We start from the raw sequence: 144,179 nt of genomic DNA, 5'->3' as shown, positions 1-144,179 counted from the left end.
GCATGAAATTTCTGGACCCTAATCGAGTAAGGCTCTTGATCAAATCGAGTGATCATCGAGCGTTTGAACTGCCCGAAGTCGGTCACGCACTTCATATTGAGATCGTGCCACGCAAAATCTCGAGCTATGCCTGCGAGCTTGCATTTCGCAATACTCAAGCACTGTCTAGGCGTCCATCCTGCTAGACTCGCGATCTCTTCTAGCGTGTCGAAAAAGTCCGTGACACGTCCTGTTTCACCCGCGAAGGTCGGGATCATTCCTCCGAACGCGGAAAAGGAGGAAAGAGAACCGCTATTGCCACCGTCCCGAGGTCGCGTGGGGACACTTGCGTCTGCCTCCATTTTTCAACCCACTTTGAAAAAAATTTCTCTTGTCAGCGTAACTTACGGAAATTTTGGTGGGATTAAAATATCCCAAGCTTCTGACACCAGTGTAAGTTCGCCGACTTTTAGGGGGGGATCGTTAATCCCGCGACAGGATGGTCTAGGGTCGTTCGCGTGTGGGTGTGAGGGAGGATGACACAGACAATAAGTGTCTCACAAAGAAACCCGTTTATTTAAATATAAAACAACTCACACTATGCACAGATCGTTACAAAGGTGAACGTTCGAACGTTTTTGTGCCGATGTGTTTCCTATCGTCGCTCGATAGAAGGCCCCGGGGCAGCGGCAGGTGCAGCGACTCGTCGGTTGGCGTCGGCGGACCTTTCGATGGACACCTTGGAACACCTCTTGTCTCCCTTGAAACCTCTCGGAAAAGTCTCTTGTCCTTCCAATTCGGCGATTACTTCAATCTCTCTTTTTCGTATTGTTCATGTTGATTGGCTCCACGTCCTTCCTTTCTCTCTTCTCGATTGGTCCCTCGCTTGTTTCCAAGCGAAAAACGACCCCTGTTCGAGTCACGAGAAAGAGCCGCCTCGACGAATTTACTTGACACCCTCCGTTTACTCAGGTTGGAAAGAATTGATGGAACTTTGAAACTTGCGCTCATATTTTCCCCATTGTTGTTTAGTCTGAGAGATTTTTGAAATTTAATGCTTCGATATGAAGTTCCTTTTTATAATTAACTTTTCCCTTTTTCCTAATTTTAATGATCTAAATTTCGTATACGAGCGACTTGTCAAAGGTCCATCTATACTGGAGGACATTCGTCTACAATCATTACTCATTACAATTATTGCGTTTTATTTTACATTAGGCCTTTTTGTCTTTCGACATCTTTCTCCTTTTTTTTCATGCGTCGCGGTTTCAAATGACTAACGCGTCAAATCCGATCTTTGATCGGTTTTTGTCCCTTTTAACAATGGACGATTTTCTACATTCGTTTTAACAATCTTCTAATATAAATAATTAATGTTAACCCGTTTTTGGGACTTCACACCTTCTTAATGTGCATTCTCATAGCATACCCTATTAAACGCAGTCAAAACGCAAAAAACCGCATCTAAAATAGTACAATAGAAGCCGAGTTCTTCAGGGTAAGCCTTAATCCTCTCTCCCCCACGCGGAGGGGAAGTTCGAAAAAAATCCCTTCTTAGTGTGCGTTCTCATGACGTACCCTAACTGTGTACCAAATTTAAACTTTCAACTCCTAACCGTTTGGGCTCTGCGCTTATTATCATTATTATTATTATTATTAACTACCCATCTCGATTATATTCTAGGTGTTGCCCGCGACTTCGCCGGATTTTGCAAGCAAACACTATTTATATTCAGCATTTCAACAACCATAGTAATTGTTATATAATACCTACCGCTGCGAATGATGAGAATTGCTGAGAATCAAACGATCTGTTTTCAATTTGATCAATTTTCTGGAACGTTTACAATCGTTCTATCATCGATCCAATATGCAATAACAAATTCGAATTTAGAACGGTTCGAACAAAAACGGTTTGGTTACAAATCATTCCAGTTACATTTATTTACACGTGATGAAAATTTAAGAGAATGAGCATGTACTACATCCACCTAGATAAAATCTGGTGTTGTTTCCGTTTAGCAAATAGAGGAGACTTTATTCAGAAAAATCAAAACAAAATATCGGATGAAAATAAAGATATTTTGTTAAGATTTTTCTGAATAAGATCTCTTCTATTTGCTAAACGGAAACAACACAAGTGTAATAAATAAGTCCTACTTATTTATTACACTTGTGTTAGAACAAAGTCCAATGTAGGCAAAGATACAAAAGAAATAGAATAGCCTGTTTCCGCCTGTCACCAGTGAAGTCGCTATGGTCCTAAGAGCGACTACCTTAGAATCTATGGGAGTCGGCTATCTGGTTCTTATTCCGTGCGCTACGTACAATACCTGTGTACGTCTCAAAAGATTTTGTTGGATATTTTTCCAGTTCGTTGCCGGTTTGGACAGGCGCTGTAAACATTGAACTTCCGATTGGTTATTTAAGCGTGCGCAGTGGTATCGAGTTTGTCAAGTGTAGCCTAATAAAAACTAATGTCATTAAGTTTCTAATTGAATAAATTAGAAAATATCCATTTCTATGGAAGAATATCGGAATTAAAACATTACGGACAATGCTTGCATCCACATTTCCGTTTATTATTACTACTACACAATGAAAGTAACATCAGAACATTATTATTAGAATCATCACTATTCTCACGGGGCACACTATTCGGCAAATCATCTCGGACCAAACTAATAATTTTTGTCAAAACTATAGCTTTTATAGCGTTTAGTTTGGCCATTCATTGCATAGTAACGAGAATAACATAGCGCTCTCTCTGGCCTAGACATAACTCGGAATAAACGAATTGAAAACGTTTTTTTTCAATATATAAGTTTCACTGTTAAGTGTTATTGCTGTTGTTAATTTATCACTCATCAGTTTTTAACTAATTTGCAAAACAAAAAATTGCTTAATGCTTATATTCTGAAATTTTGCTTATTAAAAGTTATTGAAATTAAAAATAGACATTAAAATGTTATTGAAAAAACTGTTTCTAAAAATTACAGTTTAAGTGGCAGATATTTAAAATTGGAATGGAACCTCAAAAATAAAATCTTTTCAGAAATTTTGTTTATTATATATAAACAAAAAAAAAAAAAAAAAAAAAAAATATAACCATAAAAATACAAAATCGATATCATATTAATTACCTTTGAAATATTTTATAGGTTTCGGATACAGTAGTGGAACCATACAATGTCACTCTTTCTGTTCATCAATTGGTAGAAAACACTGACGAAACATACTTCATAGATAACGAAGCCTTATAGACACTAGTAGCCCGGGACGCCCCCTAGTAGGCGTTTTAGCAGTATTACAAATTTCTATGAGGCATGTTTAATGCACTTAATATATGAAAGTTGTGCGCGCTTAATTTTTAAAAGTTTGATGCACTTAATCTATATATATAACCCATTCAACAGGTGTCCGCTCCGTCCGTTCGTGCCATGAAAGGTTTCTATTATTATATTAAAATATTAGCTTAACTATTTCACTTATCGTTTTATCGTAGCGGTTCAAATCTATCCGGTTTTTCGTTATTCGCCCCCTAGTGAACATTACAGGCATTCCGTGACAGTAATAAATTCCTATTACAAATATACTGAATTATTTATATTGTTATATTGACCAAATAATAATGTATTGGCCAAATGAAGAATAATAATTTATATTGTTAATTTAAATAATAATTAAAATTGTTAATTAATTTGAATGTTTGAAATATGACACACGATAGGGGCGCCTCTAGTGTCGGTTATCAAACGGTTTACGGGACGGACGGACACCTGTTGAATGGGTTATATATATAGATATGTTTGAGGACCCTAAAATTAGAGGATTCAAGATGGCTACTCGCTAACGATTATACGTGAGCGACTGGCGCGATTTTCAATTCGTATCGTAAGGTTCTTCACCGTTTGAGTTTGATTCTCTGACTAATCGTGATCTTGAGTATTAGACGTAACAGCGATCAGTCTAACGTACTTATTTATTGAGTTTTGTTGGTTTCTGGAGTTTTGGCGCGAAACGTGCTCTCAGGCCGGTGGTCTCTCAGCGTTGGCGTTTTTCTGGATTCTCAACCAACCCATTACTCTCAGGTAGGAGCATTTTTCGACTATCCGGTGTAGTGGCCCCTCCACGTTCGGAGATGACGTCCCCTCCGCGCGGACGTCCACAGCCGCGTCTACCGGAAACGGCGGCGGGCTCGTTCTCGGAGGAGCTTCGATTCATCTCTCCTATCACGGAACTGGAGAAACTGGACTCCATCCGTCAATCTCTCCCCTCTGACCAAATATACACTGTCTTTTTGGAGGGCCAGGATCCCCTCCACCGCCTACGTCCAGCAGAACTTCATAAGGCCCTCCAACCACATTTCTCCAATCCAAACAGGATTCTAGACATTCGTTACTCCCGGGCTGGATTTCTAATAGTGAAATCCCGGGACTCTCTGACGGCAGAAGAGACTCTCCGCATTACTACCATAGCCGGGATTCCGGTACGGGCCCGCTTGGCGCCAGATTGCGCCCTTACCGCTTATCTCCTGCGCGGCGTGGACATGTCCATCTCAGCTAAGGAGATATACGATATTCTCTCCGACAACAACATACCGGTGATCGAAATACGTCGATTCACTCGTAAGGAAGGAGACATATTTGTCCCTAGTCCCACTGTCTACTTCTCTGTGGCCAGTGCGGCCCCTTTGGAGACAGTTATCCTCTACTACCAGAGATATCGCTGCGAACGCTATATTCCCCGCCCGCGTCAGTGTGGCCGGTGCCTTTCTTTCGGCCATACGGTACAGTCGTGTCGAGGCCGACGCAAATGTATCAAATGTGGCGCGGACCACGAATCAGCTAACTGCGATGCCGAGTATCGTGGCTGCGTTCTTTGTGGGGGAGACCACAAAGCGGACTCCCCCCACTGCCCGGATTACCAGAGAGAGGCTCGAATATTAAAACAATGCACCACCCGCCGATGTTCCTATCAGGACGCAAAGAGATCGCAAAGCGGCCAACCCACATCATATGCGAAAGTGGCTTCACTACCAAAGCCGAAACAAAATGAGTCGGCTTCTCGCCAGCCCCCTCGGCAGGAACAAAAGTATACCCGCGTCCCCCTAAAGCCAACAGACGATTTCCCGACCTTGACAAAAAGAATCTCTCAACTAGAATCCACAGTTGAGGCGTTGCGTGCGGAGATTTGCCACCTCCACGAAATACTTCGATCTTACCCCACAATTCCAGACCAGGAGGTCTACATATCCGAACGCGAGCCAAGCACAGACAAACCGATGGCAGCACCATTGCCATTCAAACGGCCATCCCAACAGTCGGGATCAACTGCACAACCTTCTCATCCGAAAAAGAAAAAAGGTCCAAAACCTCGTCAAGCGGCCGCTTCGGCTACATCAGACACAGACGGTCCGCAATCTGATATAGACCTACCTTATCCCGCTGGCCCATCTAGAGCAACCACTCTGTATGACTTAGACATTACTTCCCCGGCCGAACAGGCCAAAATACATAGACATCAGTCAAAAACTCAACCAACAAATGTCTAACATGGCTGGAAGTCAGAATAACTTCCGTATAGTGCAGTGGAACGCGAGAGGTATACGCCCTAAACGTGATCTCCTCTTGGCGTCGCCATGGTTGCGAGAGACCGATGTATTACTTATCCAGGAAACGTGGCTGACGCCGGAATCGACCTTCTCTCTCCCGGGGTTCACGTTGTTCCGTCGGGACCGCCCCTCAACCCAGGGGGGAGGTCTCTTGACAGCTATAGCCAATCGGTGGCCAGCCCGCCACAACCCGCCCAGCTCCGCCATCACAGGTATAGAGGTTCAGGAGACCCAAGTGTTCATAACAGGATCCCCCCTAACTTTAGTCAACGTATATGCTCCTCACGGAGTAAATCCAGGGATTTCACTGGATGACCTCTTACCAGTCGATTGTCGCCTCTGCTTATGTGGGGATTGGAATGCACACCATCCCCATTGGGATGCCTCGTGCATCCTCCCTGACGCTTCAGGTCGGGCATTATTCGATTGGCTTTCATCAGCGAACGTATGCTGCTGGAATACAGGGGAACCGACCCACTTCCATCCCAACGGCTCATCGGCCATTGACATATCTTTTGGCTCCCCAGACTTACTGGGCTCAACAATATGGCAACCAAGTCAAGACACCCTCACTAGTGATCATGCTCCAATATTCATTACAATCACAATTCCGGGCACCCATCGTGTGCAGATTCCTCGACGCCTACACCATACTACAAACTGGAGTAAATACTCCGGCTACCTAGACCAGAGCTGGTCTTCAGATAAAAATCAACCCGATTCCTATCGGGATTTTGTTGACCATCTCCAAAAGGCGGTGGCGGCCAATACCACGTTCCGCTCTCTCCCCGAGTCGGGACAACCACCATGGTGGACCATTGAATGCAGCCAGATAAGAGCAAAGAAACGTCGTGCTTTCCGCCAAGCACGCAAATTAGCTTCTCTCGACTGGTGGTACCGGTACAAATTCTATGGGGCGCTACTCAGAAGAAAATCTCGCCAATCTCGACGGGAGTGGTGGGGGCGCCTGTGCGCCTCCCCTCCATCCCAGTCCACTCTCTACCGGATATTTCGTCGCCTGAGGACCCCACAGGCGCCAGAGGAGACCCACAACATCATTCAGACCTCGGATACTCTTTTAACTCCAACACAACAAGCAGACGCCCTAGCGTCCTTTTTCGGGCGAGCCCGTCAGACGGGTTTTTTCGCTCCTCTAGGGACCCCTCGTCAGAGGCCTCTCATAATTGATGATAGTCTATTCAACAAGATAGAACTCTACAACGCTCTTCGCAAAATCAAATCAACTACTCCAGGTCCAGACGGGGTGAGGGCCCTAGCGTTACGGGCTCTCTCCTCCGTGGGTCTCTCTATCTTACTGGACCGTTTGAACGATATCTGGATCTCTGGGACCTGTCCCCCAGATTGGTCTTCAGCCATCATTATTCCAATAGCAAAACAAGGCCGCCTAGCGACGTCTTGCTCCTCGTATCGGCCCATCTCCCTAACTTCCCACATCACCAAACTGTTCGAACGGATGATTCTGTATCGTATCTTGAACCTGGTCGTACATACCGACTTCTTTCATAGTCACCACTTTGGCTTTCTCCCATACCGAGGAGTGGAGGAAGCGCTAGTGGTACTACACCATCATATAGCAGTAGCCCGAGCGAGACGCCATTGGGTCTATCTGGTCGCCCTCGATTTAGAGGGGGCCTATGATTCAGTGTGCCAGGAGGGGCTCCTGGCAAAACTGGAGTATTTTGGCATCAGAGGGAGGTTGCTCACTTGGATCTCATCGTTCCTCCGCAATCGTTCATTCCAAGTCCGCTGGCGGGGTGTTTTATCAGCACCTCACGCCTTTCCGCATGGCGTTCCGCAGGGAAGCGTTCTCGCCCCTGTCCTTTTCACTTTTTATATGGCGGACCTATGGACAGCACTCCCAGCCAATGTAACGGCAATTCTTTACGCTGATGATCTTTATCTTCTAACCACAAGCACTAGCCCTTCCCAAGCCGCTTGCCGCATTCAGACGGCTCTTCACCACCTCGAACACTGGGCAACAACATGGAGCCTATCATTCTCAGCCACCAAAAGTGCAACTATAGATTTCTCTCCGAAAATCCACCGCCCACCAATAACACTGTCACTAAAATCGGGAATCATCCCCCAACGTTCGTCATTATGAATCTTAGGTATTCATTTCTCCCAGACCTTTACGTGGCGTGTACACGAAACCTTCCTGCGATCGAAACTTACTCGCGCAAGCTCCTTATTAAAATATTTCGCCTCGCGCCGGAATGGCGCCAGAAAAGCTGACATTCTTCGTCTAGTATACACGGTTCTAAGTCCTATGGCAACCTTCGGCGCTCCTATTCTTGATGGCGCTCCTCCTACCACGATTAGTCGTATTGAAAAACCAATACACACCGCTCTTCGCACGGCGTTGGGTGTTCCTAAGTCTACCCCCTTATCTCGCTTTATGCTGAAACAGGCTACATCCCATTACAGACAAAAATACGCCAAAGAGCGATGTCCCACGCTATCGTTCAAATTTCCAGAGGTCCGTTTAGCCCCCTTCACTCAATTTTTCTCACGGCATCCTGTTTGGAATATTATCATTGGCGCCTGTACCAGCGTCCATACGTTTCCCGGGTTTTATCCCATCTCCGCCGAGAGGGTCTGCCAATGACTCGCCTCTATCGGCAAACGCATATGGCACCGAGCACAGTTAGCATTCTTCCTCATCTTCGCCTCGACGAGTTATCATTTTCTACCACTGACCCTCCGGAGGTCAATTGTGCTCGTTTTCAGGAGCTTCTGGAGTCGTCCTGGCAGGGCAAATGCCTCCTGGGGGCAGATGCCTCCAAATCCAGTGCCCGTACGGCGATAGGAATAGTTTTCCCGGCTCACGAACTCCGGGAAACTTGGCTCCTTCATGAGCACTGTAGCGTATTTGGCGCAGAGGCTCTAGGAATAAAACGAGCATTGCAAATCAGCTCCAGCTTCGACAATCCGACTGTCATTCTCTCAGACAGCAAATCTGTCATACAGGCGGTGGGTAATGTTAATTTTTCATCCCCAGCAATAATAATTGACTTAGCAGCCGAAATCAGTCTGCACCCCCAGGCAGTCGAGATCGGGTGGATCCCGGGACATGTCGGCATTCAAATCAATGAAGCAGCAGACAAGGCGGCAAGAAAAGACAATCCATCCGGCTCCTGGAGGCAGCCCCTCATGGCACGCGATCTAATCCGGGCCACACGCGATATTATTATCAACACCTACATTGATTCCTGGTCTACTAGTCTTAGACAAAAAGGTCGGGATCACCTCCGGCCTTTTGCTCCCTGGCCATATTCGTACGCCTCGTCTCGCTACGCCGAAACTCTCTTGGCCCGCCTTCGAACCGATACAGCCCCGCTAAATGGGTTTCTCTTTTCCAGAGGTCTTTGTGTCTCTCCCGACTGCCCAAACTGTGGCGCTCCGGAAACATCCCGCCATTTTTGGATTACTTGTCCAAAATACAAGGAGGCCCGTCAAGACCTCGGTCGCACTTTATCAATAGATTTAACATTAGTCCAAACCCTCACTCCAATTTACTGGGCTCACGTCGACCTTCCTCTTCGTCAGCACGTGGAAGCTTTAGAACGTTTCATATATCGTTCCAACCGCTTCGTATAATCGTCAAGCGGTGTACATCGGAGAAAAGGCCAACAGGCTAAAATCTCCATATAAACTGGAACAAAGAAGAAGAAGAAGAAGACTCTAAAATTAACCACACCGACTTACGGCGACCTGAATCATTTAGTATCAGATACTATGTCCGGCGTTACTACTTGCTTGAGATTCCCGGGTCAATTAAATGCAGATTTACGAAAATTGGCAGTAAACATGGCACCATTTCGTCGTCTTCATTTCTTTATGCCCAGTTTCGCTCCCTTGACTTCTCGTGGAAGTCAACAGTACCGGAGAAAGAATAGATGAAATGGAGAAGGAGAATTCGAGAAGAAGCTCAGGAAGCTTGAGATTTATTATCTTACAAGTTAATTTTTCATTTTTAATTAAATTATTTGTATTAATTATTTTCCAATATTTTTAAGTATGTCTTCATTTTAAAAAAATTCATTATATAATTTTTGTTGTAAGTTTTGTTTTATGAATTTTCGTATTAATGCAAACTAATAAATTAAAATAAAATTTGTTTTAAACCTAAATTGTTGTTTTTATGATTACAGTAGATTAATTTATTCAATTTAAATACGTAATAGTCAAAGTACGTATTTATGGGTAAATAAACACGCCTAATTTATCTGAGAAAACTGTAAAGAAACAAACAAACAAAGCGAATTGTTCTTGTTGTAAGGATAGTAGTAAATTGGAGAGAACAGAGACGAAAGCCTAAGAGATATATATGTATATAAAAAAAACTGGACGTTTACATTGGATATATCGGAGGATTAAAGAAATGATTTCTGGATCAGTAGTAGTTGATGGAAACAGATGCTACAGTGTTGAATTGGGAAAAGTTTTGAAGAAATAGGAGTATGTTATGAAAGATGCAAATTTTTAACATAGCATAAAAAATAGTGATTGGACGAAAAATGTTTTCGTTTTTGGAATAGCGACGATGGAAGAAGCGAACTACTGTTTAGGGAAAAGCTAGAACTATTTTGGAGAAGAGAATGACTGCCGATGTAAATTTGAACTTTTTATAGAATACTGGAGTATGATCTCGGCCGAAGGTGGTAACTTTTAGAGAATCAATAACTTTATTAACTTTTAACTTGGGATAATGATGAAGAAACTAAATTTGGTACGGTAGCTTGTATATAAAGGGCATCCGTGCTATTAAATTTTGGTGTTTAAAGGTTAAATATCAAGGGACGGGGAGATAGAGGCAGGTCATGTATCATATCTAGAGTGGGATCGCACTTAATAAGATTTTATTCGTTATTCGCATTTATAATTTTTTAAAAATAAAACTCATCTTTACCCTCAAAAGTAAGTTTTTTGCTATCTTATAATAATTGATTGATAATATAAAAAGATTTAAAATAAATTCTCATATTGGCCGGGAAATTGTGAAACTCGTTGCTAGATTTTTTTTCTATCCATTCAAAACCCGACAATGAGAAATTGTTCTCTTTCATGGGCTGCAATTTGAAAAAATTGTAGACCTATAAATTCCCCATTATCGTTCGACCATTCGTCTTTCCTTCATCTCGAGAACGGAATTAAATAGGTGAGAGCTGAGACCAGATATGCAAACCTTAGGGGCAGGAAGTCCCTATTAACTATACATGAACTTCCTATGCAAGCTGGAAGTCAAGTTATTTCAATTTAAACTGCTATTTTCCCGAAAGCAGTTACTAGATGACCAGCATGACACTATTGTTAAAGGAAAAGTATGACATATGGGGACAAGACACTATTAATTTGAGGAGGAGAGCATATATTTTAAATTAAATAAACGAAAAATATGATTAAAAATTGCAACCCGGCATTGTGACCAAGTCACAATAAATAATTTCTCGTTATTATACACCTTATCCTCAGTATATGCAGCATATTGGTGATAAGGTGAATAACAACGTGAAAAGGATAAACATTAAAAAGAAAACGATATTGTAAGTTTGGTTATTTTAGCCAACCGTTGTCGTGTTTTTTACAAAGTGTCTAGGAAATCGGAATCGAGTGAAGAGTAGGGTGTGTGGAGTGTGAAAGTCTATAATTCCCTCAGAGTCCCGGAGAATTTGTACGAATACTTTGGTGCAGATCGGACAAAGGATATAAAAGTTAATAATGGGGGACGAAAGGGGAGGAGTAGGGAGTCCAGATTTCATGGTAGTCTATATTTTCCTCCAGTTTAAAAAATAATAATAATAATTTGGCCGAAAAGCTAAGAACAGACAGACACAAACATTCTATATGTAAAATCGACGAGGAACGACCCGTCTAGTGAAACGGACTAAGCAATTCGGACGGAAATAACGGTTCCATCGGAACAGTTCCAACAGACAGTTCCAGTTGCAGAATCAGAACTGATTTCCTAAGTCTACTTACGACTACCGAATGTCTATGTCGAAAGATGAAACAGTTATTATGACAACTCCGAACCGATCGAAACTGGTCCAAACATTTCGAACCCATCTATCTCGGTAAGAACTAGTTTCTCCTGGCAAAAGCTGTAAATTTTTCAACAGTAGCTTTAATCGATAATTACTAGATTTTACCAACGGCAGAGTAAGAAATAACTATTTACAACAAACATCCTACATTAGAACTAGATTTTATTAGTAAGACGGATTCTGACGGATTTCGGGTTAAGTAAATTAAGTATCCACAGGAAACGAATTCATTTCCCTGGATACTTAATTTCAATATTTGCGGCACCCATAAACTTCCCTTGTGGAGAGTTATGCGCAATTTAGAAAATTCTCGGAAATGTAAATAATCGTGTTTAAGCACATTTTTATATTCGTCGGCCTAGTCGTTATATACCGATTTACAAGAATAACAATATGCTTTGTCACCTGGTTGTCATCATTTAAAATATGTTAACGAAAAAAAAAAAAAAAATACATTCGATTAGCACTTTAATAATTGTCTTTATTTCGTTTCGTATCGATTTAATTTTCAAAGATAGAAAATATATACGAACTTTTATGCTTTTCTTCTTTAGTGGGCCTTGGTGTTTAACCTGCCGAGTTTGATGCGACCATCTTACGTATGTACGTAAAATGCTACTTAATAGGCCTATATTTACTTTAAACACTTCGAACGATCCCAATTCTATATTTTGTAAATATCATATTTATTTTATCCACTTATAAATAAAAATTAATAGGAAAATATTTTTATCGGCTCTGATCGTCCTTCCCCGACCTCGAACTACGTACTTACAAATTTCATCGTCGTCGATTAAAAAGAAGTAACGCGTAACTCGAACTTAGACAACAATTTATTAATTAATGGTAACTGACTGTACTACGGGAAAATTGCAATAGTTATTATCGAATAAGTGAAACAACATTTAGTTTGGTAAAGTCGTAGCCTACTCGACGGTCGACGATGTAAAAATGATTTGTCACGGATAAACGAGTCGATGCGGAATAGTATTATAATTAGCGTACAGGTAAACGGGACGAATTGGGGGGGGGGGTTGGCCGCGTAAACATACGTGGCACAGCATTACTTTAACCGTGGTTTTGTCGAAAAGTAGCGCAGGTGGGAGTTACTCCGACGCGAAGCGAAAGCTGTCGCACGTTATATTGGTAGAGACGAATAAATATCAAAGCCGGTAAAGGTAAATTTTTATTTATTTAAACTGGCCAAGTCGAATAAAATAAGCAAAGTACATATAGTCAGTTTATTCCGACAGATATTATGGATAAAAAGCGTTTTATCAGATGGTCCATCTCCGTACTCGGGGTAATTACCGTTATCTTATTGTTTATAATTATAACCGAACGACAAATTGCATAAATTTTTAAAAACATTTTTACTTCTCCATAAAATTATATTAAGCATTCATAATTTATGCGTAAATTTTACTAATTTTTTCGTTAAACTTTAATTTTTCAAAACAATTAAAACGAATAAAGTGTACCGACGCCTACAAATATTTTTAAATAGCTAAACTATTTTCGACATTTTAAGCCTTTAATTACACGTTTATATTACCATTGTTTGTAATACAAAGCTTATTATATTTCAGGGCGTGGGAGTGGTCGTCACTGTTCTCTGCGTGTGCACTATCGTCATTCCCGTTCCTAACGGTACCTTCAATTCGGGCAGAGTTAACGGTTTTTCTGCAGATCTGGGTGTAGCAGCGGGAGTCTTGCTGACTGTACTAGGAATAGCTTCTTTCTTCGTCTCCACCGAAGAGAAACTTCCTCTGGCATGCGTAAGTTCCTAAATCTTCTGGTAAATAAACCGCGCGGTAACGAATTATTTTTCACTTTTATTTTTAAAGTGCGGCAGGTAAATGTTCGGTTTTATTTTTTTATAGTAGGCCCTAAAATCACTTTTAAATACTTGAAAATTGTTATCATTAGGTTTAATCCCAATTAATCCAAGGCCACTCCGACTAAATGCGGGAGTATTCGAAAGCAATCGAGCATCGAAATTTGGCGTCTCTCTATCTTAATCGCATTCTCATGGTACGGAGACCGAGTCGTCCGAAATTTTAACACTCTGATCGGTCGTTAATTTCCGTTTCCATGATTATCGACTGGTTTTCCAATACACCCGCTAAGGACAGGGCCACACGTTCGAGTCTCCGATTCGAACGAAATTTGGCCATCACCTAGCCCTAAACACAAACGGTTCCTTCTCCAACAATGGCATCCAGTTCTCCGGTGTCACGAAAATTGAGTATTTAGCTCAAACGTCTACGAGTTCCACTTCCCTAAAGAACGATAACAACTCAGTGTGTCAAGTGCAGTGCAGTAGGCTACAGGATATGGGTTTGAACTTTAGCAACTTTAGTTTTTTTTTAACGTGTAACATAATTATTTTATTATTTTACCGTATCGTTATTGCAATTATTATTCCTGGCGTGTAAAGCTTATAAAACAAAAGATTAAAAATTGTGTCGTCATTATCTGTTTAGCAGGAAAAAATATTTGTAGATTTAACTTTTTTTGGCATTAAATAAAATTTTTATTTCTTCGTATTAATTTTCAGATATGACGATATCGTTATATTTGAAGTGTAACAAATACGAGGGCGTGAGGAAATTGTTCGTAATACTTCTTGATCTTCGCCTTTTTCCATGTTTATATGGGGTCTTCCATCTCTAATATGTTTCCTTTATTTCTTCCTATCAAGGACGTCTTCTCTCTTAAGTCCCCTCTGATTCAAGTCTTCCTCTACCTTATCTTTCCAACCAACCTTGGTCTTCCTCTCATCTTCCTTTCTTTCACTGCCAGTTTTCCGACCCTCTTTCCAACATAATCTTCACTACTTCGCTCTACGTGGCCAAATCACCTCAACCTGCATTATTACATCTTCCTGCTCAAGGGACCCACCTCAACAGAATCTCTAATAAACTCATTCATTATTCTATCCATCACATATCCACACATCCATCTCAACATTCTCATCTCCGCCACCTCCATCTTTCTTTCTTGGGGCTTTTTTTATTCTTTTATTCTTTTTTCTTTCTTTTATTGTACAAATCGGGGTTTAATAACCGATTTATTCGGTTTACTTTTCAGTTTGCAGCTAACTTTCTTGTCACATAACACACCGCTCAGCTTCTTCCAGTTCATCCATCCGCATTGAATTCTATGTTGAACGTCAGAGTTCAATCCTCCCCCTCTCGACACCCCTCACATACTTAAAACTTGTAACCACAGGAAGCGGCACATTTTGGATTTTAATATTGCACTCGTCCCTTCCATTCATATAAGCTGTTTTAATTCTGTTAATCCGCATGCCTCTTTCTTCCAAAACTTTCCTCCACTCTTCCAGTTTCTGATCAGCCTTGGTTTAGAAAGGTTCACAAAGCACAATATCATCTGCAAACAGCATATTCCACGGAGCACCATACTTCGCGTCACAAACTAACACGTCCATTATCAGGTCAAACAGATAAGGGCTAAGGGCCGATTCCTGATATAAACCAACATTAACAGAGAACCCTTCTTTAGTGCCCACACTACTCTTAACTCGAGTCTTTGCTCTTTCGTATATTTCCTTGACGAGTCTAACATATTTTTCTAGAACATTCTTTTCCCTCAAACATCTCCATATCTCTTGCCTTGTTACGCCTTTTCGTACCAAGGCAAGAGATATCTCTTATCGTACGCCTTTTCCAGATCTATGAACACCATGTGCAAATCTTCCTGCATTTCCCTGTGCCTTTCCATCAGCTGTATTAAAGCAAAGATAGCATCAGTCGTACCCCTTCCCCGCATAAAGCCAAACTGTTTCTCTCCGATCTCAGTACAATATCTCCAATTTTCGAAATACTAACGATTGAAAAGAAAAAGACTATTTTCGTATCGGACTCGTGTTCTTCGTCCACGAGCAGTAACGTCTGAAACTTATTGGCTTCTGACAGAGTCCGTAATCACCAGCGAAAATATCTGAAAATGAATATGAAGGAAAGAAATTTTAACCACACAAAAAAGTTAAATCTACAGAGATTTCTTTTTCGCTAAATGGAAAATGACGTCACATTTTAATCTCTCGGTATATAATCTTTAAACGCAGAAAATAATAGAGAGGTTGCGTCTGACGTTTTCAGCCCAAAACATGAACGTCGGATGTCGAGCGCCGCCATCTGGAAATTGTAGAAGGTTGACAATGACGTTTTCTACGTCTAGCATGGCGAGTAGAAGTTCGGCTTAAACGTCTTCGTTTTTTTTGTGTTTGGGGTTAAAATTATGACGTATTTCATTAAAATAGTGATTATTTAAGCATTTATGAATAATATTGTAAAGAAACAGACGATTTTAATCCAGAAATTATTTAATTATTCAAATTTTTTGCAAGTGATGTGAGGTGCTATAGAATTTACATATATTTCTGTTCATAATAGTTTATCATAATTCTGTAGAACTAGGTTTGCTTTTTCACAGCATCTTCTACCATCAACAGCGTAATAGGTTTGTAAATTTTCTAAAAATAATTTCCCGAGGTGCTTTTGGATATACATAAGCCACTACTTCCTTCAACAAAAGTATTAGGTAGTCCTATCGTACGGTAGGAGACACGACTCTTATTAAAAATAATTATTTAGTGTTATTAAACATCCTATAAATACTTTAGAATAGTTTAATTTGTTTATTTACTAACAAATTTGAAGACGAGTCTGCCCAAAAGTTTGTTTATTTGTTTGTTTGTTTGTTTGTTTACCTTCGCTATTAACATTCGTCATTGTTAAACGTGTTCCGCCATTTTTCAACAATATCCCATGAGTCGGTGCGCGACTGAACGTGTGGCACAACGTGTTTCACTTGGAGTTCAAATGTCAAACGTGTACTTCTGCTTGCCGTACAAGTTTAACGTTTGAACTTCCGCCGCAACCTCTCTAATAATAGTACGGTCAAACTTCGGTTTTCGAGTATAATTCATTCCTAAAAGTTGTTCGAAAAACTATTTGCTTTATAACCCCAACAAATTTTACCATAAGAACGATAAAAAATGGATTAATCCCCAAAATAAAACCTTTTATTTTTGCTTTTTGGCTGTATTTCGTGTATTAAAATGTGTACAAATGCAATATAATATTATAATAATAAATAATAAATATTTGTCATTTAATTTGACAACATATTTAAACACGAATTTTCGGATGCCATTTATATTACGTCGATGTCGATTAGCGCAGTTTTTATTAATTTTATTTAGATTCGACGTATGCGGCGCGTATCAAAAATAGCGTCTTTCCCGCATGTGCATCGAATTCTAATTTAAAATACGATAATAATATTAGCTTGGCGCGAAAAGTACGATAGAAAATTGGGCTAACGATAGGGACGATATTTTTAAAACATGGATAGTATCCGAACATTAATTACGACATTGGCACGGCCTTCGCAGTCACCTACGTAATTAATAGCGAGGTTGGGGCCGAAGTTTTAAACGCAAAAACGTGTACGTCGGAATGTTCAGCGCCGCTTTCCTGTAAGCCTAGAAGTTTGACAATGGCGTTTGGAACGTGGAACATGATTTCACTGACTTTCCAAACGCCATTGTCAAACTTCTAGGCTTACAGGAAAGCGGCGCTGAACGTCCGACGTACACGTTTTTGCGTTTAAAACTTCGGCCTCAACCTCGCTAATAAACGAGTTTCTACATTAGATCCCTTTTTACTTGATTTTCTTACGACAATACGCAAATTTCAATCACTTCCCACGTCGGAACTTTGGTGGAAGAAAAGCCTGCAAATTTCCCTTTAGCGCTCGACTATCGTGACGTTCGGTGACCTCGTTAATAGGAACTTTGGGCAAAGTGGTTTTTCGCACCGCAAAAACGAAGACGAGAACGAACGATTCGAGTAGCGGTAAGGACGATTTTCACTTTGGGAGGCGCCGGCCCATTTAATTTTTATGCCAACTTTTGGAGAATAACGAAGGCAAAAACGGCCTACTTACTTTTCGAAATTGTTTCCGTCTTCTAAATACATTGGCTTCGTTTCGTTGGTCTAGCCTCCGTCCCGGTACCAACCCCAACGCCGCAAATGCACGCTTACGACGTTGGGATGATTTGGCTGTGGCGGAGTCCGTAATAATAAGTGCTGGAGACGGCGTCTTACTTCTTAATTTTGGAGCCCGGCTACTTTGGCACAAAGTATTGATTTTCGCAAATTTTCTTTTTTTTTAACGGCTACGGCGCAGCTCATTTTTACCACTCGATCCATTAACCGTCTCGGCCGACACTTTCCTTCTTTCGCTGCCGACGGTCCTCTTTCTTCCAAGCCCTCCGTTACCACAGGTCTAAATAATAGTAACCGTGCGCCATTACGGCGTTAAAGACTCGGTAATCGAGTAATCACCGCTGCAAATACAAATCGCGGGCGCAAACTAAAACGTCCTCTGACAAATTGACCAAGAACCATGTACAGAGAGCGCACTCTTCCAATTAACGTCTGAAAAATTGGCCCGAGATTCCCAAATTGCTTTGTTTTGTCCGACGGACGGTCCCACGAAAAACTGATATTTTTAAGGGTGACGGAGGGAAAAAGTTGCCGTGGGTGTGAAAATCACTCCTCGAGATTTACATTTTTAGAGAGGCGGCCTCGAATCGTCAAGAAATGAAAAAAATCCTCCGTTTTCTCTGTGTACGGGCGTCGAGCCGTCTGCGGGGGAGGCGCCTCATTTTCTTCACCCACTTTCCGACTTAATAACTCCCGTGTCTTTTGTCGAAAATTTCCGAAATTTTCCCGGTTACGGATCGAGGGAGGAGGAGACGAACGGGAAGGCCCGTCGGATTTAACGAAGATTTTACGGGTTATTAACATTTAAAATTTGTCATAAAACTCTTCTCTACTCCGAAAACTAAGCTTTTTGCCATTTTAAAATAATACTATAAACATTTTCAACAAAGTCTGGAGGCGATAGCGCCACGCGCGATTTTAAGCAGTTGCCGGATTTTTATCATGGTTGTCGAGTCGACTTCTTCCCGGTTCTATTCGTTTTTCGTATTATTCGAATTTCCACCGCATTTTCCGACTTTATTCTTCTCCTGCGCCAAAATTACGTAGTTTTATACCCGTCTGCGCCGTAGATTTTTAACAAATGATTTGTAAATCGTCTGTATTTAGTTAACTTTAATTCCTATTCTATCGTTCTGGAGGTACCGGAAACGCCTTATTCGTATTACGTCGATTATCGGAAATAATCGGTAGTGGGAGGCACTTTGCGATGGGCCGTGGCGCCGAGCCTGGAGAGAAAGTAAAATGACAAGTACAGTCAGTACCTTAAATAAAGTAAAAATATTAATTTTAATTTTAGTGTAATAGAAAAAAAGGACCGGGCGACGTACTGTCGAAAATTTTACTTCAAAACGAAAAATAATAATACAGTTTGTTGAGAAATTATGAGAATATTATATTTTTTATTTTCGTTTTCTCAAAACTAACAATGTTTAATGGTCAATTATTATTCCATCATGCGCGAAACTTTTGTCCCAATTTCACATAAAATCTCTTTTGTGTACAGTACATGTTCTGTGGAGAATACCATAATTGCCATTCCGATCTGTTTTTCCAACTTTTTAAAATTGTTTTATTTAATGGCCGACAGATTTCTCCGACTAGCTGACGTAATAAATAAATGAATTTTTGACAGATTAATTGTAAAAAACCATAGTAGTCCGATTCTATGTAAAATTGTAATCTTTGCAGCAAAATTTTAAAATATAAAAATAGTAAAGAGTGGTAAGTTTACGATAAAAAATGAAAAACAGATGGATTGTAGGCGCGAAATATCGTAATTAAAATTTCTTACTAAACACTTAGGAATGAACGGATAAACCGTTGGAGAAAGCATTTCTGGTAGCTTATTTACCCATTGGATTAATTAAGGGTTTTCAAGTTTCTGGACGACACCGAGAGGTTTACGTCGACGCAACGATTCTACGCAACAAGACCTAGGAAAGTGTCTTATGGATATATTGTTACGAGTCATCGATAAACTCATGCACGAAATCTTGATTTTTAGCCCAATCTCCGTAACTCGAAACTGTTTAACTCCGAGTACGAACTTTTTCTGCGACCGATTCGAGTTAACCAGGTTTCACTGTATTACCTTTGAGCAAAACACCATTTACTCTAAGTTTAACCGTCGGCCGTGTAGCACACAATACCGATAAAACAAACTTAACTTCAGTTTTTAGTCCTTATAAAAATATCGATGCCTTTTATTTTATACAGTAGTTACGCTTATCGGTACCGATAAAAACTTGTGCAATTACAATTGGACTAGTAAATTAAAAAAGCATCTCGAGGAAAACAATATTTCTGTTATCTTTAATTATAGAATGTCAGAAAAAATAATCAGAAAAAAAAACAACCAATATTTGGGAATATTTCCAAACTGACGAGAAAGGAAAACAACTTGCGAAATGTATTTTATGTAAGAAGGTGTACAAAATATCAAGAAATGGGTCAAATTCGAGGGTTTGTATAAAACGTTTACATTCTATTGAATGTAGAAAAAAATTTTATTAGCAATAATTACCACGCGGCTTCAACATCTAAAAATAGCTCGAGATTTAGAAAACGCGTAATCAAAGTGGCCGCTAACAAACAAGAAAAAGTAAGTCAACATTTCACCAGTGATCGAGATCAATGGCAAAATGGTAACTAATGTAAATAAACCATTGCAGTATTCATTGCATGCGATTCACGACCGTATTCTGTTGTTCGGGATAAGGAATTTGTGGTGCAATTTTTACAAGAATTTGAACCAAAATATAAACTATCCTCACCAAAATATACCGGTAAATACTCGTACCCATTTTATATGAAGTGTGTAAAAAACCTGAAAATTATGATCGATGAAAGTGAAACTGTATTTGTAACAACCGATATGTGGATTTAAGAGTAGACATTTACCAAATACAAATTACTCATCGCGGATGCAATTATTGCGTTTCGGCGATATATCGAGCCTCCGGATGCCGGCCGGCTTCAATTTCGGGTGGATAACGGTAGATATCCTTATTTCGATAATCCGAAAACAATTTGTTACAAATACGGTCGTATTGGCGGTTCTTCCGTCGTCCCGAGAAAGCTTTCTCGACGAGAAGAGAAGCCGATTAAAGCCAGAAAACGTATATTCTATTTAATATTTAAAAAATAATAATTTTTCATGGAATTGTAGTTTGTTTGTTAAATAAATCGACGGTTTGCCGTCCACTTTATTAGTTAGAAATGGATTGTAAATCGTATCCATTTCTCCTAGCATCAATATGTATTATCGACGTTTTTCTCGAGAGCGTCGGTAAGTATCGGTGGGTATGACTATCGATGGCATCCGAATGCCATTGGCTTGGTTCTACTTCCGCGGCTCCGAAGTTCCACCGAAGAACATGAAATTCTTATTGCATTGAAATTTTTGGAGTCGGCGGCCACCGGGAATTTTCCAAGAACGCCAACGTTTACCAGAGCCTGCGAATTAAGGTGGGCTTTAGCCAGAGTCGCTTTAGCCTGGTGGCCACGGCACTCTGGCACCGTCCAGTTCGACTACGGAGTCGAAAGCCGAGATACTGGTACCTCGAAACGTCGCGTACTTTTACCACAGAAACGCACCCGGGTATTCTCTGCGTAATTTGCGTATGGTCTTAACGACTTTAAGCTAAATAATCGCGTAAACCTTTTATCCCAGGTCCACATCCGATAATTATATTTCTTCCTATGCAGGTTTGCTTCTACCTGATCCCCACCGCCGCCCTGTCTCTTGCAGCCTTGATCATAGCCGTCCAACACATTCAGCATTTCAATCGGGAGGTAAGAATCGTAATTTTACGCGGCCCGATTATTAATCAGCGCCACGCCCATCGATTTCCGCTTTTCCTGTCCGGCGTGGAATTGGAAACCGCGAAACGTCAAATTGCCACGTTAAGTCCAAGCCAGGTAATAATTTAGACGAGATTTAACGTATTAGAATTGGTCCTAAGGACGGTGGGGTACTTTTTTAAAATGTTAAATATCGGTGGTTGCCGGATTTATTTTTTTAAAAACTCTTTTCCTGGCTGTTTTCTAACCTAAGTTTGTTTGGCAGCGAGGGCGCAAAGATAAATGTTACGTAGTACGGCCACGTCGGAACCTTTCTTTCTTTTTCCTTCTTCTAACCTCCGAAGCCGTTTAAAATCCATTTCTTTTAATTAAACCGGAAGTACGACGTAAATTTAGAAAACTAAAAGTGTATTTTTCTCTCTCCTGTGTCGACTGCCACAATTTTTCTTACCGACAAAGACCGATCAGACGACGATAGCATCCAAAATATTTTATTACCACTCTTAATGTAGATGCATTTCGAGCTTTAGCTCCTCTTCGGTAAATTACGTAAATGAAAACCAACGCCCAAACTTTACCTATCTTTATATAACAAAAATAGTAGATTTGTTTTTTGAAACCGTGTCTTGTTCTATAATTTAGACTTGATAAACACTAATGTTGTGTGTTTTTTCTTCAAAGACACTTGGCAAGTTTTCTATCAGATATCTTTATCGATATCAACGAGAATGAATAAAGATATCTGATAGAAAACTTGCCAAGTGTCTTTGAAGAAAAAACACACAACATTAGTGTTTATCAAGTCTAAAAAATAGTAGAATCTCCATAAATAACATCTTTTTGTAACGGTACGAACGTTGCCACCCATAAGCGCCCATCTTGTGGAAAAAATCTTGCCGTACGAACATAAGGTGCGCCGGTTCGTAGTTTACACTAAACCACGATGGATGCCACTGACAAAGAATCCCAGAATTTTTATTACATTTTATTATTGCAATTAGCCCAATTTAAAGTACTACGTCACCTCAATTTGTATTAACTAACATACCATTATTTAAATTTATATTATTTTTTTGTTTTATCATTTGAAAATGTTCTATAAATCTTTTATAAGTGTCCGCTTCTTTATGCAATATTTTAATATTCTGTTTATCGATAGATTTCTTTTGTTTTAAATAACAATCGGAAAGCTTACGGGCTCGCCTGGCGTAAAAATTAAATTTCGCCTAGGAATTAAGGCCGACGAAATGGGAAACTAATTGCTCTGGTTACGTCGATATTATTTTTCGCAAAGGAAAGTGTGGGATTTATTGATAAATGATTAATTAAACTACGATATTTAATTTGGCTACGTACGTTGTCGATTGCGTTCGATTGGCGTGGAATGGAGAACCGGAGTTCGAGTGATTACCCGAGATTACGTTTTTCTCGGTTGTTTGACCTTTTCGTAGCCTCCCGTTTAGTACGATAAAAACGTCGCTTCGTTGCATTTTTATTGGCGGCAGATTTCTAAGCATTCGAATCGCAAATATTTTTTTCTACAAAAGTAATAATACCGACCGATATTTTCTCGGTTTCTCTTACAATTTCTTCTACAAACACTGTATTTATGTAACGGTTGTCTCGCCTGTCCGAAGTCGAAAAGGTGAATGATAATTGCGAAAACACCGACTGAAATTTCTTGGGCGAGTCCCAATTATTTTTTTCATTAGAATTTATGTAAACGGTTTCCAGGTCAATTTCTCCAATAACTGTTATTTTAAATAATAAAATAATCGATAAAACTACGGATCGGGTACATTGCCATTCCTTTCGAACATTCGTCGTGCTATAATTGAAACGGTGAAGATATCCGGCACGATTAAAATTTTCTCTCTCTAACTACTTTCGTATTTCCTTGGCCTTAATAATTCTTAAGTTACGTAGAATTTAATTTTCCTGCAAGGTAGACGTATAAGCAATCCGATTGTTATTTTAAAAAATCTATTTTAAACGGTTATCGATGCTTAAATAACGAAAACGAAAGAAAGGGTCTTACATAACTGCACATAACATTTTTCTTTCCGCATCGTCCTGTTATTACGGTAGAAAATAATGGAGGATAAACGTTTAAAAAATAAATCTGGTAACGTGGGCTATTTAACGTTTAAAACTTTTTCTACCGTCCTTAGGGCGACGGAATACGACTACAAATATTTTAAATTCCACCCTAAATAGTTATATGGTTTTGATTGAGCGTAGTGACGAATAGTCAGATAGTAGAACGTAGTGAACGATAGTCATGTAATTTCGATACTACCGAATAGCATTGGTCTAAACCAGTGGTGCGCAAACCGTGGGTCGCGACCCCCAGAGGGGTCGCGAGAAAATTTTTCGGGTCGCCAAATTCAAAGAAATTTATTTCACAATAAAAAATATAAGGCTTTTATTCAACAAGTATCAGGTATCAGTAAACTTTGTGTTTTTTTCAAACCTCTAATAAGGAAGAAACGTAAGCGCAAATTCCAGAAAGAATTCACTTTAACTACGTTGACTATTTAAAACAAGTTTACCGTCTATCCAGGGATCACGACAAAGTTTTACATAAAATGAGGGTCGGAAATGAAAATAGCTTGCGCACCACTGGTCTAGGCGACTATGAAATCGATAGAACGATGCTATCGCGATTATTCGCTTAGACCAGGTCCGGCCAACCCAAATTGTTTCACGGGCCACTTTGATCACGTGTAACATTACGGTGGGCCACAATTTAGGCAAACATGCTTTTAAAAAAGTAAAACAAATACAAAATGAATAAGATTTTATTGTTATACCAAGAGTTCGTACTCGCACTTGCGCATTATAACAATGACAGACGCAAATTTTCATTTATTTAATTGTTTTGGTATACACACACGGAAAACGAAAGTTTTAATAGATATATAATATCGCTTAGCGGGCCACACAATTTAACATGACGGGCCGCATGCGGCCCGCGGCCAGCGGGTTGGCCAGGCCTGGCTTAGACGGCACATTCGAACCTATAATTAAATTTTCGCGGAAAAATCACATGATTTAAAGTCGTGTCTGTAAACATTCTATCGTCATATTACTTGCCATTTAACCAATTCTTTCTGTCTATATTTTTTATAAATTAAATGAAACGGTATTTTCGTTCCTTAAAATAGCAGCGGGTTACAACAATAGTTAATCAAATTAATAATTTTCGTTTACGTAAGAAAAACAATTAACATTAAATCTCAATTTGCATTTAAAAGTGGTACGATAATTGCTTTCAGAAACCTGTCCAACGTCCCTCTGTTTCTAAGTTAAAATAATTTGAACTAAATATGAATAATTATAGATTAGTTATGCAACGAATATTCAGTTACTATTCGGTATTCGGCCTATTTTTCGCTATTCGGTATACCGAAATACCGAATACCTAATACCTAAAAACACCGAATACCGAATACCTAATACCTAAAAACAGGAATAAGAAATAACAAAAACGCAGTAAATAAATCATTTTGGTATTTAGATTTAATGTTATCGAGTTAGTGTTGTTGGTTTATATTTATTTATAACTTATAACCTGCACAAAATAAAAAACAAAATAATATTAGTCACATGTATTCACAATTTATAATTACAAAGATCAGAAGATCGGGTGTCAGCTTAACAGAACACGCGACAACGGAGCAGTCGGTCTAACTCAGGGGTCGCCAAAGTGGTCGATATCGACCCCCAGGGGTCGATATAACATTATTGGGGATTGATGAAAAGACTAAAACTTACAAACAGGGCCGGATTTAACAATCAGAGGCTCGTGGGCACAAATACGGTGGGGGCCATCCTTTAAGAGTAGGCTAATTTGATGATTTAGAAAATTTACACAAAATACTGTACTTTCAACTAGATTTCAACAAGGAAATTGTAAATTTCATTTAAAAATAAGGTTATTGTAAACATACATATATTTTATTGTGGAAAACAAATTATTTTAATTTAATTGAAAAATACTTATGTAAATTTTTTCTCGAAATTTTCCGATGTGTCATAGGTTTTTTTCCCGGGTTTGGTTTTCTCTGCCTGTGGCCGTCATGATTAGGCAATACTATGCTGTCGCGGTAATAGAAAAAAAAATTATGTTTAAACATAGTTTTGTGGGGCCCTGGGCACCGGCCTCAAATGCCCTTATGTAAATCCGGCCCTGCTTACAAATTTTGAATCGAATATAGCTAATCTTGCTAAGGATTATCAAGCTTATCCGTCTCATTGATTGTCAGTTACAAAAATTATTAACATATGTACAATAAATGTAAAAAATGTAAAATTAAAATAAATGTATTAAAATAGTAAGAGATTTTTTTTTTGTAACACAAACTTTTTGGTGGGGGTCGATATGAGATTTTGAAAAGTTGTAGGGGGTCGACGATAAAAAAGTTTGGCGACCCCTGGTCTAACTGAATACTCTTCCACGATCTCGATTTTCTCCCCTTTGTTTTACGTTAGCGACATTCCCGTTAACAGAGAATAGCGGATAGTAGAGCGTCCGTTTAGAGATGCGTGGCGTTGGCGGCAGTCGGCGTAATTGTAAGAAATATTTAAAATGGGGTGTTCACTTTTGCTAGCTTCCGCGCGTACGGCAGATTTCCCACCTTCAACGTCTATTACGACACGTGCAGCAGAGTTACGGCCTTAGCAATATTTATGGCTTTTTTCACAATAGTTTCAATAGATTTATTTAAAATCAGTAGTACCGCGGAAGGTGTACGCGGCGCTTCGTCTCTGGGCTTTTTTGAACAGATGCACGCACACACATTTGCAAAACGGAATTTTTTGTCGCCGACGAAACTGCCAACGAAAAACGGAGGCTGGGCCGGCCACGTGCCCTGAAATTCCCTTCTCTATTTTTATTATTAAAGCTTTAATAATTTTTCCAGCGCCAAAAACTCTCGTTCCGCCCGAAATATAAAAGGAATCGTCGGCGTATTTCGCTAAACCCGGCTTTATTCCAGGGAGACGTATTTTTCCACGGCGGGAGCCGGCCAGCGCCTTTTAAAATATAAGGAAAAGGTGGCCGGTAAATGGCGGCGAAATAAAATATTTAGACGGCGGGAACTTTATAACACTATTAAAATTTAATCGGTGGGACTTTTCGTAATTAAAATCTTTTAAACGAGCTACACCCGGTGGGCAACTGATGATAATCCTATCGTTTCAGGCGGACCCGACGAGTATTTTACACAGGTTGGGAGCCGTGGCAGCCGTTAACGCAATTTCCTTTCTTGTTCAGGTAAGTATTCGTCGGTCACGTTAATCCGAAGAGTCCAACGGAAGCTAATCCGTCGCTCTGTATTTCAGGTAATCACCGTAACGGCAAGTATTATGGACCTAATCGAATAGTGTCCGATTGTCAGTCGGACGACTCGTGCGCTGCCGTCCTTTTAATGTCGAAACCCACAATTCGCACGGTTCGACCTTTACCCGTCGTAATTGGTAAAAATCCAAAACAAATTCCCTACAGTAATAATCCTTAAGAACCCATTAACAGGTTTTCCTTTTAATAAAACTTTCTGTTACTGGTTATGGATTTTAAAGAATTTAAAGCTATTGGCTTTCTTTTCAGTAATATATTGTACAAGGATATGTTTCTGATATGTTTTTTTGATGGAGGAAATGCATTTCGGGTCTTATTAATGACCCCTCATAAAACCTATGTCAACAACTGCTCCTTGTATGATATGTTACTGAAAAAAAGCCAATAGGTTTTCCTTTTTTTATTTTAACGGTTAGTGATGTAATCGTCCGGGATTCTTTAAACCGAACGAAACGACGAGTTAGTTATAGTTAGTCTATCGACGAGATCGATTGTTGTGGCCGATGCAAACGCGCCAAATAAAACGATCTGTGGCCGTTCGTCTTTTTTTCTGAGACGGTGGAATTACATGGGATCTCGGATACTGCCCGACGCAATGGTCGAAAAGCGTAAGGGATTAAACGTCCGTTTGTATTTTTCTAAGCTATATTGTATCACCACTTTTCAAATTATTCCTAAATAAAAACGTTTGGAAAAATCTGTCCGGTACGTTTTATTACCCGCCACGGGCGAGAACATCTCCGCCGGCTGTTTCGGTGGGCGGAAACCCTTTTTGCACACCAGCGTTTACCCCCCCGAGCAAACGTTAGTTCTAAATTATGCCGCTACGGCTAATGGCGCCAACGGCCGGAACCGTATTTGTGTCGGCTTCGGGTCATAGTTACAAATTGCCAATGCTTTATTCGTAATTTCTATTAGTTAAAAAGGAAAATAAGTTAAATTTTTAGATTACTTATGATTTTTTCATACGCAGCATCGGCCTTTTCGCCCGATCCGAAAAGTAAAATAGCACGTTTATCATTTTTTATCGTACCATCGACGTGGTCCAACTCGTTATGAGTTAAATAAAACGGAATGTAGCGAGTGTGGTTTAAAATATAGTCATAGACAAAGTTTAAACGGTACGATCTGTGATATACTGATACAATACTTGTGTGAAAAGCCGAGGGGGTCGATGGATGTCGGTTTAAACCCCGTTTGATCGGCGAAGACCGCTCAAGTGTCCGACCTAAACAATAGCTATTGCTGTTCGTTTACATCGGAGTAACGTGATTTCCGATTCAAATCGGAAGTTCGTATATAGTTAATCTGAGCCTTCTGCCCCTAAGTTTTCCACACCTGGTCCCGACTTTCATCTATCTAACTCCTTTCTCCTGATTAAGGAAGAACAAACAGCCAAGCAGAGAGGTGACAAAAGTCAAAATTTACAGGACAGGAAATTTATATTTTTCTTAAACATGAAGACCACAAGTATGCCGAAAATTTTGCTAATGAAGAGTTTTTGGTAAAACTAGCATGCTTACGTGATATTTTTGAAAAGCCGAATGCTCCGAATATCTCCCTGCAGAGAAGCAACATAAACTGTTTAAAGTCGATTGAGAAAATTTCAGCTTTTATTAAAAATTAAAACTACAGTAGACCCCTATAACACGGTAGATACGTTCCGTGTTATATGAATCCGTGTTTTACGAGTCACTTAAAAACATGAGCCAATCACAGCCCGGCACGTGTGCAGTTAGGGGCTAGGCTGTTTGAAAGGTTTTCTTCCATAAAATTAATCTATTCTAGACTAATTTGGCTCAATATTTCCAAATCACGTATAATTTTTTGGGAATAATCCATATAAACTATGCTATAAACAAACAATTGTAGGATTACTTATCGAGTGTGCACCGTTCGACGACGCCATTGCTTAAGCTTATTTTCGTCGAACGGCGGACGCGTGTTTCCTGATCAGCGAATTTTTCGCAGAAAAATAACTTAACTTTGGAGACATATTAATAAAAATATAATTTTTATGGCCGTTGAATAATAAATGGTTTTTAGCAGATCCAGTGCTCGTTTAAACTTAACGGTTTGTACAATATCCGCTATTGGTCCAGATTCGACCAATCCTGTCGCGACACGAGTCGACGATGACGTTTTACCGTGTTATACAAGTCTCTTTTAGCGTGTTATACGAACCCGATAGCAATTTTTTCGCCGTGTTATACGAATCTGTGTTATATGAACCTGTGTTATAGGGGGTCTACTGTATGAAAAAGAAAAAGAATATCACAGGTTCTCACCTGGTTTGAGAAATATTTTCAAAATGATAATATCGATAAATTTGCATGAATTCAAGATCCATTTTGTTTACGTTGAAAATGGACTGTATATGAAATGACAACAATTCCACAATAAAACGATCTTTATTGATTTAAACTCTCTTATCATTCAGGCAATACGGTTTGAATTCCTCTTGAATCCATTACACTAAACAAGATGGAGACAACGACTCGCCGAAAAACGCGCGAAAAAGCACCCTCTCACAATAAAATTAAACCAAAAATTTTCCGAATGATAATAATAAATAATAGTAAAATGGCAAAGCCGTATTTGGGACAAGACTATGTCTCGGAGACTCACTATTAAGCGGGATCACTTTGACGCTCATGGCGGGGCTCGTTCTCATTCTCCAATCATCTTTGGTATCGCTGGTTTTGAGCGCGATTATTCAAACTTCGCCAGCCACAGCTACGACCACGAGGTCACCCACGATGCATTTTCAGTGAAATTAACCTATCTAATGTTGAAATTTCTCTCCGTTGCATGACGCCCCATGTTGAATTTATGTCAATGCGAAAATTTCCTGTTTTTCAAAAAAATATGGTGGCTATTGTATCGTTCGAAATTATTTTTTTTATTTTGCACAAATGAAATATATATATTAATAAATATTAAAAAAATAATTATATTTCGGAAGTTAGTTCTAATATAAAATTGTAACGACGCGCCATCTACTTTCAAAAAAGTTTCGATGATGAAACGAGATATCTCCGGTCAATCGGTCAAGGTTAGCACGTGGCGACCAGAAATATGTGGGGAATAACACGGGACAGGTAAATGGGTTTTTCAAAGATTCGTTTGTCAAAATTCGATTTAGCAACATTCGCTTTTCGAACTTCCCAACCAATAACGCACGCGCAAATCTCGCACTGTTTGTAGGGAGTGTCGCCATTTTGTATTTTATTTTGTCTCAATTCTCACTCCCCTGAATTCCTACAAGTCTGTTTTTTTTTCTGCGCGCATGATTTGGGCACCTAATACTCTGTGCCAAATTTCAACTCTTGACATGTACTCCTTCATACCTCTAAGCTGATAACACAGCAGGCAATACGATTTTATAAACAAGACATAGTCTTGACAATAATAGTTTACACACATTTAATGTCAGTGCTCCATCTGAGTTTACTGCTGCAGAAGAAGAGAATCTTGTTCAGTTGTCTTGCGACAATACGTTGAAAACAAAATTTAGCAGCATGGAATTAACTGAATTTTGGATATCAGTAAAAGATGAATATCCTCTTCTGAGTGGTACAGCTCAGAGAATTTTGCTTCCATTTGCAACTTCTTCTTTGGGCGAAGCTGGGTTTTTGGCTGTAGCTGTGATAAAAAGTAAGTATTGCACGAAAATTAACGTGGAAAAGGAATGAGGGTGGCTGCGTCCAGTTTGATTCTAAGAATTTGAGAACATGGGCAATGATCAACAGGCTTATCCATACCACTAATAAATTAAATTTGTTCAATTATATTGTTTTTTTTTTAAATCTTAAATACGCGTTTTATTTATTTTTTATTTAACATCCTAACTCTCTAATTAAAACAATTATTGCTATTTGTTTATTTTGCAAATTTTACTTGTTAGAATTTGACATAGGGCGCATTGGTAAAACCCGGATTTAGATAGGGCAGAGATTCGAAAGAGTTTTGAAACCATCGAAATAGATGCTCGTTTTTGTACGAGCGCCGGGTGTGAAAGAACGAAAGACAAAGTAGAAAAACAGCCACCCGAAAGTAATGCGCTTCAATACTGATTTAACGTCCATACTTGTTTAAAAACATCGAAAAACCTTTATAATACGGCGGAATGAAAACGAAGTCGGAGACAAGAGGGGAACCGACACAGAAGATTAACTGAGTGAGCCAGGAAGAAGCGAATATTCTTCTTGAATTTCTGGCTTTTTAAAAAATCTTTTCGCTAAATTCTTAATTTGATCGGTTAATCAATTTGACACTTCCGTTCGATTTTTCGTCAGCGAGTGTCGCTCCCACTTTGAAACTTTCGCTCGTATCTCAAGCGACGATATTTTCTTTTCTAACGGCTAAGAACTTTTCTTTATGTCTTCATTACATACAAGGCGACAATTTTGCTTTCAAAGGAAAGATACATTTACTGTATTTCCAAATTTTGTCATTGTAGACCCATAAATTCCCACTGTCTTAATTTCGAGAACAAAGTTATATGAAATCCGAGACTAGATGTGGAAACCTTAGGGACAGGAGACCCCAATTAACTATATATGAACTTCCGAGGCAAACCGGATATCACGTTTTTCAATTCACATCTCCCCCGAAAGCAGTTAATAGATGACCGGCACGACTCTATTGTTAAAGAAAAAGTATAATGTAGAGGGACAAGCCACTACTAATTTGAGGTGAAGAGCATATATTTTAAATTAAACGATTTAAAAAATATGATTAAAAATTGCAGCCCGGAATTGTGACGATATCACAATAAATAATTGCTTGTAGTTATAGTTTGTTTGTGAAAACTTTGGTTTTAACTAGTAAAAATATTTACAATAAAAAAGCACATTTCGACCTTTGTCATGTTACAAACAACAATATTGAAGTTTAAATCCTTCTAAGAGGTAATAAAGAGTTAATAATTATGGGAAATGGAAGAAGCGTTGCATTTGCCCATCAAAAATAGACAAAGAAAGCATTCCAGCAAGTGCAAGAGACTGATATGTAGAAACTACACCATTAGGATGTGTACAAACTGTGCACTATATCCATCATTCTGGATAACAAAAGTATTATATATCAAGACGACAGTGGCGTGCCGTCATTGGAAGCGGTGGAAGCGCCGCTTCCACCTTCCAATGACCTTCCCTTGTATTTTCTAAAATATAAATTTTCATATTTTAACGTACTTTGAATTAATTAAATAAATAAATAAATAAATAATTAATTAATTAATATTTTATTATAACCGCATTATGTATCTTATTAAAAAATTCTATACTATACTATATGTGAAAAAAACGATAAGATTGCTATTGTATATTCGAATGTCAGTGGCGGAATGGAAGCGCTTACGAGACAGCTTTCACGGCGAGAATAACTGAATGGTGTAAAGCAGCCAGAGGGCATTGGCGCATGCGCTTTACAGAGCACCAACCTCGGTCGGTTTAGCTAGTGGAAACTACACACGTGTAAGGGCTGTTTCACACTATGACCGACTGGGCCGACCGGTCCGACTCCTAGTCGTATTGCCATGGCAACAGCAGTCGGTCGACCGACTGGTCGTTCCAGTCGGACAGATTTAAAAAGTTAAATATTTGTAGTCGCGTCGGAGCAGTCGGTGAGCTACAGCCAATGAGAGCTTCGAAGCTATAACCAATCAGAGTTTAGATTTATCCGAAGTTAGAAAATGGCGGAAGGTAAAGTTTTCTCGGAAGCTTTAATAAACGAAGTCAGAAAATATCCATGGCTTTATGATATTCGGCGAGCCGATTATAAAGGCGACATTGAAAAAAATAATTGGTTAGAGTAAAGCGAAAGGTATCCAGCTAAAAAATAGTCTTAAACTTCATATTAACGAATAGACGTAGACATATCGATTGGTATTAAAAAAAATTACTTACGATCAACCGTTTAAAAGTTACGAACGATTTTTTATTTCCGTCTATTTGCTTCGTTTAAGAACAACTTTATTAAGAAATACGCAGGCACTCATCGATATTAACAAAACGAATTACTTTAATTCACCATAATACATTTCATTTACAAGAGAAAGCAACATTAAAAATGCTAAAATGGTGTCGTTAGCCCGCGAACACGCGTACACACGACAACCTTTCAATGACGGCCATGTTTTCTGTTTAAAATTGAAAAACTTACCACGATTGGCTAGTGTTCTGACCTGTAAGACGCGTTCCGATTGGTCCTTACGAGTCGGCCACCGACATAATCGTACTCAGTGTGAATTCTTTTACTACTAGTCGGTCCGATTATAGGATCGGTCGGGTCGGACCGGTCGGACCAGTCGGTGGCAGTGTGAAACAGCCCTAACGCTTCCAACGATTCTATTCCTTAGCCACTGAGTAGGGAGTATCTGACTAAGTGAATTGTTTAAGATTTAAAAAGTAGAGTATTCAATGTTATTTTTATGTACGTTTTTTTGCAAAGTTATATTTAATTACAGTATAATTAAAAGAAAATTATAATTATATTGACAGATTTTCAGACATAAAATCTTTAGAATTTTTATCACTTTTAGATGTTTTTCATAATATTAAAATTATTAACAATTTTTCCAAGTGTTTTTTAATTCTTTAAATTAAGTAAATTTTATGGGAAATTTTTTGATTTATCTAAATTACGTAGCGAATCGCAATATTTATATTCGTGTCAGGACTATATTGACAAGTAACTCTTAGACGTAGACAGTAGTATTATAATTAATGTCGATCCGAACGAAGACGTAATAAAAGAATTATATGATTTAATATCGTTAATTTTTACGGTACCATCTACCAGTGGGTCCGTTGCTTTCGATAGAAAAAGTGCTTTTAAATACGTTGATGGAGTCGACGACCAGCGACTTTCATGATAAAGTAATTAACGACTTTGCGGAAAAAATCGCCGAATAGAATTAGTTTATAAAAAATTAAAAAAACAAGTTTTTCTATCATTGTTTGTATCATATCAATTTGTATTATGTATGTATTATTTGTATTTTAGAATTAAAATACATAAATTGTTTATTTTTGTCATTTCCAGCATTTGTTTAAAACTTTTATGGAAGTGTCACGTACCGGACAGGTCTGACCCGTCACGAAAGACGCGAAAAAATGGTTAATTTAGAGAAAAATTTATTAGTTTAAAAAAACATAGGTAAAAGTCGCTTTTAATCGGACACCCATTGTTTATATCAAATTGCCAGGCAGAAACCATAAATCGCGAAAGGAAGTCGTCCTATGATCGGTAGAAGATCGAATTCGTCTTCGATTTTGACTTTTCTCGCGCTCCAGGTAAGAGTCTCGTTACGTTTAGTAACGAGGGACCAACCATTCGGGAAGCGTGATTGAGGGAGAACGACCAATCAAAATGGATGAAAGAAAGAACGGAGATTGATATAATCTCCGACCAATCGAGGATACCTGGCACTCTGTTAACGTTCCGAATAACCAAAACGCCGTGTGTCAAGGCGCAAAAAAAAAAAAAAAAAAAACAATTTCTCGTGTATTGTGCCAACCTGTAACCCGTGCCACTTCGGACTTAGATCGTGTCCCCTACTCCAACGGACGAAGTCTCCCCGTACCTTACAGACTTGTCGACGCCACTGTCCCGGGGCCACCTTCGATCGACCATCGAAGAACCACATCGACTCTCAGGACGTCCGAACGGCTGATTGTCTTAAAGCAAACTATTTTGTACATAGTATATGTTTATTTTATGTTAAAATAAACGGTTTTTGTCAGATACTTGTCGTCTTTGTCTCTACAGCCACCACCCATGTACGAAAGGACCCTAGACCATTACTGACGCGCAATTAACTGATTGCCCCTGGAAGTCGGCTTCTTACAGAAACACAGCTTCCCTATCATCAAATGTCACGGCACGCCACTGCAAGACGAACTAACCTTTTGTTCGTTATGTTGGAGACAACAACTTTAGACACTGAAGCTGAGCCCGAATAGGGATTAGAAAATTACCAATTCTTAAATAGGCGAAATAAAGAGAACTGTTTTAATCTCGGTCTCTGCTAGCTGTGCATAAGTAAGAAAGACGATAAATATTAGTCTCACTATTGGAAGAAGAAACATTCACTTATAACTTTTTATACGCTCTCCAGGCGTGACGAAATACAGTCTGTCTCCTTGAAGTTAACTATCGTCTTTCTCACGAAGGCTTTGTAGATTTCTGACCTTTCAAGTTGTTTCGGCAGAGGCATTATTTTTTCTCGATGGCGTCTTTTTCATTTCTAAGGAGTGAGGAAATTGTAGAGTTTTAAAAGAATCCTACAATTTCCTCACTTCTTAGAATTCTGTGCTTACTACATCCTTATAGATGGAATAGAGGGCCTTCTCGTACGTGACTACCACACTATGTGATAGAACTGCCTGGGCTGAAACATTCGGAAAGGATAGATATCTATAAACTGTTCGGGATAAAAAACGGCATGAACATACATAGTCTATTTATATGTTACTATAGGCCTATTATTATACAGTTTATCGCTGTAGAGGAAATTGCCGTAAACTTTGATGTTAGAAACAATAATGTAACAAACGATACTGTCATCTATGTTTGTATCAAAATATATTTTTAATTATCATCATGTAACTGAAATAGTAAAATCGGTATCAAAAGTTTTAATTGGCATAAATTTGAGCTTTTGTAATTTTGAGTAACATTTTGAATAAAATTCATTTGTTTCCATGCAATTTTCTACTTATAAGCGTAAAATCAGTCGTAAAACTAAATTAGCTCTATGGGAAACCCCGTGAACTTTGACCTATCGACCCGGAAGTTTCGTCGATACCTCACTGATAAGGAGAGGCTTAAGCTTAAAATTTGAGTTTTTTGGACCCAGTGGTTTCTCTCTACGAGCGTCTGCAGTGCCGGATGAAGAAAAATGAAAAGAAAATACAGCGTTTTTTTGGAGATTTTTGCATTTTTCGGTTGCTTATATTTCGGCAACCGCTTTATAGAAAATCTTGAAATTTTGCACACTACCTAAGAAAATAATTTTTCTTCGATATTCGAAATTATCATAGGTATTTGGGGGCGGAAAAATCGATCCCGAAAATCGGCAACCCTTATTCCTGTATATGTCACTTTTTTACTTGCCAAGGAGTCACTACCGTGACTCCTGATATAAGACACTAGATTATTGGATCAAATATCATTCGTTATTATTAAATACAGAACGTCCTCAATGTATGACATACTTAAGTTCCTAAAACGCGTCGTGAACGAAATAGTATATATCGAATATCAATTTCTCACCGAAATAATATATTAAGTCAGAGATAAGGTACATTGCCGACCAACTAAATTTATGTACAGTACAAGTGTCTACTGTACAATAACAAACTGTTTATATGGAAGTATCGCTACTTTCAAGACCTAGTATAACAATGTGACGGCCGGATGTTGCAGCAGTTACATGGTTTTCGTTTTACTGTTTGTTATGTAATAATATTTGATTTATATAACTACAAAAGTTATCTTACGTAAGGGTTATCACACCGAATGACCAATCTAACACTTTAAAAATTTTTTATTTTTCTACTACACAATTTAAAGAATTTTTAAAATGCGTTAGATTGGCCGCTTGGTGCGATAAACTCTTACGTAAGATAACATTTGTAGTTATATAAATCAAAAACTGTAACATAATATAACAGAAGGATTACACGTACAAAATAATCTAATAATTATTAATGTTTGCTGTTATTTTTTGCCCGGACAACGCCAAGCTCATCTGCTAGTAAAATGATATATTTGCTTCCTTCCGAGTATACTGATTTCTGTTGCAGAAATATAATGATAGTATTGTTTAGGCCTACTTGCAGATGGCATAAAAAGTCATTTAAAATAATGACAACTGGCAATCACCGGTTTTAATATTCTTTCAAAATTATCTTTACATGTGCCCATTCTTCTCGGGTTTGCTTGTATCTATTTTTGTTGACCATTTTGAACATGCAGCATGTATGTTTTCAGCAAATTATTAGATTTTTGAAGAAATTAATCATTATCACTGTAATTAACTCTGTATATTAGAAATTACATCAACTGCGAGCATTTCAAAATATTTAAATTTTACAACTACACAAAACTTATTCAGTTATTTTTCTTGCCTGTATCCATAAATGATAAGCAACGCGCAAAATACAATCTAAAACGAAAAAAGACTAATTAAGTTATATTTTCGTTTTGACATCTCATTTAAGTCTAGAAAAGAATTTCATATGTACAGTACTTTAAATTATCCGTACGCTTTAAAATAGATTGAATGTGGGTGTTAAAACATCAGTTTGAGGCTTAGGTTTATTCAATCCTGTAGAGATATCTAATCTGTGAGTTTATTTTGTCAAAATTAGTTTCTCTTTGTGTCTGTGTGAGTGGCCGCAAGAGAAACGAAAACAATTTCATTTAACGACTTCTATTATTCAAATAAAAAAGTTAAATGAATGTTTTCATTTGAAGTAAATTACCGTTCAAGCCAACAAAATTAAAACGCTAAAACGTTACATTTATTACATAAATTTGGTTGATTCTGACAGAATCCGCGATTGACACATAAAAATGCCTTCTTTTCGCCCTGTGTATGCAACTTTAAACGCAAATGACGTAACGGTCTTTCAACAATTGTTAGTTGACAATTAAACTAAACCATTGTTGGTTTGTTCATTCTTGCTAGTGAATGCGTTATTATTGGTTTGGCGATTTCAAAAGAAAAATGTTTTCTTTCAATTTAAAGTAAGTTTAAATGAAAATATTTTTAGTTTTAACTCTTCTCTTCTGATGCTGCTATCTTTATGATAAGAAAGATTAAACACCAATAGCTAGTTAGTCGCGGTTTCGGCTAATCTTGTGAAATTCTCCGGGATTCCTTCGTGTTTGTAATATGTAAGTAGGAGAATATTTCCCATAGAAACTCCTCCGGGAGACACCTTCTTTGGCAAATCAGCCTTGCTGTTGGCTTCATTAAAAGCCTTCAATTAAATCCGATGGAGATTGTCCGTTTCGATTTATCCGACACTACTTGTCTCCTATAGTAAGGTGCTGCGCCGAAATTTAATTCATTATTTTATAACCGAAACTTGATAATTGACTGTTTTAAATAACTATTTTAGAAATTTTATTGATGACTTCTCTCAATCATAATAAAATTATTAACAATTTTATTGGCTTTTATCAAATACCGTAAGGACTATTTAGACGCGCTACAAATTTCACACTAGCTGCCTTCTGTCGGCTAGAACAATTGTCAGAAAACATTGTAACAGCAGCAATTGAAAGGCATTTCATGTCTACAGATAGGCTCAAGGAATAGCACATAGACAAGAATACATATGTATATATATAATCTCAATCAAATATTGATTTTGTAGAGGATAAACATCCAGTAATTAAATATTAAATTTTTGTTTCCAAACTCATCAAATTTACAATTTGTTTATTGAAATAAAAGAAATAATTTTAATTTCTTCTTATAGAAAGAAGTGTTTCAAGAGATTCAGGTTATTTTGCCGTAAAACAAAAGTACATCCGATGGAAGACGACAGTATTATAGACGATTCGGTCTATACTATGGAAAAGAAAGAATGTACGTATGCAAACTTCCAACAGGTCTCATCAAATAATGGTGACATTATGAGTCCTCAGCTGGATGGAAGCAGGAGTGTAATAACATCTATGTTGTCTCTATCAGATCAGATATTTCACAATGATTCTGATAAATTATATCCTGCCGAAGTAATAAAGTTGTACGAATTATGTCATTGGTGGGACGTGCACAACATGTTGCAAGAGCAATGCTTTCCAAATGTTCGGCCGTGCACCTTAAACGAATGGAGGGAAGAAATGTACACAAATAGTATAAATAACTCGATATGGGAAACAACTTATTTCGCTGAAAATCAAATAAATCAGAGAAAACCGTCTATTTTCATTCTTCACCAGCCACAGTATCTCAACGAGAGGCCTATAGAAAAGCTTCAACGATTAACAAGATTCCTCATGAAGTTTTCCATCTACCGATTTCCTGAACGAAATGAAAGTGAGTCCGTTGAGCGTACAATAAGTAGAATGCTCGTCTCTGCGCAGACGCAAGATATTCTTATTCCTTCACCCAGTGTAGTAATACGTAAACACTGTACGGAAAATTCACGTTTCGTCATGGTGAATAACAAAGAGAAAAGACAGGAAAAGCACACTAAACTACGAGGTTGGCTTCGAAAACTATTCTGCTGGCGTCGTCATTAAATTCGTACAGCAGCTTCATTATACCCAGATATCTCTCGATGAAGTCTGGGAAGAGTCTTACTACTCATTTTTCTTTATTTTTCATTTGTATTTAAACAAAAGTTTATTCCTTTCTTCCTTTCTTTATTTGCCATTTCGTTCTGGTATTTAAAAACAAAAAAAAAGTTTTTGTTTCATTATTTCTTTATTCTTTTATTTATTTATCATTCGTTCGTGCATTTCAAAAAAAAAAATCGTTTATTTATTCCTTTATTTGTTTGTTTATTCTTTTATTTATTCCTTTATTTGTTTGTTTATTGCTTTATTTGTTTGTTTATTTTATTTATTTATTTATTTCTCATTCGTTCGTGTATTTCAAAAAAGAAAAAAAGGTTTTATTCGTTTATTTATTTATTCATCATTTATTCGTGTATTTCAAAAAGAAAAAAGTTTTTATTCCTTTATTTATTTATTTATTTATTCTTTTATTTATTTATTTATTTATCATTCGTTCCTGTATTTCAAAAAAGAAAAAAAGGTTTTATTCGTTTATTTATTCATTTATTTATTCATCATTCATTTGTGTATTTCAAAAAGAAAAAAGTTTTTATTCCTTTATTTATTTATTTATTTATATTTTTATTTATTTATTTATCATTCGTTCGTATATTTCAAAAAAGAAAAAAGTTTTTATTCCTTTATTTATTTATTTATTTATTCTTTTATTTATTTATTTATTTATCATTCGTTCCTGTATTTCAAAAAAGAAAAAAAGGTTTTATTCGTTTATTTATTCATTTATTTATTCATCATTCATTTGTGTATTTCAAAAAGAAAAAAGTTTTTATTCCTTTATTTATTTATTTATTTATATTTTTATTTATTTATTTATCATTCGTTCGTATATTTCAAAAAAGAAAAAAGTTTTCATTCCTTTATTTATTTATTTATTTATTCTTTTATTTATTTATTTATTTATCATTCGTTCCTGTATTTCAAAAAAGAAAAAAGATTTTATTCGTTTATTTATTCATTTATTTATTCATCATTCATTTGTGTATTTCAAAAAGAAAAAAGTTTTTATTCCTTTATTTATTTATTTATTTATATTTTTATTTATTTATTTATCATTCGTTCGTATATTTCAAAAAAGAAAAAAGTTTTCATTCCTTTATTTATTTATTTATTTATTCTTTTATTTATTTATTTATTTATCATTCGTTCCTGTATTTCAAAAAAGAAAAAAGATTTTATTCGTTTATTTATTTATTTATTTATTCATCATTCATTTGTGTATTTCAAAAAAGAAAAAAAGGTTTTATTCGTTTATTTATTCATTTATTTATTCATCATTCATTTGTGTATTTCAAAAAGAAAAAAAGTTTTTATTTATTTATTTATTTATTTATTTATTCTTTTATTTATTTATTTATTTATCATTCGTTCCTGTATTTCAAAAAAGAAAAAAAGGTTTTATTCGTTTATTTATTCATTTATTTATTCATCATTCATTTGTGTATTTCAAAAAGAAAAAAGTTTTTATTCCTTTATTTATTTATTTATTTATATTTTTATTTATTTATTTATCATTCGTTCGTATATTTCAAAAAAGAAAAAAGTTTTCATTCCTTTATTTATTTATTTATTTATTCTTTTATTTATTTATTTATTTATCATTCGTTCCTGTATTTCAAAAAAGAAAAAAGATTTTATTCGTTTATTTATTTATTTATTTATTTATTATATCATTTGTTCGTATATTTTAAAAAAGAAAAAAGTTTTATTTCTTTATTTATTTATTTTTGTATTTCGTATTTAAGAAAACGTGTTTTTTTCATTTATTTTCTAAAAATTCGTGAAGTTGTTCAATTTATTATGTATAATTGCTTCCTAAATTTTCAACTAAATAATAATATGTGATCTGGTAATGTTAAAAAAAGTATTTAATAAATTAAATGTTTTGAATCAAAATTTCTGAGTAAATTATTAAATCGGCTTTTTTATGAAAATTATATTAAAAAGTTACTCTAAAAGACTGTGACGTGAGAGGAAGTTTTTATGGTCACGTGACTGTTTTGGCTTAGGCGCGTGCTCGTTTCTGGCGAACTATTGAATATGCATGAGCATCATCGATCATTACCCGAAAAATCAAACTTATTGGATTTGAGAGGCGTCGAAAGAAACGCCTACTTTCTGTCGTAGGATATGAGGTAGAGCGACGTCGTGTCGATGACCGGCAATCGATGGTCATCAAGCGGGCGATGATCGAAGTAATTTGCTTTTATACAGTATTGCCCAGTTTAAAGCGGCTTTATATTGTTAGAAACCAATAATCGGAAGTCTTCCTGTTTCATTTCGAAATCAAATTCGGGGTCTCTCATTTTCCCGTCTTTGCTTTATACCTCCATAGAAATTGATAGAAGAATACCGAATTATCACAACATTAAAAATGTCATAATTTTGACAGAATCTTGTAGCCTAAATCTCAGAAAATTATGTAACATTTAAGTTTTACGGACAGTTTGGCAGAAAGTTAAACTGAGATCAATTTGTCTCTCTGCATTATACCACATTATAACCTAATTTAAAACGTTATAATTTAATTATATTCTTTAAATTATTTTATTTGTAAAAAGGGCTGGCAGAATTACAGTTTAATAAAAAGTAAAAATACATTACAGATGAATACTAGTCCAATCTTCTCTGCTTGCCATGTCCGATCACCAGGAACAACTATTTTCATTGCAGAGACAACATTTCTTTAGAGGCTATGCCTCTGCACAAATTTGCAAAACAGTTTAAAATGTCCGCAGGTGACAGTCCCAACACAATTAAAAATATAATATTTCTTTACAAAAAGGGCTGCCAAAATTACAGTATAATAAAAATGCAATGGAAATAGTTGTTCCTGGTGATTGGACATGGCAAGCAAAGAAGATTGGACTAGTATCCATTTGTAATGTATTTTTACTTTTTAGTAAATTATTTTATTGTTAAAGTTTTGTAGAGTTTAAATTTGCAGAAAAAGCATAAAACTTTTATTAAATTTGATAAATTCAGATCAATTGTTCCCAGTGAGAGATAAGAATTACCCTAAGTATAATTATAATACACGGTAATACACTTTTGTAGATTCCACGCATTTTGCTTGAATTGAAGCTTCTACTTCGTTTTTATTTAAACTTTTCCGGTTATTTGACAGCTTTCAGATTATGTCGTAAAGAAATATTTAACCAAAAAGTACCAAAAATATTGTAACTTTCTATTAGAAAACTACTGGAAATTGTCAAAATTGCGAGGAATTTGTTGACAGCGAACGATTCTGAATTATTTAATATCACATATATAAAATGTTATTTAGCAATTTCTTTTATTTAAACACTTTATAAGGTGTGTTTCAAATGTATACGGTCACGAAAAAATTAAAGTGAAACTCAAATTTACTGCATTAAGTGACAAATGTTTTATTAAAAATAACATGGATTTATATGTTTCCACACTGCAAAATAAGAATTTTAATCAAACATTAACATTTTGTCACTGAAAATAATATTTTTGAAAATTTTGTACAAAAAAAACTGTTACATATTTATCTGGACAGGCTTCAAATTGCAAAGTTTTCTTACAATTTGATGGCCAATGTAACCACCATTTAACTTAATTACATTAAATACTCGATTAGGCATTGTTTCAATTAGATTCTGAAAAAATTCAATCTTAAGTTTATCCCGAGCATCTGAAATTGCTGCCTTCAAATCATGAATTGTGGAAAACTGCTTTTCATTGGCATAAACTGTACGAACTATTATCTCCCGAAGATTTTCCATCGGATTCAGGTCAGGGTTTCTAGCAGATCATGTCATCAGATTAATATTTTTACGTTTAAACCACATTTTTGTTGATTTAGAAGCATGCACAGGGCATTGTCTTGTTGAAAGATCTAATTTGGTCCACAAATATTTGGTCCAGCTTCCAATAAATGATCTTCAAGCATGCCTTGATACTTCTCTAAATTCATTCTTTGAGTTATAAATGCTAAATCTGTGGTTCCATTGAATCCAAACGAACCACACACCATTATTGATCCTCCACCTATTTAGCGTTTTGAAAATACAGTAATACCTCGACTTACGCTACCCCGACTTACGCGATTTTGAAATCTCGACGATTCGTCTTTTGTTTGAGCTCCACGCAACTATTGATTACTCACTCCCCCCACATTATTGTTTAGCTTACATGTTCGGACGTATCGCGCGGAATCGACGCATAGCTACAATTTATTCTGTGTTATTTATTTCTGCGCTTGTTATATCTACGAAGACTTGAGAGACTCTGCTATGTCATCTAAACGAAGTAGAACTGATTCTTCTGCATCAAACAAGAAAAGAAAAAATGCAAAAGCCTTACTGTCCTTAAATTCTATTATTATTGTTAATTGTCTACTTGGACTTTACTTATTAATAGGACTTTATACTGGTGTTTAAAGATTGACACAGTAATGAGAGTTATTTCAGGAAAGAACAAAATTTCTTTATTATATCACCTGTAGTAATAATTTCTGTATTATTACTACAGGTGATATAATAAAGAAATTTTGTTCTTTCCTGAAATAACTCTCATTACTGTGTCAATCTTTAAACACCAGTATAAAGTCCTATTAATAAGTAAAGTCCAAGTAGACAATTAACAATAATAAGAAAAGAAAAACTTTATCTTTGGAATGTAAAGTTTACATTATAAAGACTTCGATACAAAAATGAAAATTTGTGAATTGGCAAAGAAGTTTGATCTACCGGAATCGACGGTCAGAACAATTATAAAAGGTAAAGAAAAATTCTCGAAGCTGTGAAATATGCTCAATCTTTAAATTCAAGCATCATTCGTAAACGTCATGGTATTATCGCTGAAATGAAAACGATGTTATCTAAGATTTTTTTACACATTTTTTTTCTAAATTTGTTTTTTTTTTTTTTAGTCTCCGGCCCCAATTAAAAATAATTTGTATGTATTTATATGCGAAGTTATACCCCGACTTACGCGAATTCGACTTACGCGGTTATCGCTCGGTTCCACCTATCGCGTAAGTTCGGGTAATACTGTATTTGTTTTTCGGTTCTTAAATCGTGCCAATAATACTTCCAACCATCTGGACCATCTAAGTTGAATTTTTTTCATCACTGAACAAAACTTCAATCCATTCTTTGGACTATGTCATGTGTTTTTGTGCCCAATCAAGTCTGTCACTTTTGTGCTTTAACCTCTTAACAGTGAAACAGTCAGACGTGGCACTACCACTTGTTAGTTGTGGAGAAGAAGCGTGGGAAATTTTTTAAGAATTTTCCCACGCGTTTTTCTCGTTTCCGTTTAGGAAAAAAATTTTAAACAGTTACGTCTAGTAAAGAAAAAACCGTTCTTTATTGTCACAATTTTTTTATATGTGAATTTTTTCGCGGTAATTATTTGCTAAATTTTTTTTTTCAAATTTATTAAATTCTTTTTTGATTTTCCATCCGATACGACTTTTTCAAAAGTTTTGAATTTATTTTCAATTTTATAAAATTTTTTAAAGTTTTAGGCATTTAAGTAATGACGATTTTTTCCAACCTGCGAATCAAATTCAAGAAAATGTAATTGACAGTTAACGAATTTCATCCACAACAATAGATGACGTAAAGGTTGTTACCAAGGTCTGTATAAGAAGGTCAGGACACGCTCCCGTGATTCTTTGCGGCAGCGGCCATTTTGGGACTAATCGATTGAGCTCATCATACGTGGTTCGTGCGTGAATCGAATATAATTACGTATATACGTACTCAGAACGTTAAACAATGGGTTATTCTGTGACACCTAATTGTAAAAGTAAGTCTACCGACCTTCGATTGTCTAGATTTCCTGCAGATAAGCAGAGGAAAGCAAAAAAAGTGCAGAACTGCAGACGGGATAAGTGGCAGCCAACTGAACAGTCTAAACTATGTGAGAGTAGTGTATATTATGTATTTTTCTATAGTACTGTCTTTGCAATGTACACTCAAACCTGTTTTTGTGCGGTGGATAGGAAACGCATAAAAGAAAACGCATAAAAAAATCGCACAAAACTTCACGAGTAGCTATAAAAAATAGTTTTCGCAACACAATTAAAAGGTATTTTTTAATGCGGTGGATAGGGACCGCATAAAAAAAGTCTCACATAGAAAATAACGCAAAACCGTACGAAATAACTAGGAATTGCTTTTTTTAACTCCTTGGGCCTTTCTCTGCAATCCCTAATGGGGAAAAAATCCTCTAAGAATTTTATTTTTTATATTAATTAATTATTTCAACTTAAATACCAATCTAACATTAAAAATAATCGTTAAAAAATGATTTTATTTGATAAATATAGCTGCAGAAAGTGTTATTTCATTTAACAAGGCGTGAAATTTCACACCCGCAGTCTAAAGCTGGAGGGGAGCTAACTTACAGCATCTGTTCAAATATAACATAATATTTATGATTTTTATGCTATTAAAATGAGAGGGGACCAAAAAAAACGTTTGAGAAAAAAATTTTACTGAATAAAAAATGAAAAAACCTGCTGATGTCATAGAAAACGTCCAATAGAGTTTTAAAAAATTTTACAGGAGTCAATTATGTTCCAATTTGATTTAAATTTTCATATACTGCACAAAACAAATCGCAAAAATAAAAAATCGCATAAAAAAAGACCGCACAAAAACAGGTTTGAGTGTATAGGTGAGCTCACATTAAATTATTTGTTGTTCAGCTTCATTTCAAAGAATCTCAGTAGAACTGTTCATCTCAACTTTTCTGTCAGCGAGATTACATATTTTTGCCAGAGATATGAACAGTACTTTGAATGTAAAAAAACTGTATGGAAGCAAAAACTCATTTATGCGTACTTCTGCTGACTTCCGAAAATGGTATTTTATTATATTTGTATCTTGTGTGTTTACAGAGAAAGAAGTTATGTCTCAGATAAGCTCTGTTAAAAATATCATCAAATTGTGTTTAATATTATCCGTTTTGATTAAATTTTATATAATTAGGAAAATATGACGTTTAAGTCTTTGTAAAGCCAAAAATGTTCATTAATTAAACGTTAGTCCAGTATTTATTTTTTAATGCATTAATATTGTATTGGTAAATGCTTTAAAATAAAATTTTGGATAACTTATGTTATTGCATTACTTTACCAAGTGCTTATATACGTAATTGTTTTCACTTGTAATCAGTTTTAGCACTTGTTTAATTAGTTTCATTCACGACAGCAAGTGATGTGGATGATTGTTTCTTTAAACTATTTGATCGAAAAGTTACATAAAATTGGGGATGCATAATCATCCGAAACTATTATTATAATTTTGACTGGAAATCACTGGATTTATGCAATTTTAGTTTAATTAATGTTGTATAAAACTGACTGCTCGTACAAGTTTGCTTAAAACATGCGACTCAAAATACCCCAAAATGGCGGCTCAATAAGTAGGTCACGCGTGTCCTGACCTTCTTATACAGACCTTGGTTGTTATGTTTACAACTACGGAGCCTGGCCGCCTTTCCCCCCAGACTGAAATGTGGGTGAAGGTCGTCTGGTGTTCTTAATTCTGTAGAAGTGACGTAATCATTGTAAATAAAAGAAAATTTCAGTATATCTTTTATTTAAAATTTTAAAATTCGTTGTTCAAATTTACACCGAAATATTAAAGCGGATTAAAATATTAGCATTTTGTAAATAAACTTAATTTACATATAATAAATTTAAATAAATTAATCTTTAAGAAACAACAAAACAATAAAAAAAATGTAGAAATATTTTTATATTCATCTTCACATTTATAACATATGTTGTCGTCATTGACAGATATTTAATTTTAAAAACAATTTTCACCATTGGCATGCATCAGAAAAAAAAGCATAACTTTCCTAAAACACACTTCACTGAGAGGGTCTGCTTCACTCTGAAAAAGCGAACAGTCTACATCGGCAATCCAATGAGTGACCTACTTTCTCTAACATAGTAAAACGAAGTAATTTACAGTACAACGATACACATGAACACTAACCATAATAGTCGAAACAAATTGTTAAAGTATACGTTCTTCTAACATCCTCCAATCGGTAAACATGTTAAATAACACGCTTATAAACACTAAAAAACAAATGTTTCGAAACTAGAACTAGATAATTATATGCACAAATAAATTAGTAAACCTATAATACATGCCTTCATTTATATCCAAACAAAGATCAGGGGCATACTATAGATTACTCCCTATGGAATTTCATGTGTTTGGGTATATATCTGAACTCAGGGAACCGAGACGAGTTCAACGATAGACTTTTGGACCGGAGACGAAAAATAAAAAAGTTATCATACTTTTTTCCGGCGATCGCGCGATGATAGGGAGTCGCGTCGCTCTCCGCTAAGTCGGCCTCGCTATCGCGATCGGGAGTCCCGTCGCTTGCCGTTAAAATTGCCTTTAGTAGACGTTTTCCCCCTTTTTTACTTTCTTCAAGAACTACCGTGAATCGATCACTAGTTTAACACATGGCGGCGTGTGGTGGCGCCCATACGAGAGGTCAGTCGGGCCGCCATGTTCGCTGCCATAAGTAACATTAACCGAAATGGCGATCGCGCGATGATCAGAAGTCGCGTCGCTCTCTCCGCTCTGGTATCGCGTGTTTAACACTCCGGGAGATGACCGTAGTCCGACGTCACGGTTTGCAGACTTTACCGCAAGATGGCAATACTAGCAACTATGGTGCCGTCTGCATGAGAGCATTAAAAAAGTATGGTAACTTAAAAAGTGTGATAACTTTTTTATTTTTCGTCTCCGGTCCAAAAATAGGGTACCGTTGAACTCGTCTCGATCCCCTGAGTTCAAATATATAATGAAAGTCCTGAAATTCCATAGGGAGTAATCTATAGTACACCCAAGATCAGTTCTCGCTAATTGTCGAAAATAAATTATTTTCAACTCTTTTTCTGTAAAGTAGCATATTCTGAAAAACAAGTTCTATATTCAGAGTAAAATTTCCACCTTTTATCCGTTAAAAACAACACAAAAAGTATGGATCCACGTAATAAAATTTTATCGCAGTGAACTTCGAAAAAAACGAAAAACACAGAAAAACCAAACCGCACTCTACAAAAATCTGCTGCCAACTGATTCATATAGGATGCAACTGTGAAAAATTTCATCACATGACCAAAAGTTTTTGAATAAACGCTAAAAGTTTTAAAAAATTCTTTCATGAAACCCAATGAATTTAATTAATAAACAGTAACTAAATCTGTTTAATAAAGATTAATAATTTACCATTATCATTATGCAAATTAGATATAAAAAAGATCACTAGGCAAATTCTCCCGCTAACCATGGATGACTCTTACATCACGCGGCATTGAAGTTTTCCTGCAAAACACTAAAAATATTATATAATTATTTTACTAATCCAGTCGAATTTAAATAATATAAAATGTTTAAATCTGTTTAATTAATAAAGATTAGTAATGTACTATCTCAAATATGCAAATTAGATATGACAAAGATCACTGTAAAAAACAATACCGCCAAGAAGATAAAATAATAGCTTTTTTCACGTGATCGTCCTATCACCAAGAAATATGAAGAAATATGTTTAAAATTTAATGTTTGTGTACAAATTACTAAATTTTAACAAATTTCATCAAAGAACTCAAAATAATTTTCAGCGTACATAAACTACAATAAATGATTATTTTTTCGAAAGAAGTCAATATACACGAATAAATAATAATCTATATATATAATCGAGACGAGTTGATAATAATAATAATAATAATGATAAATCTCCCATGGTCACCACCTGGTCGTGGTGGGAGAGCCCAGTAATTTTACTGATCCATAGAGGAATGCAGGCTGGAGCATAAGCTCCTGGTAGGGACACCCATGCCAGTAAGGTCTATGGGGAGAAATGAAGCTAAGAGTGACCACGCCCATATTCTGTGGAGATATTTATTATGGTAATAACCAGATTAAAGTGTGATACCGGCTCGGACGTCGCCCGGGTTAACAAGGTCCGCGTTCGTGGGTTAGGCAGAGGCTCACGTTCGAAAAATAGGCCACAGTCTCCCTTGGATATCGGTGGCGAAAGCAGCACCGGCCCAAGCATGGCTACTGCAATGCCCTCAACAGATGTGAGGAACCAACCCAGCCTTGGTGTTTCTGTGGCAATGCATCCACAGACCACAAAGGCTGGAAAACCACGCCAACGGATGAAATGGACAGTAGAAATGAACGAGTTTATCATTCGTACTTACTACACCATCACAAAACTCGAAACAAACATGACAGCATACAGACAACAACTACACCATAGATTCACACAACAGTATCCTCACCTCACTGCCACTGAACAAAGGGTTGTTGATGAAAAAAGAACAATTATACACAACAACCTTATTTCACAAACAACACTTGAACTTATCAAACAACAGGTTGCTGATAAAATACCTCAACAGACAGAAACATCTAACATTAATGAAGATCATGTAACCTGTCAGGATAATCCAGCAACAAGCATTGATAATAACACACATACAACAACTACCACTAATGATACTACAGACACTTCCTCATCCATCACTGCTAACATAGACATGGATTTAGTTAATACGCTCTCACTTATATTTCAGGAAACACTTACTAAATATACAGGTACAGATCCCACACAACGACCACGAATACCAAAAATCAACACGTCAAGAAGTAAGAAAAACATTAAATTATGTAAACACTTACTACCACACTACATTCATTCAATTTCTACACTCGCAGACATTCATACATTAGTTTATGCTGGGGCAGTCACAGTAGTGACACACCATGGACTGAAAGTACAATCATAGACAAATACACAGAAAACAAAATTCTATCACAAGCCTGCATGGCAGAGAAGAATAGAAACACAAATAAATGACATTAGACAGCAATTAGGCAGGCTGACACAATACACTAAAAACAACATAACACCCAAATTAAGGAAACAGCTCAAAAACACTTTCAAGAAAAGAAAAACACACACAAAACATGAACATCACAACACACACATTACAGAATACATTGATCACTAAAACAAAAACTTGCTGCCAAAGCACGTAGACTCAAACGATACAAAACGTGTACACTACGAAACAACAAAATAAATTATTTACAAACAATGAAAAACTCTTTTACAGACAAATTAATAACAAAGCAAACACTGATACACAGCACAGTAGCACACCAACAGAAGAACTCCTTTTTGTCCAAACGTACTTTTGGTCTTCATATTGCAGACAAATGTACGTTCTTTCATACAATTATTATTAATAATCACTTTTAAAATGTGCAAGAATTAAACTATTGGCAAATAAAGCGCTATTTCTCACCTTGTGGTGACTTTTAGCACCAATTACTTTTTTACCAGTAAATCAACCCAATAAAAATATTACACTGCAATAATAAATTCTAAGTAATTTATGAAGAAATAATTATTTTTAACAAGAAAAAAAATCACAACAGTTTTATTTATAACCGAAATAATTAAACTAAATCATCATAGTTATTAATCACGGGATTAAAAGTACCCCAAAAATATTTTTCCTATATTTTTGGGGTACTTTTATAAACCGTATTTTATGGACTATAAGACGCTACAGACTATAAGACGCACTTTAATTTTTAAGCATTTTTTTTTAATACCTATAAGATGCTACGGACTATAAGACGCACCTGAATTTTGGAGGCAATTTTTCGAAGAAAAAAATGCATCTTATAGTCCGTAAAATATGGTATATATATATATATATATATATATATATATATATATATATATTTCTTATATAAATTATAAATATTAAAATATAAAAAAACTTAATAAAATTGAAAGAAATGCGTTAAGAGTACCCGGAATCAGTAAATAGAATAAAGTAGTCGAATAAAAAGGTTGAAAGTTGTATAGTGGATGATACTTTTTTTAATCTTTCATTTTTCTAATGCTCTTTATACAAGTCATATATTATAAAAATGATTAGACCACAAGAAAATAACTTCAGAAGATTCTATCCAAACGTATCTAGTTCGATTCTGTCAAGAGACATTATATGATCTCGTATATCATTTCTTAGCATTTCCAGCATCTTTAGTCTGATCACGCATTTCAGACGTTTGTCTATACTCTTTTTCCCTTCTTGATCCTCTTCTTCTTCTGTTTGCTGTTATATATTTATTGCTGACATATAAAATTCTTCGAAAGAAAATTTCTTAGATGATTGATTACATTTTTATTATCCATCACAAAATGTATAATGAACGAAAGCATGGCGTTAAAGTATGGCTTAACTGAGCTGATGTGCAGAATGAAATGAATTTGATTATGTTCTTATATTATTTAACTGCTTAAAATGTTTTTAATGTCGTAAAGCTTAATTTAATTTTTTTAAATTTAAAAATGACGTCAAACTGATGTAAAAATCCTACACTACTCAGACAAAATTACACTTTTTTTAAAAAAAAATATTCGAATTATATGTATTTTTATATTATATACTGTAAAATTATATATTTTTAAATCAATATTTATAAATATAATATTAATAATTGTTAATTATTTCAATTTATTGTTGGAACGTAGTGACGACTAATACTTGACTTCGTGCATTCCTTGTCCGCAGAATAACTCTGGAATGAGTTGTCCGATCTTGATGAAATTTTCTACGACGACTCATCATCACTCAAGGATAAACTGATTAAAATTTCAACTTTCAAAAATGATCCGTTTTTGTAGAACTGGATATAGGTGTTTTTCTTCAGTATGGATCATTTTTGAGAGTTGAAATTTTAATCAGTTCATCCTTGAGTGATTATGAGTCGTCATGGAAAATTTCATCAAGATCGGACAACTCATTCTAGAGTTATAATGTTGACAAGGAATGCATGAAGTCAAGTGTTAGTCGCTTCCTGCACGCGCGTGTAGAAGCGCCATCTGGTGGTCGGAAAATGTGACAAGCATTAAAACGGTAATTTTGAAAGGTAAATGTCGCTAACTGGACACACAACAAATATAAAGAATCTTTATAGAATAATAAGTTTAAACAAGTCTTCTTTTTAAAACGTGAAACAGCAGCGATTAATATTGATGGCTTTACGATCCATTCTCTCCTTCGCCTTCCTATCGTTAGTACGAAATTTCGATCTCTAAATGGAAGAGCTGCGCAGAGTTTCCAAATTGAGATGAAGTCGCTCAAATTATTCATCACCGATGAAATGTCAATGATTGCTGCAAGAATGCTTTACATGATCGAGAGAAGATTGAGAGAGATAAACCCCGAGAAAGATGAGCCTTTTGGTGGATTCTTTATCTATTTGTTTGGTGATTTTCGTCAGCTTCCTCCTGTTAAAGATACTCCTCTCTACTCGAGTGTTTCTTACAATGTAATGTCCCAACAAGGCAGATTCGCATTTGATTCTTTTGAGAAGTTCATTGAACTTAGTAATTCTCATAGACAAAATAGCGCAGATAGTTCCTTCACGGATGTCTTACAACATCTAACTTCGGGTGATTTCTCTGATACAGATCTGAACATTCTGACGACAAGAAATCGAGCTTATTTATCCAGAGATGAACTTGATCGGTTCCAAACGGCAGTAGAGCTATATCCAACAAACGAGCGAGTTAAACAAAGCAATGAAGACTACTTGCAGTCAACTGGATGCCCTTTTGCTTATATAGCAGGGGTGGGCAAGCAAGAGTTCAGTGGGAGCCGAAATGTAGGTTTTGCAAAATGCATGGAAGCCGCAGTTCTGTACTATCGTGGTGGATAGTATGGTAAGGCCGGAAAGGATAGCACTTTCAGCAAGAGCCGCATGTAACTCAAAAAGAGCCGCACTTGCCCATGCCTGTTATACATCATCTGAAAACACTCCAGATATTGCCCTGCCTTCGTCCAAAGATGACTCAAGCTCTTGGTCTCTCGGTCCCTCCAAGTTTTTGAATCTCTCAGTTAATGCCAGAATCATTCTGAGAGTCAACTTATGGGTGCAAGGAAGTCTCGTCAATGGTTCACTAGGAACTATACGCTACATTATATATGTTCCTAATGCTCGCCCTCCAGCTCTTCCTCTGTTTATTTTAGTGGAATTCGATAGCTATCAGGGACCTTTCATCTATGATAATCTGTTTCCAATAATCCCATAACATGCAGTTCGAACGATGGCAGTATATTGCGATCTCGTAGACAGTTTCTCCTTACCTTAGCATACTCGATGACTATACATAAATCACAGGGATTAACTCTTCCAAAATCAAAATAGATATAGGGAAAAAAGAAACAGCTATCGGTCTTATCTATGTTACATTGAGTACAGTGAAAAAATAACTGACATAGTATTTTTAAAGAGTTACAATAAAGATCGCAACGAGCCAATCTGTAAGTCCAAGGCCTATAGTGAAAGACAGAATTTCATGAAACGTTGGCATAGCAATTAATTAATGGCTTATTCTGACCTTATATTTGTACCTTTAAATGATCCGATAGAAATCAAATATATTGTTGAGAACGAATGATTCTTTGTTTCTTTTTTCCTCATAATCTAGAAAATAAAGGTGCGAGCAGCTTCGTTCCGACTACACGCTGATGTAGCGTTACATAACTAGTTTTAAATTCTAATTTAAACAATTAGTTCTGTGTTTAATTATTAATTGAAAATATAGAAATATATTTAAATTAATTATAATTGAAGAAAAGTTTAATTAAAATATATAATTGAAAAAATATGCAATTTATATTCGTGGATAATTGATAAATAAGACGGATGATTCTAGTACAGTTGGAGTTGAATTTCTACTGATAAACACATAAATTAGCAATTTTAAGCTTTTTTTGTTTTTAAAATAAGCTTTAAAATTAAAAAAACCTATTAAATTATAAAATAATTTATTAAATATAATTTTTCATATTCTCTTGCGCTTCTTATTTTACAATTTGCATGTTTTTTAAAATTTTTCTCGGGTTTTTAATCACATTTTTATCTACAAACGCACATTTTAATACAGGAAACTTAAATAAAGGACATAGAATTGAAATTTCTAAAGATCAATACTCGTAATGCCTGCATAAACTTAACATTTATCATGTAAATTTGCACAATGCTTAAGATTAAAAGTTCAAATATGTAGTTAAATATTTGAACTTTTAATCTTAAAATTTTCAGGTTTATGATTTCAATTCACCAAACTAATCTAAAGTGGAAGCATTTTGCGGTTACGAAATGATACTAAATGATTTATCTTGTTCAACCAGCAGTAGAATGTTAAAATCAATTATTTTATTAAATACAGTTATTTATGAATGTAAATTCTAACGAATTTTTCGAAAGAAATATTCAAAAAAACTGAAATAAATAACAGCTTAGACGTAAAATTCTAGCAAAGAAAGGGGAAAAGAAACTACTGGAAAAGAGATTTAGATGGTTTTTCACGTCAGATAAATCAATCGCTTCAGAGAATGGAGAAGGATTACAAGATAATTCGTTAATCTAGGATGGAAGAAAACTGCTTCGAGTAAATATAACTTAACACGTTTTCCCTCCCTCTTTATCTCTGAGTAAATGTATTTGAAAATCTTGTTTGAAAATCTGTTGTAATAAAAAGAAAAAATATGACAAGGCTCCCTCTGTCGCGTAGCAGCAAAGTTAACTTTTTTTTAATGTAAACAACCCGCATGCAAGTCAGCCATGTCGCTTACTCGTGAAGTCCACGTGTAAAGTTATTTAATTCAATAAAAAGTAATAAAATCTTTTATTCTTTTAATTGTTGACTTCGCGCTCTATGGTCATCACAACCTTTAATCATACCGATCATGGGTTTGGCCATGCCCACAATTGACGGCTGATGGAGAGCGGTATAGATTACTCTAGAAATTTATGCGGTTTTTGAGTGCCCGAATTTGATCTCGGGTTCTCCAGAGCGGTTAGTTGATACATAATCTCTTCGGCCATCCGGTTGTCTATGTTTCACATTCAGTAGAATTTCTTGCTTTTTTATAATTCTTTTCCTCTGGGAGCATTAAAAGAGCCTTTCTTTACATTAAACAGAAGGTTGAACATAGTCAAGATCGCCTTGATATAATGGTATGATGTAATTTTTTTTTAACTTTAATATATAAACTAGACATATTTAACTTAAATATGGTATATAAAACGTTGTTTCTATAATTAAATAATTATAAAAAACTTAATTTAGGCAAAATATCTTATAAAATAGAATATTTCTATGTATTTTTACAACTCTTTTCGTTTTTTAGACACTTAAAGGGTCTTTTCTGTGTGCTCATTAATTTGGTCGAAACCACGGAAAAAGTCGAATGATTAAGAACAAATACTTCAAATTCACAGCAAATCAATCATAAAAATTTTTGACCAGAATTCAAACTCGAAACCTTTGGAGTCAGATGAAAGCTTCGGCATTCGGGTTTCATATTTCCTGCTTGATAGTATTTTTTAAAATACTTTCTCCGCCTTGTGGGCACTAAGAGGGTCTTTTTTTCCATGCCCGTTATAGGTTTGAAAGACCCACAATAGAAGCTGCAGGGTAATGAGTGACGGAACGCGACATATCCGAGACAGATTATCCGCGAAAAGTCTCTGGAGATGTTTCGAATACTCAGAGCGGTAGGGCTGACTTCAAAGATAATTTTTAATTTCTCTGTATGCAATCGCTAAAAAAAAAAAATCATAACAATTTTAAATTTGGTCAATTTGTATCTATATATATAATCGAGACGAGTTGATGATGATGATGATGATGATGATGATGATGATAATAATAATAATAATAATAATAATCAGCGCAGAGCCCAAACGGTTGAAAGTTGAAATTTGGTACTGTGTGGCTGCAGCCGTCTGTCATATGTATATATATATATATATTTTTATTTTTGTATTTTTTTTTTTGGGCTATTTTCGGTTGTGGGGGTATGATGGTTGGCAACCCGTCGTGTACACGAAAAAGGGGTATTTAAGGCGGCACCAACCGGTTATTGGGCTTTTTGTCCTTCCTTGAGAAGACTGGTGAATCATACGGACCCGTGCGGTAAGCCTTTTCACGAGGACAGTTTTTACAGGCGAATAAGGGACAATTCGTAATCGTGATCCATCGACCATTCTACGCCTCGGACAAGTACGTGTGCTCCATATGTGTGTTATCCCCCCAAGTGTCGTGTGTCACTCAATATTTATAGACAAACGTTAATATATTGTGAAATATTCATCTTTACTGTGATTTCTTTGTTCCCAGGACGAACTGAGTTACGGCAGGTTGAACCATCTATACTATAACTTTGTAACAGTGTGACTTCAGGTGCTCGTGAAATCGTATTTTTGTAAACCTAACCATATATATATATATATCTTTAATTGTATCATCATCTCTAATATATATATATAAACTTATTGTCAACTTGTCTCTTTGTGTCTCTTCCCCACGTGGTAATTCACCTACACTCACAAATAGCGTGAACACTTGTTCCTGCAATTTTCCACATCTGGCGTCCGCGACAGGATTACCACGTGGTCTATAATGGAGACAAAGACTGTCGAGCACTTGAGTGATGGCACGCAACCTGAGTCGACCACGAACGTTACAGGAAACCATGACCCAGCAGCGGCAACCCCAGTAGTTACGGGATACCTGGGGATGATTCCAACATTCTCAGGCACTTCAGCAGATAATGTATCCATCAAGCAGTTTTTTGATATTCTGGAGGAGGTGTCAACAATCGCCGGGTGGACAAGCGGAACTCGCTTAGTGGTAGCCCAATCACGCCTGAAAGGGGAGCCATTCAGCCTGTTGTTGGACTTACGGGAAGTGTACCGAAATGACTACAACAGAATTAAGACATCCCTGCTAGGTAGCTTCCACAGACAGAAGTCAACTGAAGGAAGCACATTGAAGGACTTCATCAACATAAGACAAAGACGTAATGAGTCGGTAGGTGAGTACAAAGTTAGATTGTGTATATCGTTTGAAAAGATGGTCTGTGCAAACCCGCACATGGCCACGTTGAGAAATGAGATGTTAAGCAATCAATTTATCCAAGGGATAAACCCAGACTTAAGAATGAAACTGTTAGAGCGCGAACCAAAATCATTTGATGAGGCGGTCGAACTAGCCGAGAAATTAGCCAAGATCGAGCAAGCCTGCGGACTCAAGGAAGTTCAGGTAGGTGGTGTTGTTGTACCACCTCGCAAAGAATCAACTTCTCCCGATAAGAGTAACGTAACTGGATCGGAAGTTACGACTCGTTTAGCTAAGTTGGAAGAGACCGTACTACAGCTGTCTCAGGCTGTCATGGGATTAGCATGTGGGCCGGATAAATGCAACCCAAATAAACCTAAGGTCATACCTGGTCGGGTTAGGAGATGTTTCGCCTGCGGAAGTAGGGACCATCTATGTGCTAATTGCCCGAAAAATTTAAACTAGAATGGGACTATCGTGGCAGCCAGGACGGTGGTTCTGAAGTGAATATTCAACTGGCAAATGAACCGGGCATTAATAACCACAACCTCCCCTTCATTTCCGGTGAAATCAACGGCCATGCTGTGAACTTGTTATTAGACACCGGTGCGGAAAGGTCACTTATAAATCGTCATGAACTGGACTACTTAAAGGGTAATTCCCTTAATACCAGCACGGTCAATGTACGGGTGAAAGGGGTGTCAGGCGGTGTAATGAAAAGCAACATAGAATTATTAACTAATGTAGTGTTGAACGATAGGGCGTTCCCCGTGAAATTTATTGTGGTGGATTCGGTAATTTTGGTGGGTAATCAGGGCATCCTTGGTATGGATTTCCTGCGTGCTTACCCGGAAATGCTAGTTAAAGTAGCACGCCTCATGGATAGAGGGGACCCTCTGGCCGAACAAAATGCGGCCTTTGCAATTGCTTCTCTTCGTGAAGTACCCACACCACCAAGCGCCACTGCCCAAATTGACTTAACTCACCTTCCGCCAGAGCAGGCTGTAGAGGTACAGCAGATCATCAATGACTTCACTGATATCTTCAACGAAGCGGTCGAAGGGCTAACAGGTACAACTAAATACATCCATGACTTCGAACTGTGCACTAGCACCCCGATATATACTCGGCAATATCGCATTCCGCATGCCTTCCTATCGAAATTAAAGGAAAAAATCCAGCAGTATTTGGAAGCTGGCATCATTGAACCGTCGATTTCTGAGTGGAACTCCCCTATGCACATCGTCCCAAAGAGTAATGGAGACATCCGGATCACCCTGGACTTGCGGAAGGTCAACGAGGTCACTAAGGGACAAGACTTTCCCTTGATGAGAATAGATGACATTTTAGCACAGCTGAAAGGGGGCAGGGTGTTTTCTGTCCTGGATTTGAACTCCGGCTATTTTCAGATACCGGTGGCTCCCCATCTACGTGAGGTGTTTGCCTTCACGACCCCTTGGGGTAAATATCAATTGTGTCGGATGCCCCAAGGGGGGAAGAACTCGGGGCGCTATTTCCAGCGTGTAATGAACTCTATACTCTCCAAACATGTGGGTGTAAATTGCTTTGTGTTTCAAGACGATGTAGTCTTATTTTCTGAAAATATGCACGATCATATAGAATTGTTAAGGGAGGTACTCGACCTTATTAGGGAAGCCGAGTTAGTCTTGCGGCCCTCAAAGTGTAAGTTCGCCGTGACCTCGGTCCGGTATCTGGGTCACATGATTGACGAGGAAGGGGTGAGGCCGGATCCAGATAACGTAAGTGCCTTCTTAAAGATACCACAACCCAGGACTGTGAAAGAAGTGAGATCCTTCTTGGGAGCCTTAAGCTTCTACCGCCCTTTTATACAAAACTTCGCACACATAGCCTTGCCGCTCACCGAGCTAACAAAGAAAGGGCGTCGGTTCCAGTGGTCGAGCGAATGCGAGGATAGTTTTCTTAAGTTAAAAGAAACTATCACCACTCCTCCAACGCTGAAGCACCCGGATTTTTCCTCTGTGTTTCATCTTCACACCGATGCGTCTGAACTTGCCGTGGGAGCTGCTCTACATCAAGGGTATGGGGACCAACTCGCACCAGTTGGTTTCTTTAGCAAGAAACTCCACGGTGCGGAACTTAACTATTCCATCGTGGAGAAGGAGTGCCTCGCCTTACTAGCAGCTCTCCGTCATTTCCGGTTTCTGGTCCTAGGCAGACCAATAATCGTGTATTCAGACCATAAGCCACTTGTGTTCCTAAGGGACATGAATAATCATAATCGGCGTCTCATGCGGTGGGCTATTGAATTGACGGAGTACGATCTTAAGATGGTGCATATAAAAGGGAGTGAAAACAAGGTGGCGGATTTGCTATCCCGCGCTCGTAACAGTCGCAAAGATCAACCTGAGGAGGTGGGAGTAAGTATTAACGCTGTGTCACCACTGCCGAATAATAATGAGCAAAGTATAAGTGATTTGGTAATTGCATCTCAAGAAAGTGATGATCACATTTGTTCGACAAAGGGCAAGTTATTAAGTAGAGGGGCGATTGAAGCCCCCACCCACCTACATGACTTTAAGGTAAGGAACGGGATCCTAGTCAAGAGCGGGGTGAACCGACGGGGCGAACGTGTCAATTGCATTTGTGTAGGTGACGCTGCCCAGATCCCGGTGATAAAACACCACCATGAAATAGGGGGGCATATGGGGATCGAAAAAACACTAAGAAAACTTAGAGACAACTACTTTTTCCCTGATATGAGAACTAAAGTCAAGAACTATATAACATCATGTGGAACATGTCAGCGCTTTAACCGGGTCACCCATAAGGCCCCCGTCCAGGAGGTAACCCACCCCAATAATCCGATGCAGGTGCTTGCGGTTGATGTGGTTGGACCGGTGCCCGAGTCCCGGAAGGGGAACCGTTACATTCTTGTGTTCGTTGACATGTTCACAAGATTCGTCGAAGCTATCCCAGTACCTGAAATATCATCCAAGACAATAGCCGACTCGTTATTTGAGAACATTGTGTGTCGCTACGGTGGGGGGCAGACCCTCATCTCCGACCGTGGGACAAACTTGACTTCACAACTCATGACTGACGCATGCAGGTTACTTGGGATCGACCGTAAAACAACCACTGCATATAGACCCACATCTAACGGGACTTGTGAAAGAGCCAACAAGACAATTATCGAGATGATCGCAAAGATCTCGAATGGTGATAACGCCAACTGGGATGAGTACATCCCTGCCGCATTATTGGCATACCGGAATACCATCCATGGGTCAACAGGGGAAACCCCGGCTTTCTTAATGTACGGTTTCGATCCAGTTCTACCCGGAGAATTGAGGGTCGAAGATCCGAAAACAGGAAGTGGAGGGATCGTGGAATATCGAGAGAGGCTGATGAGCAAACTTAGGGTCTGCCGCAGGGCTGCTGACGAGTTTAATAAGGTGCAATTAAGAACCAAACGGGGGTACTGGAACAAGAACCGGAAGTTGAGAAGCTTTCAAGTGGGAGACTTGGTGCTGGTGAGAAGACCATCAAAAGTTCATCATAAAAAGTTCTCCCCGTGGTACTTGGGCCCTTTTCGTGTGCAGCGCATACTTAGTGACGTAGTAGTCCAAGTCAAAGGAATAAAAAAGAAGGATGAACAGACCATCCATATTGACCGTTTAAAACTGTTCTTTGGACCAAGAGACAAAGTTACACCATCTAGAAAGGAGAAAAGGTCAAGCAAATGGACTCAGGGTGATTGTGATGATGAGGATAATGAGGAAGTCGACCCTCGCCAAACCAGTCAACCAACTCGGTACTACTGCCCCTCTACAGGTGACCCACCTCAGACCTTGGAAGACCCGCACGACACATCGGAGAGTCGTGATCAAGTTCATGTGACGCAGCAACGGAATTATCCCTATAACTTAAGACGGCGACGGGTTGATTATGTCACCCTGAATCGAGGGTACTAGTGTTATAAAAAAAAAAAAAAAAAAAAAAAATTTATAAGGGTGTTTCCTTTTTTCTTTTTTTTTTTCCTCTCTTTAAGGGGGGGCATATGTGTGGCTGCAGCCGTCTGTCATATGTATATATATATATATATTTTTATTTTTGTATTTTTTTTTTTGGGCTATTTTCGGTTGTGGGGGTATGATGGTTGGCAACCCGTCGTGTACACGAAAAAGGGGTATTTAAGGCGGCACCAACCGGTTATTGGGCTTTTTGTCCTTCCTTGAGAAGACTGGTGAATCATACGGACCCGTGCGGTAAGCTTTTTCACGAGGACAGTTTTTACAGGCGAATAAGGGACAATTCGTAATCGTGATCCATCGACCATTCTACGCCTCGGACAAGTACGTGTGCTCCATATGTGTGTTATCCCCCAAGTGTCGTGTGTCACTCAATATTTATAGACAAACGTTAATATATTGTGAAATATTCATCTTTACTGTGATTTCTTTGTTCCCAGGACAGTTTTTACAGGCGAATAAGGGACAATTCGTAATCGTGATCCATCGACCATTCTACGCCTCGGACAAGTACGTGTGCTCCATATGTGTGTTATCCCCCAAGTGTCGTGTGTCACTCAATATTTATAGACAAACGTTAATATATTGTGAAATATTCATCTTTACTGTGATTTCTTTGTTCCCAGGACGAACTGAGTTACGGCAGGTTGAACCATCTATACTATAACTTTGTAACAGTGTGACTTCAGGTGCTCGTGAAATCGTATTTTTGTAAACCTAACCATATATATATATATCTTTAATTGTATCATCATCTCTAATATATATATATATAAACTTATTGTCAACTTGTCTCTTTGTGTCTCTTCCCCACGTGGTAATTCACCTACACTCACAAATAGCGTGAACACTTGTTCCTGCAATTTTCCACAGCGTACACAGTTAGTGGTACGTCACTGAGAAACGCAGCACTAAGAAGAAATGTCTTCGAAATTCCTCTCCACGGGGAGACGGACAGGATTAAGGCATGATAATGTTTTAACACTTCCATCAACAATGGAAGTGTTAAGTAACAATAGAGAACAAGAGAAAGCAACGTGTAAGATTTATGAGCTCTGGGGAAAAAAGAAAAAGAGTAATATGTTACAACACATTCGATTTTCAAATTTAAACATATTCGGTTTTTCTCGACTTTTCTTCTTTAGAACATTCGATGAAAATCGAACGATAAAATCAGAACACGTCGTGAAAATCGAACAATATTAGAACATTCGATTTTCAAATTCGACCTTTCTTTAGAAATACAGTAGAGAACCGAAAATCGGAATCAATTGGAGACTGGGGTTGTTCAGATTAGGGATTTGTTCCGATTACGGTCTATATACGAAAAAATATATTAACCTGTCCGATGTTCAAATTTTTTTCCGTTGCGTGTCGCTTTGTGTTGAATTTTTCTCCGTTGCGTGTCGCTTCGTGTTGAATTTTCGTCGATTTTAAGCCTAACGAAAATTTTTATAATAATAATCGAGGCTATCGTATCGTTAAAAATTATTTCTGCATTTTGTACAAACAAAATAAATATATTGACGAATATAAAAACATGAAAATTATACTTTAGAAGTAAATTTAGTATCAAAAACGTTCGATTCAGCACGACACAGTCCGACTGAAAATCGTGCCGATTACCAGGGTGCCGATTTACGACTCTCTACTGTACTTAGTTCGTTGATGAAATTACTCTTTTTCTTTTGTGACTATAACGTAATAATCTTAATCTTCGCTATCGTTACTTTTGCCCGAGCAACGCCGGGCCTACCTGCTAGTTTAAAATATTTACGTATGAAAATTTGATTAAAAAATTAAAAAATAATATTTTAAACCGTTTTGGCTCTACAATCGGTAACATAAATCAAAAATTAATCTGAAAATATTAAAAACTTCAAAATAAAAATTTCTTTTATTTTTGTTGTTTTAATATTTATTTTTATATTAAATATATTAGAATAAAAATTAATTTGTATAATATTTCCGATTTTCCTACAAAATTATTTTAAAACTCCGCATTATCGCTCAGCAGATGGCGAGTTGTAAGCAAGTTTGTACTCCAATGGAGTGAACCGATTCCCTTTTGGGGAGCGCTCCTCAATTCTTCCCTTCACGTGGTGTTTTTTAAATATTTCCAGATTAAAAAATTATTCAGCAATATAAATTTAAAAAATATATGGAAGTGTTAAGCCTTAATCCTGTCCCTATCCCCCGTGGGGAGGAATTCAGTAACAATGTATGTTAGCTTTATTTGCACATTGCCGTCACTGGGGAACCCGGGATCGAATGCGGGATCGAATCCGGACGGGTCGAAAAATCCCCAGGAATTTTTCGGGTGGTGGTCCGTCCGGATATGTCGGTCCCCGTCCCTCACCACCCGGCCGCCCCATTGTGGGCCTGGCCGAACCCATAATGGGCTTGCTATAAAAGGCCCTCTTAGTGCCCACCGGGCGGAAAGAGTTACAAAAAAAAAAAAAAAGCCTTAATCCCGTCCCTCTCCCCCGTGGAGAGGAATTCAGTATAAATGTATGTTATATTTATTTGCAATTTAAGTCACATAATATCAAGAAAAAAATTATTTTACTGAATTTTAGCGTTTATTTAAATGAAGCGAATCAAAATGATAAAACTTAAATTTTGGTGAAATTTTAAATCAATTTTTTAAAAAATAATAAAATTAAATGATTTTGATTTCTGCTCATGAAAATTTTCGTGAAATAATTATATTTCAGGCCATTATAGATTGCACATATTGGATGCATCTTGTACAGCTATAAAAATAAATAAAAGTAAATTAATTTTAGTAAAATCTACAAGAAAAAATATAATGAAAGTAGTAAATATTGATAAAATTACTTTCTAAAAGAAACTCAATAATGTTTATTCCAAAATATATTTCAATCCCTTAGCACTGAAAGATAATTATATTTACTCAAAATACAAATAAAAATTAATACAGATAAACACAGTAATTGCTTATTTTTTCATTTTACTTACGATTAAAATAGTAACCAATGCAAAGGTTCCTGGTATTTTCCAAAATGCGAAAAAATCACTCTCTCTTACAGTATTATATTGCTTCTGTTTTGGATGAATAATTTTCAGATCTTCGGGCTGTAAGTTTTGCTTCATTTTTGCAATATTTTCTTCCAAAATACATAATAATTTATAAATCCATTCCTTAATAATAATCCATGTTTTGCTTCATTTTTGCAATATTTTCTTCCAAAATACATAATAATTTATAAATCCATTCCTTAATAATAATCCATGTTATTTGACTCCATTGGCAAATAATACTCGAAGCTACGTGCATCCATCCGATGAAGTATTCTTGTGCAATGGATGTGTATACTTGCAAACGGAAGAGAAATGAGCAGAAATAATATTTTGTATTATCTAAAACACAGCCCAAGTTTTCTCTAAGCTTAATGTTGAGTGGTGCGAAATAGCTTTTCATGCAAGCAGGGAAGCTCAGGATGGATCTTTTAATGCTTTCAAACATATCTAGAAATGTTAATTATTATAATTTGAGATTTATATTTAATAATTTACAATGTTTTAAAACAAATGTTTAATTCAAAACTCTGTAAAATTAATTTAGATAATATAAAGAGTAAACATTTAAAGTCTAACCATTAAAATCATGCTGCTTTTGACTTTTGCACCAGAAGTAAGATCTTCGTTTTTCTGTTTTCTTGCCTATATAATAATAATAATAATAATAATAATTATCATTATTATAATTAACGTTTATGAATTTGATTGTATCAATAATCGTTTGAAAAAAAAAAAAAATATAATATATATATATATATATATATATAAATCACCTGAGGCATCTCTTGAAAAGAAACTCAATGCCACAGCACAGAATGAGAAAAATATTAACAGAAGACAAATCTTTTTCATTAACTTCATTTTCTACATAAAAATAAATATAAAATATTTATCAAATTAAAAAAAAACTAATATATGAATATATACGACTGGATGGTGATGCTGTTAAAGCGTCAGCCTACCGCCCTGGGGCAGCCGGGATTGAATCGGAGCCAGCAACATCCAGGAATGTTTCGTGGGTGATCAAATTCCTGATAATTTGAGTCTCGTACCTCACCGCCCGCTGCTCCCATTGTGGGCCTGACTGAACAAGCCTGACTGAATGGGTAGGGAATTTTTTTCGAACCCATTGCCGGTTCGGTCAAGCCCACAGTAGGGCGTTTTATTGCCCATAAGGCGAAAAGAGTTTTTAAAAATACGTAAATATAGTGTTTAAAAGTCTAAGAAAAAATATTTTTGAATAAGTTTTATAATAATTTGAACAATTACGCTAACTTATATAGGGTAGCCTAAAGGTCAGTTAACAGTGAATATAAATCGAAAACTGAGTTTAGAAACATGCGCTTTTCTTTTACAAAATCGGTGAAAACAGTTTAAACGCAATTGTTTTTTTTTTAGTTAATTTAGTTAATTAATTGCAACCCTGCAGTATTAAAAATTAATTAACGAGTTTCCTTAGAAACGAATATAGCAGAAAACAATTCAATGATTTATATTCATTCCGTATTGGTGAAAATATTAAAAACTTTATTCTTTAGCCCGTTTATATCGAATTTATCATAAATCCGGCTTATAAACTATAATCTTTAGACGGAAAATTGAACAAATTCGTATTATTTTGGCTCAACTTAACCTATTATTATCCCAAATTTATTGTAAATTAATGCACGTTCTATGGAAGTAATTAAGACGAATTTTTTCTTACCTTTTATAGCTTAAAACACGAGATCTTCGCCTTAAAAACAATCGGAATTTATTGTTATAGATTCAACACTAATATATCCTTATTGTAACAAAAGAATTAAAGAAACCATTTATCGTTCATTGTTGAGATAAGTGCTGTTTCGTTTTAGTAATAACGTGAATTTATTGAGGATTTCACAGATTTAAGAAAGAAGGATTGGTGCTTGCGATTTTACAAACATACGCAGAATTTTCCGATTTATATATTATTAGAGTGAAGAGAATAATCGATTTTCGGCTTTGTATAAGACGGTTTTAAGCTGAGTATAGGATATTTTATAAAAATAATCGATTTTTCCTTCACATTTTCCAGAATTTGAGTAGTTGAGTGAATGGAAAATATCAATACCCTGTAGTACATTAAAACGTTTAAAAACTATCGCTTTCTAACAGAGGTGATAGGAATTTTATATCAGAAAAATCATAAAAAGATAAGGCAAAAATTAAGCCTTTTATTTGAGGAAAAAAAATAAGAATTTTAAATCGGAAAAATAATTTTTAAAAATGTAAAAGCTGAGCCTTTTCTCTGAGAGAATAAAAAAAAAAAAAAAAATAAGAATATTTAATTTATAAATAATTTTTTTAATTTTAATGTTTAATTTATCAAATTTACGTGTTATTATTTTTAAAATTTTTTTATAAAATCCAGAAAAAATTATCTTAGAAAAATTATAATAATCTTATTTCCATTGCTAATTTTATTAAATTATTGGAAAGTTATGAATAAAACATAAAATAATTCTCTTGGTATATTATAATTTTTTGTAAATTTTATCGGTTAAAATTATTTTTATAACTAAATTAAAACTTTTTAGTACTTAAAATAAGCATTTTTATTTTTATCTACATTAACAAAGAGAAGGATACCTTTAGCAGTAATGATTTGTTACAACAGTGATGTTTATGGATTAAGTTAAATTTATTTTAGATTTATAAAGTGGATAAATTCATTAAATATTTTAATAAATCATCGAGAAACTGTCAAAAAAGGGAATATTTCTTTGAAAATATCTCGTAGAAACAAAGTGTTTATAGCTTGACTCCATTTTTTTCTTCTTCCTCCTTTCTTCAGAAAAATAACCTGTCAAGGTTACCGTAGTCCCCGTCTTCAAATTGTGAGCACAGTATGTACAGTACTGTACGTACATATTCGTACGTACATTAATTACATACATATTTACATATGTACATAATTAATCTACCTACGTTGTGGCATTTAGTTATAATGCTTATAAATTACTGTACGTACTGTATTATTTATGTCTATACATACTGTATGCATGTACTGTACATTTATTGGCTTCCATATTTCTTTTAATAAACATGTTTTAGTTAACCGAAATGGGTGTTTCATTTCCATATTAACCTAGGCAGCATTTTACTCATAAAATGTAGGAATATTGTAGGCTACTGCTAGCAAAACAATGCCAAATGTGTAATCACTTTCGGTAATCCGACACCCCTTTGGTCCCATACCTGTCGGATTATCAAGGGTCAGCTGTATAAATAAATTCTAATTGGAGGAAAAATTCGGGTGAGTTAACTAGCACGATTGCGTGTTGTACGTGATTTGTGTACTTAACTGCTGTTTTTAGAGCTCGAGAACAAATCAAATGTACAAAGGTGAGTTGGCAGACCATTAAATAAAAAGACCCTGTGAATACCACAATTAGACAATGTTGGCGAAGCATCCCGCCAAAGTTAGAAACTCCGACTCGGTAGAGTGACGAATAAAGATCTTAAATGCCAACAATGATAAAAGACAAAAGAAGTCTGAAATCAGATGTAATTTTATAATAGTAACTATACTAATATTTTAGTTTTGCACACATTGGCAATAAAATTCTTAAATCCTTAAAAACACACCTATTTGTTAATTTCGTCAGTTTAAAAAAATACGACTGGAAAATTTCGAACTCGATATGGCAACACTTTATATAGCATTGTCACGGACGAAACTTTCCGAAGTTTTGATATTTCGTGTTTATAAATTTACAAATGGTTTTGTTGTCGATATAAATAATGATTTTTAGTTCTAATGATATTTTATCGCCATCTCAATTGAAAAGACTAACGGAGCACAGATATAGTTCGTCTGGCTCTACTATTCTCGATCCTCTCGTCCAGTTATTTTGGAACTGGTTAGTTACCAAATTACCGATATGGCTGTCACCGAATCTGATGACCATAAGTGGTCTGTTTGTCAACATATTTACGTCTTTATTACTTATATTCTATAGCCCCGATGCCGTGCAAGAAGTAAGTAAAATGTAGAATAAAAATCCTTTTGTTACTACAGTTAGGATGTCTGTTCGTATTTATGTTCTTTTGCTCTCGAGTTTCGTGGATTATTCGAAAGATAACGATTGGAAATGAGCTTGCCGACTTCCGAAGAGTCGATTTAGAGGAATCTGAAAATTGAAAAATTTTACCATATTCTGGGATTCTCTTGTCAAATTCACTAGAGGTGACTACCCTAATAGGAAGTGTGTCGATAATATAATTTTATAGATATTTAAATGTTTTAGAAATATAAATAGGTGAAGATACCGTATATTAGTCGAAATAATAACTACTATTCTGGAATCCGTTTACTCGTGAAGTGTTTTCGGCCTCGCTTCAGGACCATCCTCGGTATCTACGTTGGAACGACCTATTTTAGAACGTCGAATATTCTAAGAATGCAATGCTGTTCGAGTTATGACCATCGTTACTAGAATGGAATGTAAAATTTTGTTCCGGGACTACTACCCAGTATGAGTAAACCAATTTTTATACCGATGTCTTGCTCGATTAATGTGACGATCTTTTCCACGACACGATCTAAAGATCCGTGCCCTTGGTTATTACGAGGTTTTGTTCTGCCGTCTGTGCTCAATGTTGCTTGGGCTTTTGGGTAGTGGGGGGATTTGCCTGGTCGGGGTGGGACAGGACGATAAAAACAACGGTCTCTGTGACTAAATGTTATTTTGTCAACTGGAGTATTTATGACAATGAAACTGCAAAATGCATATTGTTTGGGTTTTGGGGTTGGTTGTGGGTTGGAACTGTTGTAGAAAACTAGTACTGATATAATTAGAACTAAGTAACTGCAAACGCCATGCGAATCTCCTTGAAATATTTGTTTGCGCATATATGTAGCAATGTTTCTTCCGACTTTTTGCTTGTTTTGCTAATTTCTTGCTAATTACTTTTTAATTATGAAATAACAAGATGCTACTTTGACCGTTGTGAATCTGCGGTACATATTATACATACGAGGGCCACGGTACTTATTATAAATTTGTTGTTTTTGTAATGTCTTAAATAAAAAATATATTTACAAAATTTGCTATTTTCTCTTCAAAATTTTCTGCAGCTCAACTTTTGTAGCATGTGATATGGCAAATCTACACAAGTACAGCATTCTCCTGATAGCTAAACAAGCAGCAGCTTGGCAGTTTATCTTTAGGAAAATGAGTAAAGCAAAAACCTTAGCCTGCAAGTTGTGTTTGATCTGTCACTAAAAAATTTGAAATTCTATGAATTTCAAATTTTTTAGTGACCATTGTAGACTGTAATAGGTACGACTTTTGGGAAAGCAAGATTAAGGTTGATGAAAATCATCAATTGTCAAGAATAAAGATGTGCAGAATCTAAAACACAAGGCAAATGAAATTCACAAAAAAAACAATGTAGCCATGACAAAGCAAATGTTCCTCACTCAGTCATTTGAAAGGGATAGTAAAAAACAAAATTCTAGAGTACAATAAAAATTGTCAATTGAGTTGGTTATTTTGTATAAAAAAGGTATAAAACTTTTTAAAAATATAAAAAATAATTTTCTCTAAGTTAAAGCACTAAATCTTAACCAGCTTTGAGAACAAAACACTGACTTTTAAAAATTAGGTAAATTTATTTAAACTTTTAAAACATTCTCCAAATGCATTTCGCCTTTAGTTGAGGACTTGTTGGTAGAATTACATTGACCACTTCCTGGTGGAGTTTTATACCATGTTATCTGTTATCTTATCCCAGCATGAATCCAGCGTAGTGCCATCCCTTTATTTAAATTGATATTATTTACAAATTTCATTATACTATAGTGTTCTTTAATTCTTTGTTTAATTAAATTATTTTTTGTATGCAATATCTCTATATTATTTTTATCAGTTTTACAATTATATTTCTAAAGTATTGAATCCATTGTAATTCTTTATTTTCCAATCTTATAGATTTTTCATGTTCTTTGATTCTTTTTTGCTGCTATAATATTTTGATCAGGTGCATATACAATGATTATATATGAAGCGTGCAATGCCATAAAGTTGTAAATGCCATTTTTCTCAAAATACATTTTATTGAAGAAATGAATTTTAAATGCAATGTTTTTTCCTACAAAAAATATTGTGGCGATTGTGGTGCTATAGTGTGATATAATGTGATATATATATGTGTGTAATATAGTGTGTATAATGCGAATAGTGTGGCTATATTTTGAAGATGAATTTATGTGCAAGCCATAACGTTTTAAGTGCCAAAGTGCAAGCCACGTGACTTTTGGCGCGTAAAATGTTACGGTTACATTTACATCATTTTGTTATTCCAATTTGTAACGATAACGCAGTGAGTTTTTTACGCAGAACCGGATAACTGAATCCCAGTTTATTAATAGTTAACCTGTATCACCTTATTATTTGATATTTCAAAATGATATTCAGACTTCCATTAATCTTTCAAATTTGAAGTTTTTAAATACATTTTAACTTTTATTACAGTAAATTAATACGTTATTGTTTATATTTTCCTTTATTTATCATAATTATATTACAATTGATAGAGATTACAGCCCAGTTCAAGTACCAAAACTGTGGGCCCAACATTGTTGAAGCCAGGAAGCAGTCACTAATAGATTATTGCCAGTTTTTAATGTTAAAATTGATATTGAATTTGTAAATTGTGTTTAATAATTTAAATGTAAGTTTTTGGTATTCAAAACCGTTTTTCGGCTGTAGAAACATTAATTTTATGATTGCAATTGTTTTTGGCATTTACAACTTTATGCACTTGCACAATTTTGGCATTTACAACGTTATGACTCTAACCTTTTTTTTAAACTTTTTTTGTTTCCTTACCATCATACTTAGGTGTTTTTAATTAAACCCAATGTTTTATTCCAAAGTGTAAATTGTTAAAATAATTTTTATAGCATTTGACTAAAGTTTGTTCATTAGAAAAAGTGTTTTTTCTCTCTCCTGAAAAGTTTGTTTTCTTGGCATTTACAACATTATGGCATTGCACGCTTCATATATATCACTCCTGAAGTTTTAAGTTTGCTGTCTTTCTCTTTGTTTTGCTGTAGTTTAGAGACAATAAATTTAATATAATGCCTACATAATTGGAATCACATGGCACTGAATTAGTTTTTTGTTCTGGCAGGTTTCCATTTTGAACAGGTTTTAGTATTTTTTTTTTATTTTTTAGCTTTTAAACTACACCAGATTATTGCATTCATTGTTTTAATAGTAAAATCACTTCTACATACATAAAAAGGTTTCTTGCTAGGCTTAATCCAAACTAGTTATAATTAAAGATGGAAATATTTAAATGCAAGAATTGAATTATATTGTAAAATGTTCTCATTGCCTATTAAGAACTTGTGCTAGGTATTCAAATACAATCAAATCTCAGTTTTTGAACATAATTCCTTTCTAAAAGTTGTTTTTAAAATTGATTTCTTCTAAAACCGAAACAAATTTTTCCATAAAAAGCAATATAAAATGGATTAAGTCGTTCCTGACCCATAAAGCATTTTTATTTTCCCAGCTGTGATATATAACAGAGGGAAAAAAAATGACCCACCAAGATTTTTACATTTTTGGACTCAGGACAACTTGAAACATCAAGAAAGGAAAAAAATTTGGGTGTAAGTTTTGTATGTATGGATATTTGTGTGTGTGTTGTAAGACAATTTTGAAGCTTAATAATTCCTGTGCATTTTGTTGAAAATTTCTGAAATTTTGCAGAGGAGGTTTATGTATTACGGGAATTGATGGTATTAAATTCTGGTGATTGAAGGTCAAAGAAGTGGGAAGGTAATGAGGGTTGTGTGTATCCACAATAGGGTTGAACTTAATAACAATTTTACTCATTATTAGCATTTACAATTTTTTATAAGATTCATCTCTACCCTCAAAATTAAGCTTTTGCCATTTAGTTAAAAATATAAAAAGTTTTTAAAATAAAATATGGTAACAGATAGCACCACCAGAATTTTAAATGTTGCTGGGAAAGTTGAGCAACTCATTGCTGGTGTATTATTTTTACCTTTTTAGCTGTAAAAGTGCCTTGATACTCAACCAAATAATCGCTGTAATTAATCGGCTGTAAATTTGCTAGTAATAATGATTATTAATAATTTATAGCCTAATTGATTATGACTATTGTTTAGTTGAGTGTCTACGTACGGGGCTTTGGGAAGTTTATTATTTACATAAAAATGCCTATAAATGCAATGTAACATTATGCATAGTATAATACTATATTATATATAATAAATTTTTATTTAATTTGACTTGAACATAAACTCTTGGATGCCATTTATATTATGTGAATGTCAATTAACAAGCTTTATTATAATGTATTGGGTTTTTGTTACATTGTTTATATTCCTTTTTATTAATTAATTTGACTTAAATTCAACCAAAAAATGGAAGTAGTATCTTTCTCACATGTGCATTGAAATCTAATTTAAATAGTAATATCATTGATGATTTGTGTTGTGATGTCTAATGACATGAGGCGATCTCAGCACCACTAAATTCCAAATCAGTTGGGTAGTTGACTTTCTTTAACATAGAAAGTATAGGGAGTTGATCATCTGTGGTCAGCTCTTGCCAATTAGCTTGCTATTGCTAGGAAAGGTATATTCTGCAGAGCTGTTTACCAAAATCTTTGAATCAACCTAGCCATTTGCTACAAAATTGAGCTTTAAGTGATTTGTTTGCTTTTGTGTAATTGAGTTAAAAATTGGGTGATTAAGACAAGATGTCACCATATTCTATCTCTGACCATTAACTATGATCCTCTAAGAGCAAATTTGAGTCATTTTCATACGAATCAACTCCGCCATAAATTAAAATTTTACTTCTGTACCAGTTGGCATTTTGACTAGTAAGAGTTATTAAATAACCTAGTAAAAATAACAGCAGTGAGTTGCATAACTTTCCTGGCTGTTATGAGATCTTAATTAAAAAATAAATTTGTGTGTGGCACCATTATTTATGAGATTTTGTTATAAAAAAACTTTTATTTTTAGTTGTTATAAAATGGTGAAAGGCTTAATTTTGAAGATTAAGCCTTTCACCATTTAAAATTGTAAATGTTAATAATGAGTAAAATCTTAAGTCCAACCTACTCAAGATATGTTCCATGATCTCCTTGACCTTTAACTACCAAAATTTAGTAGCATCGATCCCCTAACATACAAACTTACCTGCAAAAATTTCAGAAATTTTTGACAAAAGTCATGGGAATTATTAAGCTTGAAATTGAGTGAACAAAATCATGTCCCTCTACACACATTCATACATATAATCTTTATTTTTGTGTTTTGCATTTCTGTACGTTTCAAGCAATGTTCCCTCATAATTTTTTTGTAGATGAGCGAAACATATACTTCTTTGATACATAAAATCTTATTTTTTCCTATAAAAATTAAAATAATTAATTATAAAGTAGAGATTAAAATTCATTTTAAAACATACTTCCATACAAAATATTATCTTTTGTCAATGATTTAATGTATTTGATTGAAATATACATAGCAATAATCATGTTGCAGACAGAGTGAGAAATAAGTAAACAGCAGTTCAAATCAGTGTGCATGCTTGCCTGTGCGGCACATAAATTCTCATGCGCGACAACAATTTCAGCAGTGCATAGCCGCACAGCTGTGCAGCTTAGAGGGAACATTGGTTTCAAGGTTTTATGAGCCCAAAAATGTAAAAATGATTCCGTAGTTTTTTTCTGTATATATAACAGAGCAGGAAAAGTAAAATGCATGTTTTACCATCTTCTAAACACAAAAAACATTCAGATACAAGCCAAATGATATGCACCCCACGAACAGCATTGCACAAATATGGCACAGGAGGTGGACAATGATGAGTCAAGGAGATGATGTTCATGCAAGTTCTCTATACAGGTATACCTTGAGTTACGTCGTTTCGAGTTACATCGTTCTTGATTATATGTCATTTGTCAAAAAAGTATATGGAAAAATAAAAAATCAAGTTTAAGTCATTTTATTTGACTTTACATTCGTCCGCCACAAATATTGAAGTCGTAATATCACTAGAAAAGCGTTAAAAGCACATAAAATCATATTAAAATATGTACATTTACAGTAAATGTTAACATAATCATCATAAATCCTAGAGAACGAAACATGAAAACATTGTGTTTCTGTGTTGTCATCTTATTTAGAGGTTTTTAAGTGCTCATTATTGGCATTTCCACTGTAGTTTTGACTTACATCATAACTACACAAGTAAATTCGACTTACATTGTTTTTCGATTTACGTCGCCTCTCCTGGAACCAATTACTGACGTAAGGCAAGGTATACCTGTATAAACTATTTTAATAATAATTTATTATTAAGATATTCTTTTTGCTTGTTTAAGATGTTTAATTTTTTAAACAAATTTTTTATAAGAAATTTCTAATTTTATAGGCACCGAGATGGACATTTGTCTTATGTGCTTTAGGTATGTTTATCTATCAGACATTAGATGCATGTGATGGTAAACAAGCAAGAAGAACTGGAACTAGTTCACCTTTAGGTGAATTATTTGATCATGGTTGTGATTCATTATCTACAGGTATTTATAAATGAATTTATTATAAAATATACTATAATTTAATTTAAACCAAACCTAAAAGAATTGTTTAAGTGATACTGTTTATTGTAATTAGTTTGTAACTTGTCTAAACTTATAACATTATGAAAAGTAAATAAATAAGACTACAGTTAAAAGAAATTCTCATTTCATTGATTTAACTTAAATTACTTAACATTAAAAGGACAAGTTAAAACAATTTAAAAATGTATAACTTGAAGACTTATACAATTAAATCTGTCTGTAATGGAATCCCATGGGACCAAGTCAGTACTTCCATAGTAGACAAGTTTCTGCTTTTGATTAACGCAATGAATTAATTCTTCAATGCTACCACGTATATCAAAATTGTGTTAATGAAATACAGTGGTATCTTGGTACTTGACAGAACAATCACTACTCACTCAAACAAATTTTTTTGTTAATAACAAATATTTTTATTTTAACTTTAATTTTCTCATTTGTAAAAGTTTTCTGTGATAAACATGAGTAACTAATTTAAAAATAAAATGAAACCTTAGAGCTACCTACCTTTGTCAGACAAAATTATACTCGATCCAGTTCATTTTTTTCACTTAATGCATGCAGTAAACTGGGAAAACTGAATCCACTTATAAGGGAAGAACAGTTTGGATTCAGAAAGAGAAAAAGCACTAGAGATGCAATATGAGTGCCGGAGAACCATAGGAGAACAATATGTGAGGACCGGGTTTAACCCGGCCCAAAATCTTTTTTTATTGTTCAAACCCCTTGTGAGAAATTGGAGAAACGGTCAAAATTCTAAGGATGTGCAGCCTTCTGCTGTTGAAACGCACTTCCTTTCCCTCCGGATCCAAACTGAGTCACGGAGATCGAATCATCAGCGATTCACCCACTATCGCAATTGGTGATCAAAGATAACGTGACCTGTAGTATATAAGGGGGAAAAGGCTGATAACAGGGTCGCTGAAGGTCCGCATAAGACGCCCGACCCGTCAGATCCGTATTGAGAATCGAGGGCCGAAATCCTGAAAGCCATCGAAGCCCGCCGACGACGAGCCAGCCCCGACCGATCCTCCTGCTTACCTCCATGACCGGAGAACTGAGACAATTAGTACTACGATTACAGCCGATATATTCTAGGAAGAGGTATGACCCCTAAATTTGTAAACTCTCTCTCTCCCCCGGTTAGGAACTGGACGCGTTAGATTTTCTGTGTTTTGTTTATCCGTCTGAATAAATCGTTGTTTGTTTTCATCATGGTTCCGTTATTTCGAATATCGCCTTGAACTTATTGACGAACCCACACACTTCCTCCACTCGACCTGACAATTAGTTACCCAATTCCAACGAGTCGGGATATCATAAAAATTTAGCCATCCTTGACAGTGGGGTGGGTCTTGCCGACCTGTTCGCTGAAGCAAAAGGAGGTATGACTCCATCCTGCCTCCCGGCGTTCCCACAAATACATTGAGAAAGGAAAGGGAAGGTTGTGTGTTTTATAGATCTAGAGAAGGCATTTGACGGAATTGACAGGAAAAGATTGATGGACATTTTGAGAAAGAAAGGAATAGATTGGAAGGACAGGAGATTAATACTAAACTTGTACAAATATCAGAGAGCAATAGTTACAGTGGATGGTCAATACAGTGAGGAAATCAAGATTGAAAAGGATGTTAAGCAAGGGTGTTGCCTATCACTGCTTCTTTTCAATTTACATTTGGAAGAGATGATTATGGAATATCTAGAGGAAGAGAAAGGCATTAAAATCAGGAGAAGGCAGATTCAGTGCCTAAGGTATGCTGATGACTGGAGAGGGGATGTGTGGTGTTCAAAATGAAAATTCATGTTAACAAAACCAAAGTGCTCTGGATCAGAAAAAAGGAAAGAAAGGTCACAAACAGTCAAGAACCTTCAAAATCCACTAACACATTTTTAATGAAAACATCTAATGAATGTTATTGACCTTGTCCAAGGTCTGCTTCAGGTTTTTAACCAATAAAATTCCAAATGTTTTTTGATTGTGATTCATTCCAGTAATTCAGTAAGAAGCTAGTTTAGTCATATTTAAATCCAAAATTATTGAGAAATAATTCCATTCATTATTTAAATGTTTGTATGAAAATATGGAAATGAATGTCTAGTTGGAAAGTCTTGAGATAGCAGTTGAAATTTAACTTAACTCAACCCTTGTGTGAGAGGCTGGATGAGATGAAAATTTTAATTAAATACAACAAAATATGTATAATTAGAATAATGCTTAAATTTCACATATTCTATAAAGAAAAATTTTCCCAAGACTTAATAAAAAATGGAAGGATGTGATCGCATCTTTTCCCAGATATACTTCCGTTCTAAAGGTGACACATCTTCTGAATGTATGTCACTTGGAACCTTCATCCTAAATTCATCCATTAGTCTGAAACTGAACATTGCCAAAAAAGGGGCATTTAAACCAAGGGGGAGGACCCCCGAAATAAAAAGATGAACATCGAAACCAACGAGGGAGTTTGCCTATCCATATATCTTTGTGCCAGTGTATTCCCGCTGTACTCCACTGCCGATCCCTTTAACTGCCGTCGTCACTAGACCATAACTGTCTATTCCTACCGGACATTCGACCCTATCCAGGAGTATTATCCAATCCAGCAGACCCTTCTAGTGAAGATCTCCAATGATACTCCTGTAGACTACCGTGTCAGTGAAGATCTTTACGATAATCTGTCTCAAGTTGGTTCCTAAGACTCAAGAACTTTCTTACATTGGTTCATAGAAAAGTACACCTCCACACTCAAATTATACCCTATTTACAGTTTATTTACAATAGGTAGAATATACAAGCTTGAAAACACAATATTTACTAGATAACAACAGGGGATGTCTCACGTATCAGCTTAACCTTCGGGAACTATTATACTCTGGGGAAAACTCAGTCTACTAGTGGAGTTGGCTCAACTATACAGCCCGTCCAGTCTCCGCGCTTACCCATCCCTGAGATCATTATCAGAGGAGAACGCTCTCTCTACGCTCAGCAGGCTGCCCTAGTGCCTGAGACTACCGTATTATCAGTCTCTTGCCCTTCTCACCTTTTCTCTCGCCTGTCTTACTATTTAAAGAGTTTTAGGACGACAACTTCCAACCAATCAGGATTCTCCCTTTCATCGGAAGCTTTCCAAAACGTCGGCTCTTCTCCCGACAAAACAGCCCACGTCTGTCATTTGTTTACATTTTTTTCTAGTAAGCTAACATGTGGTAAACACATTGCCCGCCCACACACAAGTCCCATAAACAAACTCCCTTCGTTTCCCCGACTGTTTACAAATACAACACCAGGTGGAACCAATTAACAAGGTCGTGTCGCTTTTGTCCCTACTCTGTTAAAAGTGATCCTTTACACTTCTCCACCCCTTCATCAAGACAACCTTGAAAATCAGCACACCAATCAAGGTATTTTGCATCGTGTGTAATGTAAACTCTCTCTCTCGGCTAAGAACTTGTTAACTTAAGTATGCAGTCATGTTATGCTATATAGCTTTGTTCGATTTTAGCTGCTCTTTGGAGCTAAAGAGAACTCTCTGTTGTTCTATGTATATGTGTAAATAATTTATATAAATAAACGGGTATTTTTTTTTATAAATAAGTTGAAGTGTGCACTTCTTTCGGCCGCGTTGTCTCTTGGTCTGTCTCTATTCTGGACTCTTAGTGTTTACATACACGACTGCTCACGCACAATCGGAATAGCAACCAAAGGTTTCTGTATCAGCCTTAAAGGATACAGTGGTGTCAGTCCTGACATAGGCATCACCGGTCTGGTGCCAACTCTCTGGTCACACTTGAAACTAAAAATAACTGAAACAAATGGAAAAGCAAATAACTAACTAAATTTAAGTGTAAATGAAAATTCTCTTTTGCTACCTCCCAGTGCTTACGTCTCAGTAAATTAAATTTCTGAGAAGTAAGCACAACTAAATTGAATCTAAAATTGACATTGTTATAACTTTAGTACATCATATTTTGGAGAGATAGTAATTAAGGATAATGTTTTCTGCACCTAAACACAAATAAAAGTTATTAAAATAAATAAGATTTTGAGCCTAAACTCTGTTTAATGACAACATTTAAGTTTAATAAATTGTTTTTATTATAATAAATTTATGATGCAAAATTTAATATTCAGAGCCCCACCAGTGGGCGAGTGGTCTCCGTTGCCGCTCACAGCGGTGGTGACCGGACCCTAAACACTGGGAAGTTCGGTCATGGGTTCGTGCCGCGACTCTGACAGGCTGGCTGCTAGGAGTTTTCCGGGTTTTCTCCTAGCCAATAACGACTGAATAGGAGGCCAGTTCCCCATAAAAGTCCTCCCGGAAGGCACGGTTTCCTGCGCGATACGTTAAGGCCATGAGATAAACGGCCGGCTCTTCGATCGCATAGCGATCATCACGACACTCATCGGAGAAAAAAGCTATATATATAGGGCTATAATCTCCATATGAACCAACATCATACAAAGACAAAGACTAATAATTTGAAGACATAACAAAATAGTATTAACACACTTCACGCCAACATAAAATAAAGAGTAATTAACACAGTTGTGTTGCGGCGTTATTAACAGTTATTTGTAAAGTTTCACATATAAACGCAAGTACTTTCAACAACTTACGGTTGTCATCTTCAGGCAATATCGAATACTGTAATTTTCGAACAATTTAGTTCTATTTAACGGACTATTTAAATTACGTAAAACACGTGCATGGAAATCTAATAAACATATTAAAATGCAATAAATATTATTGATGTAAAAATATTCATATGGGAGAGTCTATACATAGCCACCTTAACACCGTGCAATGCTCCAACATTGGAAATCCCGCAATTATGGGTAACATTATTTAAACAATCTAGATTATAAATTCGTCTCTGTTAGGTACACCACAAATACGGCACCTCTATCTTTAATTTATATTAGCGTAGCATATTAAAGCAGCTTATTTTTACATCAATAATATTTATTGCATTTTAATATGTTTATTAGATTTCCACGCACGTGTTTTACGTAATTTAAATAGTCCGTTAAATAGAACTAAGTTGTTCGAAAATTACAGTATTCGATATTGCCTGAAGATGACAACCGTAAGTTGTTGAAAGTACTTGCGTTTATATGTGAAACTTTACAAATAACTGTTAATAACGCCGCAACACAACTGTGTTAATTACTCTTTAATTTGAAGACAGTTCGCTCAAACAAATTTAATATTCAGTAGTAAAAAATATTAAAACTTGGCACTTCTAAATACTGTATAGATATAATGTTTAAAGTAAACATCTTAAAAAAAATTTTATTATTTTACAATTTTTAAACTGTTAAGTTTCAGTAAAAATAATTTTATGTACAAACTTCTCATTCCAGTTTTTGTTTCACTTGGAGTATGTGTAGCTACACAATTAGGTACTTATCCAGCATGGATGTTCTTTCAGTGTTTTGCTGCAATGACATTATTTTATTGTGCCCATTGGCAAACCTATGTATCAGGAACATTACATTTTGGAAAGTAAGAGAGATATTTATTTACTTTTATTTAAAATAAGTATACAAGTCAAATAATTATAAAATATTCATTAATCTTTTAAGTGTTATTATTTGGGAACCAATAACACCACATGCATAAATCTTAGCAAACATTGTTCTGTATATATTTGTATATCTTGCTGGCTTAGTGTGAGAAACGAATAAAGAAACTAGAAAATTTTATGCTATTTCAAAATTCATAAATTTTTAAGTTGTAAATGAATAAGTCATGACATTTCATTTTTTTTTTTAATTTATAGTACAAACAATTGAAAATACTGTACCTAAAACTACTAATAATATAGAAAAAAATTACATTTATTTACTATATCTATGGTTAAAATTTGATTTTTGGCAAATTTTTTAAACAATGTTTGTGGAGTGACCTACATTTGTTTGAGTCATTTAGACACTGGTTTGTAAACAGTTCTCAGTATGGAAGGGTTAATGTTATTAACCTTAAAAAACTCGGTTTACTCAACATCGTTTAACTCATCACCACTGAATAAAATCAACATACTTTTTCTGTTTCACACTTTTTTGACGTCTGATAAGTCGACTCCCCTCCTGAAAAAATGAGTTCACATCGTACAATAAACTGTGTGGTGTGAACTCATTTTACAGGGGGGGAGTCGAATCATCAGAATTCTAAACAGTGTGAAACAGAAAAAGTATGTTGATTTATCCAGTGGTGAGGAGTTAAACGATGTCGAGTAAACCAAGTTTTTTTAACATTAATAACATTATTGCCCATGTAAGTTGGCCAGGACCACAGAAAATTGACTAATTAACCTACGGTGTCGAGTTATCCGGGTGTTGACTTATGTGGAGTCGACTGTATTTGATAAAAAAATTGTCAGGACTAATAATTTTTAAATTTACAAAATTTAAGAAAATTCTTAAAAAAAGACAGTACTGAAACGTGTCTTCTCAATTGTCCTTTTACATGCACATGAGGAAAATAACAGTTTTACAATGTATTTAATTTTTAATATTGTGCCATGCCAGAGGGATCTTATAACATTTTTACATATTGAGGGGGATGAGTAGCCTCAAATGAAAGGTGACTCTGCCTTAGAACTGTTATTTTCCTCGTGCATGTGAGAGAGGACAAATGAGAAGACATATTTTTGTATGGTCTTCTTTAAGAATTTTCTTAAATTTTGTAAACTTAAAAATTTTTAGTCCTGGCAATTTTTATCAAATTAATTTAGTCAGTTTATAATCAAATATAAATGTTACTTGTTTGGCTTATATATGTAATTGTTTGCCTTTCAGTTTGCATTTAATATAATTCTTTTAAATTAATTGATTCTTAAGTTTAATTAAATTCATTCATATATTTTTTTATGTAGGTTTGATGTCACAGAAGTACAGTTTACAATTATAATTATACTTCTTGTTTCTGCAATATTAGGGCCAGGAGTGTGGTCAACAAGAGTGAGTATAAAATCATATGATTTGCTGTTTTGGTTAATGTGAGCCTAGGTATACAAAATGGCGGCGCTTCTGGTCGCCATCTTGTTTGCACACGCAAATGTGCAAACAAGATGGCGACCATCGACAATAACCTAAACGCGCCTATATTTAAACTTTTTAAAAACTAAAACATTTTTAAAACATAAATTTGCTACTTACTTTTTTCCCTGCTTTTGGACCAGAAACGAAAAATAAAAAAGTCATTATACTACCTATAAATTCAATCGATGCACGGACGAAGTAAATTACGAGATTCTATACATTAGTGGTTTGAACAAAATTTGCCTGTATTGTACATAAATTTTACTCCTCTTAAGAACTGCAGTCTTACAATTCACATCTCTCACCTTTTCATCTACGATCCATAGAAGCAGCGTCTCCATAGAGGGTGGCACCTGCGATTCCACGACCACCCTAGCCTAGCTTTCCTTGTCGTTCACGTTGTCTTTCGGCGTTGGAAATCACTATTACATATCCTTGGTTTTGACAAATTTAAACACGTTTAACACACATTTACACACTATAAATGCACATTTAAACACATTTAACTCACATTTGCACACTTTTAAACACGTTTACACACTTTAAACGCATATTTGAACCACATATAAACCCTTTACAAAATTTTTACCTCACTTACACAATATTAACACACCTTTAATACACTTTTATGACATTTAACACACATTAAACACATTAAGGACACGTTTAACATCTTAATTACCATTTGACAAACTTTTCTCCTCGATAACTTTAGACTTCGTGTAAATTGTACAAACTTTAAAAAAATACAAAATACAAAATTAACAACATGCATAATCTGTCTACATCGTAACCAAAATTTGAAATTCACATTATTCGTCATGTTTCCTGAACAGAATTTTTTGATGGATATTTGCATACGAAGGCATCATTACTATCAGCGCCATCTACATTTCTTTTCTAAAAACACTTGCCATCGAGGTTTCTGGAAGTGCCACCATTTTGTATACCTAGGCTCACATTAACTGCTGTTTTTACTTTCTCTGCAGTATTATTATTAGAAAAATGTTTTCACAAAAAATAATAATTTTTTTAAGGTAAAGTGTCCTAAATATGTTTTTATCCAAGTTATAAATATTTGTTTCTGCAATCATTTAAAATGTTCATTCTAATTCAAAAATAATTTAATTACTAGATAAGTCTTCATAAACAAAATTAATTTTCTCAAATGTTTTCAGCTAGAGTAGCTGAGAAAGTAATCATCAGGATACATATGAAATTAATATTGGAACATAACTTAGAACATTTAAATTTTAAATATACATTCATTTAGTGTAATAGATGTAAAGCAAGGTTGCAGCCAAACTTTTCATCTCTAAAACATGAACGTTGAGTGCTGTTTACAAGATGGGCTCTCAATATTCGACGTTTTAGAGATGAAAACTTTGACTGTTACCTCGCTATTGACAATTTCAGTTTGAATGTAAAAGCATTTTTATATAAACATCAATAGAAATAAAAATAAGATAAAGAGAATAACATAAAAAATAAAATAAATATTAATTGATACTCTACATTGATGTATTGGTTAATAGTTACAACATAATAAATATAATTTGAAGTCTATAAATTGTTAACTTTTCAATAATTTTTCCATGTTTTGGTTTTTGTTGATTCTGAGAAGTTTTGCTTCACTAAAGTGTACAGTTTTCTAAGGATAGTCAAAAGGCTATATATGACTGCAGTGCACAATGCTTTTCTTATATCATACTTGTGCTCTTTAATTCCAGTGGGCAGATTACATGGTATACTTACTAATACTGTTTTTATTCTCTGAAGAGAATGGTACAGATGAGATTAGCATACAAGCAGAACTTTATGGTGTACAGTTTCCTCCATAATAAAAAAGATATACTGGACATGCACACCTTCCCAGTATAATCTCAGCCTTAGCTACACATTACAATATCTCAAGAATACTCCAAACTTCAGTGAAGTAAAACTGTTCAGAACCATCAAAAAACCAAAACATGGAAAAATTATTGAACATTAACAATTTATAGACATGCTAGGAACTGCTTCTTCTAAGTCATAAAGATACCTAAGTCTACTTTTGGCATGGAATTACTGTACAAAATATAAGTTACACTGCAACTAACAATCAATATGTCAGTATATTGATTAATTTTTATTTAATTTGTTTAATTTTTTATATTATCATGGATATTATGCAAACTTGGCATCATATTAATAAAGATAATTTAGCTGCTTTTTTCAGGAAGCCAAACAAATTTTTATTAAGAAACATTTTTGAGCTTTTACAAGAACATCTTCAGCTCAATTTTCAAAATGGGATTCTGTATTTGAATTTGAATCTGGAAGATGTTCAGAATTAAAAATATTTGATCTAATGTCTTGATGATGAACAATATTTCATTTAGGAAGTTGAGCTGAGTTTTTATAAGAGAATGAAAATGTTTCTTAATAAAAATTAGTTTGGCTTTTTGAGATAAGCAGTTAAATGATCTTTATTTTTATAGGAGACTTTTGGCATCTTCTACATTGCAGTTTTATGCTGCAATGAAATATAAACAAGTGATGAAATAATTAAGAGAGAAAAAACAGTCAAAATTAAAAAAAAAAAACTCATGTTGCATGCAATATGTACTTGTGGCTGGCGGAGTATGTTTTTGGTAGGTCAAGGGACCATTAAGATATTGATATAAGATAAGATTAAATAATTAATTGAGACATCAAGGAATGTCTTGCAAAGTGCCTATTTCCATTTATCAGTAAGCACAAGAATCCTCCTTTATTTATTCTTGCCAGATGGCCAAGTTTCATTATGGAAAGAAGGCATTGGATTGGTTCAAAAAGAAAAATATTGATTTAGTACTTAAGGAAGTAAATCCACAAATTGTTTGGAGTTATGCCCAGTTGAAAAATATGAAGCACTTATTAATTAAACAGAATCTAAAGAAAGTGAAGTGCAACATTAAAGATGAAAATGAATAGCTCACTGCCTAACATTCAAATCCTATTATTATAATCCTTTTCAGTTGTGCCTTCTCTCTGAACAGGCCACTGTGCAGCCAGCAATTTTTATTGTTCTGATATCGCTTTATCCCATGATTTTTTAATTAGCTGCAGGTCAGATTTCAAGGACATGTCAATAGGAATTTTTTCATCGAGGCATTTGATAAGTTTCCTTACTTCATGGCATCTGTAGTTAGATTTAAAACTTTTTATTATGACAGTGTCAAGTGATTGCAAAATTCCTGTGCAGTTTGCTGGAAAGAATTGTATTTCCAGATCAGATTGACTGTCTTAACCCTTTTCCTCGAAATCTTGTTTATGTTTATTTTGTGATTCTTCCTAAGGCAATATAGGTCAATTTGGCAATATTATTTTAAAAATTCACCAAAAATCAAATTATCATTATATCTATATGAAAAAAATCATGTGCATTTATTAATATCTTTAGGTTTAAATACAATATTTTTGAATACATTTTATTGAAAAAATTTATAAGAAAAAAAAAATATGTATCAGAACTGACACATAAACTTGACAATTTGTAACTTTTTGTGAAAATTAACATTGTCTAGTTACCTAGTTGTTTGCTGGCACTGAGCCAGAAAGATGTAGAATATTGTTTTGTACAATTCGATATAACATTTATGCATATATGTTTATTCGTTGTGAAATTATCACACATTATATCAAACATTTGTTTGAAATCAAAATTTTATAGCAGTTGATAGCAGATATTAACTAATATAATGAACTAATATACTTTATTCACTTCATATCGAACGAGATTATATATTTTTGAAATAAACATATGATTACCAGTAGCAATACATGTAACATTTGCTGATATTTTCAAATAATAAAAAATAAAAAAATATATAAAATATCAGAACTGAAGGTCACAACTTGAATATTTATAACACTTGATATTATAGCTAATAACTTATTATAGCATAAATGAACTTATTATAGTAATATTATTGCATGAATATGCTAAAAATGAAATAAAAAATTACCAGAAAAAATAAATTAAGAAAAAAAAGCATTAATTAAAATTTTTTAAGTCAACAAAACACCACCTGGACAAAAATATGTGAAACAGATGATAGACGAGACAATGCCATCAAGCACTGACATCTGTTATTGATCAATTTTACAAAAATTGATTTTTACCAGAGTAATGACAAATCGGTACTCTCGAAGTTTAGCTTAACAATGGGGATACTGATCGATCGGTACTCTCAGGGGAAAAGGGTTAAGACAGGGTATAGTATTAATTAGAAGCAGGACATTGTAAGTTTCTCTCATCACATTCCTGTTAAAATCAATTTTCTGTGAAGTTTGGCCAGTGTAGCCATATCCATAAATAAAATACTGCAGTATTTTACTTATTAAAATCTTCACAAATTCTTGGAAAAGTGGGGCTGTCATCCATCCCTTTTTGTTGTGCCTGAAGTGACAATAAATAGAAGGATAGAAGTTTTTTTAAAACAACAGGGCCTTGTGGATATTTCGATAACAGTTACAGTTCTCTTGTTACTACCATTTGAATTACAACAAATTCTATCCTTACTCTTCTTGTTCCCTTTCACGGATGAATGAGCAATAGTTTTGTCAGGTTGTAATCAATAAAAATAAAGCAGTTTCATTCAAGTTATACATATTTCTTATCAAACTGCTCTATTATTGTTCACAAACTAGTTCTTCCCACTTCTACAACATCCAAATCAACTTCACCATGTTTCTTTTGCTTTGATAAGAACTGGAGATAGAAATTTTGGATCTTCAGAATGACATTGTCCTAAAATCCATTGTATCAGATGAGAATTTCTGGAATATAGTTGAAAGAAACAAATTTCCATTCTTGAAAAAAGCAGCATATAAAATTGTTTTTAGTTCCACATAGTTGTGTGAATCATTGTTTTTGACAATGACTATCATAAAATCAAAGTGTACTTTGATTTTATGGTATTCAGATCATGACTTACAGATGAACACCTTGATGCTTGCTTATGAGCAGGAATATCATCATACTTTCCTATTTATGAGGCAATGGTCAAAGAAATGCAATGCCAAAAATCACATTGACTTTGAGATTTATATTTTTTATAAAGAATTTTTATACTTTGTAGATTTTGTATGCATTATTTAGTAATTACTTGTTTTATAAAAGTTATTGTTAATATTCTTGTATATGTTTTATTACATTTTTGGATTAAATGTTTTTTGTACATTATGTGTATGTATTATTATTATTAACTATGTCCAATTACAAATTCACCTTGAAAAAATAAATGGCACTTGCTGTCCGACTGGTATTCTAGAATGTGCTCTTAGGTACAAAATGGTTTGGGATCTCTGCCTTAAACTATCAAACAGGGTTAAATTTCTCTTAATGGCAATATTTTTGTTAGTAAAATTCTCAAGGCATTTGTAGAAACTTGCTTTCCAAACTGGTATATAGTGAAAGCCACCTGTGGCTGTATTCTGGCCACTTACCTCTCGTCTCTTCTTTCACCAACAAATGACATCAAAGTAAGAGATGAAATTCATCTCTCAGACACAGTGGTGATTCTGGTCATTTGTAACGATCTCGTCTTCATCGATGATGTCATGATACTACTAGGTTGATTATACATGTTTGGGTTATCTGCATGCGCAACACAGTATAGAATTGTAAAATTTTGAAAATGCAGAGTACGTAGTCATAGATCATGTGGCAAGGAAAGCACGTGTTCAAATAAAGCACGTAATTTCAACGAAGTTATGTTTTTTGTTTTATAACATTTTTACAGATTGTAATGAAAATTTGTCTCTTAACTTTTTATTTGTTAATAACCTAAGTTAGAAAAGCATGCGTACTTAGATATTTTTTAAAATATTACCATCTAATTTCTCCTTAACTATCTAAGTAAGACAAAAAATACACTTACGTAAAACGCAGATAACCGGAGTGGTTAGTATTCGGGTCGCAAACGTTTTCGTAGCCTCTTCTAGGCTCTTCTTCAGGCTTTGTAGTAATAAATCTATGCCGATCGTTGAATTTTGAATATATTCCTTTTGGAAAGAACCGTGTTTCGAATTCCATCACGTGATAACGTTGCAACATATTTTTTAAACAAAACGATCGCCGGTCCGTGTAGTGCGCATGTGCTTCGAAGCGGTGATGATGTTAATGTTTAAAAATTATCTTCCAGCAGGATCTGCCATGCTGCTGAAAGGGCCAACTCGTCTTTAAAATTGATGCACGTGGTGTTACATCCTGCTCTGTATATTTCCATAGCTTCCAATAATTTGAGATGTTCCGGGTGGTTAGTAGTGAGAATAATGCGGGCTGCGCTAAAGTCCGCCATTACTTCTTGATCGGTGGCATATGTTGAGAGAGCTGTTGTGAGCCTTTTGTGTAGTATGTCTGCCTTATGTTCTTTAATTCTTATCCCCATTGTATGTTTGATGGAGCCAATGTAGACCATATCTCTGTCAAATCTGTGGTCTCTGAGGGGGATGGTGTATATTCCCGTTAGTCTGATTGGGTTCGGAGGATCTTTTCCGTTACGGAGTATTTGGAAAATGGTCTGGCATCTTCTGTAGGCTATATGGACTTGACGTTTTTTGGATATCGTAGCATATAACGATTTTAGTCGTGGGTTAAAAGTGATAGGGATCCTTTCAGTATTGTCTTCTTGAATATTTAAGCGCCTTTCCGTTGGATTGTTACACTGTTTCTGGATATTTCTGTACTTTCTACATAGTCCCCTTACCAGGTTGGTGTATCCGTGTTCTACCGCTATTTCGTTTATATGTTTGATCTCCTGATTTAGTGCCTGGTGAGAGGAGGAGTGCGTAAAGGCCCTCCTAACTAAGGCTCTAAAGGCCGCTATTTTATACTGAAATGGGTCACAGGATCCTATCGGAATATACATGGAGGCAGTATCAGTTTTGCGATACACCGAAGTGTGTATGTTTGGCCCTTCAAAAGCGATATCTATATCCAAGAAATGGATTTTAGAGTTACTATGCTGCTCCACCTCAATTACCAGACCGTACGGATTTTTGTTCATTGCTTTAATAAATTGATCTATATTTGGTTCTGTCCTCCACAGGATGATGATTTATATATATAAAATATAGTTAATACATAGGAACAAAATAAAATGAAAAACAATCAGTTTAAGTCACTTGTGATCATTGTGAAAAGTTTGGGAAAAGACATTCCAATAGCCAGAAGTACTGGTACATCAATTAGTATAGTTGTTGAACCATAAAATGTTTCCATAATTTTGTTAGTTACTAAGTTCAAATGTTACAAAATATAATTTATAATCATTTTCATATAATAATAATAATAGAGTAGTTTCACAATGTTCTTTCCAGGCCCTTTTTGCTAAGCACTTCCCTAGATGACAATTCTGGCCTCCTGACTGATAAACTTTAGGAGAAGTATACATATATGCAAAGCTGTGACTTTTTAAATATTTTTCCTTGTATAGTTTGATTGAAATTTTTAATGTGTGTTTACCAGAACACATTCAAAATTAAACAAACACATTCTTTTGAACAGATCAGTTAACACCTCTGCATGAATATATCTAAAATTATTTTCACCAATGTATAGTAAGTAAATAAATACATTTAATAAATATATGGAATCCTGATGTTGTGATGTGATACATCACAACATCAGGATTCCATGAGGTTGGAACATCAAGGTTGTTATTCAAGATATTATTCATCTGAGGTGGGTCCACTCAGCAGTTTTTATTGACCTTCTGGCCAAAAAAATTCTAGGAAGAACACTAGTTTCATAATTTAAGATAGTAATTAGTTTATTGGTAACCAATTAAAAATGCTATATAATCAACTGTATATTTAATTTTTATTTATTTATTTTTTTTACAGATACCTATTTTCTATTTAGAACTGAAATTGTTGCCTGTTATTATTGGTGCAGCTGCAGCATCATTTTCTCTCTGTGGATATTTCACAGTAATTTTTACAGGTGGAGCTGGAAAAAATGGATCTACAGTAGCAGTAAGTTATTGTTAAATATATTTCATTTAAACTGAAAAAATGAGGAGAATAATATTTAAACATTTGTATTCATTTATATTACAATATTAACTTAAGTTTGTAATTAGAAATTAAGCAAGTTTTTCTAAAATTTAAGATATTATTTTATAATGAAAAATTATAATTCATCATACATTGTATTTATTTTTTAATCAGTGAAATAAAGTAAAGCAAAATAAATTAAATGATTCTTCAATACAGTGGATGATTGGTTAACGAGCATAATCATGTTCACTACTGAATTGTTTGTTAACCGATTATCAATTTACCATAGATTTTTATGGTAATTTGATTAATTTGTTGTGGAGACCCCAAAAAATAAATAAAAAGTTATATACTTTCTTACTATGTTTATTTATATGTAATAATAATAATACATACACAGTCTTGCATTTTTATCAGTCTTTTTTTTTTTTTTTTTTCGTTTTTGGGACACTAAAGAATCTATCCAATGTTGATTATTTTTCTCTCTTCAGGGTTTTTTGGAAGTAATTAATAGCATTGTCATTGTAGAGATCTCTGAGCCCATTAACCTTAACCTGGGTTGGATGCCATTCTAAGACCATTGTTCTGACATCCTCCAACTTCAAAAGATCTTTAATAGCAGATGTTGGCATTGATCCTCTTTCATCTTCCTCTTTTCAGAAGAAAACACATCTTGCTGAGTTTCTTGGAGTTTTTCTGTTGTCAGATCAGTTTCAGGTTCCATCTTATTGTCACTTGTTATTCATATCATTGGTCATATGACTTCTTTATTTATAAAATAGTCTTTGATCAGAAGAGCATACACATTCTGCTCAGACATCACAAACACTGTAGTAACAGCACTCCTTAACTCAAATAAATAAACTCAAACAAATAAATTCATCTAACTAAAATGTTGAAGAAGCAATATCATGTGTTTATAGTAAGTCAAATGCTGTTTTACTTTGTTAGTGTGCCACACTATGGGATGTGAGGGTCAGAGAATTTGCACAAAGTTAGTCAGGAAAAATTCATGGAATTTAAAACAAAAATTTGAGTAGGAATTCTGAATATTTCATGTCCTAATGGAAGTTCATCAGTATGGAGAATACAGGATGGAGAATTTCCTTGTAATTGCCTACAAGTAAAGATCTATTGTGAGGGTACATTTCTATTATTATTGTAGTAGTAGTTAAATTTAAATTATCTGTAGTTTAAAATACTAGTTTTCAACATTTTTAATAAAAAATGTGATATGATATGCCAATTTATATTTTTCTTAAATTATAATTTTATAATTATACAAATAATCTGGCAACATTTAAATATGTATTAGGCATAAAATGTTTACTCTTAATTGATATATAGACTACAAGATCCAAACTGGAATCAGTAATACAAACAGAATAAACATCTTACTTGCTTTTCCAGCAGATTGAAATGGTTTCTCCAAACATTTTCCTAGAGAAGACTTCTCAAGAAAACTGGAAATGTTTGAAAAACCATACCAATCTCTGGAAAAGCAAGTAAGATGTCTATTCTAATTGATAAATAGATTATTATGCATCAAATATATAAATTTTATCAACTGGTTATTTTTAATTTTTATTTTAAGGGTACAAGTGTTCTTTCTCCTTTCATCCCTGTTGGATTAGTAGTAATTCCAGCATTCATCATATATCAAAAATCTGTAAGAAATGTTTATGAAAATCATCCTTGTCTTTATATATTAGCTTTTGGAATAGTTTCAGCCAAAGTCACTAATCGATTAGTAGTAAGTATTAATTTTTTCTTTAAAATTTTAAAACTTAAATAAAAATATAAATCAAGAATTATTTGTTATTTCTTTGAGAAGTCATTATTTAAATAATTTCAGTTATTATTAAATAATAAAAATAATTTAATTTAATTATTATATACTTTGCTTATATGGTGTGAGCTAAACATTTCCAGAATTTATTTATTAAAAATTGTACACTTATTTGATAAATTAACTTCCTTCATCACCTTCAAAGTAGTCGCCTGCTGCATCAATGCACTGGTCCCAATATGGATGTAATGCTTGGAAATACAGAAGTCATTTTCTTTCATTTCCCTTAGTGTATTCTGCATTATCTTCTTAATCTCATCTACTGTCTCAAATCTTTTTGCTCTTCAACTTTATTTTCATTTTTGGGAACAAAAAAAATCTGAAGGGTCCAAGTCAGGTGAGTATAGGGATGAGGAATGACAGTTGTGTTTGTGGAAGTCAAAATCTGGTGCACAACAAGTGAGGAATGGGCTAGTGCATTATCATGATTTGTTGTTCTGTATCTGAAGTTGTTTCTGTCAAACCTGTTCTCTAAGACAGGCTAGAACATTGCAGTAAAATAGCCATTCACTGTCTGTCCTTGTGGGACAAATTTCTTGTAGATAAGCCCTTTGATGTCAAAAAAAGTTCAACATTGTTTCATGTTGTTCCAGACTTGACATGCTTTTTTCAGTCATGGTGATTTTGGTGACTTCATCTCCAAATACTCATTTTAAAATTTGGTGGGTTTCCACTGCCATCTTTTCCAGTTTGAAACAAAATTTCATGCAATAATTCTTTGTTCCTTCAATTCAGTCATAATACCAATCACAAAATAACTTGTGTATTTTTGTGAAATTGTGTTTGATGTAAACAAACACAGTTTTCACAGCTGGGTGGTAACCAGTAGACTAGTTCCTTAGTTATACTGGAGGTCACACCTAGCTGCATAGCAGCATAGTACACTCTATTGAGGTGGGCTTGGAACTTTTGACTCGCACTTTGTATGCTTTATTATTTTAATTTTTTAATATATAATTAGTTCGATTTTAAATTTAACTGTTAACAAATGATTAATTATAAGAGGAAAGTATTTGTATAATACTTTTTTGTCTTTAAATACAGGGTGTCCCATAAATTTGTAAATAGTTTAAAAATTCATAAAAGTTGAAAGAATTGGTATTGGGTTGTTCGGAAAGTAATTTCGTTTTTTCCATAGAAAAATAAACGCAATATTCTTATAATAAATAAATATTTTATTGAATTATATATTGACCATTTTGGTCAAATATCTGTTGTCATTGTTTCTAGTAGTAGCATGATTTCATATTCATAAAAATTTTGATCCTTGTTTACAAAAAACTGATACAAGTGATTTTTGACATTGTCATTTCAAGTAAATGTCTTACAGTTTAAAAAATTTGTATAGACCGGAACAAGTAATAATCTGAGTGTGCCCGATCTGGCAAATATGGTTGGTGTGATAACACATCCCATCTAAGCTATAACAGTTTCTGACAAGTTACCAAACTTGTGTGAAATTTGGCATTATCATGGTAAAACACTACACTTTGTTTGTTCACCAATTCTGGTCTTTTCTATATGATATTGCCTTTGATGATATTGCTCAATTTGTTTACTCGATGGCAGTACACTTTCGAATCAATTGTTAAATTGTCTGGTAAAAGCTCAAAAAAAAATTTTTTTTTAATCCAACCATAGAGAGCATCTCTTGTTAATAACATGTGGAACCCATATATCGAGCTTTGAAATGAAACAAATTCATTTTAAGTAATAATAAACGGTTCAATTTAACAGATTTAATCTCTTAGTGATTTCATGTGTTGTTATACGGCAGATTGCTTCAATCAGTACTTTATTTTGTTTTCATTGGCTTCAAATGGCCATCCAGAATGTGATGTATCTTTGATATTAAAATTGCCAGAATGCAATTTTGTAAACCAGTTTTGGCACTGTCTTTCTCTCAACACATCATCTCCAAACATGCAGCACAATTTTTTTCTTGTTTGAACAGCATTTTGATTTTTTAGTTATAAAAAAGCAAAATATGCTGAAAATGATGCTTTGGATTTTCCATATTTGATGGGTCACCGAAAAAAAAAAAACAATTGTACAGAATCAAACAAAATTTTTTACAAATAAGCCTTAAAATGTCAGCTGTCGAAGGAAATAATGAAAATGTGGTTTAAAATAAAATTGGCTGGTAAAAATACATCTAATTCCTCTAGTAATAAAAATTACTTTCCAAACAACCCAATATATTTGAATGCAGTTTGCATAAAAGTTATTCTTGCAAAGGGGAATTTTTTGAGTAGAGAAAAAGAAAATAGTTCAAATTTTTGTCAATAGAGGGCGCTGAATGCAAGAAAATCACTGGAATTGTGCAAATTCGAGTCTTATAAAATGCAGGGTGTACAATTAACAGCTCATTTTTGAATTTTCCTGTTACTGGTGCTGACATATGGTTTTCATTATGATGTTGACATTGGTGGATAAAGCACTATTGGTGAAGTTGTTTTATCTCAGCCACGAATCACTGGCTGAAATTTTTTGAAGGTTTAGGACACAGAAGAGAATGAAGAAAGGTTCAGATCCAATCACTCCTGCTGGATTGGTTTCTATTTGAGAAGCCACATCGGAGATATGGACCTCTGATAAACATGGTGCACCACTGCATGAGCAATTACACAAACCTCTGGTTTCTTCGAAATGTTGTACTAGGGAAACCAATCTGGCAGGAGTGATTGGACCTGAATCTTTCTTCATTTTCTTCTGTGTCTTAAACTTTTGTAAAGTTTCAGCCAGTGATTTGTGGCTGAGATAAAACAACTTCACCAATAGTGCTTTATCCACCAATGTCAACATCATAATGAAAACCATATGTCAGCGCCAGTAACAGAAAAATTCAAAAATGAGCTGTTAATTGTACACCCTGCATTTTATACGATTCGGATTTGCACAATTCCATTGATTTTCTTGCATTCAGCGCCCTCTATTGACAAAAATTTGAACTATTTTCTTTTTCTCTACTCAAAAAATCCCCCGTCATGAGAATAAACTTTTACACAAACCACATTCAAATATACCATTTCTTTCAACTTTTATGAATTTTTAAACTATTTACAAATTTATGGGACACCCTGTATAACAATATTCTAAGCAATATTTTGATCAGTTATCAGTACAAATGAAACTGTTATCAGTTCACGTGTAATTTATATAAGATGAAACTTTAAATATTTAAATTTCATATCTTTTCACAAAAAAGGTAATTTGTTTATTTACAGCATAATATACAGTAAAAACATTTTCAATAATCCATAACTATTAATAAATTACAGATACAGGCATAACTCAAGAATCTTTGACTTACCTTTTTCCCAGTAGAATGTCTTTGACTTTTTAAACGTAAACTTCTTAAAATATATATCTGTCTCTATATATATTTTCGGCTGATTTTTATAGATGTTTAATAATATAAAAATATAAAACTAAATTTATCCTATAAATGGAAAAATTTATTTTTATATCCCAAAAACTCAACACAACATTTCTAACAAAACAATGTATGGGAAAAAGCTTCAGTTTTATTTAAAATACAATTGACAGAACATTAGAATAATATGTAAACATTTTGGAAATCATGCTAAGTGTCAACAAAGGGGATATGAGGTGTGCATCTTGGATGTTGGTGATTCTAAGAGATCTGCTGCAGCATCTTACCATTATAAATATCCTAGCTTCTTGTCTGCATTAATGATTCCTGGTGTAGCCCAAAGTTTTCTGAATCAGCCAACTTTGGGCTATATTAGGAATCATATCAATATCTATTATAACCAAAAGCTTAAATATGCTTTTCATTACCATAGTGAGATCTACAATTTACAGAAGTGTCAGACATTATTTAAAACTATTGCAATTTACTCCTTATTTATTACAAATTTTTGTTTGCAGTTTTTCCCAATTACTTTCTTTATTACTACATGTTATTTCTGTGTCATATTTTAAATGTAGTATTATGATATACACATTGTATACAGACTGTATGTTATTGCTTATAAAGTAACTGTTCTTGATTGACTAGTGGGCAGAAAGCAATGTTTTAAACATTTTATATATAATTTGTTACATATAAAACTTGAAACTATTTGACATGATATGCCACTTGTCCCTTTTTAATGTATGAACGGGAAACATACAAGTCAAGAGTGTTTTAATGGGAAGCCCACTCTCCGATATTTTTTGCAAGCTGGTAATCAGATGGTTGAAAAACAGCATCTTTTTAACATTTGAGAACAATATTGCTGAAACAGGAAACCAGATACAAACCTTTACAGTTGCTATGGTCTCTGTCTTAACTTAGAATAAAAAGGTCAAACAATGGCTCATTTCCTAGACTTCACACTACACATATGGAATGACCAAATATGTATTTCAGTATTCTGAAAACCATCATACAACACTTTGTTTTTATCCAAACAGAATCATAAGAACTGTAATCTTACAAGCTGGCATTTTAGCGCTTTAATTAAAAGAACATATACATATTCCTCATCAGCTAAAGACAAAATGAAGTATAAACATCTAAAACCTGATAGTTACATATTAAAGCCAAACAACTGCTCAGATTATATTAGGCTATGTTACTGCTATTATTATTAACTAAATGCTAAGTAATGTGGCACTAGAGGTAGGTATTACATGTGTTATCTTGCTAAATTTAATAATTATAATTAAATTAATATTTTAATTTAAAAGGTTCTGGAAGAAAAGAATTGACCTCAAGTGGGACTTGAATCCAGAACTCCCACTTACTGTGCAGTCACATTATCAGTTATACTACCCTGACATTATCTGATCTTTACCTTTAGAACCTACTAATTTAGATATGACCATACGTGGTTATTTATATCACTGGAGATGACTCAACACTCGTGGCCTATAACTCCCACAATGGCATTCATCTGGCTGTCACTTCTATGTCAGCATTGTATATATATGCATAATATATATATATAGAAAAATACCCCAGAAGCTGGAAAAGGATATAGATACTCACAGAAACCTTCTGTATTGGTTCCGGCAAATGTTTGTTTTTCACAAACATTTGCTGGAACCAGTATGAAAGGTGTCTGTGAATATGTATATATGTATATATATATTACAAATTTAAACATCTAAAACAATCATCATTATATATTAAAGTCAAACGATTGCAAGATTTTATCATGCTATATTAGTAGTAGTAATATAGCCTGAATAATTTGGCAATCATTTGGCTTTAAGACAGAATGAAGGAATTAATTACAAAGTACATCTTCCAAAACAGTCAACCAACAATAGAACTGACACCATACAAAATGGCTATATATAACTTATTTTTTAATTCTCCCAATATCTTTCACAATATGCGTATTTTTATTTCACTACTATGAGAACAAGTATTTATTTTAGTGTTTTTTTTTCAGGTTGCTCATATGACAAAAAGTGTAATGGAATATTTTGATTCTATATTAATTGGTCCAGGAATGCTCTTCCTAAATCAGTATTTTAATACTTTTATCAACGAATATATTGTTTTATGGTTATGCTTGGTAAGTAATATGTAGGTTATGAAATTTATTGTAATGAGTTTATTTTATAAATTTATTGATAAGTTATTAATAAAATTTCATTTTAATTGAAAATCAACAATTCTATAATATTGCTACAGCTCACTTTTCCCACCATGTCATGGTGCAGGGGTTGGATTAGCATCTTTGCTTATTGGAAGAAGGTTTCTGATGTGGATCTCTTTGATGTGAATTTTTTTTTTGTGTGTGTACATTCTCCTGGTCTGAGAACACGTGTTAATTCATTATCATTTACATATTTCAACCATGTTCTCACAGACTATAATCGTGAGTTCTCAGGTTGAGGGCAGTTATTATCTAGCACTGCAAGCTGCAGTGGTTGTATGTTCTCTGAGTGAATAAACACCCCTTTGTGTTCGTAAAGACTGGTTGCCGTTTGTCTTTGTGACAATATTGCAAAAAGATAGTAATTTAATAAAGCCAATTTATTTAGGTTATGTTATGTACAAACAACTGAACCCACACTCAGCAGAAAGAAATAATTACTAAAATCATCACTAAACACCTTTAGCTGCTGAAAAATATTTATTTGCTTATACACTAACTAGTAGCTAACTAGTTACAAATTCCCATGAGGCATGTTTGATCCACTTAATATATGAAAGTTTTATGCACTTAATTTTTAAAGGTTTGAAGCAGGTAATATTTAAAAGTTTGATGCACTTAATATATATACTGTATTTTATGGACTATAAGACGCACCTTAATTTTTAAGCAATTTTTTTTAAAAATGCCTATAAGACACTACGGACTATAAGACACACCTGAATTTTGAAGGCAATTTTTCGAAGAAAAAAGTGCGTCTTATAGTCTGTAAAATACGGTAAATATATACAATTCTTTATCTTAAAAACTAATCTTAATAAATCAATACACAAACAGGAAACAGAACACAATGCTAGTTAAAAATAATTATTTAGTGTTATTAAACATTCTATAAATACTTTAAAATAGTTTAATTTGTTTATTTACTTCACTGGTAAACCTCCATGTTAAATGTATCTGCGATTTTTTTAAACAAATTTCCTGTGAGTCAATGCGCGACGTTCACTGAGTCATGGGATGTTGTGAAGGTTAACATGCAGTGCAAGGTTAATCAAGGCATATAATAAGGCAAGACAAGACATATAATAATTATTTATACCATTCTGTGGTATAAATAATAAATTCATATCAACAATAAATTCCTATTACAAATAATAATAATTATTGTTAATTTAAAATCATCACTAGGGTGCCCCTAGTGGGTATTTTAGGCTTACCATTACAGATTACAGATATACAAATATGCATTCAATGGCTTATATATAGATGTTTTCAGCCTAATGCATTGGCCATCCTAAGGTTTGGAACACCAGTTACCAACTATTTCAAAATAGAATACATTAAATAAAGAATATTAGAACATAAAATTTTAAATGTTTGAATATAAATGTAACATTATAATAATTCCAACAAAACATAAATTAAAATTCTAACCAATAGATGACTCTATAACACATCAATTGAATCGGAAAGGGCATTCTTGGTAGCAGGACTTTTCATTACTAAAATAAGAATCTGACTGAGTGATCGGAATATTGACCATCTTTGCTTTTTAAAATCTTACAAAATATTATTGTAAAATTTTTTAATATCATGTTTTATTTAAAAAACAAAAGCTACCTTCTAAGTTAGAAGTTTGATCAAAATTCATTTTTTTTCTTTAAATTTTCAACTCAATTCAATAGCATTTTTTTTTTTTTAAGTTGCTTTTGTATATTTTAATTTTTTTAGTGTTCTGTGCCAATGTAGGAGAGTGTACAGCCCACTCTTATATATGTTAATGTTTTCTAGCATTCAGTACCAATGTTGGGGAATGTAAAATCTTAATTATCTCTGCCTCATCTTTTACCATAGAGCCTTTAGTTTGTAGCATCTGGGCTAGTATTGTACTGCAAAAGCTCTTTTTTACATGATATTGATGCTCTTTAAGTTTAACTCCCAAGTTTCTTTTGGTGAAGCCAATATTATTATTCTGAATTTTAATAATTGCATGTAGTTGCATTTAATTCCCTCTTACAACACGGCACTTCTACAACATAATTTCACTTCAACATAGTTTGAGAATTTGGGAAATCCTTCATACAAGATTTCACAACTTTTAAGTGCAAACTTCTCTATTCAATATTTTTTATTCAAGTAAGCATGCATGTTATCTCAAATTCACTCATGGATTTTAAAATATTGAAATTTTTAATTTATTTTATGCCTTTTGTCAAGTTTAATGAAAACTGACAGTGCAATTTGTTTCTTCCTTATCCTAGCCTTCCTATCAATCAGGTATTGTCGTCTTTGTATTCAGATTTCAGCCTTTAAAACTCACTTTGTTTTTCTTTTCTAGATAAATCTTTATATTTAGTAACTTTAAACATTTTAGGTAAATGTTATTAACCTGTCTAGGTCAGTAATCATTCATACAAATGATGAATGGAATACATCTGTATCAGTACTCACACTGTTCCGAACTCAAACAATTTGGTATTCAAATACAAATTCTGGGAAAAAAATTGCTCAGTTCTTAATTGAATAAATGCAAATTGCTAGAGCAAATTTTTTATTAATAACATATTTTTAAACCTCACTATCAAGGATTGGGTTAATAACATTGATTAATCTAGAAATACATTGTAATTTAGAGAACTAAAAAATGTATTTTTCTAAACCCAATGTGAACAACCACATTTCTTCCAATTGACAAGGACTAAGCAGACAAGAATATCATTCAAAATATTTTATTATCAACTCCTTACGTAAGTGCATTTTGGGCTTTAGCCCCTCTTCGGTACATGCTACAATGATACAATAAACTTAAACAATTATGTAAATTAAAACAAACATTCAAACTTTACATACCTTTATATAACAAAAATAGAATTTCTCATAAATAACATTTTTTGTAACCAATATGAACACTGCAGTTCTCTAAATTATGATGTATTTCTAGATTAACATATTTTCATTTTACTATAAATAAAAAATTTTATGATAAAAATAAATGAAAATGCTGCTGATATTTATGATCATGATCCAAAAAAAGGCTCAGAAGATGATGATGTTTTGTAAAAAGAAAACATCCTGGTTTAACTAAAATTAATATTAATGCATAATGCAGTACTTTTAATTGTGATTGTTAGTTAATTATTGATTGCTTTAATGAACATATTTCTCTTAGTAAGAAGAAAGGAATAATGTACTTCTGTTAATTTTTGGAATCTAACTTCATGTTTTGTATTAGTCCTTTGTTTTGTATAGCATTGATTTGCATAACACTGTATTTTTTTGGAATGTAACTACTATGCTATATGAGGGATATCTGTACACACCTTCTTTCACTTTCTTTAATGTATCTTTGTCCTTCCTTAATACACTGTAAATATTTGACACTCTCTTGAAAATTAGTTTAGAGCAGGGATGTCCAACCCGTGGCCCAAGGGTTAATATTTTTATGTGGCCCACTGCACCCTAAATTTTTTAAGTACGTTTTAATTTATTTTGGTAAAATATGCTGTAAAAATTATTCTTGTTTCACTGGATACACTTTAAAGTTGTAATGACGTAATTGTTGCTAGAAAACTGTACTACCCCACATGCATAACATACCATTGTGAACAATTCTTTTCATGACCGCTGAAAGAAATAGGTTGAGTGATTTCCATTTAACAAACATTTTTAGAATTAAGACTAGTACCAGTAGATATTGACAATATTATAAAAGGAAGACAATGTCAAAAATCAGATCGAATTTATTTTTATTGTGTATGAGTATAATTTTTTTACTCTCAATAAAACAGTATTTTATGTAATTATACATATTTGTTATTAAAATTCGATATTCACGTTTTGAACTTTTTAAAAGCATATATTTATATAAAGTACTTTTGTGACCCACAGATTATACCTAAATTTTTAATTTGTCCCATTAAGAAAAAAGGTTGGACAACCCTGGTTTAGAGTCTTTGTGGTCTGCTATTTCTTTCATAGTATTCTTCACTTTCTTGTTAAAGTAAACTTTGTGATTGTGTTGAGTCTGCCATTTTGAGTCTTTGGTCTGCTTCCTTCGTAGCTTCTAATCAGTCCTGTTATCATGCTAGTTTTGTATCCCAGGGTTTTTGTCATTTCTTTAATTCTACTAAGTTCTTTCAGTCTGTCATGTACTGTACATTACACTACTGCAATACAAATATGAGGGCCTGGAATGTTGCCAGTTTGTATCAATAAGGCTCATTTGAATTAGATGGAATGTAGGTGGGCTAAGTGTTGGTTTAACTTATACATTGGTGACCAAATTTCCTCTTTCAATTATGATGTTTGTCTAGAAAAATAGATCTTTAATGACACTTTCATTCCATCTTCAGTTTTAGTTCCTTGTTACTACCTTACCCAAAAATTCACTAATTCTTTTGTTATTTTTCTAAATGATACAAAGATTGCCCACATATCATTTAAAATACACGATATCTATCTTGAAATCATTTAAAATACTTTAATTGGAGAATATTTTTTCCTCTTGTTTTCAAAACATTAATTTGCATAACAATCGTGATACTGGACTCCCCATGGGGACCCCTTTCTTTTGTCTGTACACCTGGTTGTTAAAACTAAAAAATGATTTATAACACACTAAGTTGGCTAACTCTATCATTCCCTTGAAAAATTAATTAATTCTGGGATCTGCAGGAGCATAAATTCTATTAGTGCTTGAAAACATGATTCTGTTCTTTTTGAAGGATATGCTCTCTCAATGTCCATTATGGTTCCAATTTCTTCTTCCATTAACATTATAGTTTCATTTCTTCTTGTAATTTTCTAAACACCTTTCCTGGGTCTTGTGTAACTGATATTCTACACTCTAGTCAGTTGGTGATGAACCTATGGAAGTGTTTCTCCAGACTGTACATCAGCCCCCTACATTTTGCTTCTACTGGTTTAACTTCTTTCACTTCCTTATGCATTTTAGTGAATGCAAATACCCTTGGCATCTCCAGTTTTTGGTTCTGACATCATTTACAGAAAATTAATATTGAATCAAGCCTGTTTCCTTCAAGTATTTTAACTCTTCTATTGATGTTCTCTACAATTAAAATATATTGTAGAACTGGAAGAGATTACATTAAAAGCACCAACTAATATCTGTAATTCAGTTAAAATGAACCAATTTATTATAAGAACAAATATCTTTAATAATCATTTTCAGGTTATGGAATGTTACATAGAACAAAATTCAAAAAATAAAATGTAAATAAAATAGAACTTGTTAAATTCATGCTGGTGGTTGTATGTGTAAAAGAATGTTGAAGAAAAATAAAATGAAATTAAAATAAAAATACAAAACAGGGATTTAAAAAGTGCACGCACGCACACACACACACATATATATATATATATATGTATGATATAAGTACAAATAAAAGTAATAAATATAAAAAGAAAAATCAAAATAAAAGTAACTAAAAAATATAAATAAGACTAATTGTTCATAAATAGCCTTCCATGCATTTGATACTGAAGATGTGTTCTTAAAATTAATGACAAAACCATTCTTAGTCACTTTGTAAATTTCAAGCTTTTTGAGAGACTTGAGCTATGCAGGAATAGATGTGTTACATAAGAGACATGCATTATGAAAGGCTATATCCAGTCGTATTTTTATCTAGATTTTAAAAACATGATATGTAAATGAACTTCATGATTTTGCAGTGAAAATAAGTTGAAGTGTTTGAATTCAATTACCAAATTACCAAAATGTACTCAGCAAATAATTAGAAGACCATCAAAGAACACCTTAAGTTACTTTTGGTCATTGGTTTCTGACAAAATTAACATTTTAAAATAAAATTGTCACAATAAATTCTAAAAGAATACAAATTCAGTTTTAACTACTAATTTTTTTTCTGTATATGTTTTAGTTATTAAAAATTTTAGTTTTTGATCATTTTTCTCTGATTATAGATTAAGAGAGAGAGAATTTTTAGGCAATATACAGTAGTGAACCGAAAATCGGAATCAATTGGGGACGCGTTGTTCAGATTAGGGATTTGTTCCGATTACGGATTATGTACGAAAAAATATATTAACCTGTCCGATGTTCAAATTTTTCTTCGTTGCGTGTCGCTTCGTGTTGAATTTTCGTCGATTTTAAGTATAATGAAAATTTTTATAATAATAATCGAGGCTATCGTATCGTTAAAAATTATTTCTGCATTTTGTACAAACAAAATAAATATATTGAAGAATATAAAAACATGAAAATTATACTTTAGAAGTAAATTTAATATCAAAAATGTTCGATTTAGCACGACACAGTCCGACTGAAAATCGTGCCGATTACCGGCGATTCCGATTTATGAGTCTCTACTGTATTTGAATGTTCTACAATTTTTTCTTTTGTGTTTTTAAGTTTTATAATCTTAATCATAAAATATTCATACGGTGTCCCTATATATTATGTTGTATTAAAGAAATAAGTATTAAAGTCGGTTTTTATTTTAATGTTACCGCATATGTATTTTTTAATCTAGCAAGAAAGTATTTTTAACTTAGTGAAAGATTTTTCAGTTTATAAAAGAAATAGATTTTATATTCAGTTTTATAAAAGTAATAGATTTTATCTTAAAATAAAATAATGATTTTGTTTTCTAGGTGTATTCACTTGCTGATTTACTTCATTATTGCATTATTGTTTGCAATCAGATTTGCTCTTCATCTGCATATAAAAATGTTCCAAATATCCCCAAGACTTATTGCAGGCAAGTTAACTTCTAAACAGTTTGAAAACAGCTGTGTCAACTCCTCTTCACTTAATAATATTGATAAATTGAATCATATTTTTTAATCTGCTTGAAAATTTTATTTAATATTGATTTGTATTATTGTTCAATATATTGTCTTCAATTATTAATATAGTTTGTCTATCCAAAGTAATATCAACATGACTTTTTTAATATTAGCCAATGATCAAATATACAATGCTTTGTCTTGTTTAATTTGAAATAAATAATTTATGGTAGTTAAAATCAGAAATTAGCAATTTGTTGCTATAATTAGTTTAAAAATTTTGCAATTTCTTTGGCTAGACAAAAGATAGCTGTTTAATTTTAAAGAAAAACTTCTAATTTTTAATTAATTAACTGAATTTACAGCATTATATTTTTGTTATAAAAGTAGGCTTTATTTTAAATTATTTATTTTGTTTTTTCTGTTAAGTACAAAAACATCTATTCATTATTCCTACTTAATAAATATTTTTTTAAATAGTTTTTTCTAATTATTTACATTTAAAAGGTCCAATTATAAATCTGTGTTTATGGTTAAGAAAGATAATATTCGTTTTCACAAATATAATTTTCATTATGTATAAATAATTACTTATATATATATATGGAATGACTGAAAGTTTTGCAATATAGGAATATTATAAGATCTGAATCAAAATATTTTTTATTTATTTTTTAAAGTACTTCCTCTGGCCAAAATGCACTTATAAAGTTGCTTTTTCCAAAGATGAAAGCATTTATGTTTTGGAATACTATCAAAATACTCTATCACAAAAGCTTCAATTTCATCCTCTGTTAATTTTACAACTCCTCAAATGTTTTTTAGATTAAAAAATAGTCAGAAGTCACACATTGCCAAATCTGGTGAATAAGGTGAATGTTCAATGATTCTGATATTATTAGTTTGAAGGAAATCAACAATCTGCTTGGCAATGTGTGATGAAGCATTATCATGATGCAAAATTAGAATTTGAATTTTCAGTGACTCCAGAATTGTAGGAAGACAAACTGTGGTGTACCTATTAGCTGTTACTATGTTCTGTTCTTTAAGCTTAATAGCTTTCACCAGACCAATGCTACAGAAAAACATGTGACTTTTTTATTGCTGGAATTGGATCATCTTTATGGATCCATACCCAGCTTTCTTGACATTTGGGATGGTCATAAAATGGTATATATGTCTCATCATCTGTGACAATCTTGGAAATAATCAGGTGTCCATTTTGGTTCAACATCTCCAGTTTTCTTAATGATCCTGACGTTCTCTGACTTTTAGAAATCTGTTAACTGATGAGACCCATCACAACAGTACTTTTTTTAACCACAATTCCTTATGCATAATGTCTGCAACTGCAGAGGCTTCAATCTGTAGTCTCTTCTGTATCATTTCATAGGCAAATCTTTGGTCTTCTGCAATCATACATTGGACAACAGTTACATTTTCAGGAGTCACGGCTGTCTTCTGGTTGTCCTTCACATGGTTTATTACGGAAGGAAATATGACCCATCTGAAATTCTCTGTACCACCTGAACTACAGTAGTAAAGGATGAGACAACATTCTTAAAGGCCAGTTTCAATCATCATAACAGTCTTTGTCATTCAGTCCAACACAAAAATCATAGTAAATCATTGTATGAAGTACTTCTCTAGAAAATTCTATTGTTCTACTCATAATTACTCAGACTGGAGTGGAAGTATAGTTCAGAACCTTCTTAAATAAATCTCCAGTATGTTCTCACCTTTAGAATGACTAACATTTTCAATCCTTTATCTGCATCTTTGTCAGATCAATTGTTTCAGAATGTTTCAAACATTGCCGTAGACAGCGACATTCAGGCCAATCTATAGAACACCATTATCATTAGGAGAGCCAAATGATTAGAAACATTAGGGCTTTGGAATTGCTAGAAATATGTAGGACTGAAAAACAAGGGAGAAGTATTAATTTCAAAGAAGAAAAACAATTGTTCAATGCATAGCACAGATATTACTTTATTAAAACCACAATCTGATGCATTTATAACATTAAAATAAAATTTTAAGTGGTATCCATATGAATTGCTCATAATATTTTTTACTGCACTTTATAATAATGATGTCACACAAGAAATTTAAACCTGGAGACACATTAAATAGAACATTTAAGAAACATATATGTACGAAAAACGTTCACGATGATGATTAATTCACGAAATGCAGAATTTGCAATAATGTTTGAAACGTTCCAATTCTAGAATAGTTGACCTGAGAAGATCCAGACAAAGTATTGAAAATGTTAGTCATTTTAAAGATGATAAAGTACTGGAGACATATTTAAGAAGATTCTGTAAGAGGTTTTGAACTAAGTTCTATTGTAACTATTAGAAACAGGTCCTATCTTACTTAGATTAAGGGAGATTGATGAAATTTGTTTATGCATAATATGTTGTAGAAGTTTATTACTTAAAAAAAAAAAAAACAGTTTAATTCATCATGGATGATTTTCTTGTATTGCAGAACTTTCAGAGCAACTCTTGTATAAAAGAGAGTTCATCTTATTCTAGATTATATACAGAATATACAGTTTGAATAGTTCAAGAAATATATCTTTTCTTACTTTTTAATTATTGGCAGTCTGAAGTTCATTAATGTGTAATAATTGTTTAACAGATTAAAGAAATTTTATGATCTCTCTGTCAGGGATGCAGAATACGTCCAATCGCACAAACATGGTTCAGAGGAAATCAAAGCAGTCCCAGGAAAATTTGTGGTAGAAAAAAATATATATAATTGTGGCAATTGCTGAAAAAACGCTAACATAAAATAGAGTAGTGTCTCAGTTAAGCCTGCAGACATTAATTCACTCAAATATAAATTTTGTATTTTAAATGCAAAAATTGGAATGTTGTTTACTTTTTCTGAACAGTTTAGACACTTGTTAATTGTTGCCTACTTACAGGGTTATGTACTTGCAGTAAGGATGAGTCGGTCTTGCTTAATAAACTGTGGTTTTTACGAAAAACCAAAACATGGCTTTAAAAAGAACAGAAAGAAATTTCATTTTAATTTCAAAACTTTCTATTTGATTCTATTTAATAGGTAAAATTTTGTGATGGCTCAAAATGAAAATATTCACTCATTTCCTGCTTGGAAAATTTACAAATTAATGAACTGCATTTAAAAACTTTTCTGAATTGTCTTGATTAAATACCTAAATAGAAATTTTATCATTATTTTATAAACAGTATTTTCCTTTTTTTTCCAGATATATTTTGACACTAATATTTTGTATTTTATAATAAATTTAAAACAACATTAAAATATGGTGGTGTATATTTTTGAAAAAAAAATTTTTAAGTGGTATAAGACCACTTTTGGAAAAAATGAGTTAATGATAATTTTAATGAGACATAGATGTCCTTTTTTTTATATTTATAACAACAAAGTCAATGGTGTACAATATACTCATAAATTAATCAAAAAAACATAATCAAAAGAAGATTAACTGCAAAATGTTATCACAAGAATGTTTTTTTTGTTTTGTGTTTTTTGAAAGTGGATTAAATCTATTTGTAATAATCAATAATTGAAAAAGTTTTTGGTGACGTCTTTATAATGGATAATAGCTAATGCTAAGTGTAAAAGAGAAATAAGATTAAAATATTAATACATTTGTTCTTGTTAAAAGGTTTTCCCAAATGAAAAGTGGACACACATCAGAACTTGCAAATATTTATTGTAAACCCAAAAGAAATATCCATGTTTGTTTAGGCAAATATCTCAGTATCTCACAAGTAGACCAATGCTCCTCATATAGAATTTTTGTAGCTGCTGGTAAAAAATTTTTTTGCCCTATCCTTCTCCTCATTCTACACCATGAAACTTTTTCCTTGCAAAGCTTTCTTGAGAGGTCCAAAAAATGTAAAAGTCGCATGGCGACAGGTCAGGACTATATGATGAATGTTCTGGTGTCTCCCAGCATTAATTTCTCTAATGTGGAATTGGTTGCACTTGCCATATGGGGATGGGCGTTGTCATGAAGCAGGATGACTTTTTGTGAGAGAAGTTCTGGGTAATATGACTTTATTGCTTTGTGCAGCCATAAATGAGTTTCACAACAGCATTCTGACTTTATCTGTGTAAAGTCACCAATAGCAATTGATGCAGGGAGATTACAGTGTGTGCCTGACCCAATTTCAGTTTATCCTGAATTGACTTGCAGTCTTCCCTTTGCAATTGTTTACTGCTGTTTGTCCTAAACAATGTTCACCATAATCATGTTTCATTCATCTATAGATGTCAGCATTCCTATTCTCTTTAGCCCCATAAACCAAACTACTGCCTGTTGTTTGATTCTGGATGTTTCCATCATAAGTAACTTAACATTAATCTGCCAATTACTGGAGATAAAATCTATTCCCACCAATACTTAATGCACCTTATGCTTCACCTATGTTGAGCTTACCTCTTGTAAGGTGGCCCATCAATGGTTACTTTGCACAATGAAATATGACAAAAGTCCACTTTTCATTTGGGCAACCCTTAGTTATCTTAACAAAGTAATTTACTTTTCATAGTTGTTTATTTATAAATTTTGGTTTAATTTGTACTAGGTAGTCCAAGATGGACGCACTTCTGGTTAAGACTACTAACGTTCCCAACAATGACTGTTGGAAGTGAAACGCAATCACATGACAATCTAAGAAAACGCCAACACCTAACTAAAATTTTTTAGATTAGACACTGTATAATTCTACATTACAGAGTGCTTAAAATCTAAATTAAGTATTAAAAATACACAGTACACACCATGTTTACAAAAATAAAACTTTTTTACTTGTTTTCAAAAGTTCATTGTCTTTTCATTCTTTTAACAGCAACACAACTGGCATTTGTTTCGGGTTGGGATGTTTCTTTTCTTAGCTTACTCGTTGATTTTACATTCCTGACTGTTCTGAGCTTTGTTAATTTTTTCTTTACTTTCATTTCTTAACATGTTTATGTGATTATAACCCCTCCACTCATCAGTCAAAACTGTACTTCCGGAATTTAACAAATTTTGAAATTATCCAATTCAATGTCTCTTCACTCCTTGTTATGTTAACCTTACAAACAAAGCATGTGTTTTGTTTGTAAGGTTAACGACTACCCGCCAACTACCCATGACACCACTCCGCCATCGTTGTGCTCTTTTAATTTGCGACCCTTATTATATTTTTGTCCGCTGGATATTACAGGTTTCATCGATTTCCACAGTTTTGTTGGGACCTCCTATTTTAAATGATGAAACATTATTCACAGCTGTCATCATAACTAAATGTATATAGTTTGCCCAATCAATAGATGTATTGATTACTAATACTAAACGCCAAGGCCTGCAATCTGTTAGCATGCATTCTATGCACAGCAAGTACCATATGAACGGAAAATATTGTTGCCCCAAGAAATATGCCCACACTTGCTTTTAAAAGTACCATCAAAAAGCAGAACCATTTTTTTTACAATAGGTGCATCTCGTTGCTACGAATTTCCTGTCTGCACAGAACACTAATTTACACAGACTGGAACAGTAATGTTCAAAATAACACCCAGTCGGTTTAACAAAACACAACGTTTATATTTACAAGACAAACATACAAAATAAATACAAAATAATGTTACAACTAATTATGCACAAAACACTAATCCAAGTGACAACCATAATATTCCGTACAAGTTCGTCGGAAAAACACCTTACGACCTCTGCTAACAGACTTAGTATTAGCAACACCTCTGAGTCAGGAAAAGTTTGTAATAGACCAACTGGAGTTCACTTTCACCAGATTTCCGTAACGTCCAAAGAGAGAGAGAGAGATAGAACTTCGATGGAACCGATCCCCCGTTTCCGCCGAAATTACTGCGTATATAGTGGCCGGCGTTCGAATCCTACGCCAATCAACTTCGATGTTCCTGTAACATCTGGCCAACGGCTATTCTCTGACAGCGAATCTCTGTCGATCGTCGATTTAAAACCACAACGGTTTTGCCAACGGATTTTTCTAACGGTTCTTCCGTCACGAAAGTTTGTTATCTTACAAACAGGGCGGGAATCGCTCGCCTGGGCTTTCCATACCCTACACCTCTGCGGCCAAGGATCAAACTGAGCTTAGCTCAAGCCTGTTTGATCCATTAACAACACACAGCAATTTCACAAATGTCCGTTAGTGTGGACTGACTCTTACGTCCAGTACAACCGGGAAAACTCGCTATAACCCGCGCACAGAGATGCATTATCTGACCGATGCCTGACGGCCTACTTCGTCCTCTGTCTCCAACCAGGATAGAGCGTCTGCATTTCCGTGCAGCTTTCCCTTACGATATTCTATCTGAATGTCATAACCTTGTAGGGCCAGAGCCCAACGTGTGAGTTTAGCGCTTTGGGGTGTTGATAGGGTTAAATATTTTAAGGGGTTGTGGTCCGTAACTATTCTAAGTTGTTCCTTAGTCTTGGGTAGCGCTAGCATGGCTATCGCCTTTACTCTTTCCGGATCCGGTGCATGCTGCCCCGAGCCCACGACATGTTCGAGGTATAGTATGTGCAGTTTAGCGAACTGACATTTGTCGACATTTACCGTCAGTCCGGCACCCTTTAATGCTCTAAGACCGCCCGAAGGTGGGACAAGTGTTCTTCCCACCCCCGAGAGTAGATCGCGACGTCATCGATGTATGCGACTGCAAAATCCCTGAGTGGGGCCAGCACTGTATCCATTAGCCGCTGGAAGGTTGCCGCAGCATTTCTCAAGCCGAAGGGCATGACCTCCCATTTGAATTGGCTGCGGTGAGTGACGAACGTGGTGAGGCGCCTACTCTTCTCCTCTAACAGCACTTGCCAATAACCCTTGCAAAGATCTAACGAGGTAATGTATCTGGCCTCGGCCAATTGATATATTAACTCCGCTGAGGGTACCATCGGGTAACGATCAGGTATCGTGGCAGCATTTAAGTGGTGATAGTCGATGCACAGCTGCATTCCGCCCCCCCCTTTTTGGCCACGCACACTATAGGATGTGCACATTCCGACATGCTGGGTCGTATCAGCCCTGCATCTAGCAGTTCGTCTATGGTCTCGTCGACCTTGTTCCGGAGTGCTAATGGGATGCGATATGGAGCAAACCTCTTCGGGACCCATCCCTCCGTGACTGTTATTGTGTGGCTCAAGACATCTGTCATTCCCGGTTTCTTCCCGAAGACCAAACTATACTCCCTTAGTAATTCTTGTAGTTTGGCCCGTGCCGGTACCGGGAGATGCTGGGAAATCTCCTCGATTTTGCCCGTCCCGTAGCCCGCGGTCGTGTGGTTAACGCGTCGGCAGCGTTTCCACTAATTCCCCCAAAACTAGCATCAGAATCGAAACACCACTCCGACGGCGGCGCGAACGAGCTTATGATATTTTCGGAGACAGCCCACGTGGACCCATTTCGTTCTCCCGTCCTCTAGTCTAACTCGGTAACTTCCCGCTCACTCTCCTTTCTCCACCACAGCCGGACCCTCCCACCGGTCATCGGACTTGTTATCTGGGTACACCTTCCTGACGAGTACTGTGTCCCCAATGTCAAACTCTTTGGGGGGTGCCTGCAAATTGTAGTGCGCCGCGTATTGCTTATGTTTCGCCGCCATGTGTTTGGACGCTATCTTGTTAACCGTGTTGATTTGTTCGACTAACATTTGCAGATATTCCGCGGCTTTGTTGTTTAAGCTGTCGGGCAGGGTTACCGATCCCGTCCATAATTTCTTTAAGATGGCCAGCGGCCCTACCGGGGCTCTTCCATACAGTAATTCAAAGGGAGACATGTCGGCCATCTTGTGTGGAACTTCTCTATACGCCCATAGCAGAAAGGGAACGACCTTATCCCACTTTCTCCCGTTCTCCGCTATGGCGTGACTCAACATGTTTTTAAATGTTTGGTTCCACCTTTCTACACTCCTGTTGCTCTGAGGGTATTCTGGAGTTGAAAATCTGATTCGCACTCGTAACATCTGGGCCATTTCTCGAGTCAGCCCTGCAGTGAAGTTGGTCCCTTGATCGCAACAGATCAATTCGGGAAAACCCGTTCGAGTAAATATTTATAACAGTGCCGTACAGGGTAGCCATCGCTGACAGCGATCTTAAGCATTCTATCTCGACCCATCGGGTACATAAATCGATCAAACACAGAGCGTATCGATGGCCGCTAGATGACGGGGGAGTCGATTGGTCCAATCATGTTTATGTTCACTACCTGAAATGGGATAGAGGGGCACGATCGAGGACCCGAGCTGGCGCTCTTACTTGGCACCTATGACACGCCTGGCAGTACTTCTGGATGTCGGTCGCCATTCCCAGCCAATAGAAAGCTTTGCGAATCTGACCCGCCATCTTTCAGCTGCCGAAATGTTCCCCCCACGGAGTTTCGTGCACTAGGGCTAATACTTCGGCCCTCCGTTCTCGCGGAAGTATTACCTGCTTGATGGGTTTGCCAAACCAATTATCCTGGTGGTATAATTTCCCGTCCTCTATGACTAGCTCATCCTTCTGGTGTCTAGCGGCCTCCCATAATCGGGAGAGCGACTTGTCTCGGACTTGCGTGTCCCGTAACTCTGTTTCTCTTTCCTGCTCGTTCCTACCACCGCTGTCTATTGCTCCCGGGTGGGCATCTGGTTCCTCCTCCCGGAGGGTTTCGCTCGTATCCACCCTTAGGTTTCTCACACGTCTTTCCCTCTCTCCCTTGGGGCTCCCCTTTCGGTCTACTAGTGTGTGGTAGTCCTCCTCCGATAGCAGGCATCTGAGGACTGGTGTAGCTCGTCTGTCACGGCACACGTCACCAGTTCCATCCCCCGTGGTCCTTTGAGGTCTTCCTCCCACAACCCAAGCGGTACCATAGCTAAGACTGCTTCAATCCGGTGACCGAAGGCTCCAACTAACTGGATTTTTCCCTTCGTTTCTATCATCGCCGCTGGTACTCTTGACTCCCTTATGACTGAAATCTCGGTCATAGCCGATAGGCAACTTCCGCCGCAAGCCAACTTAACTCTATGTAGTGAACCGTCGACCTCCGGTTGGTCGTAGGTTGTCACTCTTGCTACTAAGCGATCGTTCGGTCAGGGCGTCTCATTCGTAACCGCAAACCTCGCCCGTTTCGGCTCGCCGGACGTCTTCCATTTGGGGCAGTCTCTCCTCCAGTGCCCCGTTTTACCGCAAGCGTAACAGCTAGTCCTCGCGGGCTGCTCAGGTGCGCTCCGTGTCACGGGCTTCGGTTTCCTCTGCTGGTCCCGCTGTCATCCAGTTTTCCCGCCTACCGTTAGTTCACCACCCGTCGCTTCTGAAAATTTCTCTATGTACTTAGCTAAATTCGCTGGTTTGCTCCACCCGTTTCCTTCTTGTAGTATGACGTATTTCCTCGCCTCGTGTGGCAATAGCGTCTTTAGGTGGTCTGCCACCGTCAATTCTACAAGATCCTCTACCATCTGCACCTCCCTGCTGTCTACGTAGTAACCATATAGGTCTTTCAGGCGTGACGCAAACTGTGGCCACATTTCTTCTGGAAAGCGCGCCGCCCGTCTAAACCCCTTTAAGTATTCGGTGGGGGAGAGCCTTAACTCCTCGAGGATGAACTCCTTCAGGGACGGGTAGTGTTTCACTTTCTCCGCTGATAATCTAGTCAGCGTTGCCCTACATTTCTCCGACAGCACCCCCAGTACTATCTGCCCTTGCAGTTCTGTCAGAACCTCGTAAGTCTCCAAGATTACCTCTACCATGCAGAACCATGAAGGTACAGCCTCTTCTTCTTCCGGCATTTTCGGTAGGGCCCCCTTACCCTGCGAGCATAGTTGTTGAAACTTGCTTTGCCGGGACCGTCCTCACTATTCCGGGACCCTTGTAATAACCTATCCCGTTCTAACTGTATTTCTACCCTTCTCGCCTTGACTCGATTTCCGCTCTTCTCGTCGCTTCTGTCTTTGCTTTGCTCGCCGCCTCGATTTTCACAAGCTCGAGCTGTATCTTAAGTACTTCGAGGTCGTCTCCCGACCCGCTTGTCTTACGCGATGTCCCCGGCTCGTCATCCTCCCAATCCCTAGCCTCTAGCTGCCGCGATTTCGTGCGTCTAGGCATCTCTGTGTGCTAGCGAGAAACAAATAATTTACCTGGGTCTAATTGCGGGTGATGCTCTGTACGTACGTCTGCTTCTCTGTCATAGCTCAGTTCTTCCAATCCTTTGGAGTGTAATCCAGGATAAATTGACATAATCCAAAGTATCCTGTCAAGTCTGCGCCAGTAATGTTCAAAATAACACCCAGTCGGTTTAACAAAACACAACATTTATATTTACAAGACAAACATACAAAATAAATACAAAATAACGTTACAACTAATTATGCACAAAACACTAATCCAAGTGACAACCGACTATATTCCGTACAAGTTCATCGGAAAAACACCTTACGACCTCTGCTAACAGACTTAGTATTAGCAACACCTCTGAGTCAGGAAAAGTTTGTAATAGACCAACTGGAGTTCACTTTCACCAGGTTTCCGTAACGTCCAAAGAGAGAGATAGTTAGAACTTCGATGGAACCGATTCCCTGTTCCCGCCGAAATTACTGCTTATATAGTGGCCGGCGTTCGAATCCTACGCCAATCAACTTCGATGTTCCCATAACATCTGGCCAACGGCTATTCTCCAACAGCCAATCGTCTGTCGATCGTCGATTTAAAACCACAACGGTTTTGCCAACGGATTTTTCTAACGGTTCTTCCATCACGAAAGTTTGTTATCTTACAAACAGGGCGGGAATCGCTCGCCTGGGCGATTTCATACCCTACAGGAACAATTAGTACAAACATCTTCCATATGCTGTAAACCAAGTTTTACAGCTAATTTCACATCCGACGAAATTCTCTTATCAATCCCTAAATTATGATATTCATTTTCAGGTAACACGAAGAACATTCATAAATTACACTTACTCCAAAATTCTTCAGAAAAAATATTTTCAGACATCATTATTTCTTAGATTTGAAAAATAATTCAATAAAGAAGCAAATAATTAATTCTAAAAATAAATAAAAAAAAAAGGAGAGTGAATATTTGAAATGTTCTATTAAAATTCTAAAGGCGCAAACATCTAGTAAAACGACAGCAAGACAAATTAAAAATGTACACATCTCTACCTTCACAAACAGTAATGATGTATTAATTGATTTGCATATAAAAAAACTGGATTGTGAAAAACACCCTCTATAGTTATCATCCTAACAATTTCCGGAGGTATCTTGGACTATCTAGGTACACATTAACCTAAATTCTTATATACCGTATTTTACGGACTATAAGACGCACTTTTTTCTTTGAAAAATTGCCTTCAAAATTCAGGTGCGTCTTATAGTCTGTAGCATCTTATAGTTTGTAAAATACGGTAATAAAACTGAAAATATTTCTTAATAAAATCAATTATTCATTTACTTACATATTCTGATTTTAATTATTTTTTTCATTAAAAAAATACATTCCAGAAAAGCCAACTTCGATTAAAATATAAATTAAAAATTGATATTGTTAATGTTTTTCATAATTTGCTATTATTGAAAGTGGTGCAAGGCCATTTGTAGCTAAAAAATTATTTATTTTCTTTAACGAGTTTATAGTTTTAAAAATATTACCCAAATTTATTAATGTTTTCCAACATTTTTTTATTAATTCAAATGCAAACCCTTAAATATTTCAATGTATGAATAAAAGGACTTGTACTACTTTCAAAAAGAATGGCTCATATATTATAACATATAAATATGAAAGTACAGTAGAGCGTCGAAAAGTGGAACCAATTGGGGACTGGGGTCCTTCCAGTTAATGATTTGTTCCAGTTTCCAACTTTGTACGAAAAAATACATTAACCTGTCCGATGTTCAAATTTTTCTCCATTGCGTATCGCTTCCTGTTGAATTTTTCTCCGTTGTGTGTCACTTCGTGTTGAATTTTCATCGATTTTAAGCCTAACGAAAATTTTTATAATAATCGAGGCTATCGTATCGTTAAAAATTATTTTTGCATTTTGTACAAACAAAATAAATATATTAAAGAATATAAAAAACATGAAAATTATACTTTAGAAGTAAATTTAGTATCAAAAACATTCGATTCAGCACGACACAGTCCGACTGAAAATCGTTCCACTTTCCGGCCATTCCACTTACCGACGTTCCACTTATCGACGCTCTACTGTATACAAAATAAGATGTTAATAAATATATATTTTAAACAGATTATTGGTTAGGTTTTGCATGACTTATTGTTTGGTTAAATTTAGAATATTCATGTACAGTACAAGCATAAAATTGCTTTTTCCAAAACTGGCAACACACAGGAAAACTGGCAATTCAAAAGACCATAGACTTTATTGAAACAGAAAATGCATTTCGGGTGTCATATCTTTCTTTAGTTACAAATTCAACACGAAGTGACATGCAACGGAGAAAATTTTCAACATCGGACACGTTAATATATTTTTTGTACATAATCGGTTATCCGAACAACCCCAGTCCTCAATTGATTTGGATAAACGACTCTCTACTGTATTTCATGCAGGCAGTCAGAGTTGAGTCTGTTTATAGCATTTCACACACAATCAATAAATATCATACCTTTAGTGTCAAATGCAAATGTTCCATCTCAAAGCTTTTTCCGTGGGTAGAAGGTAACAACATTGCATGTGCTGCTGTCTCTAATTTTTTGGCACTTCAGTTTATATATACAGGGTGTATCAGTATGGTGGTTACAAACTTTCAGTAGAGATAGAGTACATCTAGATGATGGGAGATCATATAGCAATGCATGGTCGGAAATGCTTTCCTGGCATGGTAGTGACAATACGAAACACAAGAAAGGAAGAACATGAACAGGGTGAGAAAACATGTTTATTATTCTTAGTACAGCAAAAATCAAAGAAGGTGTTCAAAATTACAACCCCACACTGTAATGCAGGCCTCACATCTCTGGCGCATTGAAGATCTAACATTGCCGAAAATACCAGGCATGTCCCGGACATCCCCAGCAGCTGCCACAATGCACGCAACAAGTTCCTCAGTACTGTTAATGGGAGTTTCGTACACCAGTGCCTTGACGTATCACATACACCAGCCAAAGATGTCCTGGAATTTTAATGTACTAAGAATAATAAAACATGTTTCCTCACCCTGTTCATGTCCTTCCTTTCTTGTGTTTTGTATCGTCACTACCGCACCAGGAAAGTGTTTCCAATTGTGCATTGCTATGTGATTTCCCATCGTTTATGTGTACTCTATCTCTCTTGAAAGTTTGTAACTGCTGTACTAATACACTCTGTGGAATAGATATAGATAAAATAATAATATATTGCCTTTATAGGCATTTTTATGCATAAAATACAGCTAAAGGTAAAACAGGTTTTGTTTTGGGAGTCAGGAATGGACCATTTCATATTGTTTCTTACGGGAAAATTTGTTTTGGTTTTACAACAAATCTGTTTTCAAACAACTTTTAGGAAGGAATTAAATTCAAAGCTCTAGGTTTGACTGTAAATCAGTTTTTATTTCTGACAATATAATAAATTTAAAAGTACTGAGAATAAAGTGAAAATTATAGTTTTATAAAAAAAAATTGCATCACTGGTGTGCCCCCACAGAGCCACCACCAACCACTATAAATGATAGAAATGCTAAAGGTTTTAAGTGATTGTATGGTTTCCAACTTCAATTTTCTCTCTTAATTTTTAGTAGTGCACTTTACTGCTTGTCACATGTCAGTCATTGGGGATGTATCATATTTTTACCAAGTTTGATCAAAATTGGTGATTCCAACTTTATGCCATCCCTTCATAAGTGTTCAAATAGTTTTCATTTTACATAATATTTTTTCCGTTTTTTTCAAAACTTTTACAGTATTGCTTAGTATCTCACATTGTGCTTTTACACAATGCTCTGCTACTGCTGAATTTTTATAATTATTTGATTGTCCATAGATGCTCCACTACTCTAGTTTTCAACAATCTCTTTGTTTCACCTATATAAAAACTTAGTGGTGTACAGTTACATTCTAGTTTATATATTATATTATCATTTAATAATATATTGTTTCCAATAGCAATATTTTTGTTTTTATTAAATATTTTATTTATTGCATTATTTAATATTATTTATAATAATATATTGAGTGAGTGGTTCAGAATTATCTTGAGTTTTTATTCGAAAATTGCTATATATTTGTAAAGAGAACTGACAAGGGGTATGACATCCAAAATGCATTTTCTGTTTCATTGAAATATATGGTCTTTTGAATTGCTGAAGAGTACTTAACTGTGTGATAAGTTTTAGAAAAAACAATTTTAGGGCAATTAGTTGTAGTTTTCTTGCATGTATGGTAACCCCCATATTCCTTAGGGGTATTATAATGATCTCCATGTGATCCATTATAATGATCTCCATGTGGTTGACAGTGCTTCGTGGTCTTTGTTATTAATGCAATCTCCTTTTAATGTTGCCTTAAATATTTTTAGCATCTCCAATATTCTTAATTCACATTCTTCAAAGATCTGCCATATTAATCTTGCTTCATTGAAATTAGCTGTTTGCTTTGTGATTCATCTCCATTCCAGCTATGTCAATTAGTGGTGGAAAAAATTACTCAACTATGTCATTGTAATGAAATTTTACAAGTTTTGGAAGTCAAAAAAATCCATTAATTAGTACCTCATGCTAAAAATGGGTCATTTGTCATGTTAGCAATGACTTCAATTTTATTTTCTTTAATCAACATTATAAAATCAAGTTTTTAATTCTATACACCATCCTATGATGCTGACACTTGATTAAATTAAAGCAAAATAATTTAAAAAATGTTTATCACTCTAGTGTTGTGCTTCAAATTATAAGGTATAACTATTTAATTATTTGTATGATTTAATTTGAATTTTTCAAACTGTGTAGTAGTAATTATTACTTTATAAGTTATTTTCTTTTGTATGCCAGTGTGCAATAATTTTTAGGGAAATTTTGGGTCCTGAAAAAATTCTGCATCCCTGCTCTCTCTGAACACTGAGATTCAAAAGAATGCTTTTATACTAATTCAGGAAATGCTATTTGATTTATTACTTTTCTGAAAAACATTGAAGTGTACATATGCATTGTAATTTATACAAAACATTTTGTGTAATTTTAAAAAAATCAAGTTGATTTTTAACTTTCTATAATAATACAGAATTACTAATGAGTTGTGAACTCATTATAACAATAGGTTATTTCTTATTTCTTGAACTGAATTTTCTTAAAATTATCTGAATGAACTATAATTTTTGAATAATAAATATTATGTAACTTGAAGATATATTGGAAAAATGTTTTCAAAGTTTTCCGAGATTTATCTTCCACTCCACTTTTTGCATTATTTGTTTTAATGCTATACTATAAACTTAAAAATTTTCCTAAAAAAATATAAATACAAAATTATAGCAATTTATATTTTTTTAAATTTAAAATTTCATAGTAATAGTTTGGTATTTACACTGTAAATAATTGAAACTACGTAAAACTTTTTATATAAAGTTCATTTGTAATCTTTCTATTGTAAAATAATGATTTTAATGAAATTGAATATACTTAATATAAAAATATATTAATATAATTCTTTTTGTATAGTTTAAATAATATGTATAGTTAGAAATTTTGAAATTGCACTATCCAAAAGCTGAAACTTATATCTATGTTCAAGCAAATTAACTTTTGTACTTTTCCAGCTGTGAAGTAGATGATTTACAAACATTTTTGACTACATTTTCTAGTCTACTTCACATCTAACTGGAACTTCTTATTTTTCAAAAAATGGAATGCCTCAACATTCTAAAAACATATTGGAATGTTTTTAAATTATGTAATTGCTTTATTATGCTTAATGACACATGTTCCAAAATTAAAATGAATGATCATTATTGGTTGAGATCAATTTCTTAGTAACATTTATAAAATTATGTAGATATTAGATTTTCGCTTCATTCTCCCCATTTATGGTCATAAAATATTTGCCACATAGCCGACAATGCCTCACAATTCTGTGCATTGATTCAGTTTGTGTCTTTGGATACTTTATAAATCTTCCAGATTTCCACGGTTTTAATGCGTTCTTCATCATAAACTTTCTTGATTAGTTTAGCATCCTCTAGATTCATCATCACCCCGGGCTTAGTGGCATAACAAACTAATGCTGTGACCATTTTGTTTTGTTCTATGTTATAGTTATGTTCTTTTAATCATGCTGAAACTGATTGGCTTGTGGCTTCTATGTATACTAGTTCATGCCTATTATCATAGAGGGGAATGCAGTATACCTTCAGTATTCTTTGGATTGTTTGTAAATCATCTACTTCACAGCTGGAAAAGTACATAAGTTAACTTGCTTGAACATAAATTTTGAAATGTTTATTGAATATGACTTGTAAATTTAATATATGAAGAAAATATTCACTGTTAGTTGTAATGAATGCTGTATAACCATGAATGTAATTTTAATATTTTCCATTTTTTATAAACATGTTTTTTAATGTTTTTAAAATAATCACATGTTTAATAAGCCACTATAGATCATCTTCCTCACTTTTTCCAGTAAATTTATTGTTTGAAAACAAACATCTTTGGCCTTCTTTAGTGGCCTGCCTGAATGAATCTGCACTTAATCTCATTTTTATAATTGCTTTTATAAGTTTTATTTTTGCACATGTTTTTAAATATTTTACATTCATTATGCCAAACAAATTGCTGGATTATATATTGGGCTGTAATGAAGCTAATTTAACAATTAGAAATAAAATAATTTGGATAAAGACAGGCAGTTAGGTATGTGATGATAAGTTAATCCTTTCATCCTCAATCTAATAATTAGAAGTAAAGTTAATTTTTTTTAAATTTCAAACATTCTGGAAGAAAATATTGGCCCAGAGTTGGTAAGCGAGAGTTATGAGTTTTTGTTCCATGTGATGCAATGTTAGTTACTTAAAGAAAATTGCTTTATTTCTAACCATTAAAGGAACCTTGTTACAACTTGATAGATAATCTGGCAGTTCATTTGGCATATTTATTAGAATCAGGTAAATTTTATGTTGTTATATTTTACATTCTGTTATATAAGCTTATATTATTCAAATTTTATATATATATATATAAATATTTTTGTATTGTTTTCATAAATATTTTAGCTATGTAACTGTATTAGCCTTCAATGATATAATAAGTTATATATTTTTAAAAATAAAAGTATTTATCATAAAAATTTGATTTTAATTTCATAAAAATTTGCCAAATATGCTTCAACTATAGAATTCAATGTATATATTGTATATTTTTCTACAATATACAGCATTTATAATTATTTACTAAAGCATTCTATTTTCATTGGAAAAGTATGTTATTTGTAATACTAGAAATATTTATGATTATAACAAACAAATTATTAATCTTTAATTATTATTATTATTTAAAGAAAAATTATTATCTGTTTAATGAATAGTCACTGTGGCTTGACTTCATTTTAAATATTTTTTTGATCTTACAAATTTAATATTTGTGGACTTAGAAATTTTATTTTTTTAAATAATGGCTAAAATAATATATGCAATTCAGCAGTAAGAGTTTGTGATGAAAAAACATTGAAATTACAAAATATTACTTCAATTTTATTTTATTTTTTGAATGTCTTTACATAATCTATTATTATTATTATATTAAATTTCTTGTAACATGTTAATTTACTTGAAAACAAACTATAAGTAAAGTTATAAAATAGTCTGATTTGCATATATTAAAATGAAAGTATCAGATAATAAGCTTGAGCATACTGAAATTTTTATATGACTTTACTAGTATATAGTTATGTATGGAAATGTAATAGATAATTACATTGTTGTCATTTCTAAATCAATGAACAATTTTAAATTTTTATGTATTTTATATAATCTTTTTTATACAAAGTAATATTTTTAAAATATTTATAATTTAAATGTAAAAGAACTTTATTGTTCTCAAAATTATATTTAAAATATTTACAAAAAAATATTGTTATAATCTGCACAATTCTTAAAAAAAAAAAAAAAGAAAAATTTAAATATTATTTAATACAAATTTTGTATTTATGACACATCTGCTAAAAACTGCTTAACAATGTAAGTTTATGAACTTAAAAATATATATCAAGTTTCCTGAATGCTTTATTTTGATAAGAACAAATTCTGTAAATTAAAGTCAGATTCGACTTTAATGCTAAGTTCATTTAAAAATTTAGTTTTGTCTCTAATGATGTATTAACTTTTAATATAGAATTATTAGAATAGTAATTATTTCATTTGAAATGTAAATAAATTCTTATCCATTATGAATTTAATAAAATGTATAATTCCTAAACAGATATTGGACTTTTTAACCATATAAGAACAATTATTTTACTTTTCGTCTAAGATATTTTGCTATTGAAATAGTCTTTTTCTGTTAACATTTAAATAAAATTGGATGTTAGGATGTAATGCCCATTATGGATGCTGTTAAAATATAATTAATACCAATATACTTAGATATTTTATTTTATTTTTTTTTTTTTTTGTATATTAGCTACATAATAAAGTATTTAACAAGTATAAATGAAATTTTTCAGAATTTAATGTGTTTGATTTGTTACTTAAATGATAATGGATCAGTAAGTTTAAAGAAGTGTCTTTACTTAAAAATATTTTATATGTAAACATATCACATAACCAATGAAATCTGAGGATATAATATTTTGTCATCTTGCTTAAGTAAGTCAGAACATTTTTGTAATTTCAGTCTATTGTCATACTTATTTTATTTTTATTTACTTTATGTATTACATAAAATATATATCAAACAGCAAAGAGTTTCTATGACAACTTATGCGGACTCGACTGTATTTAGTTATTTTATTCTTCTAATATTTACTACTAAGAAATTTGGAATTAGATTTAAAATGAATGCAAATATCCTTTATCAAATTCATGTTTTTAACTCTCTCAGTTGTTTATTATTATTATTATTATGTTGGATTTTGTCAGTTGATGTCAGTGGCTGTGTACTATGCTGGACCAGAGTCAAAGCATAGTAATTTTAAAACGACAAAAATTAAATAAGAGTGTCAGTGTGTGTGTCTGTATTCAGGAATTTTCTAACAATATGACATGTATTCAATATAGTGGTCTTCTGTAGTGTGATGTATGTGTTTCTATTCATTTTTAATGTTCTGAGGTTTTTGTGTAGTGTGTGTGGCATGACATCTGTAAAGGAGAGAATAATGACAAGTACAATAAGCACCCTATCCATCCTCTGCAGATGCCTTATTTCCTGGGCAAGCTCTGTTTACTTGCTGATTTTTTCAGTGCATGTGTTTTGTATATTATGAGTGTTTAGAATAGATACGTCTGTAATGTATGTGATTTTATTGTGTTTGTCAATGAGTGTGATGTCTGGTCTGTTGTGGTAAATTGTTTTATCTGTGATTATGGCTCTGTCATAGTACATTTTGTGTATGTTATTTTTCAATACTGTCTGTTGAATGTATTTGTAGTATGGTTCATGGATGTCTAATAATTTGTGTTTGTTTGCAAGCTCTTGGTGTATTATATTTGCTATTTGATTATGTCTACGTAAATAATCTGTCTGTGCCAAGAGCTTGCAAGCAGAAGTGATGTGTTGTATAGTTTTTGGCATAAAATCCGCAAATTTAACGCAGTTGTCAGAAATTTAATTGTAAACAAATCCTGTAGAAAAAACGCTCCTTGTGAGAATCAGATCAGAGATCACCGTTTGTGATAACAATGAGATGGGAAAGTTGACACACAGGTGTCAAGAATGCACCGTTATTGTGAACATTTGATGATCACATGACCCCCTTTCTCACGACAATGAGATAAAAGTGAGAGTTACTGGAAGCTCAGGGCGAGTGATTGAACTGGAAGTTATATTTGATAACTGTGCGCGTTCTGTCTCCCGGACTTCCATACAATGGACTGCATTCCATACAATGGACCGCATCCAACGAAAGGAGAAGACACTTCTAATGGACCGCAACATTGCGATGACATTTAATGGACCGCATCCAACGAAAGGAGAAGACACAGGTTGGAAGACAATCAGCGGCTATGACTCTTCCATACAGATGACATTCACCATATCAACTCTCCACTACGCCTGAGAGGTATTTAAAGGGGCTAGGAAACTTGTAAACTCTCTCTCCAATCTAGAAAGAAGGGACGTGGCGTAGATAGTAAATTAGTCGCTCTCCTTTATAAATAGTCAATAGACTAACTGCATTTAGTCATATAACCTGTTTATTCTTTCAACTCTGAGTAGCCTCATGTATGTTATAGTTAGCCAATTAATAAACCTTTATTTTGTTATATGTTAAATTTGTCTCCTGTCTATCCAAGTACACCTGTCCACTTGCTCACCTCCCTCACCACTCGATTTTGCCCTCTTATTGCTATCCGACAACTCTGAGGTCAAGTTTTAACAACCAGTGCCGATTAAGTGGTTAATAGGGCACTCCCCCTATAGCCCCCAGCTTATCTCACATTGGCATGATATGACATTTTCTGCATGTGTCATTTGTGAGTGTTGTATCTTTGAGTATGTGTTTTCTGTAGTTTTTAGTATTTATGACCTGATCCTGAATGACAATCAAGAATCCTTTCGTCTCCCCAGAGAGGCATCCCTGAGCTAACCAGCTGTTTGATAAAGTTTTGTCAAACAGCTCGTTACCTCAAATTTCTGGGCCAGGTCATAGGGATACTTGCTGTAGAGTGCCTTTTGAACCCATGATTGCTTAATGGTGTCTATGCTTTTTATATGTTGTGAGTGTAAATTTAATGGTGTGTTATTTGAGTCTACTAGAGTTACTGCTTCATGTAATTGTGATGTTTCTTGTTTTCTGTAGAAAAACTCTCACAGTGTCTGTATTTAGTGTAATATTATTATTATTATTATAGGATGTCAGTGGATAGTATCCAACTTTGCTTATATACTAGTACCTAATGTCAAATCAAGGTCAAGAGATAACTAAAGAACAAGTTATTATCATCATTACATACTTTCATATATGTATCTGTGTTTAAGAATTTCCTGAATATGTGAGAAGTGTCTAGTATGACAACTTTCTGAAATATGATGTACAGCATGTGCTGTTGTGAAGTCCTAATGTTTCTGTATTTCCATTTAGTATGTGCTTTGATACTTGTGCAATAACTACAGACACAATTGCAGTAGTACATTAGTATCCGTTCTTCGTGGACACTTTATTTGCTGGGTGAGTTTAGAGTATTTACTAACACTTGAAAATTTTTTATGAATACAGCTACAAAATAAATACTTTGTAGCTGTTTGGAATGGCTGTGTCTATGATGCATGGGATTTTTGTTTTAGAGGAACAAAATAACCAAAACTCCAGCATAAAACAAAAAATTTAATGAGAAAACAAATATTAGCTTTAGCCATCATCATCAGTGTAAAATATGCAGAGTACAGAAAATGAACATAAATGAATTGAATGTTGTAATTTAAAGGAAGATTCATCTGAATGGTTGTTGATGTTATGTATATTTGAAGTCCTGCAATAAATACTAGACATTGCCAAGCTTGAAAAGAGGGTGTTGCTATCTTTGTAATTTAGGACCATATTTTTTGGAGTTTAACTATTTCAAGCAACCAGAATGAAATCATCTCTCATACACCTTGAGAAGCTAAATATATTCAGAGCTTGTAAGAGATATATCAAACATCCTTTCATATGATTCACCTATGTTCTTTTTTGAGTTCTACATATTTTAACCTGGTGATGATAGCTAAAGTTATTGAAAATGTTTGGTCTCTCATTAAATAATTTTTTGTTTTGGTTATTTTGTTCTTCTACATTGTTATCCAGTTTCTGCATTGTTTATATGATTTTGTTTTATTTGTCAGTGAGCTTTGTTTGGTCTGTTTGATGGACTGTTTTGTCTGTGATTATGGCATGGTCATGGTATATTTTGTTGTTGTTGTTGTGACTGTCCAAAGTGTGTATTTATAAGAAGGTTGCTGGGTGTGTAGTATGTATTTGTGCACAAGCTTTTGATGTGTCATACTTACTACTTGGTTTTGTCAATGTAAGTAGTCAGTTTGGGTTAAAAGCTTGAAACCCAGTGTGATACATTGTATAGTTTCATGCTTGATTGGCATTTCCTACAAATGCCATCTGTGAGTATTGTCTTTTAAATTGCACTTCCTGTAGTTTTTTATATTTAGGACCTGATCTCGTATGGCAATAGTGAAATCTTACATCTCTCCAAGGTAGCATTTCTAAATCAGCCAGCAATTTTATCATTTTATTCGATTTGTTTAAAAATGTTTAAATTTTTTATCAGTTTATTTTTCTTTGATATGAAAAGAATGATTCTATTAAACTTTATAATGAACAGTAAGAATCAAATTACAGAATTCTGATTTATGATTCCAAACTCAAAAAATTCAGCAATGAGATGCATAACTTTCCTGGTTGTTAAAAAATAACTTTTACAGTATATTTTTAGTTATAATAAATAAAATAGTGTAATGCACCATCTATTTATAGGTTTTGTGATTATAATAATTAAAAATATAAAATGTTATTTTTAAGTGGCAAAAGGCTTAATTTGATAGTAACTAGTTTCATAAAAAAAACTGTAAATGCTAATAACGAATAACATTTTCATTAAGTCCAATCAATCTCGAGATATGACACGACACCCCTTTATGTCCTCATTCCCTTAATCTTCAAGCATCAAAATTCAATAACATTGATGGCCTTTAAACACAAGCTACCATGCCAAATTTTGTTTTTTTTATCATTACCCCCATCCCAAGATATTAAACAAAGTAGATGCCAACACATTCATACCCACAGAATTTTTTCCCATTGTTTTTATGTTTTGCAGTTCAGGGTTTCAAAACATGAGCAAAGGTCAAATTTGACACAATTCCAATACTTTCTCTTATGTGTGCATCACAACTGGAAAGTAAAAAGTAATTATTACTGAGGCCCACCAGTGACCAAGCAGTCTTTGTTCCCTGAATACTGAGAGTTTGAAGGTGGTTCACAACTCGCTCAGATGGGCTGGACACGTGGAATTTTCTGGTTTTCTCCATGTCTATAACACCTAAATAGGGACCAAACTGGCCCCTATTTAGGCGTTATAGACTTTTAAAAAGACCTTCCAGAAGGCATCCCCCTAAGCAGATTGCCCAAGTGTTGCATTTTCATAACTAAACAAATAAACAATTATTACTGAACATAATATATTTCTTAAGTTTTTACATTTCTAGTAAATTAATTTAAATTATTATTAATTCATCTTTTTAAATAAATTTTTTCACAAATACTTTGTGCAGTTGTGTTGTGCAGTTGTGCACTGTAGAAAATGTTTTTTACTTAATAATTAATTTTTACTTTGTGTAATTATGAGAATGTAATGCATTTTGAAGATAAAAATTTTGTCAACGTATTAAACAAAATTTTTATTTTTAAAAAATTTTAAATATTTATACTTGTAGACATTTTGATTAATTTTTAACTGAACAAATGTATAAAAAAAAAAATAATTTATGAATGTTGATAGGGTGCACAAATTCTAAACTCTCCTTTTATGATTTTTAGATGACCCTGAAACAGCAGACCTGTTGAATGAACAGCCATCACCCTATCAACATTCATATCCTCTGGGACCAGCATTAGTAGAAATCCAGTCTTCCTCAGAAACCATTACGAAAGATAGTAATACAGAAGTTATGTAATACTGTATTTATTTCAAGTATAATCAGTTGTTATAATATGGATAAGGATTCAATAATTATTGAATTTGTGAATTGAAATACTGCTTTGTTAGATAATTGTTAATATCTAAGACTTTTCTGCCATTTATTAAATATCATAATCCATAAATATAGTGTATATATTAAAAAAAAAAAAAATAGGTAATGCACTTCAAAAAAGCAAAAAAAAAAAAATTTCATTCTGAATGTTTTTGGCTAATTTATCTTATTTAGCAATTTCAAACAAACAATTTTTGTTACACCTTAAAAAATAAAAAATATTCACTTTAATGTATATCATCTAACTTTGTTGACCATATTTAATTGTCATTATCAAGTATCAAACATAAAAATCTTGAACAATATTTAAATATAGGAGCTGTGCTTTGGTGGTGGTATTAATTAAAATACAATTAAAATAAATTATATTCTAAACGTGGTCATAATATTACTTAATTACTACATGTGTTTGTATGAGGTCTATTTTGTAGGGAACTCAACTTGGGAGAGAGAAACCTGATCTTTAAAGTTAATAAATCTCCCCTGCTATGTTGATTTATGAATTTCCAATTCTTCCATGTGTTTGAGGCTGTATCTGTTTCTTAACAGTTTGACAATTCTGTCCTCCTGCCAATTTACCATGACCGATTCATTTATGGCATAAATTGCTAAAGCTGAGGAGGATGGCTTCTTTTTAACTGTATGTTTGTGTTCCCTAAGTCTGGCCCTGAGGAAACATGACTATACAATTAAAATTATCATGACTAATTCATCTGATCAGGATACTCTCTTCCAAGTGTGGCAATCACTGTCAAGTTTCCCACAAAATAGACCTCATACAAACACGTATAATAATTAAGTAATATTATAACCATATTTTAAATTAATTTATTTTAATAGTATTTTAATTAATACCATTAATTAAAGCACAACTCCTGTTTTTAAATGTTGTTTAAGATTTGCATGTTTGATACTTGATGATGACCATTGAATATGGTCAACAAAGTTAGCTGATATGCATTAAGTGAATGTTTGCTAATTTTTAAGGTGTAAATGTATTCTTGTTTCTTGTGTATCTAATAAATCGGTTCAATTTCTATATCAATTTCAGACATTAAGCAAAAATTGATGTATGGTTCAAATTGATATGTGAAAAACAAATGTTTCTTTGATGATTTGTGTTAAAAAATTCTTCTGCTAATGAAGGATCCAGGTTTGAATCTTATTTGGATTTTTGTGATTTGTCATAAGTTATTTGGGAGAATGCACTATATCTCATTCCTTGCCTACATTTGCTCTTTAACAGATCTGTCCAACTGCAATGAACTTTCTGCAAAAGAATAAAACAGCCTTGCAGTTACTGCAGTTTCTTGTAAAAGTTTAGATCAAATCAGAGTAAACTTTTTATTTTACATATTAATTTTAAAATATAAACATTAATTTTTGTTTGTTCGGAGTATTTGAGGAAGGAAATTCATTGAAATATTCAGAATACTAAGTATTTTTTGCTTTGTAAAGTTGTGTTATTGTTTTTAAATTTGTAATTGAAACATGAAGAATGTTGTATAGTACATTTAAGAATTCAGATTAAATTTGCCATATATATTATAAATAATTTAGTTTCTTAAATTTACAAAACATTTAAGATTCTTGAAATTACTACTTAATTAAGATAATCAAACTTTACATTTATTTATCTGGTATTTTATATTTTTGTCATTACATTTCATTGAATGTAAGTGTTTTATATATTGTTAAAGAATGTGAAATTAATTTCACCTCTTTGTAACAAATTATTTACTTTTAACTGTGAACTGCAAATGGTTGAAAATTTTATAATTATCTTAAATATACATTAAACTTTTATATTATATAATTAAAGTTAAAAAAAATCAATTGTTTCTTCTATATTATTAGCAGAACATATAAAAATCAAGAATAAATCACAAATGGCCTAAACATATAATGTACCTATTACAAAACTATTAGTAATTCAAATGAAAACAGGATTCATGAGAAGTAGTGTGAGAAATTGGATAATGTTGAGTCAGACTTGGCAACTTTGCGAACCAGTTGTACATGTTACTGCCTCACTATGTATTGCAAGAAATACAAATCTGTGGAACATCTATTTATTATAGATTCTAGAGAGAATGTTTGAAACTTTTTTCTTTTATACACAGAAAAATTTGTAAATATAAAACTTTATAAGCCAGATGATTTAGGTTTTGCATATAAATCATTGCTATAATTTTTGGTAAATTTTCTTCTTATAAAGCTTTCCATTATGAACATTTTGTTCTGTTCTGTAGTCTAGTTATCATAACAATTATGTTAAATAATAGCAACAAGCTAACACTATTATTTGATCAGAACACACAAAGAGGTTTGGTGCCGCTAACTCATTGTCATCAAATGTCTTGCACTATTTTTTGCAAACCTACTTTTTATTTGATCTTTTGTTATGGTATTGTAATCTTTAACTATAATAAGAGCCATTGTCATAATTTTATATATTCTATATTTGTTTTATTCATAATGGTTAAAAATAAATTTTGAATATATATTGATTAAATGTGATTATGATATTTAATCAATATTACATTATAAAAAGCTTTAGCATTTTATGTAACTTTTTATATTTTTTGTATTTTATGATAATGATAATTTTAAACTAGCAAAGCAAATATGAAAATATATATCAAAAGAAGACTATTTGTTACATATTCAAGTGAAAAATATTAATCCTTGTTGGTGTAATCAAAATAATTTTTAATTTTAAATCAAAACTTTTTTGTTTGTACTAATCTTTTGTGATTCTCATTCTTGAAATTTTTTATAATGCCCAAATTGACTTGTACATCCTGATGGAAGGAACACTACTTTCATGTTTTTTAATGACACATGAGATGGCTGTACTGCACATTGATACACAAAGAATGTTGCATTTTGTGTACAAGTAGTCATTCTTCCATCAAATGCCCGCAGAAAAAATTTAAACAACTGGCTATTTATCCATACACTCATTTGATGTATATACTGCAGCATAGTAAAGTGTAAACATTTTTCAAGGTGCAGGGATTACTTGCTTTTCCTATGACTATTGGTTCAAGCTCATCACTTTCATTGCATTGCAGCACAGCATACAGTAATTCTCCTCTTGCTTTGTTTGCCTTCAGATATTTTTTGCCACAAACATTCAAAGTTCTGTCAGGCAGTAAGCTATAAAATAGGCTAGTCTTATCAGTGTTGTAAAATGTCTTGTATGGCATAATCCTTTATAAGAGCAGGGAACTTATTATGTCTTTCAATTATTTATAATGTCTATGTCAACACTTACACTTTCACCTGCAGCAACATTGTATGATATTCTTTACCTGGCTCTAAATCTTTCAATTCATCCATTTGATGTCTGAAAGTTCTCAATATGCATACAGTTGGCAATTTGTATTGCTTTCTTTTCAGTTTCATCACATTGATGGGAATGTTTGATGCATAAACTTGATTGAGCCAAGTGATTAAAATCTGCATTTCTATAAGTGGTAATACTTTTGTGTTCTTCCTTGTTTTGGTGGATGGCCCACACTTGCTGGTAGATTCCATTATCAAATCACATTTTTTCAGAATCATGTTAAGTGTTGATACTGGTAAATCAAGATGTTTTTTCATGTCTATATACTTCTTATGTGGATTTTATTTTCTATCTCTGATTTTGATTTTTGCTATCTTTTCAGCTAGTGTGAGAACTTTCTTTTCCAGAGCCAAATTTTTGGTAAAATAATTGGGATATCTTATACGGTTTGACCACTAATTCTTAAATTACTACAGAAGATTTACTTGATTATCAAAAGATTTATTATTAATAAATAAGAAAAAGAAGAAACTTACCAATAAAATGAAATTTTAATCACAGAGCAAATTTCAAAATGAAAACAAACCTACAAAATCTCAATTCTTCCAAAAGTAGTGGAAACAGGCAAAAGCACCTACTCAACACAAGCAAGAACACAAACACATCTTGCACTGTTTACAGATGTCAGGGAGATGAAACACTTATAGTTTAACTTAAAAGTACAGTGGGTGATCGGTTAATTAATGAACATAATTCGTTCCAAGAACATGTTCACCACCTGAATTGTTTGTTAACTGATTATTGATTTACCATAGATTTTTATGGGAATTTGATTAATTCATTCTGACGACCCCAAAAACTAAATAAAAATTTATATACTTTCTTACTATGTTTATTTATATGTAATAATAAAAATACATATGTACGCAGTCTTGCATTTTTATCAGCATTTTTGTTTGTGGGTTGTTAAAGAATCTGTCCAATGTCTGTTGCTTTTCTCTCTTCTTCAGGATATTTTGGAAGTAATTACTAGCAAACAAACAAAACCTAATGCATGCCCACCCAACAGTCTCATGAATACTATAAAAAATTCTTTGTCGGAAAGGTAAACAAAAGGCTGGAATTACAAGGGAGAGTTTCAAAGTTTGAAGGAATAGCTACTATCCGATCAGTATTGGGTTGAGTGTCAATGTCAACATCTCCCGTGCTCCAAAAGGTTTCAAATTGTCACCTGGAGACAAGGGAAGGCCAATTAGTATTCATTATTTTATGTCACTTCTTGTGTTTGTTCTATAAGCTGTTTGTTATCTGAACATGTGTTTGTTATCCAAACATAAAAATCATTTGTGAAAGTGTTCATTGTCCGATTTGTTCAAACTGATCACTTGCTGTACCTACTTTTTCCTACCACCATATTAAATTCCCTACTTAGAGTTTTAAGAGAATAGTATTAAAATAGAAATTATAATAAAGAAAATAAATTTCTCCTACTATTATTCTAATAGTTACAGACACGGTAATATTTTATTGTCATAACTCAATTCTCTAAAGATATTCTATGTAACTTTATCACTGCTAATGTCTACATAAGATGAAGACATTAGCAGTGGATGTCATTGCTGTTGAATGTGTTGAACTTGAAGGGTCAACAATAGAAGTTACAGGAAGTGAATCAAGAATACATATCTTTTGGGATCACATAATCATAGCAACATTTTCCTTTCTTCTTCATGTCCAGTTTAACTCGAACAAATGCCTCCAATGTGTGTATTCTGTTTTGTTTTTTGTTTTAATGTCAGTTATCATGGAAAATATTCTATCTACTGCAGCATTTGAATGTAGCAAACTAACTACAATGCTGGTTAGCATACTTATATTTTTAAACCATGATTATTTTACTCGTTATTGGCATTTACAGTTTTTATACCCATCCCTACCCTCAAAATTAGTTTTTGCCATTTTAAAATAGTTAAAAATAAAATATGACAACAGATAGCACCACCAAAATTTTAAATGTTGCAGGAAAGTTGAGCAACTTGTTTCTAGTTTATTTTGTTTACAGCATTCAAACACTCTAGAATAAATCCCCAAAACTATGCCATAGATGCTGATTACAATCAATTTCATTTATTCAAGTCCTTTGACTTCAGCAAGCATTAAAAGTTTTTATGTGGAAGTGAATGAATTCTTGAATTGAATTCTAAGCAAATAAAATATCCTCCCAATGACTTTTTTTTTAATGTATGACATGCATCATCCCATTAAGACCATCTAGTATTAGAAAGGTCTTTAACTGTCAATAATTCAGATTTTTGTTTTTTCGAGTCTAATTTTTTAAGAACATTCCATCTAAATGTTAATGAGCTAAAAAATTTTATAATTCCTGGAATAGCAGAAAGAAATGGCATCCTTTACTGCTACATTCAGCTGTATTCAAACTTACAAGATTTCTGTATGAACAGAACAAGGAACAAATCCAGTCCAGAATATTTTCCTGACATATTATCGGCACTGTTGTATGACTGACCTCGACAGTCTTGAATTTTTAATTTTGTGTGTCTAAAGTATTATAGGGTAGAGTACCAGTTTTGGCCAGTGTACCAGTTCTGGCCAGAAAACAAATTTAACTTAAAAATATAATCACCACATATTCAAATCTGTCCAATGAAACAAACTTTTATTGTTAACTGTTCACACAGTTAACAATACAAGTTTGTTTCATTTGTGATTATATTTTTAAGTTAAATTTGTTTTCTGGCCAGAACTGGTACTACACTGGCCAAAACTGGTACATCTACCCTACACAACATCAAACATTTCATCTCTTTTGTGAACATTTGGAAGAAATTTTATAAATGAATCAACATGTGTAACACATTTTCATATATATCTTACAACAAAGGTGAGTTGGTCCATATTTGCTAAGCCTAGTGATGAATCTACTATAAGTGAAAAATATTTGCCTTCTTTGATGTCAGCAAGAAGCCAAATATTTTTGCTTTCTTTCAACAGCTTCTGCCAAAATCAACATACATTCTTTAGTCACTGATGGTGATGGGTAAGAAGTATTCAATTTTCCCACAATCACTAAATTTGTCTGTGTGGCTTTATAAAAAGCTATCAAATTCAGCAATAATTTTGATTAGCGTCATATGATTTCCATTGTGGTTGCTATACTATTTTCAATAAGCACATCCCCATGTTTTTGAAAATGACCTTCAGTTCCGTAATACTCTGAAGGTGTTATCAGAAATATACTTCATTCCATCCATGTCTGTACATTCCACAAGAAAAGTATTTTTATTTTGTTTAATTTTGATTAAAAAATTATAACAAACATCACAAAACTTATTATTTTTCTTCAAGTACATTATAATAAATTCTCCTATGTAAAATATATTATCAGATTTTGTAAAATATTTATTTTCAAAATCTTGAATTAATGAACATGAATTTGGATTATCATCATCAATATTTTCTTTATTTTCAGAAAAAAACAGTGATAAATTTAATTGATTATACAATCTAATTTGTGTTTGAATTATACAACAGTTTTGGAGAGTTTGTAATATTAAAAATTTTTGATATGGCAAATAAAAAACTTTCTCAATCATCATCACGATTATTTTCAAATTGACTTTTTCAAAATTTCTCTAAAGAAAGAAATCTGTAAAATCTAATTATTATTCCAATGAAATTTTTGTTAATAAATACTGATGATGTACTGCTTGAATAATGTAATGAACATTTTTCAGATTTTTCACACTTGATTTTTGTTGACACATTTTCAGTGGTCTTTATTTACCTATGCATTCATGCAGACAACTGCCTTTTTGTTTGCAAGTCATACATGAAACATCATGTTTCATTACTATGTTTTAAAAATTCTATCCCTTTTTGCAGTTTCAACAAAATCACAACAACGATTCATGTGCATTTCCTCCATTTCAGATATCATAAAATGTAAAACTAGGTAGATGCAAATCTCTGCATTAAGTCTTTGTGAATAATGGTAGGAATAGTGTATTTACCAATATTTATGTTCAGTTATTATTCAGGGGTCAGATGGGGATTCTTAGTGAGGAGGGATCAACCATTTCATTCATTCAAACCATTGCAGGGTAATCATGTCTCTCATCATCTAAAATTGCAGTCCATTCTTGACACTCATACCAGTCAAATGTTATCACATATGATGGGTGCATCCTCCTTATATGCCACTCTTCGTAGGTTTCCATCACATTTTTGCCAAGCTTGTAACAAAATCTGATAGATAATCATTGTTCAATTGAAAAACTGAAAGCACACACAAAAACATTCAAAAGAAAATGCTTTTTTCTCAACTACTAATTTGCTGTTGATGAAACTTGCACTTGACACATTTCATACAAAATATTTTGGCCATCACTTGATAGATGGTGCGACTTTTCTTTCTAGGAAAAAATCAGTCTGGGATCTACTAAAGAGGTCTGAATAAAGTTTAGATTTGAGTCACGTGATTTGTTGATAATATTGTTTGCAATGCAAAATCATACATTTAGTAATTCACTGAACGGTTTAATATTTATGGGAAAGATCATTCACAAATATTCATTGATGAAGCACTTCTCATAAGTACCATACTTCATACAAATAATAAAATAAAATCAGTATATGAGATCAAAATATTTTTTTATATATTCTTTAGAAGAATGTATTATTATCCCTGTGATAACACCGTCACAAGATGATTATCTTTAGATTTTTTAGTGTTATACCAGAATGCCATGCACAGTTTATAATTTAAATACAGCATGTAGTCAGAAGTAGTGAGATCCTTTAATGACTGAAAACAATGTTATATTGGTAATCAAAATCTTGTTTGTTGTCTTTTGCAGTGATGACATCCTCTACGCTTCTAGAAAGATCTTCCATCAATTATTGTAAGTTGTCATATGAATTTGTCACTGTTCTTATAAAAGAGCAGTAAGAATCTTTTGATATTGGACAGTTTAGGCCAGTCTAGTTCTCTTGAACATCATTGTCTTCAAAATACTCACAAGTCAGTTATAGACTGTGGTTTGTGGATAAGGCATTGTTACATTGATATACAAAAGGTCCATCTACAAACTTTTGCCATAAAGTGGAAGCACAGAATTATCTAAAATGTTACTTTATTCCTTTGCATTAAGTGTTTCAGTAATAGAAACAAATGGGCCCAAATCAAATTTTGAAAAACATTCCCACCACAAGCTCTCGTGGAAGATCCGGATATTTTTGCAGCCCTAGAAAAATTCATCCGCGCTACCGGCGCACTGGACCCTACCTTTAACTAGTTTGTCCTACTGTTATTGGACCTTTTGCATATTTATTACTGTATTAATGTTTGTATGTTTATTACTGTATTAATGCACCCATTACGCCTTACTTAGTTTTTTCCTTGTCATCTTTTTTTCAACTTGTAACTTATGTATTCATTGTATATATTTTGTATATTATCTTTTGTTTGGTTAATAAATGCGATGCAGGCGCTCATGAGTCTTCCTACTTCACCATCTATCCTATCTTACTTTTTCTTCACCTCCCGCCTTCCTCAACTCTTCTCATCTTACCTATCCCCCTTTCTCACCCAGGCAATACCTATGAGTAGTCCTGGGTCTTCATCCCCTTTGTGGAACTGCTACTGCTACCAATACTGCCAAATTTAATAGTTAGCACCAAATTCTTAAGTAGGAAGCATTCACTCAGTATCCTCCACATCCATATCGTTTTATTCAATTGCCACATGCCGTAGCATGATTCGTCACTCCCTGGGACACATTTCCAGTTAGTTATTTCACCAACTGTAAAATACGACTGATTGGTGCATTTGCTATTATGAAAGTTAAAGTCATATTTTAGTGTTTGAGAGATAAGTGGTCCAATCATAAAAACAAGCTTTTCATTTTTCTGCAGACTAACCTCTCTGTTATTTGAAATTCCGTATTTTTAATATATGCAGGGATACTTTGTAGTTTTTATGCGAAGAAGCCAGTCTTTGTCCGAAGATCCCAATCCTCGAGTGCACTTGGTCTGCCAATGACAGTCATACTTTAGAGGCATCTCGTAATTTCCACTCTGTTATCACATTTTTACAAGTGACTGGGGTAGTTGCAAAACATCAGAAATCTCCTAAACATGTTTGTCAAAAGATGGCTGCCTATAACAATTCCACATTAGAAGCCATTCAACTTCCCACAGAAAGCTATTCTGTTCTCTCAGCTTGTTTATAGTCTTGTTTTTGCCATATGCTGTGTTTTATACACACCGAGACATTACTAGAGCATCTAGTAAGTTCTATTCTGGATCATTTTTACAAGTGACTGGGGTAGTTGCAAAACATCAGAAATCTCCTAAACATGTTTGTCAAAAGATGGCTGCCTATAACAATTCCACATTAGAAGCCATTCAACTTCCCACAGAAAGCTATTCTGTTCTCTCAGCTTGTTTATAGTCTTGTTTTTGCCATATGCTGTGTTTTATACACACCGAGAACATTACCACAGCATCTAGAATACAGTGTCTATTCTGGATATTTCAATACTTTTGGCCATACAAGATAATTTTCTCAGTTTATTTAATAGAAATTAGAATTTAATGTATTTGAAATTATTATTAGAGAGAACACATTATAATTCTGTAAATTGATTTTAATATTTCAAATCTGTTTAGTTTGAAAAAAAAATTTTGGAACAATAATCTAAATTGAAAATAAACAATTAATCTAACATTCAATGTTGTGAGATTAATTGTAAGTTAGAAAACTTACTTATTTAGTTTTTCTAATATGAAAATTAATTTGTAATATTTTTTTCAGATTAATGTTACCTATGGTTCCAAGATGGCGGCTCGTCTGATTCCAGAAAGGAAACGTTGGGGATGCACATTCTAACCTAACCTAACCTATTCTAATAATTTTGTTGGTAATAATTATGGTAATTTATTAGAATAGGCTAGGTTAGGTTAGAACATACATCCCCACTGTTTCCCTTCTATTTGCTGGAATCAGAAACGAGACGCCATCTTGGAACCATAGGTAACATTAACCTTTCTTCATATAAATGCAATATTCTCAAAAGTTCAATTTAAATGTGATGTGTGTGTGTTTTGTATAGAAACTTATAAAGTGAAAAATAAGCAGGCTAAAGTTCATGAATCATATTGTTTTATACACACAAATTCATAAAACCATACAATAAATTATAAATATGTTTATTGTTATGTCATCATTGCAAAATTCTTAAATAAATTTTTTAAACAATGCTGTAAATAATTTTACAGTGATACTACAGATTATGATTATTTTATATTTTTTTATCAATTTATCTGAAGGTAGATTGTGGTCAGAATTTAGAAATGTTATTTTCATTTTAAAATATTTGAGAATTAAAAATTTTTAAATCTAGGAATTATCATTCTATCTGTTTTGTATATTATACATTAAAATTAGTCTTTACATGCATATTAGTTATCCAGATATTAAAGATTTATTTTCACATATGGATTATAATTAGTATATTGATTAATAATACAATTGCCAGATTTATTATTTACTAAAACTTTGTACAAATAATGCTAAGTTAATATCAAATGTTTGACTTTTATATATATATATATATATATATATATGCCTCGCTCAATATGATTAAATATGACATTATGGTTCATTTTGCTTAAAGTGGTGTCATTTTATTTCAATTTATAATTATAAATGTCCAAGAAGTTTTAATAAGTACAGTACATAGCAAATGCTTGTTATGATGTATGAACAATTATAAGAAAATATGTATATTCTACACACCATATAAGATTACTAATAATTTCATATATTTCATACAAATATGTGTGTATATGTATATATAATATAGAAATCCAAATAAACTTTTTCTAATATAAAATTATCATCTTAACATGACTTATATATTTTCAAGATTTTAAATTTTAAAATGGAACCAGCCTTTAAATTATATCAAACTGACACTGTAGGAATTGACAGAATTTACTACACCAAAAACTTTCCCATCAGATTTAGAATGTTTTTGTAAAGAGTGTTCACAAGTTTGTTCCCAATTGTGTTCCGATTCAAATGGACAAAATCAATAATGTAGAATAAAATTTTATAAAGTAATGGGCTGAAGAAGAAATATACAAGCTTCTTTCGAAGACACGTGAATCTTCACATGTCTACCTAGGCAAAAAGATAAGGATGCGTTTAGAAATTCTAACTGGTAACACTCCAGTAGTTGTGACTAACATCATCAGTCATAGCCAGATGATTAGTGCATTTTTAAACACATTGATTATTTTGTGGCGTTGAACATGGCAGAAAGTCAAGAGGAGGTGATATCATTAATTTTGTCATTCCTCTCAGATATCGATTCAGAATCATATGACAACGAAGATTGGTCAAGTTCATCAAAAGATGAAAATCAACTTGTAGAATTTTTGCAAGTATTGGAGAAAAATTTTTTTTGTTTAGTTTAATACTGTGAAATCAATAATTTTGTAGCATTTGCTGGCCATTTTCCATGCTGTCTTGCCCCATCTGAAATTTCGGACGATGTGGCTTTCTGATCTCAGAAGTTTTGTGTTGCGGAATCAAATTCTTATTTTCTGTAAAGTTTTTAAATCATGGTCCCATTCATCACACGATACAAGGATACAAGGTGTCCCGCCATCTTGTGATTCAATAGAACTGCTGTAATTGCTTTGTCACCATGGTTACTTCTGTAAGTATCGCAGAACAACTGGTGATGTCATAACCGTGATTTTTAAACGGGGTTGGTTTCAGGTTACATTTTCTAAACGTTCCAGTAATTACCAGCAGTTACCAGTAACACCGGTTAGAATTTCCAAATGTGCCTTAAGTGTAACACGAAATTGACTTCTGCAGCGAGGAAAAGTGATGTCATTCTGCTGCTTTTCCTTGCCATGCTGCATGTGGGCATCCTCCTTTAAGGAGGATCACTGACGTCACTTTTTCTCACTGCAGAAGTCGATTTTTGTGCCGCTTTTCTTGTATCGCGGCAACTGCTGCCATGACTGGTTTCTATCAACCAATAACAGTTCATCTGGAGTCACATGAGAAAATACAATCACGTGGTGTTTTAATGGTGGAAAGTTCGACGCGGTTAACCAAGATAATTAACATCAGAATAAAGGATAAATTTTACACAATCATATATAGTAGATCTTTTATAACACGGGTTCATATAACGGATTCGTATAACACAGTGAAAAAATTGGTATCGTATTTGTATAACACGGTAAAATGTCATCGCCGACTCATGTCGTGACAGGATTGGTCGAATCTGGACCAATAGCAGATATTGTACAAACCGTTGAGTTTAAACGAGCACTGGACCTACTAAAAAAACATTTAATATTCAACGGCCATAAAAAAAAAATTATATTTGTACCTCGGAGAAAAAGCCAACAGGCTAGAGTCTCCATATTAACAAAAGAAAGAAAGAAAGAAAAGAAATTATATTTTTATTAATGATGTCTCTAAAGTTAAGTTAGTTCTCTGCGAAAAATTCGCTGATCAGGAAACGCGTTTGCCATTTGATGAGCCGCTCTGCGACAAAAACAAGCTTAAGCAATGGCGTCGTCGAACGGCGCACACTCGGTAAGTAATCCTACAATTTTTTGTTTATAGCTTAATTTATATGGATTATTCCCAAAATATTATACGTAATTTGGAAATGTTGAGTCAAATTAGTCTAGAATCGGTTAATTTTATGGAAGAAAACCTTTCAAACAGCCGTAGCACCTAAACTGCACACGTGCCGGGCTGTGATTGGCTCGTATTTAAGTGACTCGTACAACACGAATTCATATAACACGGAACGTATCTATCGTGTTATAGGGGGGTCTACTGTATAATTTAATTCAACGAACAAAACAACCGAATCTTACTCGAAATAGTATTTTTTATCGAGATATCATAATCAAGGAGTAAGCGTATTTTATATAGAAGTTCTTTCTCAATACAAGAAAATATCTCTAATCCAAAATCTTCGACAAAATCTAGCTAAATAAAGCAAGCCGTACAAAACAAAATTTGTAAACACGGATAAAGGCAGTGTCTGTATCGTTCGCCATCTTGAATACTGAACCCATGCGCCAAAATGTAAGTGGATTGCTGCTTATGTGGTTGTGCTGACGCGCGGCGAATTCCTTGCCGCGCCACGTGTGCATCCTCCTTAACGGATAGGTACTATCACTCAAAATATGGCCACAGATGGTAAATCCATCACCGGTGTTTACTCTTTGATGCAATGCTGATCGTCGGAAAACACAGGTATGCACTGGCCCAGTGTCACCTACATAACAATCTAAAAATACCATTTTTTCATTACAAACTGCTTATAGGATGGCAGAGTAATACTTATTTCTATTGAAATAAGCTGCTGCTTCTTCAGTTGATGTCTTATTAGCCATATGCTTTCCATCAATAGAGCCTATTATTCCAGAGAAACCAGATTGGATCGTGTTTTTCATGAACTATAGAGGGCGCTGCATTTTTACAAAATGGCTACTTTATCTGGGTCGCTTGTAACTAGTAATGTAAAATTAATCATATATTACTGTCCGATATAATGATATATGCTGCTTATAGGTGTTTATCGAGAAATTTTGAAGTAGGAGAACAATTATCACTAGCGGGACACGTCATTATGTGGTATCGAAACAAGTGAGCGAGATCGTTCTATACATATTTGTGGATATCTTTTTAACACAAAGGGCACCACGATACCCGGTGCGGATATCGTGGTGCTCTTTGTGTTAAAAACATCAGCTTTGGCATTGTCCTATCAGGACTGAATTTACAAGTAAAAAGCTATGTGAATTGTTGCTTCGGGTTTCAACTTTCAAGGGGCCTCATTTGTACAAAAAAAAAAAAAAAAAAATAAAGTCGAATTTTGTAATAAACATTGTTTTACAAACCAACAAAATATACTTTACTTTTTATTTTGTGTAAGTCTTTACAGTAAGTCTTTGAAATTGCAATTTGGAACGTAACAGAAAGCTTTGATTTTTCTATTGCTATTCATCTCTACTGCTGATAATACACAAGAATTAATCAAACGACCCAGATAGAATAGTTTTGTTTTTAAACACCAGAGAGCGAGCATCCGGTGAAAAATGCGAATTATCTAACAATCAAGTAATTTTAGTGAAATTTATTTGTAGTTTTTTGTTAAACAATACATTCATTGTTAAGTTTAGAGTTTGGTTAATAGTAATAAGCTAATAATGAGTTATGTCGACATTCCGACGATTTTTGGTCCCAGTGCACCACCCGTAAAATTTACCAATTACTGGAATCGGATCATTCGGAATTAGGTTTGGTTCCAAGGATTGATAATGATTTTAAATTTGCTGTAATGTTAGGATTACAACATATCGAGGATGTGTGCAATTTATGTTCAAAACCGGGTAAAATAGTTTATCGAACTGATAGAAATTCATGTATGTTACGATGTAGTAATTGCAGAAATAAGTTTTCAGCTTATGATGGAACGTTTAGGGCAAATATGGTAATATTTCTTGGGCTGGAATATTGTCATTTATATGGCATTACCTAGGTTTGGAGTGCACCTCAGCAAATTCGGTTCTTGCTGCAGGTATTTCTACAAAGGCCGATTGGTCCACCCATATACGTTTAGTAGTGTTTATCGTTTTACACAATATGACCTCATTTAAAATAGGAGGTCCGAATAAAACCATCGAAATAGATGAGACAGTCATATGTAAACGTAAATACAAAAAAGGGCGTAAACTGAAAAGTAATAGTAAGAAGAAAGAAGAAAGGGGCCGTCCAGTGGCGTAGCTAGCATGGGTGACACCCGGTGCGGATATCGTGGTGTCACCCTTTTTAACTCTTTTATAAAACACTGTTGAATTGAAATATCTTCGCACTCGAGCAACTTGCACGATATAATTAATATGCGATGTCGCGACGTATGAGTTTAGATTTATAGAATAAATCATAGTAAGATTTTCAGCTGGTGCGAGCTCTCGTGGCGTCTCCTCATAGTGAAGAAACTGTCATGTGAGGCGAGCCGTTAACCTTTTTTTTTTAGGCACAGGCCTACCGGGTGACACCCGGGGCGGGCCGCCCCCACCGTCCCCCCTAGCTACGCCTCTGGGGCCGTCCATAAATTACGTAAGGACGATTTTAGCTATTCTAGACCTCCACCCACCTTTGTGTAAGAAACCGTAATATTTTCCTTGATCCCCCTTCCCTTCCCTATCTTACGTAATATTTAGGCATAATTTTATAGAAAGATTTTAACGAAAATAAATTTTTTTAATGAAACCCTAAAAAACCTTAGGTCCAAATATATAATTATTAATTAGTTAATTAATATGTACTATTATTTATAAAAGACTATATGAACAAAATTAAAAATATAAAACTTTAATAAATTCGAATGAACAATTTATTTTAAGAACTTTATTCTTTAATTACAGTATTAACAATCTTTTCATTATTATTATCATTAATCAACATCATAATAAACATTTTTATATAAATTTTAAATTTCACAAAAAGGCGCAAAAAGCTTCGACAGATCGACCAGCTAGTGCACGTGTAAACAGAAACTTCATGCAAAATAAAACAAGAGGGAATAGAAACCACATTCCGTTGCCATATTAATTACATCTTGGCTAAGGCCAAGAAAATAAACTACATGTTGATAACGTGCTAGATGCACCGGGGGACTAAATCATAAAGCTTATAAACCTCTATATATAACTCAATACAACCAATGCTACTTTACGCGGCCT

The 144,179-nt window shown here is 34.1% G+C and overlaps 3 protein-coding genes across 4 annotated transcripts; all 3 read left to right on the top strand.

Annotated features, from left to right (window-relative positions):
* Positions 1-8,245: 8,245 nt before the first annotated feature.
* On the top strand, positions 8,246-9,214 carry LOC136976757 (uncharacterized). Its single transcript, XM_067272115.1, has one exon. It carries the CDS (start codon positions 8,246-8,248, stop codon positions 9,212-9,214), a length of 969 nt encoding a protein of 322 aa, XP_067128216.1.
* A 3,495-nt stretch (positions 9,215-12,709) lies between these two features.
* On the top strand, positions 12,710-27,092 carry LOC136976783 (uncharacterized). The gene is made up of 6 exons (XM_067272148.1): positions 12,710-12,839; positions 12,902-12,964; positions 13,251-13,439; positions 21,411-21,497; positions 26,713-26,784; positions 26,853-27,092. The coding sequence occupies exons 2-6, from the start codon at positions 12,920-12,922 to the stop codon at positions 26,892-26,894; spliced, it is 435 nt and encodes a 144-aa protein (XP_067128249.1). The 5' UTR covers positions 12,710-12,839; positions 12,902-12,919; the 3' UTR covers positions 26,895-27,092.
* A 40,822-nt stretch (positions 27,093-67,914) lies between these two features.
* Positions 67,915-130,503, top strand: LOC136976768 (choline/ethanolaminephosphotransferase 1-like). Of its 2 annotated transcripts, none has more exons than XM_067272134.1 (9): positions 67,915-68,216; positions 74,672-74,819; positions 80,227-80,368; positions 81,741-81,825; positions 89,779-89,910; positions 91,529-91,687; positions 97,192-97,317; positions 104,038-104,144; positions 127,857-130,503. In XM_067272134.1, exons 1-9 carry the CDS (start codon positions 67,980-67,982, stop codon positions 127,858-127,860), a joined length of 1,140 nt encoding a protein of 379 aa, XP_067128235.1. In that variant the 5' UTR covers positions 67,915-67,979; the 3' UTR covers positions 127,861-130,503. The 2 variants fall into 2 exon arrangements, with proteins under 2 accessions (XP_067128235.1, XP_067128234.1); XM_067272133.1 differs by lacking the exon at positions 127,857-130,503 and adding an exon at positions 106,822-107,048.
* Positions 130,504-144,179: the final 13,676 nt, after the last annotated feature.

The sequence above is a fragment of the Centruroides vittatus genome, unplaced genomic scaffold (assembly GCF_030686945.1).
Source record: "Centruroides vittatus isolate TY-2023 unplaced genomic scaffold, ASM3068694v2 contig_424, whole genome shotgun sequence".
Classification (NCBI taxonomy): domain Eukaryota; kingdom Metazoa; phylum Arthropoda; class Arachnida; order Scorpiones; family Buthidae; genus Centruroides; species Centruroides vittatus.
This window is presented reverse-complemented; position numbering and strand designations above follow the sequence as displayed.

Excerpts from the sequence above, each read along its gene's own strand:
- LOC136976757 (XM_067272115.1), top strand. The coding sequence starts at position 8,246 with ATGGCACCGAGCACAGTTAGCATTCTTCCTCATCTTCGCCTCGACGAG.
- LOC136976783 (XM_067272148.1), top strand. The coding sequence starts at position 12,920 with ATGGATAAAAAGCGTTTTATCAGATGGTCCATCTCCGTACTCGGG. Across the intron at positions 21,498-26,712 it reads TTCAGCATTTCAATCGGGAG|GCGGACCCGACGAGTATTTT; the intron begins GTAAGAATCGTA and ends CTATCGTTTCAG. Across the intron at positions 26,785-26,852 it reads CAATTTCCTTTCTTGTTCAG|GTAATCACCGTAACGGCAAG; the intron begins GTAAGTATTCGT and ends TCTGTATTTCAG.
- LOC136976768 (XM_067272133.1), top strand. The coding sequence starts at position 67,980 with ATGATTTTTAGTTCTAATGATATTTTATCGCCATCTCAATTGAAAAGA. Across the intron at positions 81,826-89,778 it reads CAGGAGTGTGGTCAACAAGA|ATACCTATTTTCTATTTAGA; the intron begins GTGAGTATAAAA and ends TTTTTTTTACAG. Across the intron at positions 89,911-91,528 it reads AAAATGGATCTACAGTAGCA|GGTACAAGTGTTCTTTCTCC; the intron begins GTAAGTTATTGT and ends TTTTATTTTAAG.